At 35.9% G+C, this 141,830-nt stretch overlaps 13 protein-coding genes, 1 non-coding gene and 4 pseudogenes across 19 annotated transcripts; 11 read left to right on the top strand and 7 right to left on the bottom strand.

The window, feature by feature from the left end:
• Positions 1-8,695: 8,695 nt before the first annotated feature.
• On the top strand, positions 8,696-18,848 carry LOC132173633 (uncharacterized). 4 transcript variants are annotated; one of them, XM_059585179.2, is made up of 13 exons: positions 8,696-9,096; positions 11,650-11,749; positions 12,499-12,724; positions 12,821-13,628; positions 14,574-14,641; positions 14,730-14,797; positions 16,693-16,796; positions 17,295-17,367; positions 17,449-17,629; positions 17,768-17,860; positions 18,061-18,259; positions 18,354-18,443; positions 18,519-18,848. In XM_059585179.2, exons 3-10 carry the CDS (start codon positions 12,520-12,522, stop codon positions 17,851-17,853), a joined length of 1,593 nt encoding a protein of 530 aa, XP_059441162.2. In that variant the 5' UTR covers positions 8,696-9,096; positions 11,650-11,749; positions 12,499-12,519; the 3' UTR covers positions 17,854-17,860; positions 18,061-18,259; positions 18,354-18,443; positions 18,519-18,848. The 4 variants fall into 4 exon arrangements, with proteins under 4 accessions (XP_059441162.2, XP_059441159.2, XP_059441160.2 ...); XM_059585176.2 differs by having other exon boundaries at positions 17,768-18,259; XM_059585177.2 differs by having other exon boundaries at positions 11,645-11,749; positions 17,768-18,259.
• An 8,804-nt stretch (positions 18,849-27,652) lies between these two features.
• LOC132175905 (expansin-like B1) lies at positions 27,653-29,639 on the bottom strand. Its single transcript, XM_059587995.2, has 5 exons — positions 29,433-29,639; positions 29,220-29,326; positions 28,850-29,031; positions 28,282-28,414; positions 27,653-28,148 (listed from the first exon to the last, which is right to left on the bottom strand). The coding sequence occupies exons 1-5, from the start codon at positions 29,575-29,577 to the stop codon at positions 27,948-27,950; spliced, it is 768 nt and encodes a 255-aa protein (XP_059443978.1). The 5' UTR covers positions 29,578-29,639; the 3' UTR covers positions 27,653-27,947.
• Positions 29,640-38,018: 8,379 nt separating this feature from the next.
• Positions 38,019-41,482, top strand: LOC132175190 (Haloacid dehalogenase-like hydrolase (HAD) superfamily protein). The gene is made up of 5 exons (XM_059587056.2): positions 38,019-38,256; positions 40,172-40,286; positions 40,570-40,721; positions 40,794-41,055; positions 41,148-41,482. The coding sequence occupies exons 1-5, from the start codon at positions 38,054-38,056 to the stop codon at positions 41,313-41,315; spliced, it is 900 nt and encodes a 299-aa protein (XP_059443039.2). The 5' UTR covers positions 38,019-38,053; the 3' UTR covers positions 41,316-41,482.
• A 2,610-nt stretch (positions 41,483-44,092) lies between these two features.
• On the bottom strand, positions 44,093-57,740 carry LOC132174767 (phragmoplastin DRP1E-like). Its single transcript, XM_088514200.1, has 15 exons — positions 57,544-57,740; positions 57,241-57,304; positions 52,087-52,194; positions 50,516-50,616; positions 49,569-49,620; positions 49,394-49,455; positions 48,066-48,156; positions 47,868-47,932; positions 46,411-46,605; positions 46,177-46,296; positions 46,013-46,083; positions 45,617-45,842; positions 45,302-45,352; positions 44,831-45,199; positions 44,093-44,343 (listed from the first exon to the last, which is right to left on the bottom strand). Exons 1-15 carry the CDS (start codon positions 57,682-57,684, stop codon positions 44,215-44,217), a joined length of 1,845 nt encoding a protein of 614 aa, XP_088370326.1. The 5' UTR covers positions 57,685-57,740; the 3' UTR covers positions 44,093-44,214.
• A 3,786-nt stretch (positions 57,741-61,526) lies between these two features.
• LOC132175330 (phragmoplastin DRP1E) lies at positions 61,527-71,217 on the bottom strand. 2 transcript variants are annotated; one of them, XM_088514591.1, is made up of 16 exons: positions 71,209-71,217; positions 70,987-71,150; positions 70,712-70,775; positions 68,953-69,060; positions 68,001-68,102; positions 67,044-67,094; positions 66,869-66,930; positions 65,539-65,629; positions 65,340-65,404; positions 63,878-64,072; positions 63,644-63,763; positions 63,480-63,550; positions 63,085-63,310; positions 62,711-62,761; positions 62,254-62,622; positions 61,527-61,841 (listed from the first exon to the last, which is right to left on the bottom strand). In XM_088514591.1, exons 2-16 carry the CDS (start codon positions 71,125-71,127, stop codon positions 61,713-61,715), a joined length of 1,845 nt encoding a protein of 614 aa, XP_088370717.1. In that variant the 5' UTR covers positions 71,128-71,150; positions 71,209-71,217; the 3' UTR covers positions 61,527-61,712. The 2 variants fall into 2 exon arrangements, with proteins under 2 accessions (XP_088370717.1, XP_059443215.2); XM_059587232.2 differs by lacking the exon at positions 71,209-71,217 and having other exon boundaries at positions 70,987-71,152.
• Positions 71,218-74,806: 3,589 nt separating this feature from the next.
• On the top strand, positions 74,807-74,968 carry LOC132176742 (U1 spliceosomal RNA). The gene has a single exon (XR_009439597.2). It is a non-coding gene; the product is annotated as a U1 spliceosomal RNA (small nuclear RNA).
• Positions 74,969-75,312: 344 nt separating this feature from the next.
• On the bottom strand, positions 75,313-77,496 carry LOC132176731 (putative purine permease 11). Its single transcript, XM_088514237.1, has 2 exons — positions 77,454-77,496; positions 75,313-76,430 (listed from the first exon to the last, which is right to left on the bottom strand). Exons 1-2 carry the CDS (start codon positions 77,494-77,496, stop codon positions 75,313-75,315), a joined length of 1,161 nt encoding a protein of 386 aa, XP_088370363.1.
• Positions 77,497-79,444: 1,948 nt separating this feature from the next.
• On the top strand, positions 79,445-79,625 carry LOC132176747 (U2 spliceosomal RNA; annotated as a pseudogene).
• Positions 79,626-83,734: 4,109 nt separating this feature from the next.
• On the top strand, positions 83,735-83,889 carry LOC148586976 (U2 spliceosomal RNA; annotated as a pseudogene).
• A 53-nt stretch (positions 83,890-83,942) lies between these two features.
• On the bottom strand, positions 83,943-90,689 carry LOC132176730 (putative purine permease 11). The gene is made up of 3 exons (XM_088514239.1): positions 90,647-90,689; positions 89,543-89,852; positions 83,943-84,918 (listed from the first exon to the last, which is right to left on the bottom strand). Exons 1-3 carry the CDS (start codon positions 90,687-90,689, stop codon positions 84,126-84,128), a joined length of 1,146 nt encoding a protein of 381 aa, XP_088370365.1. The 3' UTR covers positions 83,943-84,125.
• Positions 90,690-91,688: 999 nt separating this feature from the next.
• LOC132176748 (U2 spliceosomal RNA) lies at positions 91,689-91,806 on the top strand (annotated as a pseudogene).
• Positions 91,807-91,845: 39 nt separating this feature from the next.
• LOC132176749 (U2 spliceosomal RNA) lies at positions 91,846-92,022 on the top strand (annotated as a pseudogene).
• A 1,082-nt stretch (positions 92,023-93,104) lies between these two features.
• On the bottom strand, positions 93,105-101,616 carry LOC132176111 (ras-related protein RABH1b). Its single transcript, XM_059588236.2, has 6 exons — positions 101,303-101,616; positions 99,784-99,854; positions 96,901-96,989; positions 96,422-96,533; positions 94,183-94,273; positions 93,105-93,546 (listed from the first exon to the last, which is right to left on the bottom strand). Exons 1-6 carry the CDS (start codon positions 101,417-101,419, stop codon positions 93,400-93,402), a joined length of 627 nt encoding a protein of 208 aa, XP_059444219.2. The 5' UTR covers positions 101,420-101,616; the 3' UTR covers positions 93,105-93,399.
• Positions 101,617-107,809: 6,193 nt separating this feature from the next.
• Positions 107,810-110,805, top strand: LOC148586975 (uncharacterized). Its single transcript, XM_088514432.1, has 2 exons — positions 107,810-107,884; positions 109,897-110,805. The coding sequence occupies exons 1-2, from the start codon at positions 107,810-107,812 to the stop codon at positions 110,803-110,805; spliced, it is 984 nt and encodes a 327-aa protein (XP_088370558.1).
• Positions 110,806-110,814: 9 nt separating this feature from the next.
• On the top strand, positions 110,815-111,550 carry LOC148586974 (uncharacterized). Its single transcript, XM_088514431.1, has 2 exons — positions 110,815-110,989; positions 111,057-111,550. The coding sequence occupies exons 1-2, from the start codon at positions 110,815-110,817 to the stop codon at positions 111,548-111,550; spliced, it is 669 nt and encodes a 222-aa protein (XP_088370557.1).
• Positions 111,551-112,300: 750 nt separating this feature from the next.
• LOC148586973 (uncharacterized) lies at positions 112,301-112,783 on the top strand. Its single transcript, XM_088514430.1, has one exon. The coding sequence runs from the start codon at positions 112,301-112,303 to the stop codon at positions 112,781-112,783; it is 483 nt and encodes a 160-aa protein (XP_088370556.1).
• Positions 112,784-120,853: 8,070 nt separating this feature from the next.
• LOC132176204 (Intron maturase, type II family protein) lies at positions 120,854-123,599 on the top strand. Its single transcript, XM_059588341.2, has one exon. It carries the CDS (start codon positions 121,061-121,063, stop codon positions 123,260-123,262), a length of 2,202 nt encoding a protein of 733 aa, XP_059444324.1. The 5' UTR covers positions 120,854-121,060; the 3' UTR covers positions 123,263-123,599.
• Positions 123,600-125,237: 1,638 nt separating this feature from the next.
• On the bottom strand, positions 125,238-128,490 carry LOC132176194 (uncharacterized). Of its 2 annotated transcripts, XM_059588331.2 has the most exons (8): positions 128,271-128,490; positions 127,994-128,140; positions 126,986-127,410; positions 126,606-126,872; positions 125,863-126,166; positions 125,645-125,772; positions 125,498-125,548; positions 125,238-125,337 (listed from the first exon to the last, which is right to left on the bottom strand). In XM_059588331.2, exons 1-7 carry the CDS (start codon positions 128,352-128,354, stop codon positions 125,536-125,538), a joined length of 1,368 nt encoding a protein of 455 aa, XP_059444314.2. In that variant the 5' UTR covers positions 128,355-128,490; the 3' UTR covers positions 125,238-125,337; positions 125,498-125,535. The 2 variants fall into 2 exon arrangements, with proteins under 2 accessions (XP_059444314.2, XP_088371030.1); XM_088514904.1 differs by lacking the exon at positions 128,271-128,490 and having other exon boundaries at positions 126,986-127,423; positions 127,994-128,098.
• Positions 128,491-141,830: the final 13,340 nt, after the last annotated feature.

The following is a 141,830-nucleotide window of genomic DNA, read 5'->3' as shown; positions in this document are numbered from 1 at the left end:
TTATTATTATTATTATTATTATTTAGTTTTTTTAAAAAATATACATTTAAAAAAAAAACTGAACTAAACTAAAAAAATTTATATAGAATGATTACATTATATGATATTTTCCCACCGAAAGAAACTTATAAAAGATAATTTAGCATAGCATAGTCAGAGTAATCACATTTTTTAATGAAACTCATTGATCATAAAACTAACTTAAGAGATTAATTAGTACATTAACTTTCCAAGTCTGGGCCGATATTGCATTTTGGACTGTTAAATCGGGGGAAATTTGTTGATACGACAAGATGTGGGAAAATAGGAAGGAAATTTTGAAGAATGCTGACATGTACATGTTTGATCACCATCACTCCCATATGTACAGCAGGGCACACGAGAACCCCTCGTTTCAGCTCTAACATCCCTTTCACAACCCAAATGTAGGCCCCCCAATCTCTGGCTCTTTCCCGCAATATATTAGTGTAATGAGCGTGCTCATGTCAAATACAATTTTGGGCCGGAAAGTTTTGAGGGTTTTATTATATAAAGGTAGGTGTGGGGCTTTTGGGTCATTAGACTTTTGTAAATTGTAATAGTAGTGTGATATGGGGAGGCAACCATGCTGTGACATTTAGATTTTGGTAAACTATAACTGTAAACACTTTTAACTTCTATAATTAGTAGCATCTCCAGCAGTGTAGTTAAAAGGGAGATATTAGTTATATTTAATTATTTTTGTCATTTTTTTCTCTAACAGAATAGCTTCATATTAGCTATTATATATTAACTGCTACCGCGAATAGCTTCATATTGCTATTCACTGTAGCACACTAAATTGTTGAATATAATATTATTTTCACATTATTTTATCTCTCTTCTCTCTCTCCCTCAACGTTTCTCTCTCTTCTCTCTTCTCTGTTCATGAATTTATGATACAAATTTAAGTCTTTTAAATCACTAAAAATTCTCAAAAAAAAAATTGAATAGCATGAATATAATTGACAAACTAAAAATAGAAAAATAAAAATAACACACAGGTATGCTGCGTGAATCAATTCTATTGCAATTTACAAGATAATGCAAAAGCGGTTATGGATCAAAAAAAAAAAGAACGAAAGATTAAAAAATAATATTTAATAAAATAAAAAATGAAATAAAGAATCTGTTGAAGTTTGTATTAAAAAATAAGTAGCTAAAATAGATAATTATGTTTTTTTGACTAAATAGAATACTTTTTACTGCTGGAGATGCTCTTAAATTAACAAAATTAAGATATGATGATGTGCATAGTTTGGAATCTTGGATCAATTTGCATAATTTGTTTAGAAAAAAAAAATGCAATATAAATTGATCCAAGATTCCAAATTACGCACATCATCATGACTTTCTATGACTTTCCGGTTGTGAGGAAGGGCGGGACCTACCGGAAAAGCTGCGGATCTTGCCCGCCTGCCACCAAATTTCCCTCTCCAAGGAGATGGGCCTACAAAAGAAGGATCCTTAGATTTGTTCAACAAAAACAGTAAACACTTTTAACTTTTATAATTTAGATTAACAAAATTAAGATATGATGATGTGCATAATTTGGAATCTTGGATCAATTTGCATAATGCAATTATTTGTTTAGAAAAAAAATAAAAAATAAAAAATAAAAAATTGACCAATTTGCATAATGCAAGAGCGTGGGAGGCACACCCTGTTCTCTCTCTCTGATCTCTCTCTTTTTTTGCAATTATGTGTAGATTTATTTAGGGAAAAATATAAAAAAATTCTCTAAACTACTAGCCGTTTTCGATTTAATTCGCTAATGTTTCAAAAGTGATAAAGTAACCTTCAAACTACCAAACTATTGCATTTTGGTCACTCCGTTAGTCAAAACCGTCTGTTTGGATGAAAATTCAAAACGACGTAGTTTTGTTGAGGGGACTACTTTATCACTTTCTGAACATTAAGGGGCTAAAATGAAAACGGCTTGTAGTTTGAGAGGCTTTTTTTATTTTTTTTCCCAAAATTTTTTTTTAATTTTTTTTTTTCATAAAAGGGCATTGTAGTAACTTACCCATAACAAAATGACGTCGTTTTGCAGTTTCCGTCCAAACTGACAGTTTTTGACTAATGGAGTGGCCAAAATATAATAGTTTAGTAGTTTGAGGGGCTACTTTATCACTTTTGGAATATTAGGGGACTAAATCGAAAATGCCTGATAATTTGGAGGGCTTTTTTATATTTTTTCCATTTATTTATTTTACTGTTATGGGTGAATATAGTTTGGTATGGGGGAAAGTTATTTATATTTCCAGCTTTATGGCTATTTTGTGGATATAGTTGTTTTTTTTTTAAAATTTATTTATAAACTTTATGTACGTTTTCTTTTTTTAAAATTCACTGTGACGATAAACAAAGCATATTATAAACTTTATATTCTCTGTTTTGAATTTGAAGCAAAACCACTGTCCCCACAAAGCGTGTGGAATTTTGGCGCTACAAATCCACGCGTTTTCTTTGCCCCAAACCACTATCCAACGGTGTCACCACATGCTTTTAAATATTTTCAGTAGAGCAAAGGAGAGACACGCCTTTGTCTTTGCAGTAGAGCAGAGCATTCCGGCTTGTTCTCCTTTTCTCTCTTCCTTCCGGTTTAAGTGTGGGAGAGACCCGTTCCCCTCTTTGCTTAGAAAAAGTAGAGCAGAGGAGAAATGGAGAATATGAATCTGGTGGTAGATTTGAGATATGTGGTTCCTCCACTCATCAATCTCGCCAAGCCTTTGGCTCCAGATCATCCTAACTTGAATAACGAGATACTTGTGATGATGGCATGTCTGGCTCTTGCCATTGCCACACTACTCTTCCTCTTCACCTCCGTCAAGCTCCCTCTTACTCTCACGGTGGAGCGACTTCGCTTGAGACCTGGAGATTTCTCCGCTCCCCTCACTCTTTCATTGCTAGCCTCCATCTTTCTCTCATCATCACTTTTCTGGGATGTTTTTCCCATGCTCGTAATCATATCTCCTTGGTATGAAATGCTGCTGGATCTGTTGAAGCGCTTTATCTTCTGGTTCGGTCAAACCCTCCGAGCCATTCCTGATCTTATCGTTATCTGCATCACCCAACGTCCTCATGCGGAACTTGAAGCAGCTCAAGTTTAAGGGAACAACGTATGACCACTTCTTTCTTTTATAGAGCTTCATCGGCGCAGTCTTATATCATATGCTACTATTGTATACTAAAATTGGATATATAGTGCAGCAACAAGAGAGTAGGATATATATATATATATATATATAGTAATAAATAGTATTATTATTATTATTATTGTTTCTTAATATGTAATGAAAGAGAAGGTTGTGTTACAATTATTGTATGTAATGGTTTTCATGTTATAGAAAATATTACTTATGATTGATATGCGAAGATATTAATTTTTAATGATTTTGGTCCCCGAATCATTTCAAAATTTGAACTCTCATTAGTTATCGAAACCACAATTCATCTCCCAGTAATCCGATTTATTCTAAGTGTTTTTTTTTTTTTTTTTTTTTTAAGCATTAAAAAAGGAAAAAAATTTGAGCCATGGGATAATTATGAATAAATTGATAATTAAGTTGCACATTTGAGCTAGTACTTCGGTCAAAGTCCTCAATATATTTTTTTCTTTTAAAAAAAAATGAAAATGAAAAATATTTAAAAAATATATATTTTTAAAAAAAGCCCAGCCCAAAACAGTGTCGTTTTGGGCATTAAAATTGTTTTTTTTTTTTTTGAAAAAAAAAAGGGAAAAATATTAAAAAAAAAAAAAAAAATTGGAGTGGCTGGAGCGACCCCATGGCCGGTCTAGGGGTGGTCGAACCACTCTCATGGCCAAGGGGTGGTCCGGCCACCCCAAAAGAAAAAAAAAAAAAAGAAAAAAAAAAAAGGTTTTGGGGGTGACCGAATCACCCCTAGGGCCTGGGGGTTTGAATTGAATTTTGTTTTGAATATGAATTTGTTTAGAGAATATGAATTGAATCTTGTTTTGTCCCTCCACTTGCCACACAAGCAGGTTTTTCACCCTCTCCAAGAAGGAACCAGAAGATAAAAAAGGAGATATAAAGAATAAGTGTAAATTTTAACTTTACTCTTTACTTCAATAGAGCAAAATCATTAAAGCTGAATTATGAAAAAGATGTGTGATTTTTAGCGTTACTCTTTCCTTATACATATAAGAGCAACATTTGTTGTAAGAAATCACACCCAAAAAAGCCCTGGAACTCGCTGATGGCCATTCATTTTTCTCTGAAAAAATCAACACCACATTCCAAGTAATCATAACAAATCCCTCTTAATTGAGGTATTGGGGCATTTTAAGACAAAGTTAACAATAAGAAGCAAATTGCTACATATACTTCATGCAAATAATAATATCTCTTGACAGCAAATATGTTCATATATATGATCGGAAGCTCTCCATATCGTCATCAAGATCTCCACTTTTGTCACATTTATCCACTCTAGGGACTTTGAATTTACCAGTAAGATGTTACCTCATCACTCGATTCGTGAAGGGAAGATTGGTATCTTGCATAAGAAGGCAAATATGTTGCTAGTTGTAAGAAGGCAACACTAGTTACGTTGAATTAAACCGAAGAAAAATGTTTGGTTTCTCTCATCTATTTCCGTATGAGAGATGCATAAATTTACTATTGAATTTATGAGACCTACACGTGAGTTTCACATATTCAATAATAAATTTAAAAAATAAAGATGAACAAGATATATGTAAGAGATCGAATAATACCAAACACATTTTTTAAACGGAATAAAAAGAATAGAGTTTTTTTAAAAAAATTATTTGATTGTACTTCTAATTTTTTGAAAAAAAAAAAAAATGCAAAAGGAAATAAATATGTAAACTTGACTTATGAAGGCCTCGGCAATCTACCTGACCGTTTTGACTCTAAGCATGTGGTGACATTTAAAGGCCTACACAAAAGCAAATATGCACCCCAATAAATAAAGAATTGTCTCTAAGCATGTGGTGACATTTAAAGGCCTACACAAAAGCAAATATGCACCCCAATAAATAAAGAATTGTCTTTTGCTCTGAAAATTATATATATATATATATATATGCACTGGATCTGTCTCTGGTATTTTCATTTCACGGGTCTAATTGAAATATAAAATTTATGAAGAAGAATTGAGCCTCATTTTAAATATATTACTACACTACGGACTTTACAAAATTGGACAATCAAGTTCTACTATTATATTTTGTACAGAGTAATATTATATTTTACAATTATTTTACTTCAATTGATACAATGTGTTTTAAATAATTTTTTTATATCAAATACTTAAAAAATATTACTCAAACATGTCACTTGAATCAATATAAAATTAGTATGAAGAGAAATCTTCTTTTATTTTATTTAATGCAGTAGTATAACTCTCTTGAACCATTAAAGAAAGGTCTCATGTGTTTGCAGTTTGCTATACAAAATCCGTACGACCCAAATTCCTAGATCAAGATTGTATACTTTTCCACATTAATGCCCTTCGGTTGTCAAGACATCTCTACATCTTCACGATGAGGAAGGGTGGGACCAAATCCTTTTTCCTATTTATTCCTAGCTCCTTATTCTCCTCCTAAAAATCCCCCTTTGTATTTAGCAAATATTTCTCTTCATCCGAGAGAAAATATTTCTCTATTCACTAGAAAAGTAAAGGCATAATTACCGAGCATTTCTCTTTCTTCTTTTTATTATTATTATTATTATTATTATTATTATTATTATTTAGTTTTTTTTTAAAAATATACATTTAAAAAAAAAAACTGAACTAAACTAAAAAAATTTATATAGAATGATTACATTATATGATATTTTCCCACCGAAAGAAACTTATAAAAGATAATTTAGCATAGCATAGTCAGAGTAATCACATTTTTTAATGAAACTTATTGATCATAAAACTAACTTAAGAGATTAATTAGTACATTAACTTTCCAAATCTGGGCCGACTAAGTTCCAATATTGCATTTTGGACCGTTAAATCGGGGGAAATTTGTTGTTACGGCAAGATGTGGAAAAGCTGCGGATATTGACCTGCCACTGCCAGCAAATTTCCCTCCCCAAGAAGATGGGGCCTACCATAGAACGATCTTTGGATTTTGGTAAACTATAACAGTAAACACTTTTAACTTTTATAATTTAGATTAAAAAAATTAAGATATGATGATGTGCATATATAATTTGGATCAATTTGCACAAATTTGCATCGCAAATCTACGAACAGATGCATATATATATTCTTTCATAATAAACGGATGACCAATTTGCATAATGCTAGAGCCTTGGAGGCACGCCCCCGCTCTCTCTCTCTCTTGCAATTTTGTGTAGATTTATTTATTTATTTTACTGTTATGGGTGAATAATGAATATAGTTTGGTATGGGGGAAAGTACGGTATTTATATTTCCAGCTTTTATGGGCTATCCCAACTCGCAAAGCCGCAAAGATTCTTTTTACTTTAAATTTATTATTTTCCCCTTACTCTTCGTTCATCATTGGCTAAGTCTGATAAAGTTATTTTTTTTTTTTTGTCTTTTTTCACATTTCTTTAGATTGCGAAGTCTTTTGAATTTGAAGCAAAACCACTATCCCCCACAAAGCGTGTGGAATTTTGCGCTAAAAATCCACGCGTTTTCGAGTCTTTGGGACCCCACCCAGTGCACCGACCCAACCGCGAAGCCACAATCCTCCACGAGTCCACATGCGTATAAACACAATACATGCCAACGTCGTCTTCCGGGAACACATACTTGTTCTCAGTAGATCGGCAGAGGAGAAATGGAGAATATGCATCTGGTGGTAGATTTTAGATACGTGGTTCCCCCACTCATCAATCTCGCCAAGCCTTGGGCTCCAGATCATCCTGACTTGAATAACCAACTCTTCGTGATGGCATGTCTGGCTCTTGCCATAATTGCCACATTAGTCTTCCTCTTCACCTCCGTCAAGCTCCCTCTTATTCTCACTGTGGAGCGACTTCGCTTGAGACCAGGAGATTTCTCCGCTCCCCTCACTCTTTCATTGCTAGCCTCCCTCTTTCTCTCATCATCACTTTTCTGGGATGTTTTTCCCATGCTCGTAATCATATCACCTTGGTATGAAATGCTGCTGGATCTGTTGAAGCGCTTTATCTTCTGGTTCGGTCAAACCCTCCGAGCCATTCCTGATCTTATCGTTATCTGCATCACCCAACGTCCTCATGCTGAACTTGAAGCAGCTCAAGTTTAAGGGAACAACGTATGACCACTTCTTTCTTTTATGGAGCTTCATCGGCGCAGTCTAATATCGTTATATGCTAATTCTCACTATTACATCTTCTAATTGTATATATGGCCATTGTATAAGTTTGTTTGAAATTGTGTGAATGAACTTAAAAAATGCTTTTAGTACTTAACAAAAATAGATCCGTTTAATAATACACTTAAAATGCACTTTTTCACTTTTTTGCTCTTAAAAAGAAAAGCTCAAAACTGGGCTTTAAGAAAAGCGTCAAAATGAGATTTTTTCTAAGGACTATTACATGCTTTTTTATTTTTATTTTTATTTTTTATTTTTTTATAAATAAAAACTCTATTTTCCAACACAATTTCATACAGTAAATAGTATTATTATTAGTATTTCTTAATATGTAATGGAAGAGAAGGATGTGTTACAATTATTGTATGTATGTAATGGTTTTCACGTTACAGAAAATTCTACTTATGATTGATATGCGAAGATATTAATTTTTAATGATTTTGGTCCCCGAATCATTCAAATTTTGAACTCTCATTAGTTATCGAAACCCCAATTCATCTCCCAGTAATCGGATTTATTCTAAGTTTTTTTTTTTTTTAAGCATTAAAAAAGGAAAAAAATTTGAGCCATGGGATAATTATGAATAAATTGATAATTAAGTTGCACATTTGAGCTCGTACTTCGGTCAAAGTCCTCAAAATAAGAAAGCAACAAAAATTTCCCGTTTGATTTCGAGACAGACCAAGAATCCTCCGAAACAAACAGGGCAGATTCGCTTGCAAATATAGGCAATTTTTGCTTGGACTTGTTGTCTTGAGCTGTTGCAACAACGTTGTGATACTAAAATTGATGTAGTCTAGAAGCCATGAATATTTTGGCTCAGATGTATCACACGTCAATTTGATGGGCCTGAGCTAATAGAGGAAAAAAAAAACTTAATGGGCCAGAGCTTCACTTTTCGGGGGACGAGTCAAGATGACCCGATTGGGCCCTTTCATCTAACTAAGACCATCTATGGCCTAATTACTAATCAATCTCTCATAAACTCAATTGGGCCCAAAGATTTTTAAAAACACAATTTTGTTCCAAAATTCTAGCTACATGGATCAAAACTTAAGAAACAGCTTTTTGTTTTTTTTTAAAAGGAAAAATATAAAATGGCCTAACTCAACTAAGTCATTTGTAATTTAATCTCTTAATGTTCAAAATGTAACAAAATAGCCTCAAACTACCAATTAATTATAATTTGGCCACTTCATTAGTTAGCACAGTCAAAATAGATGAAAAATTTAAAACGACATCGTTTTATTAAGTTTAAGTTATTAAAATAAAATTTTTGGAAAAAAAAAAATCTAATTAAAAACAAATCCAGCTAAACTTGCCGTTTTGCTTTCAAAAACACCCTTGCACGACAAACATATGAGACTTCCGTCAATGCTGTTTCTTGAGGAGAGATTCTAGTGTCTGCCAAATACTGAAAAAAAAAAAAAAAAAAAACATTTATTCTTGAAATCAATCTCTCTCTTCACCCAAATTCGTAACCGCCTCCCCCTCTGCTCATCTCAGTTTGCTCTCTTCATACAAAAATCTTTCACCTCCCCCTCTCTCTTTCTCCTCTTTTTTCTTCCCTCTCCTCTCACCGACGGCCGGAGACGGCGAAGGCCAAGCACTTCGTCTTCTTCGTTCCAGTTCGTCACTTCCAGCTCAAAACCTTCTCCTATCCGGCTCACAGCTCGTCAACGATTGTTTTAAAAATTAGGGGTTTTACGAAATAAGTTTCTTAGGGTTTATTTGTGAATCGCGGCCGTTCAGTCTCTCGATTCCAGGTATCTCTCTCCATCTCTTCTATCTCTCATCTCTCGCCCTCTCTCTGTATTTCTATCTCTCATCTCTCGGTTTGTTTTGGAAGAAGATAGGGTTTCATTTGATGTGTTTTGTGATTTGGTACTTATTTCTTTGTGGGTCTAAAATTGACATGTATTGTGATTTAGATTCGTTATTTCGGTCTCTGTTTCATATTGATTTCGGGTGATTGTGGTTGATGAAGCTTAAATCAATTTGGGTATTTGTTTCGGTGATTGAAGGGTTGATTAGGTGTTCTTGTTCAGTTGTAGTTGATTAATTGATTGCAAATCTTGGGGTTTGATTTTGGAGGTTTTGTGGTTGAATTGAAATGTTCTGGGCTGTCAAACCAATTGGGTTTCGAGAGGAGTTTTGAGTTGGTGATTTTTGGGGGATGGCCAAAAACCTCACATCTTCAGCCATAATGCTATGGGAGAGATTGGAGAGGATATTGCTATGGGAATAGAACTCTGAGTTCGTACACTCCAATCAAGAAGATAAATGGTTTCAGCATCTGATGGTACACTCCAATCAGTTGATCAAATACTTGCAAAAAAAAAAAAAAAGTAGATTAAAAAGATAAGTCAAATAAGAAGGATTAAAAGTCCAATTAGTTGATGAAAAATTAAAAGAAGTAGAAAAATGGTTTCAGCATCTGATGGAACATCTTAGAATAGGGGAACCTTTCTTTTTTCCATAAAGATTATAGATAGGTACTGTCCTAGTTTCTGAGTTTAGAAGCTGGATGTTTGTATTAGTTAGTCTCTGGTTGAGGAGTTTCTAGTTGGGTTTGTAAGGAGCCTGTTTGTAGGCTCCTTTGTTGTGTGTAAGCTGTTGTAGCTGGTTGTTTAGTTTGTTTCTAGTGTCGAATGAAATTTTACTTATTCATCCAAAAAAAAAAAAAAAAAAGGTACTGTCCTAGTGAAACCCACATTGTAACTTTAGAGAGTCAATTGTAACTTTTTTAAGTTTAGGGACACATTGTAACTAGTGAAACCCACACATAAAACATAAGAACATAATAAAATCCTAAAACGTTTATCTGATGGATAAAAACTACGTATATACCCTTGACTCTTAAAATTAAAGTAAAAGAAAATGGACTTTCATTACCTGCATCGAGGAAAGAGGGAGAGAGAGAGAGAGAGAGAGAGAGAGAGAGAAGCGATAGTAAGAAATTTGAAAAGAAATAACAAATACCTTGCTAGAGGGCCTGAGATTCAACCATAATGAACAAATCTTTCTCTGAACAGGGCAATGGGTCTGAGAACCAAGTCAAGCATTTCACAACTCTTAATTCTATGTTATTATGCTAAGGATGTTCCCAAGGTGAGAGTAATAGCGTCAGGACTAATTTGTAGTGTACAGTCAGCTGATTTATTATCCATGTCATCAGATACCTTAATCTAGCATATAGAGAGACAAAGCCTCCCCATCACACATATTTTCACCATATTGAGTAGATAATTTGTTCTCTGCTATAATGCAATTTATCTGTTAGCTGGTCTCACCCATTCCCCAAGCCTAATATAATCTTCTATAGCCTATTGATGCTTGTGTACCAACATGTTTTGCCAGCATTAATGTTAATTTATAAGTTAGTGGGAAGAAGAATCATGCACATTAAAAGCTTTCAATTTGTGCTCAGTTTTTGTTTATTATCCATGTCATCAATTTGTCCCCAATACCTTTATTCCCTTACATCTTCAACAGAGCAAAGAGCATGAGCAAATTATCCAATTATCCTTCACTAATGGCCAGCCAACTGTGATTTCTCAATGAGGCAGAGAATTTTTCCCTATAATACTCGGCCACCCCTAGGGCCATGGGGTGGCCCCAACTGGCCCTTGGGGGTGGCTCTCATGTCTTAGGTGGGGTGGTCGGCCACCCCATATATTTTTATTATTTTATTATATATATTTTTAGAAATTTAAATGATATTTTATTATTTTTTAATTAGTGAGACACATGGCAGCTTCTAGACCCTTAGATGAGCTTCAATGGCTAAGATTTAAAAAAAAAATTGATGAGCAATTTTCCAGCTATTGTTAGGATCCCGGTGCTTAATGCTTACATAAATTAATAAACACACATATATACATCTAATATCTTTACTTAAAGATATATAAAAAGTGGGAATGCAAGCAAACGGTGATTTTTCTTTTGCACTTTAAATTTATTATTTTACTATTATTTTACCCTTACTCTTTGTTCATCATGATTTAGTTAGATAAGGTTATTTTTGTCTTTTGACATTTCTTTAGATTGCGAAACTACTAATTTGCCCTTCATGAATCTAATGCATTTAAAAAGTTGTGTGGATATTTTTGTCTTTTATCTTAATCTTAAAGCTATAATAAAAGCACCGATTCCACAGGAACAGTAAAAATTTTGTTTGAGAGTAAAATGACTATTTTGACCTTCTTGAATAAAAAGAACTTGAAAAGTTGTTTGTACATTTTTGTCTTTTTAATGCAACTACTCCCACTTCCCCTCCTATTTCTTTGTTAATTTCTTCCTCTCTTTGTCTAGAACAGAGAGAAAGATCGAGAGAGACGAGCGGAGAGTGAGATGCTAAGATAGAGGGAGGCTGAGAAACAAACTAAAGATAGCTATTGCTGGATATTGCTTCCTCAGGTTAGTGATTGAGTATTGCTATTGCTGGGTTTTTTTTTTTGTGTGTGTGTGTGTGTGTGGGAAGTTGATTTAGTGGTAAAGTATTGACCTTTGGATGATTGGTTTCTTTGTATGATTTTTAACAAGTTTGGGTATGATTTTTCCTGGGTGAAATTTGATGGGTTTTCTTTAATTGTTTCTTCCTCTCTTTGTCCAGCACAGGTTAGTGATTGGGTATTGCTGAGTTTTTTTGTGGGAAATTGATTTAGGATCCTTTCTATGACTTTTATAGATAAATTTTCAATTTTTCCTGGGTGAAATTTGATGGGTTTTCTTTAATTGTTTCTTCCTCTCTTTGTCCAGCACAGGTTAGTGATTGGGTATTGCTGGGTTTTTTTTTTTTGTTTTTTGTGGGAAATTGATTTAGTGGTTATTTAACTTATTTTTGTCTTTCAAACCTTTTTTCTTCGTTCTTCTTTGACACAAAAGATGGCTTTTGACTGTTTTCTTCAAAATCGTCTGATTGAAATTGGATTCAACTTGATTTTGCTATTGCCTGGTTTGTGTTTGATTTTTTGCGCCTGTGGAAAATTCCAAAATATAGTTAAAATGCTGAAATAGGCAATTGTAGCCCATTAATAGAGTCTGCTTGGGTTTTGGCAGTAGTAGAGGAGCTAAAAACCCTTTTGATGTTGCTAGGAAACCTACTGGAGTAACTTTATATTTGGCATGAAATTAAGCTCTATAATAAGAATCTACTTTGATTTTAGGAATTTCATTGATATTGAGCAATGGCGGCGGTTTCAACTTCGGGACCCAAGTCCCTTAAAGAATATCTAAAAAGATACGTGAGCAATGGTGAAGAAGAGCAGAAAAAGAAGAAGAGGAAAAAGAAGGTTGAAAGTAAACCAGATGCGAGGGGCGTTTTAGTTGTGGATGAAGATCCAGTTTGGCAGAAACCAGTAAATCTTGCTGAGGAAAATGAAGATTCAGATGGTAAAAAGTCATCATGTTCTGTTTGTGTTATATGGTTTGCCATTCTGGGTTATGTGTGTTATTATGGTGATGATCATTTTCTAATGTTTTATGTAGATGAAGAGAAGCCACAAGTTGATGAGGACATTGAGGTTAAGCGGATGAGGAGGCTCGAACAACTGAGGGCCAGGCGTCCATATAATGCCATATCAGACGATGGAAGTGGTTGGGTTCCACTCTCTCCTAAACATGGGAAATCTAGTGACCCGTATTCTGATATGTCACCACCTCGTAAACAAAGGGTTCGGAACGACACACCTTCACCAGAACCTGAACTGAAGCCTTCAGATTCTGGCAGAGATAACACCGATTTGTCACCTGCACGGCAGTGGCGGAAACACCACCATACTCCATCACCTGAACGTGATACAAAGCGTGCATATTCCACTGACCTGAACTCTGATATGTCTCCACCTCGCAAACGGAGGGTTTGGAATGACACACCTTCATCAGAACATGGAGTGAGGCCTTTAGAATCTGACAAAGCAGATGCTGATTTGTCACCTCCACGGCAGCAGCAGAAGCGTCATCGTACACCATCACCATCACTTGACATTTCTCCTCCTCGACGGGGTCGTTGTGATTCTCCATATCAAGATGACTTCCGCGCTTCCCTGGGGTCAGACCTTTCACCTCCAAGGAAAAGCCGGAAGGATGTTGGGAGAAATGGGCCGCCTGATCTTTCCCCTCCACGTAGACATCGAATCGAAACCAATGCTTCAGGTGCATCTTTGCCGACAGACCTTTCTCCACCAAGGAAAAGCCGAAAGGAAGTTGCAGTGAAAGAGCAACAAAAAACAGGCCTGGTTTCTGGTCAAGACATCAGTGAAGAGATTGCTAGAACTAAGAAGAATGATTGGTTGAGGTATACAACTACTTTATGATGTTGAAATTTCACATTTCTTTTTAAATTCACTCTGATGATGTCACTTTCATGGTCAATGAATTATGCTTACCATCTTTATTGAGTCATTTTAAATATTTCATTTCAAATTTTTTTGTCTTATATGCACATTCAAAACCAATCCATCGTGAGCTTAGTTGCCATATATAACTTGTGTTTTGTATCATGCTGTTAGAACGTTTGGTTTCTCTTGTAGCTAGCAATGAGACTTTACATAAAGTCAACAAACTTCTGCTGACCTCTTGTTCCGATGGTGTACTCATCCAATGCTGCAGTAGAGTGATATTTAAGTTTTTCTTGATGAGCATTGTTGCATGCAACCTTTGGATAAGTTCCCATTTGCATGGGTAGCAACAGGGTCTGCGTTAATTGTGCCCAGGCTAGGAAGGTAGGCTATATGGAATCCTCCTTCAGGATTCATTGAGGCTACATATATGATCTTCTCTAACAGTCAGCATTTACAGTATTAAGCTTACAAACGCATGCATTGGTTACGTAGTTTCCATAATGGTCAAAATTGGCTTTGCCCTCTATAAGGGGAAGCTACAAATACTTGTCTGTGAGTGTATGTGCATTAGGCATTGGCATAAATGGTCATGATTTACAATCCTCACTATATATAAAGTCTATCTGGTCTGCTTGTATGTGATTAGAATTTTGTCTGAATTATGGTGTATGATTATTTTTCTTTCCTTTTAGTATGGGGCAAGGGAATAGAGTTATGGATTAATGTAGAATATTACTGTGGTCAGTGATCAGTTCTTTTATGTATTATTACTCTAATAAACACGGCCACAAATAGGAATATAGATTTGAGGTTTATATTATTATGCTCTTTTTTTTTTTTTTTTTTGGTTTAGTAAATGTAAGTTGTTTATTGTGTCTGATATTTGTTCCTCTGTGTAGGTTTAACAAGATGGATCCTTCTATAAGTGGTCGAGGGGCGGAACCTGTATATCGTGATAGGATAAAAGGTCAAGAAAAGTCTTTTTTGTTAATTTTTTAATGTTATGTCTAGCTTGGTGGTGCATGCAAGCTTTGTCTCACTCGTCAATGCTGCAGGAGAGCGTATATCGAAGGAAGAGTTCCTCAAATCAAGGCAGAAAGTAAAAGTAGAAGAGAAACCCAAGGTAATTTGGAATAGAACCTTGAATATGTCATGCTTGAGTTGTGATATAGTGAGTCATGTTTGACTAGTGAATTGTGTCATGATCCAGAATCCACAGAAATTATTCTTATCAATATAATTGACCATATTTTAATAATAACTATCATGCATGATTTTGTGATCTTTTTCCTTGTTCTTGATCTTGCTGGGTGTTTTTATCTTATATATTTCCTGTGTACTTGGGTTGCGCTTCTTGCAGCTTTTAATAAATTTGCTTTATTTACCAAAAGAAATTTTAGTAATAACTTTTGTTATAAAAATTACACATCCTAGTGGCTGAACCTTTAATATGGCAAATTGTATGTGTGTGTGTGTGTGTGTGTATTTTGTGGTAATCAAGAAATTTTGTGTCTTGAATGTGACACAGAGTTTCCCAGTTTTAGATTGCTTATATTAAAGCATTAACACAAAAGAGTAACAGCTTCAAATTATCAACCTTTAGATTTCCTTTTTAGCCATGTTTGTGGCCTTTTTGACATTTCTTCTTTCATGATGGGGGGGTGGTGAAGATTCTATTTCTATACATATAGGAAATTTAAGTATTGGGAGTTATTCACTTTAGACTGTTGCAAAAAAAATCTGCTTTTAAAAGGGAACACTTTACAAGGTTTTTTTTTTGTGTTCTTTTTCTCCTTCTAGATAGGCGTTTCTCCTGTATACTTCATGTGTACCTAGATTGTGCTTTGCGCTTTTAATAATATTTCAATTACTTATATATATATATAAAAATGAACACTTTCCAAGTGATCTATGTCTGAGCAACTTTATGGTGGTTCTCTTTTGAATATGTCAGGTGTCATAGTATATTGTATTATAAATTTAATGTTTATTCTTTAAATAGGACATTTTGAACTCATCCACAAAGTTGAATGGCATAGATATGACTTGGCAGAAAGTTTTCCTTCTATTTATTTTTATACATATGAATGGTAAAGAAGATGATGCTACAAACATGGAAAGTGGCCTGGAATAGTGTCCATGTCTCTAATTTTTCTGAGTTTTTGGAGTTATGTTCTTCTTTTTCTATAATTTAAGGGTTCTCTTGTATAATCCCTGTGTACTAGGGTTGCACCCCTCTATGATTTGAATGAATATACATTACTTATAAAAAAAAAAATTGTTTGTCATGAGTGGATGTCTGGACAACCATTTGGGAGCAATAATTGATGCTCCTAGTCTTTCTTCAGTTATGTGATGTCTATTTTAGCTTTGGCTGAATAAGCTTTTCATTTTATTCTAAAATTATGGATCTTTGATTTTGACTAATGATTAAATATCATGTTAAATTTTTACTTATCAAAAAAAAATATCATGTTAAATTTTTGTCAAGGATAGAAATGTTGCCAGTTGGGTTGTGAGGGATAAGGGCTAGTTGGGGTATGGGGCCTATGCCCCTGTGGATGTGTGTGAGCTGAGGATTAATTTTTTATTTTTTATTTTTTTCCAATTGTTTGTGAGGACTTAATTGTGGTGGGGAGAGAACCAGTCTTGTACCAACTGCAATGTGATGATGTTCATCAAAGCTATGAAAGTTCTCGTTTTCCTCATCTTTTTTCATATCTTGAGAGACTTTATTAGTGTTGCTATAGTTATTCTGTTAATTCTCAAAGAGACTTGGTGGTTATCAATACTACTCGGTGAAGAAATTCTAATCCAGTATGGGGGAATGAGAAATAAAGGCTTCTAGATATGTTAAGTGCATCTTGGTTGAGGACTTGGGGAATTAGTGAGCAAGTTTTAATTTCTCTTTCTGCTGTGTTGTAGCTTGAGTTTAAAGCTTCTTTCCTTGAAAAATAAACTTTTATCTGTTTCTTGTAGAAGGAGAGTTAATATTCATTTGCTGTGTGTTTTTATCAGGAGGTAAAGTTGGAATGGGGCAAGGGCTTGGCTCAAAAGCGGGAAGCTGAAGGTAGGCTGCAGGAGTTGGAACTTGAGAAGGACAAACCATTTGCACGAACCAGGTAAAACTAAAGATGTCAGATATCAAGGTGCCTTTTTCATTTAAACGTGTTCTGTGTTTTCAATGACATAAGTTGCTTTTTCCAGTATAGTCATAGTGACAAATTTTTTATATAGTATTTTTAGACATTTTATCATGCCACAAATATTTGGGCATATTTTTTACCATGTGTTTAGAAGATCTTATAGGTGGGGAAAAGCTGTTGTAATTGGTGTTTATGACAGTGTTAATGTAATCCAGCACAATAAGTGGGTGCAAATACAGGTTCTGGCCTGTTCTCCTCTGTGGTGCCCGACTAAATTTGGGGTCCTTTACTGATCATGGATTACTTATGGTGACAAAAAGATGATTTGATGAATAATATATTAGCTGTGCTTGACTGCATGTCTATACATCTTCTGTTCAATAAAGGCACTATCGTTACATTCATTTTCCTGTCTTCCTTTGTGTACACCTAGTTGCTATTTTAGGAATTAATCAATGCGTTCCTGGTCTGCAGAGATGATCCGGAACTCGACAACATGATGAAAGAGAGATTAAGATGGGGTGATCCCATGGCGCATTTGGTGAAGGTAAGTAATTGACTTGCTTATTTTTTGTTCTGAAATTAAAGTAGTTAATGCTGATTCAACATATCTCCTTGAGATTTGCAGAAAAAGCATCCTGAATTGAATCTCCCGAACCTAGGGGATAACGAGAAGATGAAAGAATCAGGGTTTATTATACCTCAGGACATTCCCAATCACAGCTGGTTAAAAAGAGGATTGGATGCTGCACCAAATCGATATGGTATACGACCAGGGAGACATTGGGATGGAGTTGACCGTAGTAATGGTCAGTTCACTTGTCAAATGTTTTATATATAATTTTCCGTTAAGCTATGGAAACTTACACCAAAGAAACAAAAAAGGATTTACAGAAGTATGTTTAGCATTTAGAATTGATTAATTGATTTTATTTTGCATCTTGTAGGATTTGAGAAGGGATTGTTTAAAAGGACGAATGAGAAACGAGCTACAGAAACGGAAGCATATCTTTGGTCTGTGTCCGATATGTGACTTGAAGGTAATAGTAGAATTCCCAGTTGCAGTGATGTGGTTCCATTCCAGGTAATTTTTGTTGCCTGAACTGTGGACTAGACCAGAATTTTGTCAAGCGAGTAGGTGTGAAGGATTTGAGTGCTGGACTATTCTTGTTGCGGAGTGTTTGAAAAAAGTAAATATAGATGATATGGCTTGACATTTGTCTACTTTTTCCCCGCTTAGGCTTTTCCTTCAATGGAATGTGACCATAATGATCTTTTAGAATGTCGCATGGCCAAATTGAAAGATGTGAACTTTTTCTGGACAATTGGTTGCTGATCAAAAGCTGATTTGAATGCCAGTCGGTTACTATTTGTATCTCTATTCTTCATGATTTGTATCAATACCGTGACTGAATGATGGGATTGGAAGTTGATAAAAGGTATATATTAAAAAAGGAAAAAATCTCCCTTTTATTCTACTTCAGAGGAAATCTGAAACAGGACTTTACATACTCATAACTTGATTGTTTCCAGCCAGGATGCTATATTGATTACTATGGATCCACAAAATCTTGAACTTTTCATTTGGCAAGCTGTCCAACGCAATTATAGCTTGGCGAGAAGGTTAGACAAATTTCCCTCAATTTTAATTGTGTTCAACCTCCTGCATGAAGCTTACAACGATGGTATTCTACGTAGGTGTGGATCCTTAAACCATGGCTGGATATATTCTTTGAGGTAGCACACGCGCCGATGTTGGCCAGATACGTTCACCAGTGGGATCGGATGACACTCTGTTACCCGCCCTCTGCCGCAACGTCTTAGATATTAAGCACCACGGTCTTGCTACTGTTCCGGGACTATGATGTAGTTGCCATAGGCTTTGGCCTCCATTCATACCAGATACTACCATGAATGACTAAAAGAAGTGAAGAAACTAGGGGATTAGCGATGCCGTGTATTTCAGCGTTATTAGCTTGCCCTGGCTGCTAGCATAATTGAAATTAATAACATAATTATTTTTTAGGAGAGAGTATTATGGGGGCCTTCAATCTTAACGGGGTTATCCATTTTCACCTACATAGATGAATTGTTTTAAACGGTATAAAAGATTCAGCAAGTTAAGGGTTCTTATATAAGTTATAACCAACTGAAAAATATGTTTTAAATGCGTTTTGTCCATGTATTAACTCACCGTTTAACATCAAATGTAAAAGTGAGTTAATACATTTGGCTCCACTAATTCAAACCAAGATAGAAGTGGTCATTCTGTATTGATCAGGGGAATCACATTCCGGCGTCTAACAATTGATTAGAGGCCATTGGTTCTTGCAGTTTCCATAGCATAAAAAAAAAGGGTACTTGCTGTGGAGAGGCTTGAAAGAGGAGAGAGACGGAAAAAAAAAAAAAAAAAAAGAGAAAAGAAAAGAAGGGGAAACTTTACTTTGGCCTCCTAAATTTTCATCTAATTTTACACATTCCCCTTGAACTTTCAAATCTCTCATTTTGAACCACTGAACTTTTAATTACTCTCAATTAGAATCTTTTCGTTAATTTTAGCGGTTAAAAATACAAAAAGAGATCAAAATGTCATTGATTTTTATTTTTTATTTTAAATAAAAAATCGTTTTGAAACTTAGAATTTTATACAAAAGTCAGGAGTATAAAGATCATGTAATGTTTAAAATCTGATGGAGGGTACACATTAAGAGTAATTTAAAGTTTAAGGGTCTAAAATAAGAGATTTGAAAGTTGAAGGGAAAAAAGTTGAAGGTCGAAAGTGTTCCTATCAACACTCAAGTGCTGTAGTGCCTGGTTAGTTTTCTCTCTAGTCAATCTTAGATGAGAAGGTATTGATTTTTCCAGGTTTGGCCTGTGAAAGAATATAATCTTTTTGGTGTTTTTGATTCCGAATGGCGGACGAACTAGCTACAATGTGGGAGAACCTGTCATTGACGGAGGATGAGGACGTGGAATTGTCTTTTCAGAAGGAGGAGCTAATCGAAGGGGAAACTTTTGGTCAAGCTTGTGTTTTGGCAAAGTTGGTGGCGGATCGGATGATTAGTCGAGAGACGATCCGAACATCTCTTATGCAATGGTGGAAACTTTCAGACAGTTTTACTTTCAAAGTCCTTGGGGAGAACTTGTTTCTGATCGAATTTAGTGACCCCAAGGATAAGGAAAGGGTGATGGAGGGGAGGCCGTGGGTCTTCGAAGGGAACCTTTTTCTCCTTGAGGATTTTGATGGAACCAAATCGCCATCACAATTCATTTTTGACAAGGCAGCGTTTTGGGTGCGGATGATCAATCTTCCATTAGCTTGTATGGGAAGGGAGATTGGTCGCAAAATCGGTGCCTCCATGGGAGTGGTTGAGGCGGTGGATACGGATGCCCGGGGTATGGGGTGGGGGGAATTCCTCCGAGTTAAAATCCTTATGGATCTAACAAAACCTCTTCAGCGTGGAAGGAAGATTAATATTGAAGGAAATGTGCATCTGATTAAATTTCAGTATGAACGTTTACCTAAATTTTGCTATCAGTGTGGGGCTATTTGTCATGGAAGATTGGGATGTCCTAGGAGAAGCAATCTCCGACAACAGGAGCCAAACCAATATGGGCCGTGGATGCGAGCACCTTCACCCACCAGGAGAACGGAGCGGAGTAACAGTCGCTTTCCGGCAAGAAAGGGACCAGCCCATTCCAATTATAACAAGGCGACGGAGGAGAAATTTCGTGAGGCAAATAGCTCTCATCAAACCGGCGGTAGGGGAGGTGTTGCCGGTGAATCTCCGGGAGAGGGGACGCAAAAAGCTCATTATGGTAACAGCAGCAATTCAGGCGAGAATCAAGGAGGGAATTGTGGAATTGATTATGAGAAGAATGGAGGTAATCAAGGAGATTCTGAATTTTCAAAAAAAGATATGGGAGCGCTTTTTTCAAATAAAGCTTTGGGAGGAAATTGTGGCAGATCAGGATCTTGGGAGGAGGTTACACGGATTTCCCATAAGGAAAGCAGGTGTGATGCAATAAATAAGGGCGAATCCACATTGCAGGGAGAAATAAGGGGAAAGGCTAATCACATTACTGAGCGACAGAAGGAGTCTTTAATAGACCAGGAGTTATTTTCAAAGAGCCCAACTGGATATATGGGCCCTTTTATCTCTGAAGTGGCAAGGTCCATCAAAGGGAACCAGCTGTTTTCCATGGAAAGCCCAGAAAAAATAAGCACGAAGAAGCGAGACCGTAGAGTTTTCGACAAACTGGTAGAAACCTATTCTGGACAGACAGAGGAGAAACGGAAAAAATGCAATTCAAAGGATGATTTAAATCTGGTGGAGTCTGAAACAATTGTTTGTAATGAAGGTTTGGCTATTTCAAAAGATGGTTCGGGGATGGCGGCGGCTGTTGAACAGCCCCGCCGACCGCAATGAGGATTCTAAGTTGGAACTGCCGAGGGCTTGGGAACCTTCGGACAGTTCGAGACCTATGCCTTTTGGTAAAGGAGAAGTGTCCCTTTTTGGTTTTCCTAATGGAAACCAAAGCACGGAAAGAAAAAATGGAGTTTGTTCGGTGTAAACTGGGTTTTAAAAATTTATTTGTTGTGGATTGTGTCGGAAAAAGTGGTGGCTTGGCCCTGTTATGGAGCGATGAGATTAAGGTTGAGATACAGAATTACAGTTGCCGACATATTAATGGTATAGTGACTGATCCAATTTCCAATGCACAATGGAAATTTACGGGATTCTACGGCCAACCGGATGCTACTAAACGAAGTGCGGCTTGGGATATATTACGTCATTTGGCAAGCCTCTCTCCGGACCCGTGGCTATGCCTGGGTGATTTCAACGAAGTGGTGTGCATGTCAGAAAAATGGGGCGGAGGGGTTAAGTCAAATACCCAATTACGTAGTTTCCAATCCGCATTGGAATTTTGCGAACTCACTGATTTGGGGTATAGGGGACCCAAATATACGTGGACCAATTGCCGAGAAGGGCATGAGTTTATTAAAGAAAGATTGGATAGAGGGCTAGCTAACTCGGGGTGGAGAGACTTTTTTCCAAATGCCGAAGTAATGGTTGAAACCATGACTAGCTCGGATCATGCAGCTTTGGTGTTACAGCTATTGGGGCAGCGTTTAAATCAATCGAAGGGGAGGTTTTTTCGTTTTGAAGCCTGCTGGATGTCTGACCCGGGGTATCAAGATGCTTTCCTTACAGCTTGGAAAAAACTTTCGGTAGTGGGTGACACTTGGACTCAGCTGGGGGAGAAGTTATCTAGCTGTAAAAATAACATTTCCAGATGGAGAAGGAGAGTGTCTGGCTTGGCACCAGCAGCTATCGAACGACTAAAACAGCAACTAAATGAAGCACAAGGCAGTGACCTTCCATGGGCTGTAGGGGAGCTTAAAACAATTCAGCAGGACCTTGAATCCTTATTGGATCAAGAGGATATGAAGTGGAAACAAAGGGCAAAGGCAGATTGGCTTATGAAAGGAGATCGCAACACAAAATTCTATCACGCATGTGCCAATCAACGTCGCAAAACAAATCTGATTTCCAAAATCAGAGATGAGTTGGGTGCCACGTGGGACTCTCCGGAGGATATTCAGGTAGCCTTTGTGAATTATTTTGCTAATCTATTTTCTGCTGGACATGTAGGAGATATTGGGGAGTGTATTCAGCCCATAAATCCAAAAGTTACTACGGAGATGAATGAAAATCTGTTGAAAGTTTTCACCAAAGAGGAGGTTGAGATGGCACTCAAACAAATGGCACCTTTAAAGGCCCCGGGCCCCGACGGCTTCACTGCTGGATTTTTTCAGGCCCATTGGGAGGTAATGGGTGAGGAGGTTTGTCGGGCTATTATTGATGTTCTTAACTCGGGAGTTATGCCATCTTGTTTGAATATGACAAATATAGCTCTTATCCCTAAGGTGAAACACCCATCAAGTGTTACAGAATTTAGACCTATTAGTTTGTGTAATGTTTTGTACAAACTAATTTCGAAGGTCTTAGCTAATAGATTGAAGTTGATTTTGCCTGATATTATATCACACACACAAAGTGCTTTCATCCCAGGGCGGCTAATTACTGATAATGTACTAGCTGCCTATGAAACCTTACATACTATGCATACTAGGTTGTCGGGAAAGAATGGTTTCATGGCGGTAAAATTGGATATGAGCAAGGCGTATGACCGGGTAGAGTGGTGCTTTTTGGAGGGTGTGATGAGACGGATGGGTTTTGCTTCTAAGTGGATTGATTTAATAATGATGTGTGTGACATCGGTTAAATATTCTGTTATGGTGAATGGGAAACCGTGTGGGAGTATAACCCCATCGAGGGGTTTGCGACAAGGGGATCCCATCTCCCCATATTTGTTTCTTATTTGTGCAGAGGCCCTGAGTGCTTTGGTGGTTCAAGCAAACATGGAGGGTGCTCTTTTGGGGGTTCCTACATCGAAGTTTGGGCCGCGAATTAGTCATCTCTTTTTTGCGGATGACAGTTTACTTTTTTGCAGGAGTTCTCTTACTCAATGGAATTACTTGACATCACTATTACGAAAGTATGAAGAAGCCTCGGGACAACGGCTGAATTGCAATAAAACGGCAATGTTTTTTAGCAAAAACACGCCATTGGCCACCCGTGAGGAGATTGTCGAGGCAGCAGGGATTCCAGTCACACAACGGTATGACACTTATTTGGGCCTACCGGCATTGGTGGGAAAATCCCGGATGGCGGCTTTCAAGAAACTCAAAGATAGGGTTTGGAAAAGGCTTCAGGATTGGAAAATCAAATTTCTGTCTCAAGCAGGGAAGGAGATTTTGCTTAAGGCAGTTATTCAAGCTATACCTACCTATAGTATGAATGTATTCCTCTTACCTAAATTGTTGTGTTCGGAGATGAATTCTTTGATGCAACAATTTTGGTGGGGGCACCAAGAAAAGTCAAGGATACATTGGATGAGTTGGAGCCGTTTGGGGTTATCAAAGAGTGATGGTGGAATGGGATATCGAGATCTCCAAAGTTTTAATAAAGCTTTGTTGGCGAAACAAGCATGGCGTCTTTGGAAACAGCCCAATAGTTTTACAGCCCGCATTATGGAAGCTAAATACTACAGGGGGCAGAATTTTCTTGAATCCTCACTTGGTAATCGTCCCTCCTTTGCGTGGCGGAGCATTCATAGTTCTCAAGCTTTACTAAAGGAGGGTTTGATTTGGCGAATAGGGAATGGGTCGACAGCTCGTATATGGAAAGATAGATGGGTTCCTCGGCCTTCCACATTCAAGATTCTTTCTCCGCCCTCTTTGTTGAATCCGGATGCCAAGGTTTGTGAAATTATTGATGGGGACTCACGTTGGGGGAAGACCCAGCTGCTGGAAAGTTTATTCTCAAAGGAGGAGGTGCAGCTGATTCTCTCCCTACCAATCAGCCATTCCAATAGGGAAGATGTGTGTATTTGGCGCGGCACTAAAAATGGCTTGTTTTCTGTCCGCTCTGCTTATTATATTCAGAGGGAACTGGAAACAAAGGGGATGGCTGGGAGTTCTTCCGCCAAGGGGCACAGCACAATCTGGAGAAATATATGGGGCTTGCAGGTTCCGAATGTCGAAAAGAATTTTTTGTGGAGGGCTTGCCATGAAATACTTCCCACAAAGAAAAATCTGCAACTAAGGAAGATCATTGATGACCCCCTATGCCCTATTTGTGGTTTAGAGGAGGAAACGGCTTTGCATATTTTGTGGGAATGCCCATCGGCGAGGGATGCATGGAGTGTGGGAAGCATCAAACTACAAAAGAGCTCATGCTCTGGAAAGAGTTTTTCTGAAATTATAGAAGAGGTCTTCAGGAAATGTAAGAAGGAGGAGACAATCCAATTTGCAGGCATAACCCGACGTTTGTGGCTCAGACGCAATGAGGTAGTCCATGGGGGGACATTTAGGCATCCTACTGCAGTGGTACAGAATGCTTTACTTGCTGCAGCAACTTACACTGATTTGCTGCAATCTAGTGCTATACACCGAAACAAGAGAAGGACAGAAGTTTGCAGGAAGTGGAGCGCTCCTATCCCAGGTTGGTTGAAGCTGAATTGGGATGCCTCTATCAAGAAGGACTCAGGCAGGGTGGGTTATGGTGCTGTTTTACGGGACGAGAAAGGCATGGTTGTTGCTGCACAGTGCAAAACATTCTTGGGCTGCTTTGATCCTACTTTGGCTGAAGCAGGGGCGGTTCTTATGGCGATTAATCTGTGCAAATCTCTGGGCTTTCAACGGATCCACTTTGAAGGTGATTCGAAGATTGTAGTTGATGGAATAAATGCTTCAGAGGAGGACTGGAGCCAAATAGGAATGTTACTGGAGGATATAAAGGTAGAGCTTAAAGCGATCCCCTATTGGCGGATGTCTTTTATTTGTCGAGAAGGAAATAAAGTGGCGCATACTCTATCGAAAATGGCTATAAAGAATAATGTAACTACCCAGTGGCTTTTTACTATTCCTGATTGTATCACTGATATCGTTAGGATGGAGTATTCCGCTCCACCCTTGTAAGCTTTATATGAATGAGAGAAGATTCCTATTTCAAAAAAAAAAAAAGAAAGTTGAAGGGAGTTTGTAAAATCAAGTGAAAATTCAGGAAGTCAAAGTGAAATTTTTTCAAAAAAAAAAATTCAGGTGGTGGGATGCATGAAGTAAATGGTTCATGAGAAAACAGCAGAAAAAGAGTCAATGCCAAATTTTGGAGTAAATGCTGACGCAAGGATAAACCTTCAACTAATGAATAAGAATTTATTTGGATTTGCGATTTCATATGACAAAATAGTAGAAAATATATATGCTGTTGAAGGGAAATGGGATGATTTAGAGTATGTGAGAAGGATGATGAAGGAAAAGGGGTTGCAGAAAGCATGCACCTGGGTCTAGCCTGGTTCACCTAGGAGAGTGTGAATCTGAATCTTTAGTTGGGAATGAATGGTTCAGTCCATCGGAGAAGCATGGTATACTCAATGCTGACTGAGATGGGTGCTCAGATGAAACTGTCTTGTAGAGATTCTAAGATGGTGTAGAAATTGGGAGCTCAATGAAGGTAAGACACATTAAGAGGAATGGATGGAGGTTAAGTATTCAATTGGACTGTTGGACATGCACTTATGGTATAGAACTGCTGGCGAGGGAACGGTTCAACACTTCAAAGAATGAAGACTGAAAGGAAGAGAGTATGCTTTGGCCGGTTTTCTTGTTCTCTCTTGTTTGGTGTTAGGTGTGCTTTTAATGCACAAGTACCACCATCTTGGAGGCAACCTCTCAAAATCTTCTCTCCACGGATTTCAAGCCATTTTGAAGTGATTCTTGCGGGTAATTTTCACAATTGATCTCTATGAGTTACTTTTGCATTACAAAGCAAAATCCATCGGCCCTTGCTTTTCTCTTGTATGACGAGTATCTGCATGCCAACTTTGAGCTAAAAGTCTAGAAGATTAGAAAAAATTAAGAGAGGGTCTCTAAAGCTTGAGCCATAGAGCGGCAGAGACTATATATGGTGTATTAAGACTCGAGTTGTGAATGTTCTCTCACAACCTTTTGTATTCCATTTTCTTCAAGGAATTTTTTTTTTTTTGATGATCTCTCCTGTGAACATGGGCATTTGTGTGTTGAACCACATAAATATTGTGTCCCCTTATGTGTATAATTGCTTCTTCTTTTTTCCCCTCTTCCCTACTTTGTTTGTCATCTTTTTCAAAGTTCCAAAAGTCATTAATTGTGGCTGGTCCTATGTGCTTGCATTACTTTTTAAGAAGATAAATATTATATACTACACCATCGTCCTACTGAGCTGATATGACAGTGTTTATCAATTATTAATTTTTTTTTTTATTAACCGGGACTAATCTAAGAGCTGAGATAAGTGTTGAATGGAGGTGTAGTCTATAAAATATACCATACTCTTTTAAGATTGGAGCTACTAGTAATCGCCTGACAATGTGTTAATCAGAGTTATGCGCAGCGGAGGTGGGTAAATGCATCCACTTTAATTGATAGACTAACCTAGGTGAAGAAAGTGACATGTTGATCTTTGTTTTGCTTTCCATTAGTGTTAATGAGTCTAGGTGACTTTTTTTAAGTACCATGATTAGGCAAACCATGACTGTTAATTAGAGGAGATAGTGAAAGCTCAACAGTTGGCTGTTAGAAACTAATGCAAGGAGCATTATGACTCTGAATTTTATTCAAGCTTACAACAATGTCTACAGACGTAATTTGTCCCTCCAACCATTCACTACGAGTGTACGCATGGCCAAATAAACATGTCACGGTCTTATTAAGATTAGGAACTTTACATATTGTTTGGAAACTACTGTGAATTTTTTTTTTTTTTAATGTTTAGTACTAGTTTACAAACTAATTACCAAATATGTTTTCTTGAAAGTAATCAACACGATTTTTCTTTTTTGTTTTGAAATGTGTTTTCAAAAATATTTTATATATATATAAAAAATAAAAAAAAGACTTTTAATATGGACTACTTCTAAAATTAACTTGTTTAGATAATAATTAATTTCATTTTCAAGTACAAAAAAAAAAATTGTTTTTGAACTGTCGTCAAATTTTCTGGTCCTGTTTGACGTTTGTTGATATTTTTCAAAATATATTTTTATTTTTTATTTGAAAAAAATATTTTAATATGATATAAAAGTATAAATAATTTTTTATGTGATGTTTTTGTCGTGGTAATTGCGCAGCAGCCAACCCTCAAAAGCCCAAGCATGTCCAAAAATGAAGAATAAAAAAAATACCTCCTGATTTTGATAAGTATAAATAAATAACAGAAAAGAAGGAACAACGACGGCTGTAATCCAATTGAAGGAGGTAAAGTCATGACCCGGACTTTTATTAGTCAACAATGTAATGATTACATTCAAGAATTCTTCTATTTCTCTCATAAAGAAAGCCTATCCCCACCCCCCATCTCCAAATAATAAAACAATAAATATATCGAATCAACTACATAGAGAATACAGTGGGAACTTATTTCAAAACTATATATAAAATAATATAACTACTATATATGACGTCAGATAAATTAATATTGTACGTAACAATATTAATTTATTTATTTAAGGTTGTCCGTCCTATATATTCACTTGTACTCCTGAGTCATATGTTTCTCCTGCTTTCCAGTCTCCGGGCACGTTGTTCGTAGGGACCACCCATGACTCATCATCCCCATCACTGAACAACATTCTTATAGACAAAGGCCCACTTGGGGGTGACGTAGTTGTCCACACTGCTCCATAGCTACGGTCCAATAGCTTGCACCCCAGATTCTGAGTCTGCACACATGTTAAAAGAGAATTTCATCAACCCTAATAATTTTAATGATTTTCTTTTTCTTTTATTTTTTGTTGCATACCTCTTTTCACCATTAAAATATTAATTAAATGATTATATCGGTTAAGGTTATACCTCACAGAGCTGCACAGCAGTGATATCTTTGTTGCCTTGCTGATACCAAATGACGAAAGCCAAATAGTTAGGGTAGTTGCTGTTCTCATCTATCTTGAATATTATGTTTTTGCTCGGGTAGCTGCATGAGACACTGTTTTTACAGAAATTCAGAGTTAGTCTACAAAATTAAATTATATATATATATATATATATATATATATATATATGCTTTAGGTATAGTCCATTATCAGAAGCCAAGTTAATTAAACAAAGTAAAACTTTCCTCGACCATGTTCAACAGTCATCATTGTTCAAGTAATTTAATAGTGAAACCACGTTTTTTAAGGGAGATATATTTTAAGGTTTAAGAAAGATGAGCATCTTTTTTACCCTTCCACTTTTGATAATTATACTCTTTCAGAGGTCCGTTTGGATTTGCAATTTAAAAATTTATAATTTAAAATGTAATCAATTAAACATTTGATGTACCCCATTATTTACAATTTAAAAACTCAAATTTTACCATATTTTAAAATAGTAATACATTTTTTATGATTTGGTTTAAAATCACAATACTGCATCTTACCGTCTGTACTCGATATCAACGACACCAAGATTTAGAAGAGAAGCAGCCGCGTCAGTAGTCTGCGCCATCCGACCAAAGGCTCGCTTGCTCAGAATGAAGTCGGTGCGATCACTTGAGCCTTGGTCGGTTATAACTACGTTTACTCCTTTATCTGAGCAGTAGGCTGCGTTGGTGCACCTCACCTGGTGAAGCCAAAAATATAGAAAATATTAGAGAAATAAAGGGAACCTTTGGAATAATTAAAAAAAGTGCACCTTTTTCCATGTGTATAAAAGCTAAAATAAAGTTGTGATATATTTTGTTAAAGTAAATTTATCCGCTTATACTTTTTGAGATAAATAATAATTTCACGTGTTTTTCTCAAACTCACCTGGTAGCAAGCACCACAGCCAACACCATTTCTGTAGAGGTCAGATGCAGCTGATACATCCCCACCATTAATCGTAGCTCCAAAGGAACCGAACCCACAAGCGCCAGCTGCAGTTCAATCAAGAGGATGAATAACAATATATATATTGCATGTTTTGTAAGTACAACAAAATATATCAAAATATTTTTCCTTTTGATTAAAATATTCTCTTACAATCTGTTCCTTTTTCGTCAGAATTTGGATAATATGCAGCCCGAGAATGAACGAAAGAGTCGCTACTTGTTTGAGCCTGTGCCAGAGTTTGCATGAGAAGCAAAGTGGCAAGAAGGGACAAAGGAGACCATAGAGAGGAAGCCATTGATGAGGGACAAGAAGAGGCAGCAAAAAGGAATGAGAGAGCAAGAAAGAAAGAAAGGAAGACAAAGGTGGTGGGTGCATGAAGTGAAAGAGGTTTGTAGTATTTATAATCAACAAAAAGTGAAAAAGTCCACCTCCTTCAGCTTGGTAAACCTTATCAACCTTGGCATTCAAAAGTGCTTTAATTTGGTGGGATTCTGTTATACGATTGTTTCCCAGCTACCCCTTTAGACTTGGTATCTCTTGTTTTAGATTAGTGTATAAAAAACTGCTTTCTGACCTTCCAAAACTTTATTTGCACTTTCCTTGCCCTTGTTGAAATTGTTTTGTTGAGTTTGCAAAGTCTTTTCTAAAAAATATATATTCAAGCGGGAAACATTTGACATAAGGGTCGGTGACAATTCGCTTCATATCAAGGCATAGTTACAAGGTTATATAGGTCGATCATAACTCACCATTTAATTAAACAAATCAGACGACCTATCAACCCTAAAGCAATAATTTCGTATTGGGCTTTTATCCGGTTTGTAGATTGTGTAAAAAATTGACAATTCGTATGTCACACGCGTGTACATTCATGGGTTTAAGTCATGTCAATTCTAATTCAACTCATTTAATCAAACGGTTCAGACCTTTTCATCTCAACTAATTTACGGTTCATCTTAAGAAATGTCAGCCCTAATTTTACCCAACCAATTAAATTCAGAGTTGTTAGCTAATGTTTCTATTAATTTTCTCTTTCTAGGCAGTGCTGCGATTATGACTTTTCTGTTCTTTTGGCTCTATAAATTCTTCAGTAGCTATCGTTGTGATCACATCAAAGTCAAGCACATTGAGGATAAGTATGTATGAGGTGGGAAATATTGGAATCTCTCTGAAAATTTTACCAACTTGTATAAGCTGATGCTAGTCATATCTCACCGTGACAGACGATTGACCCTGACTTGTGCAACAAGAAGTTAGAATATTGAGTATTTTGAATGAGAAAATACACAATGGTTTTTCTAGCTTGAGATGAAAGTAGGAGCTATAGGGAGAGTTAGGTGCTTTTGCACTAGATAACCCTTTAGGCATCTCTTGATGTTCCCACTGTTGCTAAAAGATCACATTTAAGGCCTTTTATCTGTGTGTGGAAAGTGCCAAGGAAACACCCATTAATTGAGCAAACTAATACTTTTTTTTTCCCTTTTAACCTAGAAAGTGATAAACAACTTAAAACTAGAGGCCATAAACAAGGATACGTAGGTAGGAGGTCACCTTTGAAGTGATTATCTTATATAAAAGTGAAATAGAGAGAGAGCCGAAAGAGAAAGAGACTGATAATTAAAATCTATAGAACTATATCTTGACTATATTAAAGTATTTATTACTGTTTTACAATGGTTTTTATTTGTAGAGAAGTTAACAAAGAAAACATAAACTAAATAAAAAAGAAAATATATAAAAGTAAAAGAGAAAAAGACTGATTTGGCTACATCTTGACTATTTATAGAGAAGTACTTAAAAGTGTGATAACCAAGAAAACTTAGACTAATTAAATAAGGAAGAGGAAAGACATATATATACAAGGAAATAGAATAAAACCAAATATAAAGAATATAAAATGCTGTAAAGGGCATGTCATAGATAATTGTAAGGTCAATTACGTACATATTATTGAACTAATTAATCTTTGAATGAAGTCTTCTTTAGGAACATTCGTCATTCTTCGACTTAATTTCCTTGCAGACACGAGCCCTAATTAAAGACTTATTTATATTTGACACGCTGAGGAAGTTTAGCTGAGCTGACTGGAATTTTGTTGACAGGCTCAATAGCACTGCCGGGATACACTGTATGCCGACATTGACTGCCATGGAGGAGGTCCATCGAACCATATCAGCCATGACCTGGAAACCATTATGGGGTTTAATTTGGACCCCACCATATTGTTTACAGCCTATTTCAATATTGAGAATAAAAATGGATTTTTTTAAGTTCCTTTCTGGGACATATATAATTGGTACATGTTTTTTAGTGTTCCAGGGGACCCCTTTGCTTTTTATGACAACTAAGACTTACACTATGTAGATATTCATGAAAGTCTGATGCAACCCATGTTTGAGATTCGATCTTAGTTAAGTTCTCTATCTATATATATCTTCATTTATCATCAAAAAATAAACTATACCTTAAATTAGAGATATCCAATGGCTTTTATCAACCTAACACTTGTGCTAATTGATGTGAGGATGTTTGGTCCAGGGGAGGAAGGGACCACGTACAAAGTTGATTGTTTGCAAAATGGGATGTTTCTTGAAGCAAGGTAAAGGTTGGCCAATATCACTATATGGCAATAGCATCAAGGCAGAGATATTTGTAGGTTTTAGACGGTGAGAATAGTGGGTGTTATCTCAAGATCAATTGAGTCATAGTCAAATCCAACCCCATCAAAACATCGATGAAACTCAAAACAATTAAGATTAATCAAGTTTATGTGAATGATTCTCCATTGCAGATAGTCAAACGACTCAAACTCAAGCTTTAGTGTGTGCCTATATGAAAATTTTCCCGAGATCACTGAACCATTGCCATCGGTGGTCTAGAACTACTTACAAAAATCAACTACTTCACCTCGTATCAGCTCATACAACTACCAACTACCATTTACATCAAACAATATTGTAACCAGGAGCTACAAACAAACTTTGAATCCCCCTCCGGCCTACAGCAAACAACAAACTACCAAAGCCTTTTTACAAACAGTACTACTGAAAACAGCTTTATTTCAGTCAAAATCACCACAATCTTTGCACGCAGATTTTCGTTTTCCCATATAGATGAAAATATGAGCTTCCTTGTAATATTTGCCAGTTAACCAAGATGAAACCATTTGCAATAGCCGCCTCGTATAGTTCTATCAGGTTTTTGTCTACATTAATACTTAAAAAATTATTTGACTTAGGTGAACATATAGGTGGCGTAAAAAAAAAAAAATACTACATGACATTGATCTAGGACAACATTTATCTGTATTTTCGATGAAAATGATAATAAGAAAAATATCAAAAATAATATTGGACTAGAGCCATTTGATCAAAATTTTGCCAATTCTCTGACAATAGAAGTACAAAAGGAAAGATCGATTGTCAATTATATTTGATTTTTTATTTTAGATTATGATTTTATTTTATTAGATTTTATTTGTAGAATATTTTATTTGATTAGGATTTTATTTCATTTCCTTCAATTCCTAGGATTAGATTTACTTAAATTATTTCATTTCTTTCTTAGGATTGTGTTTACCTTCTCTTAAAGGTGAAAACTCGGTTGTGGTTAGCGGTTATTAGTTATTGGTTAAAACCGTTAATCGCAACTGGGGTTAGTTTGCCAAAATATATAGGTGGTTACCAATTATGTAATAACCGCCGATTACCAATTGGTAACCGGTTATCCACACCCCTAACCGCGTCTTTAAAAGATTGGGTTTTTTGTGCCTATTTTGGGAGTTTGGCTTACTTTTTGAGCTTAATTTAGACCTTTTTTGGCACCTTTTTTTTTCGAAAAAAAAAAGGGTTTTTTTGGGCCCAATAAGCTGAGCTTTGTTGTAATTGTTCAAAAATATATATATATATACCCGATTAGTGGTTATAACCGCTTTAGGCATTTTCAAATTTGGTAAGAAGCGGTAGGCTGGTTTGTCAGTTACCAGTTGACGGTCGGTTATAACATGTAGACTTTACACCCTTACTTTTTCTACAAGTTTTTCTCTTATATAAATAAACTAGTTTGTAATGTAAAACACAGAGTCATTTAAATTATTATCAAGTCAGAGAATTTTCTCTCAAATACTCTACGGAGTTTATTTTTTTTTTAAGCTTGCGGGCTTGTTATCTTTTGATCAAATTGTAGTTACTTAGTTTTCCACTATGTCAGAGCTAGTATTTTTAAACGCACCTAAGCCAAATCCACTTAAAAAACTAGTTGTTTTTTTAACGAATTTTAATGAATCATGATTGCAAATGGCAATTTTTTTTTTTTTTTTTTTTAATGAGATTTTTATTCAACAAACAATTCCTTCTAGAGACTTTGGAGCAGCAAAAGAGCTTAACCATTTTGTTTATTAAAAAAAGCAGGAGGGGACAATCAAAACGATTACTTTATTTGAGCATGACCATGTAGTATGTGCCCGTTAAAAACTGAATAAGAAGAGCCTAAACAATAGGAATCGCATGCGCTTCCTCAAATCTAATTTAGCCATAGCCCGACTCAGCTCCAATAAGATATCAATGGAATCTAAGACGGCCAATACTAATTAGATTTAGGAAGTTTCATTGCTGGAGTTGTACCCTCACCCTAGTATTTGCCCAATCACATGAAAATTACCTTGTAGCCACTAAACAAGCACCATTGATGATAGCGAGCCGAACCACTTGACGCTACATAGCGTCAAAAAATCTATTATGATCTATTATAGTATAAGTAATGCAAGATATTATATTTTATCTTACAATTGTCCAACAACGTTAACGTGACACTCCAAATTAATTATTGGATTTTTTATTATTTAACATTGATTAATCAAATGGTTAGTTGAATGTGCGACGTCAACCTTATTGAATGAATGTTGTATCGGTCGGTATATAAATAGTTATGATTAACGGCTATATCAGCTGAAGTTAGTTTGAGAGCTGTATCAGTTAGTTACAAAGTTGGTTAATTAGTTGAGCAGGAGTTGGTTTTACATGTGTAATGTTAATAGGCTATTTCCTTCTTGTATAAAATATATTTTTCTGTATTTTACATCTTCTTCTTCCTCTGTTTTCGTCATATTGTGAATTCTGTTATGTTTGATAGAATAATAATAATATCTAGCATTTCTCTTAAAAGTATTTCCCCATTTACACATATCTACAACTATATATACTTCCTCATCTATACCCCAATTTCAGCACATTCCTACATTCTATACTATTTTTGTTAAATCTTCCTCTCCCCAAAATCCATTGCTTTTTTTCTTTCGAAAAAATCTTCGGAAACTGTTGCTCTGTTTTTGGCTGACTTCCGTACGTGCGTTCATCATGGTTGAAGTGAATTCTGGAAAATGCATGTGCGAAAGAAATCTTTTAAAATCAGGCCTGGGCTGCTGGGCATATAGGACAAAACATCTCTCTCTCTCTCTCTCTCCCTCCCTCTCTGACGCTCAATCACTCACACTCTGTGCCGTGTAGAATTACTATGTCCTTTGCCTCTTGCCTAACCATACAAGTTGTGCCATTTGCACCCTGGCCTCATCATTTCAATCTCTCTCTTTCTCTATTCTGTGCATCGGTGGAGGCACTAGGGAGTAGGGAGAGAGTGGTGTAGAGCCGTAGAGGGCAGAGAGGAAAAGAAAGAAAAAGAAAAATGACAAAAATAGAGATGTCTCATGAGTCATGTCTGTTCTTGGTAAGGTATTTTTGGTTGTCGCCGGTTTTTTTTTTAACCTATTATAAATTGAAAATAATAAATTTAATTATTTAATTTATATATATATATATATATATATTTAATTTTTTTTTTCTTTTTTCTTATGTGTCGGCCTAAACTATCTCTCAACAAGTGAAACACAACGCATAAAATATTTAACTCAAAATGCAAGGTAAGCTCTAAAGTCATGACTCATGTTTAAACTCAAAACGTTTACCCTCGTATCGCGTTAAATTATTAATTATCTTAAAAACAAAGCTTTTGAAATAATTGATAATATAATAAGATGGAGTAACAACTACAGAATTTTCAAGAAAATAATCTCTTTCTTTGCAACCAAAAACCCATAAATTACTGCATTTTTTTTTTTGGCCAGAAACAGATATTATCTGTTGGATAATAGTAGAACCACCATAATGTTGCACGCAGATTTTTTTATAGGGATGAGTTGCGGTTTAACATAGTATCAAAGTCAAAGGTTTTGAGTTTGAACCTCATCATATACAGTCATTCACTTCAATTTTAATTAAAATATTCCACGTGTTATGCATTATATATTAAAAAGAAGTTTTAAGCCCAAAAGTGAGAGGAGTATTAAGATTAAATAATATTATAATTTTCTTATAAACTTAAATTAAATTTTTAATAACAAATAAAACCATTTGCAATAGCCGCCTGGTGGCTGGTATAGTTGTATGAGTATTACTGTATTAGGTTATTTTTTTCTACATTAGCATTTGAAAAACTGCTTAAATGTTGTTGATGAAGCATGATTGCAATTTGCAAATGGCAAAGTTTATTTACATGTGTGCATCGTGGGTGAAGTGAATCCTGGAAATCTGGCTAAATGCATGCACGAAATCTTTGAAAATCAGGCTTGGGCTGTCACCCATTTGAACTGGGCCTTGGAAAAAACTTCCTTATGAGAGAGTTGGTAGCTACCCAAATGGTGGCCCTGAATTGGCTCAAAATGAATTACTTCTCCTTATAGTGTATTCCAAAATCTCATATCCTCCCTCCTCTATCTCACAATAATATTTGACCCTCCAAATAAAACTTCTTTACTCTGCCATTGCTTTTGTTGTTACGATAATTAGGGTCGACAATTTTTGACATGGCTCACGAATTCAATACGAAATTAAAAAGTTGGGGTTAAAAAGTGTGCCATATTTTAATTAAATAGATTGAGCTAAAGTTGATCTATATAGTCTTATATCTACACTTCAACAATACCCGAACCCGATACGTGACATAATGGCAGGAAATTTTTGATATTGTTGCAAATTTTTGCTGTAGATTTAAAATAGATGGAGACGATAATATTCAAAGATATTATCTTGTAAAATAGCCCGAAACCCTGAAAGACTGTTGTGTATGTCATAAATATTGTTTGGGTTGTAGAGGTTTCAAATTGTATCTTTGATATTCTAATGAGTGAGCATTTTGTCCAATTTGATTGTTATATCAATGAAAAAATATCGTTAAAAAAAAAAAAAAAAATGAAAGAAGTAGCCAACTTGTCTTTTAACTGATGATACGTGGTCCAATTTTTGTCATACAAATAATATAATCAAGGAAAGGAACAATAAACGTGTAAGAGAGGGAAGCCGCCAGGGGCCAGGTGCGTTGGTTGGTTGGCTCCCAAATTTCCAGGACATTTGAAAAAAGTGAAGCGAATATGCTTGAGAAATTTAAGAAACACCCAGGAAAGTGTTTTTCTTTTTCTTTTGTGAGCAACCCCTAGACTCTTGGTTATTTGTTAACAGCCTCTGCACTTTAAGTTTTTTTGCTTGCTGTTTCATTGACAAGACTCTAAGTTCTGTAAAATTGCCGATTGATCGGGGCAATTTTAGAAGAGGAAGAAGATTAGTCTGAGACTGTCGGCAAGATGAGAAAAAGAGGTAAGTAATGGTAGAAAATATATTTTTATCTCACAAATACTTTCCAATGTTGATATAACAATTTTAATTAATCTTTAAATTCATCTTTGTTAAAAAAATAAAACAAAATTTAAAAGCTAATTGAGACGGTCATATCATCGATATAATAAATTTGTAGGATACAAATGTAATTTCTATTATTACTCGTTTAATTTTCCTTGTATATTTTATGCACCAAAAAAAAAAAAAAAAAAAATCTAAACATCATTCTTCTTTTTTCCATTAGACTTTCTAAAAAATTAATCATTTGATTTGTAAGATTCATACTTTCATCATATAAATCATACAGATTTAATAGTTGATTTTTTTAAAAAAATAAAAAATAAATGAGAAAAAGACAAATAGCAGTTTTCTTTTGTACAAGTTAGTCACTTGCTTAATTATAAAACCAAAAAAAAAAACAGTTTTGATGAGGCTTTGTGGGGTTGTCCATGTGATGCACTCATGCACCACCATCAATTTTAATGGAAAATGCTAGGCTTATAAATACATTTTATAAAAAAAATATTTATAAATTGATGTGACACAATATGATTGAATTTCTTAAAATTTGAATTTATCTCATATCCAATCACATTGTGTCACATTATTTTGTAAAATGTGTTTGTAAGCCTAGCATTCTTCAATTTTAATATATTTCTTATGATGGGTATTTTCTAAGCTCATTTTTGTTGCTTTTGTGGGATGTCCATTTCATAGCTCTAACTACAGAAAAGATTACCATCACCCACCTCATCTCATATAAAATCATTTATTGTTTAGAATTAAGATAAAACACCAGAAAAAATTGTAAAAATGGATTTGATATAATATATTGAAATACTACCTCAATTTTTTTTTTCTGAGCAAATAAGGAAGGGCTCCCATATTACCCAAAAAAAAAAAAAAAAAAAAGGAGGAAGGGCTCCCAAATTTCCAGCAAATATCATTATCTTTTTTTTAAAACAATGCCGAAAATGCATGTATTTTCAGTAAGCATGACCGTTTCCAGTTTAAAATTGTGTAAAATTCATAACCTTAGGGGAGTCCAATAATAATGTTAAAAGTTATGAGGCAGGTTTTTCATATCAAAGAAAGAAGAAAAAAGGAATGAATACAGCTCGCATCTCATTCTGTGGTAGATTCCCTTCGCTTATTCCTCTTCATAATTCACTACATCCGCCACGATCTGCTCCCGAGTCCCAACTACCCATTTCTCGAAACAAGTATTGGCAAAGAAAATCCTTCGATAATTGCCTACCTCAAACCCAACAAGTAATGACGGCCTCAAGTGGTGAAAATTCTAAGGAGAGGTAAATTTTCTGTCTCTCTCATGTGATCGTTCTTGGAAGAATGGCCGCAGATTTGATCTGGGTTGATCTTAATTCTTCAACTTTTGTTGTGAAAATTTTGCTTGTACACAATGCCACTGATGGACAAGTTTTAGGAGTTTTTGTTTCCATGCAGTGTCAGTTTATATTCCATTCCATAAATTTGGTAGTTGTTACGGTTTTTGTTTTTCACTTACATATTTTGGGGTACTGTTATATCAGATGATTTTCCTTGTACCCATCATATGAAATTCTGGTTTCTTATATATTCTGGGTTATTGCACCAAAGTCAACCTGTTAGAGATTCTCATTAGTCTGGATGTCGTTCAATTCTGTACCATCAAAATCCAATATTTTGGATTGTTTTGAAAAGTGGGCCAGCTAAAAGGTTGTGTTTTTCAAAATCTGTATAATGGGAACTATTACTTGCACATTCTGTTCATACCATCTGCTTGAATTCTATTGATAAAGACATTTATTTCTTTCTTAATTGTGATAGTGTGATTCAGTCCTTCACTTGGTTCATGTTCACCAGTAATCAATTTTTATTTTATTTTATTTATTTTTATTTTTTACTTTTTTGTGAAATTTTACGTTTTGGATTGTTTTGAATTGTGGGCCAGCTAAAAGTTGTGCTTTTCAATTCTGTATTATGGGAACTATTACTTGCATATTCTGTTCATAGCATCTGCTTGAATTCTGTTGATAAATACATTTCTTTCTTTCTTTCTTAATTGCGATAGTGTAGTGTCCTTCACTTGGTTCATGTTCATCAATCATTAGTCTTTTCATGCTAGAGATCGAAATGGACTTGTCCCAGATTGGCGTCTCCTCTTAATTTTGGATTTTTTTAAATAGAGTTCCGATTCTTACCATCTCATTTCCTAGTTAATTTCTAACTGAGACTCCATGCTTCTCTATTTATTTATTTATTTATTTATTTTTTAATACTTTCTCTTCTGGTAATTAGGTTTATTTTCATTCAGATGGTTCTGTATTTTGTCTTCATCTTTGTTATCTTCTCTTATATTCCCATGTACTAGAGCTGTTTTCTCTGCCAGTGAATTTGCATATTCTCGCTCGACGTGGTTTGGTTGCATATCCGATGTTGCTTCTTTCTTCCTCCTGTGGCTATTCCAGATTATTTCCTCTGATGAGCAATTGGCACACTTTATGCTTAATACTAAATGGATGCTAAAGCATAGCGAGTTGAAATTTTTGCTTGTTTATCATTTGTAAAGTTTTCAACTTTATAGTTAGTAAGTACTCCATGGGAGAGACTTTACAAAATTCATGCTTCCTTTTGTAGACAATATCTGGTAAATATCAGTTAATCCCATTAACTTCATAGGAATTGCTGAATTCCATCTTTACCAAAATATCTGTGAAATAGGAACCATTGACTGATATAATGCTACAAGTCATTGCCATAGCTGTTGATAGATCATGTACACAAGAAAATTGTCAATTGTTAGTTGTTTCTGTATGTAATTTGTGGATATGTACTTTGTATACTTCATGGAACTGAAAGGATTCCATTTTAGTTTGAGTAGCATCTGAATTTCTTGTGTAACTTGTTCACTAAATGTTGTCATTTTATGGTTTTGAGCAAGTGTCCAACTTATGTGTTGGGATCTATATCAACCATTAGATGGAGAACCTTTACAGGTTTTTGTTATGGTGTTGACAATGTTATCATAAAATGTTGATTGGGAACCACTATCTAGTGGTTCCCTTTAAATACATACTGTAAGCTGCAGATGGTTACCGGATGATCTGACATCTTGATATGCTGTTTTTTATATATTTTCAAAAACTTTTAGCACCTTGTATTTTATTTTATTTTTATGTCATTTGGTTGTACTGTTGCCTTATTTTCTCCATTTTGTGGAACCAGCAAAAGTTCTCTCGCTGCACTTGCTCCTCTTCAAGCAGTACTATTTGATGTAGATGGAACTTTATGTGATTCAGATCCACTCCACTACTCTGCCTTCCGTGAAATGCTTCAAGAGGTAAAGTTTCTTTCACTAACTTGCCCTAAACAGTTATAAATTTTCTCAAAAAGATTGAGATCTCTGGTTCAAGTTTGTATTCTCTATGTCACTTTCTTTTTCACTCCAGAAATAAATTTTTATTTATCAAAAGAAGTTCATACTTTTGCATCCAAGGATATGACATTCACCATAACAAAATGCATACGTTATACGTGCATAGTTCTTGTTTAACCAAAGAAAGAGCTCATGATTCTGTATGAAGTACTTATGGAGGATTAACAGAAATTTTGGTAGTTTACAGATTGGATTTAATGGTGGGGTTCCAATTACTGAGGAATTCTACGCTGAGAATATTGCTGGCAAGCATAACGATGATGCTGCTGCGTTCCTCTTCCCTGATGATGTTCAACGGGGCTTAAAGTTCACGGATGAAAAGGAAGCCATGTTCCGAAGGTAAATATTACTTCTCTAATTGGAAACCCTTTCAAGCTCCAGTGATATAATTTCTTTGATGAAACAACACAGATTGGCCGCAGAACAATTGGAGCCTGTGAGTGGCATATACAAAGTGAAAAAATGGATTGAAGATCGCGGGTTGAAACGGGCTGCAGTGACGAATGCTCCGAGGCCAAATGCCGAACTCATGATCTCAAGACTCGGCCTGTCAGATTTCTTTGAAGCTGTTATTCTTGGAGACGAATGTAACCATGCCAAGCCACACCCAGAACCTTACTTGAAGGCCCTTGAAATACTCAATGTATCAAAGGATCACACTTTTGTATTTGAGGTCTACCTTCTTCTCAGGTCATGTTCTTTTCAGAAGTTTGTCTAGCTTGCACTCCCTGAAATTTGGTATTTGTTTTGTTTTTGCTTTGCTAGGACTCTGTTTCGGGGATTAAAGCTGGAGTGGCGGCCGGGATGCCAGTAGTTGGTATAACCACCAGGAATCCAGAACGCTCTCTGCTGGAAGCAAAGCCTGCCTTCCTTATAAAGGATTATGAAGATCCGAAATTGTGGGCAGCTTTAGAAGAGCTTGATAAGAAATGAGGTACTTCTACAGATGCAGCTTGAAACATTCATAGAAAATTCCTTGCTAAACTCAAAACTGTTACAAGAATTTTGTTGGAAGGGAGAGCCTTTTGGTCCAGCTGCTATTGATATATTATTATTTAAAATTTAGTCAATAATAAAATAAGAGTACATTTTGACCTTTATGTCTGTGGGGCACTCTTTTTGGAGATATAGTCATATAGTTATGTTTTGAGATACAGTGGTGTTTCCTCCGTATCGTTCTTAAAAAGAATGACAGCCGCCCACCCTATGAACGGAATGGGTTAGAACTAGAATGTGCATAAGAATTTTTTTTTTTTTAACTGATATTGTATATTCATCTCCAACCATTAAAATTTGTGGGCATAGTTATGTTTTGAGATACAGTGCGGTGTTTCCTCCATATTGTTCTTAAAAAGAATGATAGCCGCCCGCCCTATGAGAGGAATGGGTTAGAACTAGAATGCGCATAAGATTATTTATTTATTTATTTTAACTGATATTGTATATTCATCTCCAACAATTAAAATTTGTGGGCATGTTTGGTAAAATTTTTGAAAAGTGTTTTGGGTTTGTGTTTAGAAAAAGTGAGAATTGAGAAGTATATTGGTAGGAGTAGGAGCTATATTTAAAAAAATGTTGTTTGTGGGATATTAAATGAAAAAAAAAAAAAAAAAATCAAAAAAATCAAAAAGTTTGAGAAATGTTTTTAAAAAATTTGAAGAAACAATATAAAAAAAAAAAATAAAAAAAATAAAAAAAATAAAGGTAAAAAGTCATGGTTGTAGCTCCTGTCGAGAATAAAGGCATGGCCACCTTTGTTTGGAGACTTGGAGTGGTTGCATGACCACCCCACTCTTAGTGCCTCAAGTGCACAAGGTAAAAAAAACGTGCACAAGTTAATAAAATAAATATTTTAAGAAAAAAATGGGTCATTATTTGAAACAAAATATAAGCCTATGAAGGAATTAAATTTTTTTACTTAAATTCGAATAAAGTAAATACCAAAACATATTGAAGTGGATAACGTTTGAAAAACGTGGTAGGGTAGAATGAGACAGGGAAAGATTCACCTCATCTGGACCATGAGACTGAATCAATCTCATCTCTCGTAGACTTGTATAACTCAAGCCTCTTTGCACGTTGCTATCTCCTTTCCATCAGTGCTGGATTTTCATCCAACAGTTCTGAAAGTTGCTTGCCCTACAGAAGAAACTACCTTCTCTCAACATTCAGAAGGATGAATTGGAAATGGCTAAAATTCACATGTATACTGCTGTAAATTTGTTTGATAAAATAAGGAAATGCAACACTGGTTAACCAACAATGGAAGTCGAGCAGTTGTGTCAGATCCTTTGAAGGTACTTTCCAAATGAGCATTATATATCAAATTGTAACCGGGAACATCTAAATATGATTCCAGTGGGAGCAGGCCTAAGGATCCCGTTATCTATTAAATGCCTCACTATAAAGGGAAAAATGTTAAATTGGTCAATGTGGTTCATTATTGGAAATGACCCATTTTAAGAAAAAAAATGGGTCATTATTTGAAACAAAATATAAGCCTATGAAGCAATTAAATTTTTGTACTTAAATTCGAATAAAGTAAATACCAAAACATATTGAAGTGGATAACGTTTGAAAAACGTGGTAGGGTAGAATGAGACAGGGAAAGATTCACCTCATCTGGACCATGAGACTGAATCAATTTCATCTCTCGCAGACTTGTATAACTCAAGCCTCTTTGCACGTTGCTGTCTCCTTTCCATCAGTGCTGGATTTTCATCCAACAGTTCTGAAAGTTGCTTGCCCTACAGAAGAAACTACCTTCTCTCAACATTCAGAAGGATGAATTGGAAATGGCTAAAATTCACATGTATACTACTGTAAATTTGTTTGATAAAATAAGGAAATGCAACACTGGTTAACCAACAATGGAAGTCGAGCAGTTGTGTCAGATCCTTTGAAGGTACTTTCCGAATGAGCATTATATATCAAATTGTAACCGGGAACATCTAAATATGATTCCAGTGGGAGCAGGCCTAAGGATCCCGTTATCTATTAAATGCCTCACTATAAAGGGAAAAATGTTAAATTGGTCAATGTGGTTCATTATTGGAAATCACCCATTTTAAGAAAAAAATGGGTCATTATTTGAAACAAAATATAAGCCTATGAAGCAATTAAATTTTTTTACTTAAATTCGAATAAAGTAAATACCAAAACATATTGAAGTGGATAACGTTTGAAAAATGTGGTATGGTAGAATGAGACAGGGAGAGATTCACCTCATCTAGACCATGAGACTGAATCAATCTCATCTCTCGCAGACTTGTATAACTCAAGCCTCTTTGCACGTTGTTGTCTCCTTTCCATCAGTGTTGGATTTTCATCCAACAGTTCTGAAAGTTGCTTGCCCTACAGAAGAAACTACCTTCTCTCAACATTCAGAAGGATGAATTGGAAATGGCTAAAATTCACATGTATATTGCTGTAAATTTGTTTGATAAAATAAGGAAATGCAACACTGGTTAACCAGCAATGTAAGTCGAGCAGTTGTGTCAGATCCTTTGAAGGTACTTTCCGAATGAGCATTATATATCAAATTGTAACCGGGAACATCTAAATATGATTCCAGTGAGAGCAGGCCTAAGGATCCCGTTATCTATTAAATGCCTCACTATAAAGGGAAAAATGTTAAATTGGTCAATGTGGTTCATTATTGGAAATGACCCATTTTAAGAAAAAAATGGGTCATTATTTGAAACAAAATATAAGCCTATGAAGCAATTAAATTTTTTTACTTAAATTCGAATAAAGTAAATACCAAAACATATTGAAGTGGATAACGTTTGAAAAACGTGGTAGGGTAGAATGAGACAGGGAAAGATTCACCTCATCTAGACCATGAGACTGAATCAATCTCATCTCTCGCAGACTTGTATAACTCAAGCCTCTTTGCACGTTGCTGTCTCCTTTCCATCAGTGCTGGATTTTCATCCAACAGTTCTGAAAGTTGCTTGCCCTACAGAAGAAACTACCTTCTCTCAACATTCAGAAGGATGAATTGGAAATGGCTAAAATTCACATGTATACTGCTGTAAATTTGTTTGATAAAATAAGGAAATGCAACACTGCTTAACCAACAATGGAAGTCGAGCAGTTGTGTCAGATCCTTTGAAGGTACTTTCCAAATGAGCATTATATATCAAATTGTAACCGGGAACATCGAAATATGATTCCAGTGAGAGCAGGCCTAAGGATCCCGTTATCTATTAAATGCCTCATATAAAGGGAAAAATGTTAAATTGGTCAATGTGGTTCGGGGTTTTGGCTTACCCCAAGAAGTGTATAGTCACTTTTTAAACCCTAAAGAGTTATTTGTCAAAACTCCAAACTATAGGGACTATTTTAGCATTGTTCCCATTATAAACTCACAATATTCTGTCAGCAAAAGGGGTTGAAATTAAAGCCTAATTTGGGAAGAGAGAGAGGCAAATATCGCTCAATACCTCTTTTTTGCCCACTTGTATATACAAATGATCAAGTAAACACCGCTTGGCCTTCCTCACTTGACAATGAACCACTGCCTTTGGTATGGTATTCTTGAGTGTCTCTGATACCATTTTAACATAAGAAGAAACATTTGATCCTATCCTGTGGTAGTTCCCTTCTGTATATCGATCTGCAGAGGAGCCGGATGGATTTACTTCCATCTCCATTTTCAGAGGTAGTTTCCTGAAGAAATCCACAGTCAGGTATGAAGATTCCATTTCCACCATTCGCAAAGTTGTCTTCTTACTGTCTTCCCTGAATCTCTCCAATGCTTCAGTGGCAGCTGTTGCTATTTCAGCTTGAAGAGTTGGGAAGCGCCTCAACTCCTGTACCATTCCAAAAAAAAATTAAAAAAAAAAAAAAACTTGATTTTCCTGGCTGGTAAATTGTTGCTGCTATGGAAATAGTGAACTTTCTTAATTTTGAACCTGAGTCTCTCCAATTGACCTTCTAACAAGTTCCTTCAATATGAAGTGAACCTGCAATACCATATTTCCGGAAAAGAGAAACTAATTAGAGGTGCAATGCTTGTCAATTTATTAGAGTTTGAAAAGACATGGAAAAGCATATACATTGGTTCTAGAGATCTCAATGCACATCATCTTTATGACATCGTTGTATGACTCCCCCTATTAACCCCCGCCCCCCTTCTCCCAACACAAGAAAACAAAATCTTCATTCCAAGAGTCAGGCGGCCTCGGGCACAACCATTTAACCATGAGGACAAAAACAAAAGCACTTACAGCATCTACGGAAGCTTCCGCTGGGCCTCTGAAGTAATTAAGTGCACCCTCAATGAGGCGTCGATAAGCTTGCTCAGGTGCAATTAAATGAGGTTGGTACCCATCTGCTTCTGAAACAACTTTCCTTACATTTTGCAGTGAAAGATGACGGTCCAATGGAAGCTTCCTCAAAGCAGCAGGGAGCTGGTGGTCAAAAACTCCATAAATCCGATCACCACCAGGTCGCCTGAGATTTGGCAAAGGAATATAAATAGGAATAACAGGAATATAGGAATTACTTGCCAATAGAATCAAAATGAATCATCATATGCATCAGTGTTTGGCTCCCACGTAGCAGCTGAGATGAGATTTAAAGCAATGAAAGAAAGAAGAAACAAAGCACAATCAATACGTTACCCTCCATCTAAATGCTCCTTGAAAATTTGGTCAAATATATGGCACAACTCTAGGATAGTATATAACTGGGCCTGATATGCATCAGAAAAAAATTACAATAAATATCATCAGACAATTCATATGTCAACACTAAAATATAAATGACACGTTTATAAATTCCTCACCCCAGCATCAATAGGAACAGGCCTATCAAGATGGTCCAACTCTGCTTCAAGTTCATCAATGCTTCTATTAATCAATGATGCAATGCCTGGTATGCGAGCTTTAATTGCAGATTCTAAATGCTGAAATGATAACAATATCAAAATGTAACCAGCCATAGTTAATAGAGTTAGAAAAAATAAATGTAGAAAGCTAGTCATCACATTACAAATGAAGATAAGCAGGATAAACAAAACCTTTGAAAGAAGTTTTGCGAGATATTCAGAGCCCATTTTGCTGGTTAAGCGTCCATAATCAGGACTTGTGGCAAAAAACTCACGCTCCCGCTGCCGAGCAGCAATCATGTTGACATTTTTGTTTATATCAGCTTGTGAACGATTTACAGTTCCAACCCAAGGGTGTTGAAGCCGATAAGATCTTCCTTCAAGAACCTTTAAAATGACATGAAAGGAAACCATATTAAGAGGACCTAACCTTTCTGCAGCAGATAAGTGATGCATAAATTACAAAATGCAGAAAAATTAACAATTACCATAGCCAAAAAACAGATACGAGTGATGTATAAAAGTACAAGGAAAACAATCAATCGACATGCAATTTTCTAGTAATACACAAAAAAATAAAAAGATCCTTTGGACACTTGGGAATCCTGCCTTTCTTTTCTTTTTCAATGTACTATATGATTCCTAAAGAGTCGCCAGGTACATCCATAACTTAAGGGCGAAAAAAAATTACTCAAGATACAACTAGAAAAAATGACCACTTAGATAATCAACTCACTGGAAGATTCTGACAAAACAATACTACCTCTGTCCTAATATCAGTATTTTCATTTGAAATAGCACGATCATTGGCAAACAAGTAAACATATAGTGAACTTTATAAAATGTCCTTCATTTGATACAGGAGGTGGCACTACTTTCAACAAAAATCTTGTTTGCTTTTTAGAAGGAAAGTAGAGTTACTATAGGAAATTGAAGATGTAAGAACTTTCACTTTTAGAAAGTATACATGTTCTATAGGATATCTCAAAAGAAAGAATGACAGAGAGAATGCACTTATTTATGTAGCATCAGAAAGAATCATCTTTCTCATTTTAGTTTGAAGTTGAGTTTGTTCTTATTATCAAAATATCCTCAACAAAAAGAGGCAGGGTGATTTAAGGAATAACATCTTAATTATTCAAGCCAATGGTTTTCTAAAACGGCACCATTCATGAGCTGGTTTTTGCCTCTAAATGCTGTACAAAAAATCAGTGTAAACAATTTGTTTTCATGGGGTGCCCAAGTGCACTCAATATGATTTTACAAATTCAAATTTCCCGAGACTAATCTGTGCCTTTCTGTGTGCCTTTCTGTGGACACAAGCATTTTTTCATGAATATTGTTTGGTTAAAAGCTATAAGATATAAGGCAATCATGCCATATGTTTCCAATTCCCCATGACATAAACCACAAATTTTTCCAATTATCAGATAATTGCCTGATGTTTATTCTAAATCAACTATTCAAGATGGCTTTGTTGGGTTTTACATAATGGATACGAAGCACAGAATATCTTCAAAAATAAAATGAGAAACATACTTCAACAATGCCCCATCTTAGGTTAGATGGATTGAGAAGCATCGTTTGCTTCCAGCCAAACTTTTAAATTTCAGAGAGTTTAAAGCTGAATACATTAGAAGGATTCTTACATCCAAAGCATTTGTTCCTCTATCCATCAAATCAAGCTTTGTCAACACGCCAAATGTCCGTTCACCTAAAAAAGGAAAACGTAATCTCCATATTAAAGAAAAAGTATTAGAGAAAAACCACGAATGCATACCAAAGAAAAATACATTCATATATGGCTGTATTGAGAGATAACTAGAAACAATGTACAGAAAGTATACCTGATGGATCAACTTCCCTAGCAATCTTGATAGCATCAGATGTTGCTACATCTTGATTGGCCGGAGTTATGGCCAAAATGATGCAATTTGGCTGCAATCCAAGAACCATAAATTTTATAATAGCTTGCAGAGAACTTGAAGCAACAAAACTATCAAGAACTCCAACAAATTGCAGATATAACCAATGAATTTAAATGCATAAGCTTGAACCAAAACAAAACCAAGGCATGGAACATACATCTAAAACATTGAAATACAATTTTTTTTTTTAATACAGATAAGAGATCACGGCATACCAATCAGTAAAAAATCAGGAGAAGTGAAAGCAGCACATACAATCAAAACTCGGGAGACCATCTCCACAATAAATTAGACTTTACTTGATGGAAGCTTTTTGCAACATCCAAAATAAGTTGCAACTAGAGGGATTAATCAAATTTAAGAGACAGAAATCACTCATTACTATTAAAATATTAATTAAATAATTAATTTTACCATTTTCTATCAGCTTATATATTTGGATTGGCTAGTGATTTAACATGGTATCAGAGCAAAATTCTTAAGTTTGAACTTTGGCTCTATAGTTTGTCCTCTCATTTCAATAAAATATTCTCTCTTTTGTTTATTCACACGCGTGAAAGAGAGTGTTAAGAATATTAATTATACAATTAAATTTACTATTTCGTATCAACTTAAACTTTTAGGATAAATAGTAATAACAATTATTGAAAATACAAACCGCGAATATGAGAGAGAAAAGCAAAAAAAAAAAAAAAAAAAAACTCTTACCCATTCTAATTTTCCATGATAAGACTATAAGTTAACACTCCTCCATAAATCTCTAATAAATTAAACAGAGTTCTACAGTTCCTTGGATATAATCGTCTTCAAAGGCAACATAAGTAGTTATCAAGTTAGAACTCATCAAACAATAAATCAAGGAGAAGGTTAATTAACCAAAATAATACCAGCATGCGAATACGGAATACTCCTTAAAAAATGTCCTTCCCTCATGATAGCATTTTCCTTGGTTTCTTGCTCTATATCTCACCGTTGTGAGATTGCCGATTGTACAATCGAGACAAAAGAGTGAATATAGACTAAAAGAATAATCTACCAGAATTCCATAGTTACTAGAAATTAAAGAATAGTGCCACTGATTATATTCTTCTAACTTGATGCCTTCTATTTGAAAATGTATGTGCTAGAAATGCATAAAAATAATGAGTTATATATGATGTCATAAATAAGAAGGATGTAAACAAATCAGTCACAGTTACACAATGAAAAAAATAAAATAAAAGGTGGAAAAAGTACTTTCTTATTACCTTCTCTACATATGAACGAACCATGTTTTCAATGTCCTGAACAATACTTTCTGGCTGTCCCTCTGGCAATAACATACATCTCTAGCTCAGAAAATTAATAGATAAAAAATAGAACATACAACAAGGGTAAATTTCATTTAACGGTAGAGACAGGGGGACAGTTAAAGAAGTATACCTACAGCAACCTTTGTTAAACCGGGCAAATCTATCAATGTTAAGTTGACAACGGCCAAAAAATAAACAATAATTATCAGATAATGTAAAGGACTTCTGAACAATGATGATAATCCTTTATAAAGTCAAATAAAAGTTCAATCTGTATGCAACAAAAGAGCAACCAAGCAAAATTACCGAGTAAGAAAATCATTATTTTTTCTGATAGGTAAACAAACTCATACACCTAGAATAGGATTGAACACGTGCCCTCACTCTCCACTCATGGGGGAAGGAAGCTGGAGGGAGATGCATTTAGTTCAAGGTACATTGGAAAAACAGATATCACAACAAAAGCCTATGCAAAAATCAAACTAAAAATAGATATGTAATGCAATGCAATCAACAAGACAAGACTACTTGCAATGCACCAGCCACATATAAAGACTCTCATGCTGCTTGGTACACAGAAAGGACAGCAGCAGATAAACATATGACAAGAACAATTACAAATTACATGATTTGGAATATCTTTGGAAATCGAACAGAGGAAATATCGATTTATTATTTCGTCTCTCTCTCGCACATTCCAGGTCATGACTAATTTCTTACTTCAGTGAGGTTCTTCAAACCCTAGGCCCCCTTTAATGAGAGTTATTTTGGAACCCACCACATGCCAACTGGCGCAAAATGTCATTTCCATTATTGTTCCCTATAAATTAGATTTTGTAACCCAATAATGAATTTGATACACTTCAGAAAATCAAGATCACAATAATCAGCGGGCAACATAGCTGAGTCCTCATCACTGATCCATACTTCTCAAATATAACCAAAAAAATCAATAAATCATTAAAAATTTGAGTAAAATACAATCTCATATATAATGCAGCCAATAAAACCGCACATCAAAGAAACCAAGGGAACTATTATGCTTGACTCCTAACACCAAGTCTAGATTCCATTACCATTTGGGGAGTAGATACTGAGATGAATAGGAACAGGAGAAATCTGTTTCGACTTCCCAGTCAATCTATCAGTTTCATCCTGAATTTCCTTCCGAACCATAGCTGTGTAAGAAAAATAAGACAGTCAAACAACCTTGCAATTTCCATTTTCAAATCTGAAAAAGGAGAAGGAAATACAAAGTTTGCATTGCTGTAACAATTTTTTAGCATACATTTTCAAGCAAGGTTTGAGCAAGAGGCATCAAAAACAAGAGAGATTTTTATTATAGCTAGTACAATAAATGGTTAGACAGTGTCAAGTTACTGTGCTAACAAGCTAGGAAACATGGGCATAGATTCAAAACAACATGAATCTTATTAGCAAAATGAAAATATTGAGGATGTGGCAAGCCTTATGCAGGAAACAAATAAACATCCTTTGCAGCCAAGCATACACCTAGGACGAGTTTGATAATAGTGATACATATGCGAGCCACACAAGAGAAATGATTGAGCAAGTAAGTGAATATACAGAGAGGGTTGTTAATGCCAACAAGAATATATGCTTTCGAGCGAGTTAGGAGTGTTACTGACAGTAATTAAGAGTAGCCAATTGAAGAAATAAGAAAAAATTTAATCTTTAAGAACGCAACTCAAAAAATATGACTCCTTGACATCATATCTGTTGAAACTCCAAAAATCTCATGGTATTACAAATCAGTGATTGTGCTTTTAATCTAGAAAACTATGATATAGTGACTATTATTAAAAGGTAAAGCACTTTGTTTTCCGAGTTATTCCAAAAGCTTAAGCTGATAGAAAGAGACAAATTTAATCACTTAATCATTACTTTAACACCCTCCCTCACGTATAGGCTCAAACTCTATTTTAATAGGTGAGGCCCAACACGTGAAATATTTAATTTAAATAGGGGGTGAATTGACGGAGTCAAAATTCGATTCCAAGACCTTTAGCTCTAATACCATGTTAAAATAACTAGAGAATATAGGAATAGAATATAGAAATGAACTGAATACTATATTTTTGTATGTATTGAACTGTATACAAAGGGGCCTCTTTATAGCTGAATAAGGCCAGATAAAATAGGAAATACAATCAAGAGTTAATGAATGATATTACAGAATCAAATTAATATAAATATACAGGGAAATATATATCAATCAGCAAATACGGTGAATATCAGAATATATTCATATTATGAATATATTCTAACACTCATAATGAATTCTTAGTGATACAGATAGCAATAACAAAAGTAGTTGTACATATAAAACCTACTCGCACATTTCATCTTTAAGGTAAATCACAAACACTATAAAAAAATCGTGTTAGATTTCTAAATTACGAATGGGTAAAGGTCATTTTTCATGAAATAAGTAAACAAAGACACTCCAGAATTACCAGGAACAGGAAGATTACAAAGATGAGGACAAAACACATAAGCAAGAGAAAATCTTTTGATTTCTCCATCCAATAAGAACTTTATCATTCTAATCAAGTGCCCCAGCAGTTCCACCAAAAAACATTAAGTAGTGTAACCATATCTCATCATTTGCACAACAAATGACATACAGAAATCAGTAAATCTTTTCTTCGGCAAGTGAAGGAACTCAGCATAATCCTGCGGCCCCTGTTCTGTCTTCTGCAGCTGCAACACTAAAGGCCTCCTTGTCACGATCCCTGGAAAATGTAAGATATTAAATATCAAGAACCCTTCTTTACTAGACACAGAAAAGAAAAAAACAAAGTTAACATCATATTTTACAGTTTCCAAATTTGTGTTTCTTTTGCGGACAAAAATTGATTAATCAAAATATCTCTGTTTGATTGCTGAGAAATTGTAGGGGAAAATGATGTTGTAGAACCATTAAGGTTCAAGAAACACCCAACCTTTTTTTTATATAAGTTAAAAAAAAAAAAAAAAAAAAAAAAAAAAAAAAGTGTGCAACCCAAATACACAGAGTATATACAAAAAAAAAACACCTAATCAGAAAAAGTAGAAACACCAAAAAACTTCTAAAAAAATAAAATTTAAACTCTATTCAACCAAGCCTACTACCATAGTGATAATAACTTAATTTTACATATTTATATCATTATTAGGGAGCATTACCATACTTTGTGTTAATTCATGCATTTTATTTATATGATTTTGGAATAATGTTCAGTAATTGATTTTTGTGCTTAAAATGAGTTTTAATGCATGTATTTGTCTTTTCTAGGACTTTGGAATTAATTCTAGCAAGAAAAAGATGAAGAAAACCAAGTTTTATCAAAACTGCACAAGCAACCCATTCGAAGTAAAACTGTCATATCTTTTGATTCTACTATCAGATGAAATTATACTTAGTGGCATTGAAAAACTGATTTAAAATGCTACAATTTTTTATCACACAAATATTCCCAATTCCAATGTTCACTAAGTCAAAACAGATTTTCAACAAAAGCCTGAAAATTTGGTGCAGATCAAGCAAGATTCAAACAGAAAGTTTGCTTGAAGTTGGCTCAAGCGAGATTGCGACTAATTGGAGATATAAAGTTCACTCAACCTTCACTTGACATTCACTTGAGCAACCGTGTTTAATGGGGCAGTGCTGAAGCTCATGTTTGATTAGAACAAGGGTTTCCAAGCCTATTTAAGGACTTCATTACGCCAAATTTTCATATCTTAGCATCCCTAAAATAGTTTTTAAGTTTTCTTATTAGTTTTTTGAGTTTTTTTTGGTGTGATGGCTTGCTAGAAGTAGAAGTAGAAGCCTTGCCTTAGCAAGGGATGAAGTCCCGAAATTTTATTGGGGACAAAAATTTCCTCTAATCTGGGTTGGAGGAATTTCTTCCAACACAATTTCTAAAAGTGTCATGTGTCATTTAACATGTGAGAAATGTATTTTTTTTTAGAGAAATGCTATAGTGCAATAAAAATGCCATTTTTTTCCCATAAAAGTCCTAGGTGGTAAGAGGCCACATGCCCTATCCGTAATTGTTGTGGCCTCACCCACTGATGAGGCCCGTGGCCTCTTGCCACCTAGAACTTTTATGGGCCAAAAATAATCTTTTTATTGCACTATAGCATCTCTTTTTTTTTTTAATAGCAAAATCACATGCTTTACTCATATATTTTCTTTTATTGGTATGTTCTTAACAATCCTTTTGGTTTTTAATGTTTAAGTTTTTGGGAAAATATATGTTTGCCCCCGAATTATTACCTATTTTGTAATTATGTCTCCAAACTTTAAAAAGTGACATTGAGACTCCCCATACTACCATTGCTTGTCAAATTAGACATTTTTGCATTTTTTTTTCTCCAAAATACCCTTGAAGCTATTAATAAATAAAATTCAAAAAATAAAATAAAAATAACCATTTGAAAAAAAAAAAAAAAAAAAATTAAGGAGGCTACAACAAAAAAGGCCATCCCTTTTTGTTGTTTTTAGTTTTTATTTTTTATTTTTTTTCAAATTATTATTTTTTAATAATTTTAAGGGTACGGAGAAAAATGCAAAGTGTCTAATTTGACACATAATGTTAGTATGGGAAGCTCTGATGTCACTTTTAAAATTTGGAGGTGTAAGTCAAAAATGGTGATAATTTAAGGGACTAAAGTGTATTTTTCCTTAAGTTTTATATTTTTAATTACTTAAATCATTTGGAAAAGAGATTTATTTTGTATGATTATTTAATTTAGCATAGACTCGGGCATGTTAAAATTCCCTGTGAATTAATTCACTAGTTTTGTCATGCATAAAATCGATTAAATTCATATAAACATACTTTTGGAAAAATTATATTTTGTGTTTTATCGTTAAAGCATCCCACTAAGATCATCCTTTATATGACTTTTAGTTGAGTTATAAAATAAGAGCCTTTTTGTGTTTTAAAATATTGTACTTCTTTATCTAAATTGCTTTTCACCAACAAAAAAAAAAAATCAACCCTTGCAGTTTTCTCTTTAATAAATCAATTTTACTACTTTAGTTTAATTTTGTCCCTTTTTTTTTTTTTTTTTTTTTCAATTCAGTTTAATTTAATTTTGTCTTTTGAGCTGCTATCAACACCCTTCTCCGGAACCTCGGACCCCTCAGACTCATCGCTTGACTTAGTTGACTAGCATTTACTATTCTTTGAAAACAAACGGGAACATTAAACCTAACAATCAACGATTATCTTTTTTTTTTTTTTTTTTTTTTTTTGGGTAAAGTTCACATAGCCCCTCAAAGTACCACCCAATTGACAATGTCCTCCCTAAACTTTCAATTGTGATAATGTTCCCTCCAAATTACCACAATATTGTCAATGTCCCTCCCAAGACTAGCAATAAGACAAAAATACCCTTATAAATTTAAAAAAAGAAAGATTTTTTTAAAAAAGCGACAAATTTTAATTTAAAAACAATTTTTTAAAAAAAAAACAATTTTTTTTTGACAAAATTTTTTAATTTTTTTTAAAACGGAAATTTTTATGTAAAAAAAAAAAAAAAAACTATTTTTTTATTTAGTTTTTTTTTAAAAAAAAAAAAAATCATTTTATTAAACGAAAATTTTATTTTTTTAAACGTAAATTTTTATTTAAATAAAATTATAAAACAAAAATAAAAATAAAAAAACGAAAATTTTCAATTTTTATTAAAAAAAAAAATGGCCAATGTTTGGTTGTTTTTTTTTTTTTTTTGTTAGTTTTAGGGTTTTTCTAGAAGTTTTGTTTTTGTTTTTGTTTTTTTTTTTTAATTTTACTAAGGGTAATTTCGTCATTGAGGGAACATTGACAATTTTTAGTAGTTGGGGGGGGGGGAACATTGTCAATTGGGTGGTAGTTTTAGGAGGTTATGTTGACTTTTCCTCTTTTTTTTTACAAAAAAAAAAAAAATTCATTTAACCCCCTCAAACTACTACCCCAATCACAATCTATTCCTCAAACTATCAATTGTGACAATTTACCCCCAAATTACCAAAACAATGACTATGTACCCCCAATTTTTTTAAAAATAACAAAATTACCCTTACTAAAATAAAAATAAAAACACTAAATTTTAATTTTTTTTTTCAAAATTTTAAGGGTATTTTTGTCTTATTGAAAATTCTATAGGATAATTTCTTCATTTTGCTAGCATTGGGGTACATTGTCATTGTTTTAATAGTTTGGGAGGTAAATTGTCGTAATTGATAGTTTGAGAGTAGATTATTATTGGATGATAGTTTGAGGGATTAAAGTGGACTTTACTTTACTCTTTTTTTTTTTCCTCCAATTTCTCATCAACCAAACAGACTACAAATTCAAAATAAAAACAAGGGAAAAATATAAAAAAGCCCCCCAAACTACCAGCCGTTTTCGATTTAGCCCCCTAATGTTCCAAAAGTGATAAAGTAGCCCCCTAAACTACCAAACTATTGCATTTTGGCCACTCCATTAGTCAAAACCGTCAGTTTGGATGGAAATAGCAAAACGACGTCGTTTGTTACGAGTAAGTTACTACAATACCCTTTTGGGAAAAATATAAAAAAGCCCCCCAAACTACCAGCCGTTTTCATTTTAGCCCCCTAATATTCAGAAAGTGATAAAGTAGCCCCCAAACTACCAAACAATTGCAATTTGGTCCCTCCGTTATTCATTACCATCAAATATGATGAGAAATTTAAAACTACGTCGTTTTGGCAATGGTAAGTTACCAAAATGCCATTTTTGAAAAAAAAAAAAAAAAAAGCATATTAAAACAAGCAAGCAAAACGGCGCCGTTTTGCTTGAAATTAGGGTTTCCTTACACTTACCAAAATGACGCCACTTTGGCAAGTGTTAGGAATTTAAAGAAAAAACTCTAGACCCCACGCAGGTGACCCACGAAAAAACCACCAACCCTAGTTTATCTCTCTCCCCAAAACCGCCGGCCACCACGTCGTCTATCTCCGACAGCCTGTAAATCTTACCCATAACTCAATCTTTTTATTGTATTTCATGGTATAGCTGTCGGATCGGTGTTGTTTATCTACGAACGTGGTTTTTTTGTTTGATTTCTACAATGGGTAAGAATTTTTCGGTGGCGCTTCGTAGCTAGTGGATGGTGTGGCCGGTGGTGATGGATGGTGGTGGCAGGGGCAGTCGGTTTTGAGAGAAAGAGAGAGAGGGGTGTTGCGTTTTTTTCACTTGAGGGAGAAGGTTGCCGGAGATAGAATGACGTGGTGGCCAGCGGTTTGGGGGAGAGAGATAAACTGGGGTTGGGGGTTTTTTCTGCATGGGGTTTAAGGTTTTTTCTTTTATTCCTAACACTTATCAAAACGGCGCCGTTTTGGTAAGTGTAAGGAAACCCTAATTTCAAGAAAAACGGTGCCGTTTAGCGTGCTTGTTTTAATATGATTTTTTTTTCCTAAAAGGGCATTTTAGTAACTTACCCTTGTTAAAACGACGTAGTTTTGAATTTTCCATCATATTTGACAGTAATGACTAACGGAGTAGCCAAATTGCAACTGTTTGGTAGTTAGGGGGCTACTTTATCACTTTCTAAACATTAGGGGGCTAAAATGAAAACGGCTGGTAGTTTGGGAGGCTTTTTTATATTTTTCTCAAAAGGGCATTGTAGTAACTTACCCGTAACAAACGACGTCGTTTTGCAGTTTCCGTCCAAACTGACGGTTTTGACTAACAGAGTGGCCAAAATGCAATAATTTGGTAGTTTGGGGGGCTTTTTTATATTTTTCCCTAAAAACAAAAACATTTTAAAAAAAATCACGACCCTACCTGATCCCCTGGGAAGAAAATCACGCCCGACTATGCTCTCCAGCACCGAAGACTTTCCCGAACTCTACACTCCCATCCAAAACACACCACAAATCAACAAACCACACTACACATAGACGCATACATACGTACATACCCGCATAGAGAGGAGGAGAGAGAACAAGGCCAAAACCAGTACATTAACTTGAAAACACATGCACCAAGAATCAGACTTACCAAAGATATACATAAACAAATTCCTACACGCTGCACATACAGAGAAAAAGAATTTGTGTGTGTGTGTGTGTGAGTGAGAGAGAGGACCTGACCACCGACGACGACGACGGAAGGAAGGGCCTCCCATAGAGTAGGCAAAGCAGCCACACCACCACCGTAGTCGCCGAGGACCGTACACGCCCTCTGTATCCGATTCACGAGGCCTATCAAGCTCTCCATGGTCGCCATTCCGCAAAGCCTAGAAGAACCAGAAGAAGAAGAAGAAGAAATGGAGGAGCGAGTGAAAAAGACGAAGAGGGAGAGGCAGTAGAGAGATACAAGAAGAAGACAGAAATTTGCGTACAAATCAGTTCGTTGCAAATTTTTGTCCGTTGAAGAAGAAGAAGAAGGAGAATGATGGACAGAAATTTGCTAGAAATAAACCCATCTAATAGATGACACGTGTTACTTATAGTAAGTGAGAATCACATTATTTTAAGAGAGCACAACTTTTTAGCACAATTTTAACTCAACTTTTGTCTTGTTTTTTATTTTCTTTAAATAAAAAAAAATATTGAAGCAATCGTGGTCTTTTTTTATTTGATTTTTGTTTAAAAAAAAATGGTATTTTTTTCATAAAATTATATTTTTTTTTTAAAAAAGTGGTCATTATTATGAAGAAAAATACCATTTTTTTTATACTAAATAAAAAAAGGACCACATAGAATGTTATTGTTTTAATTTTTTTTTTTTTAAATGACCACATAAGTGAAAAGTTGGGCCAAAAAGTTGTACCTTTATCATTTCTCTTATTTTAATTACATGTACTTTTCACATGTTTTTTTAATGAAAAATATTAAGCATCAATAAGTTCCTCATATTTCGCATATATATCCTTACAATCAATCATTAGATTTGTGGAGTTCACCATTGACTTGTGTGGAATCTACATATGTTTATAAATTCAATGGTTAATTGTACATGAATATGGGCAAAATATGGAGAACTTACTAACTCCTAGCATTTCTCTTTTTTAATAATTATTAGACACATGTCACTTTATTCGATGAATTTATGTAAATTAACTACAAATTAATTGGTATGAAATTTTTTCTAACCAACTTTAATAACGGTCGACTGTCATCTTTTATATATATATTTTTTAATAATTATTTTTTATCATTCTACTAATTTAAGAACTCAATTATTAATTTTTGAAAAATCCGTTTATATTAAATGGCTTATTTGGGTAGATTGAAAAAAAAATTCTTCAGACCAGTTTTGCGTCCTTCAATGGTTCGGTTTGGAAAGAAAATGTTGGTCTGGGTATTTATATGATTGTGATGGGACACGTGAGCTCCGTTTTACATTCCGGTCTATTCTCGCTTGACTCGTTTTGAACTCAGTCCCATGCGTTTTAAATGCTCTACCTAACCAACTGAAAAAAGATAGGACTCCATATTATATGATTGTGATGGGACACGTGAGCTCCGTTTTATTATATTCCGGTCTATTCACGATTGACTCGTTTTGAACTCAGTTCATGCGTTTTAAATGCTCTTGCCACCAACTTTTTGCTTCAGCCTTTTCTAACTGAAAAAAAGATAGGGCTTCTCTCAAGTATTTGAAGATGGTTTTGGCGGAACTCATTTTTACACTTCATTGCCCAAAAGTGAGGAAAGGAAAATAAAAGCCCAAAAGATGGACAAATCAAGCAGATGATGATGTAAAAGTTGTATTAAACAGATTTGCAGTGGAACCCTAGCCCAAATCCACAGTGAGAGGTGACAATTTGGATTCATTAGTCGGGTTTATGTTGTGTCAATTCTGGATATACAAATATATATAAGTAAATACGAATACAATCAATTTAATTGATCGTGTCAAACCCCTCAGTCATGTCGACAGAATAGTAGTACTCGTTTTTGTTTCATCTTCTACTGGAAAATGCTATTTTAATGAAGATTTGTTGAAGGGAATGTGTTTTATGGATTACATGAAAGACGTTTTGAAATTGCAAATCCAGTAATAAAAACGCATTATATAAAATACTCAAACACTGAATTAGTTAAAATGAAAGTATTTTGTAGAATCATCAACAGAGAGGGTCTTTTTCCTGCAATGTATTCCTAGATTTTTACATGACCTTTTTGTTTTCTTTTTTGGAATATCCATGCCATCAGCAAATCTCTACAACAGACCTTGAAGCCTCATTAGCACTGGTCTTATTTACCTTGGATTTATAGTCATTGAGATAATGTTGATAGGTGTATGAAATAAAAGTACATTTTGACCTTTATGTTTGTGGGGGCACTTTTTGGATATATAGTTATGTTTTGAGATACAATGCGGTGTTTCGGCCATGTTGTTCTTAAAAAGAATGAGAAATTTTATTTTAGACTTTTGAATTATCACCCGCTTTGAGAAGACCTCCTAAAATTTTAAAAACTTTCAATTTAACCCTATGAACTTTCAATTTGATTCAATTGACCCCACTTCCATTAGATTTGGCCGTTAACCCCTAACGGAAATTACTAAAAAAACATTTTATAAAAAAAATTCATGGGTATAAAAGTCATTTTATCACTTTTAACATTTAAAATTTGACAAAGGGAGTATATTACATTAAATTGAGAGTTCAGGGAGTGAAATTGAAAGAAAATTTGAAAATTTGGAGGTATCCTCAAAATGCATGATAATTCAAGAGTCTTAAGTCAAGTTTTTCCTAAAAAGAATGACAACCGCCTGCCCTATGAAAGGAATGGGTTAGAACTAGAATGCGAAGAAGAATTTTTTTTTTCTTTTTTTTAATTTTATCACTGATATTGTATATTCATCTCCAACCATCAAAATTTTTGGGCATGTCTGGTAAAATGTTTGAGATGTGTTTAGAAAAAGTGAAAATTGAGAGGTATATTGGTAGGAGTAGGAGCTATATTTAAAAAATGTTGTTTGTGGGATCTTAAATGAAAAAACAAAAAACAAAAAAAAAACAAAACAAAACAAAACAAAAAGAAAAAAGAAACAAAAACAAAAAATGAATCGTTGGGTAAACTGAAAAAGTGTTTTGAAAAATAAAAGGTTTGAGAAATGTTTTTAAAAAATTAGAACAAACAAAATAAAAAGGTAAAGCGTCATGGTGGTAGCATTCATGTCAAGGATAACAGCACAGTCACCTCTTTCTTTTTGGAGCGGTTACATGACTACCCCACTCTTCCTTTGAGGGTGGTCGTGCGGTTCCCTCTCTTTTCTCTATTCAAGTGTGGGAAGTATCCTAATATTGTTGTGTTTTTTATTTTTTTGAAAAGTGTAAATTTTTTTTTTTTTTAAAAAAAAAAAATGCTAATGGAACATGGTAACTATTGTCTGCAAAGTGTTCTTCAGTGAGAACAGAATTTTGAGAAAGTTGCCGAAACACGCCCGCAGCTATTGTTGGTAGCACAATCCTTTTAGAATTTGATTTGTATTCATTTTCTTTAAGGAAAGACGAATGTAATACATAGAACTCATGTGCATTTGAAGTTTGAAGTAACCATAATGACTCATGAATATTTTTTACTTGACATAATAATCCCAACTAATCATTGAATTAGTCTTTGTTAAAAAGAAAATTTAAAAGTTAGTTGACACTGCCACGTCAACATTATATAATAAAAATGTGATACATAACATTACTTATTACTAATAAATTGGGCAAGTCCAGGTGGACAATAAACTCCGAATTCGGGTTTGGCTCTTTCAAGTGTCCAAACATTGTTTCACTGCTGATTTTCTTTTTTGCCACTACCCTTTACTTATCACCTAAAGTATTTATTTTAGCATAGGAAAATCCAGGACTTAAAAAAGAAATTATTAGTTTTTATACATGTAATACCCAAAGTCCTACCAGGTTTGACCACCTCTCACTCCCATCAATAGCAAAAATTATCCTAAGGTTTACCACTAGAAATGCCTGTTCTCCTTTACAGTAATGCTAAGGACATCACATCTTAACGATTTATTCCTTCAATTTTCCTACCATGAATGTCAACCAAAATCGAGTCACTAAATGCCAATGATGGTGCAGTATATAAGCAATCTACTAGAAACCTCCACAAATTAATGTAACAACACTTGAAGAATCAAGATGACACAATTTAGGAAAATCATAATCAACCTCTATAATTAAAATAGTGCCAGCAGTGAAAACTAACAGTCTGATATTTCTTACCATGTCCCTCGGTGCAATTCTAGCTTTTATACAAAAAAATTCCTAACACAAGCATTAAAGATTCACCTCATCTGGACCATGAGACTGAATCAATCTCATCCCTTGCAGACTTGTATAACTCAAGCCTCTTTGCACATTGCTGTCTCCTTTCCATCAATGCTGGATTTTCATCCAACAGTTCTGAAAGTTGCTTGCCCTACAGAATAAACAACAAAATGATTCGGTAAATACCTACTCTCATCATTCAGAAGGATGAATACTGGAAATGGCTAAAATTCACAAGTATACTGCTGTAAATTTGTTAGATAAAATAAGAAAATGCTACACTTGTTAACCAACAATGGATCAGGCCTAAGGATCCTGTTATCTATTAAATGCGTCATTATAAAGGGAAAAATGCTAAATTGGTCCATGTGGATCGAGGTTTTGGCTTACCCCAAGAAGTGTATAGTCACTTTTTAAACCCTAAAGAGTTATTTGTCAAAACTCCAAACTATAAGGACTATTTTAGCATTTTTTCCATTATAAACTCACAATATTCTGTCAGCAAAAGGGGTTGAAATTAAAACCTAATTTGGGAAGAGAGAGTGGCAAATATCGCTCAATACCTCTTTTTTGCCCACTTGTATATAAAAATGATCAAGTAAAGACCGCTTGGCCTCCCTCACTTGACAATGAACCACTGCCTTCGGTATGGTATTCTTGAGTGTCTCTGATACCATTTTAACATAAGAGGAAACATTTGATCCTATCCTGCGGAAGTTTCCTTCTGTATATCGATCTGCAGAGGAGGCAGCTGGATTTCCTCCCTTCTCCATTTCCATAGGAAGTTTCCTGAAGAAATCCACAGTCAGGTATGAAGATTCCATTTCCACCATTCGCAAAGTTGTCTTCTTACTGTCTTCCCTGAATCTCTCCAATGCTTCAGTGGCAGCTGTTGCTATTTCAGCTTGAAGAGTTGGAAAGCGCCTCAACTCCTGTACCATTCCAAAAAAATAAAACTTAGATTTCCTAGCTGGTAAATTGTTGCTGCAATGGAAATAGTGAACTTTCTTGATTTCGAACCTGAGTCTCTCCAATTGACCTTCTAACAAGTTCCTTCAATATGAAGTGAACCTGCAATACCATATTCCCAAAAAGAGAAACTAATTAGAGGTGCAACGCTTGTCAATTTATTAAAGTTTGAAAAAACATGGAAAAGCATTCAATTTTGTTTTTCATAGCAGTGCAAACAAAAATACAATTCATGCCATGTAAATATACATTGCTTCTAGAGATCTCAATGCACATCATCTTCATGACACCTTTGTATGACTCCCCCTATTAACCCCCCTTCTCCCAAGACAAGAAAACAAAATCTTCATTCCATGAGTCAGGTGGCCTCGGCACAACCCTTTAACCATGAGGACAAAAACAAAAACAATTGCAAAAGCACTTACAGCATCTACCGAAGCTTCCGCTGGGCCTCTGAAGTAATTAAGTGCACCCTCGATGAGGCGTCGATAAGCTTGCTCAGGTGCAATTAAATGAGGCTGGTACCCATCTGCTTCTGAAACCACTTTCCTTACATTTTGCAGTGAAAGATGACGGTCCAATGGAAGCTTCCTCAAAGCAGCAGGGAGCTGGTAGTCAAAAACTCCATAAATCCGATCACCACCAGGTCGCCTGAGATTTGGCAAAGGAATATAAATAGGAATAACAGGAATATAGGAATTACTTGCCAATAGAATCAAATGAATCATCATATGCATCATTGTTTGGCTCCCAACTAGCAGCTGAGATGAGATTTAAAGCAATGAAAGAAAGAAGAAACAAAGCACAATCAATACGTTACCCTCCATCTAAATGCTCCTTGAAAATTTGGTCAAATATACGGCACAACTCTAGGATAGCATATAACTGGGCCTGATAAACATTATAAAAAAAATTACAATAAATATCATCAGACAATTCATATTTCAACACTAAAAATAAATGAAACATTTATAAATTCCTCACCCCAGCATCAATAGCAACAGGCCTACCAAGATGGTCCAACTCTGCTTCAAGCTCATCAATGCTTCTATTAATCAATGATGCAATGCCTGGTATGCGAGCTTTAATTACAGATTCTAAATGCTGAAATGATAACAATATCAAAATGTAACCAGCCATAGTTTATAGAGTTAGAAAAAATAAATGTAGAAAGCTAGTCATCACATTGCAAATGAACATAAGCAGGATAAACAAAACCTTTGAAAGAAGTTTTGCGAGATATTCAGAGCCCATTTTGCTGGTTAAGTGTCCATAATCAGGACTTGTGGCAAAAAACTCACGCTCCCTCTGCCTAGCAGCAATCATGTCAACATTTTTGTTTATATCAGCTTGTGAACGGTTTACAATTCCAACCCAAGGGTGTTGAAGCCGATAAGATCTTCCTTCAAGAACCTTTAAAATAACATGAAAGGAAACCATATTAAGAGAACCTAACCTTTCTGCATCAACCTGTCTACGTGGCAGACAAGTGATGTATAAATTACGAAATGCAGAAAAATTAACAATTACCATAGCCAAAAAACAGATACGAGTGATGTATAAAAGTACATCAATTGACATGCAATTTTCTAGTAATACACAAAAAAATAAGAAAATCCTTTCGACCCTTGGGAATCCTGCCTTTCTTTTCTTTTTCAATGTACTATATGATTCCTAAAGAGTCACCAGGTACATCCATAACTTAAGGGGAAAAAAAATTACTCAACATACAACTAGAAAAAATGACCGCTTAGATAATCAACTCACTGGCAGATTCTGACAAAACAATACTACCTCTGTCCTAATATGAGCATTTGCATTTGAAATAGCACGATCATTGACAAACAAGTAAACATATAGTGAACTTCATAAAATGTCCATTTGATACAAGAGGTGACACAACTTCCAACAAAAATCTTGTTTGCTATTTAAAAGGAAAGTAGAGTTAATATAGGAAATTGAAGATGTAAGAACTGTCACTTTTAGAAAGTATACATGTATTTTAGGATATCTCAAAAGAAAAAATGGCGGAGAGAATGCACATATTTTATGTAGCATCTGAAAGAATCATCTTTCTTATTTTAGTTTATTAAGAGTTTGTTCTTATTATCAAAATATCCTTTACAAAAAGAGGGAGGGTGATTTAAGGAATAACATCTTAATTATTCACACCAATGGTTTTCTAAAACGGCACCATTCATGAGCTGGTTTTGCCTCTAAATGCTGTACAAAGAATCAGCGTAAACAATTTGTTTTCATGGGGTGCCCAAGTGCACTCAATATGATTTTACAAATTCAAATTGCCCGAGACTAATCTGTGCCTTCCTGTGGACACAAGCATTTTTTCATGAATATTGTTTGGTTGAAAGCTAGAAGGGATAAGGCAATCATGCCATATGTTTCCAATTCCCCATGACATAAATCACAGATTTTTTTTATAACATATTATCAGAGAATTGCCTGATGTTTATTCTAAATCAACTATTCAAGAGGGCATTGTTGGGTTTTACATAATGGATACTAAGCACAGAATATCTTCTAAAATAAAATGAGAAACATACTTCAACAATGCCCCATCTTGCATTTTATAAGCTAGATGGATTGAGAAGCATCGTTTGCTTCCAGTTAAACTTTTAAATTTCCAAGAATTTAAAGCTGAATACATTAGAAGGATTCTTACATCCAAAGCATTTGTTCCTCTATCCATCAAATCAATCTTTGTCAACACGCCAAATGTCCGTTCACCTAAAAAAGGAAAACGTAATCTCCATATTAAAGAAAAAGTATTAGAGAAAAACCACGAATGCATACCTAAGAAAATACATTCATATCTGGCTGTATTTTGAGAGATAATTAGAAACAATGTACATAAAGTATACCTGTTGGATCAACTTCCCTAGCAATCTTGATAGCATCAGATGTTGCTACATCTTGATTGGCCGGAGTTATGGCCAAAATGATGCAATTTGGCTGCAATCCAAGAACCATAAATTTTCTAATAACTTGCAGAGAACTTGAAGCAACAAAACTATCAAGAACTCCAACAAATTGCAGATATAACCAATGAATTTAAATGCATAAGCTTGTACCAAAACAAAACCAACGCATGGAACATACATCTAAAACAGTGAAATACAATTTTTAGTTCTAAAATACAGATAAGAGATCACGGCATACCAATAAGCAAAAAATTAGGGGAAGTGAAAGCAGCACATAAAATCAAAACTCAGGAGACCATCTCCATAATAAATTAGACTAAACTTGATGGAAGCTTTTTGCAACATCCAAAAGAAGTTGCAACTAGAGGGATTAATCAAATTTAGGAGAGAGAAAACACTCATTACTGTTAAAATATTAATTAAATAATTAAATTCATAATTTCCTATCAACATATATATTTGGGTTAACTAGTGATATCAGAGCAAAATTCTTAAGTTTGAACTCTAACTCTACAGTTTGTCCTCTCATTTCAATAAAATATTCTATGTTTTGCTTAGTCACAAGTGTGAAAGAGAGTGTTAAGAATATTAATTAAACAATTAAATTTACTATTTCTTATCAACTAAAACTTTTAGGATAAATGGTAATTTAGCAATTATTGAAAATATAAACCTCGAATATGAGAGAGAAAAGCAAAAAAAAAAAAAAACAAACTACTCTTAGCCATTCTAATTTTCCTTGATAAGACTATAAGTTAACACTTCTTCATAAATCTGTAGTAAATTACAAAGAGTTCTACAGTTCCTTGGATATAAACATCTTCAAAGGCAACATAAGTAGTTATCAAGTTAGAACTCGTCAAACAATAAATCAAGGAGCAGGTTAATTAACCAAAATAATACCAGCATGAGAATACTCCTTTATAAATGTCCTTCCCTCATGATAACTTTTTCCTTGGTTTCTTGCTCTCTATCTCACCATTGTGAGATTGCCAATTGTATAATCAAGACAAAAGAGTGAATATAGACTAAAAGAATAATCTACCAGAATTCCATAGTTACTAGAAATTAAAGAATAGTGCTTCTAGTGCCACTAATTATATTCTTCTAACTTGATGCCTTCTATTTGAAAATGTATTTGCTAAAAATGCATAAAAATAATGAGTTATGATGTCATAAATAAGAAGGATGAAAACAAATCAGCCACTTTTACACAAAATGAAAAAAAAAAAAAAAAAAAAAAGGGCTGGAAAAAGTACTTTCTTATTACCTTCTCTACATATGAACGAACCATGTTTTCAATGTCCTGAACAATACTTTCTGGCTGTCCCTCTGGCAATAACATACATCTCTAATTCAGAAAATTAATAGATAAAAAATAGAACTTACAACAAGGGTAAATTTCATTTAAGGGGAGACATAGGGGGGCAGTTAAAGAAGTATACCCACAGCAACCTTTGTCAAACCGGGCAAATCTATCAATGTTAAATTGACAACTGCCAAAAAATAAACAATAATTATCAGATAAAGTAAAGGACTTCTGAAAAATGATCATAATCCTTTATAAAGTAAAATTAAAAGTTCAAACTGTATGCAACAGAGCAACCAAGCAAAATTACCATGTAAGAAATCATTAATTTTTCTGATAGGTAAACAAACTCATACACATAGGATTGAACACGTGCCCTCACTCTCCACTCATGGGGGAAGGAAGCTGGAGGGAGATGCATTTAGTTCTAGGTACATTGGAAAAACAGATATCACAACAAAAGCCTATGAATAAATCAAACTAAAAATAGATATGTAATGCAATGCAATCAACAAGACAAGACTACTTGCAATGCACCAGCCACATACAAAGACTCTCATGCTGCTTGGTACACAGAAAGGACAGCAGCAGATAAAAAGATATGATAAGAACAATTACAAAATACATGATTCGGAATATCTTTGGAAATCAAACAGAGGAAATATCAATTTATTATTTCGTTTATCTCTCTCTATGTCTCTCTCTCACATTCCAGGTCATGACTAATTTCTCACTTCAGTGAGGTTTTTCAAAACCTAGGCCTTCTTTAACGAGAGTTATTTTGGGACCCACCACATGCAAACAAACGCAAAATGTCATTTCTATTACTGTTCCCTAGAAATTAGATTCTGTAACCCAGTAATGAATTTGATACACTTCAGAAAATCAGGATCACAATAATCACCGGGCAACATAGCTGAGTCCTCATCACTGATCCATACTTCTCAAATATAACCAAAAAAATTCAATAAATCATTAAAAAAAATCAGTAAAATACAATGTCATAAATAATGCAGCCAATAAATTCCGCACATCAAAAAAAACAAGGTAACTATTATGCTTGACACCTAACTCCAAGTTTAGATTCCATTACCATTTGGGGAGTAGATACTGAGATGAATAGGAACAGGAGAAATCTGTTTCGACTTCCCAGTCAATCTATCAGTTTCATCCTGAATTTCCTTCCGAACCATAGCTGTGTAAGAAACATAAGACAGTCAAACAACCTTGCAATTTACATTTTCAAATGTGAAAAAGGACAAGAAAATATAAAGTTTGCATTGCTGTAACAATTTTTTAGCATACATTTTCAAGCAAGGTTTGAGCATGAGGCATCAAAAGCAAGACAGCTAGTACAATAAATGGTCAGATAGTATCAAGTTATTGTGCTAACAAACTAGGAAACATGGGCATAGATTCAAAACAACATGAATCTTATTAGCAAAATGAAAATATTGAGGATGTGGCAAGCCTTATGCAGGAAACAAATAAACATCCTTCGCAGCCAAGCATACACCAAGGACGAGATTGATAATAGTGATACATATGAGAGCCACACAAGAAAAATGATCGAGCAAGTAAGTGAATATACAGAGAGTGTTGTTAATGCCAACAAGAATATGTGCTTGTTAAGTGTGTTACTGACAGAAATTAAGAGTAGCTTAAGACAAAATTTAGAAAACCATAGTGCTTGTAATGAGTTCGTAGTGATATAGATAGCAATAGCAAAAGTAGTTGTACATATAAAACCTACTCGCACATTTCATCTTTAAGGTCAATCACAAACACTATAAAAATCATGTTAGATTTCTAAATTACGAATGGGAAAAGGTCATTTTTCATGAAATAAGTAAACAAAGACAATCCAGAATTACCAGGAACAGCAAGATTACAAAGATGAGGACAAAACACATAAGCAAGAGAAAATCTTTTGATTTCTCCATTCAATAAGAACTTTATCATTCCAATCAAGTGCGCTAGCAATTCCACCTAAAAACATTAAATAGTGTAACTGTATCTCTTCATTTGCACAACAAATGACATACAGAAATCAGTAAATTTTTTCTTCGGCAAGTGAAGGAACTCAGCATACTCCTGTAGCCCCTGTTCTGTCTTCTGCAGCTGCAACACTAAAGGCCTCCTTGTCACAATCCCTGGAAAATGTAAGCTATTAAATATCAAGAAACCTTCTTTGCATAGAACAGAAGAAAATAAATGTAACATCATGTTTTACAGTGTTCATATTTATGTTTCTTTTGTGGACAAAAATTGATTAATCAAAATATCTCTGTTTGATTGCTGAGAAATTGTAGGGGAAAATGATGTTATAGAACCATTAAGGTTCAAGAAACACCCAACTTTTTTTTATATAATAGGAATTTTATAAAAAACAAGAGGGTGCAACCCATGTACACAGAGTATACAAGAAAAACACCTACTCAGAAAAGGTAGAAACACCAAAAAACTTTTTTAAAAATTAAATAAAATTTAAACTCTATTCAACCAAGCCTACTACCATAGTGATAATAACTTAATTTTACATATTTATATCATTATTAGGAAGCATTACCATACTTTGTGTTAATTCATGCATTTTTTAATATGATTTTGGGATAATGTTCAATAATTGATTTTGTGCTTAAAATGAGTTTTAATGAATGTATTTGTCTTTTCTAGGACATTGGTATGTTCTTAACAATCCTTATGGTTTTTAATGATTAAGTTTTGGGGAAAATATATTTTAGCCCCCCGAACTATCACATATTTTGCAATTATGCTTCCAAACTTTAAAAAGTGACATTGAGGCCCCCTCATACTACCATTGCGTGTCAAATTAGATATTTTTGCATTTTTCTCCCCAAAATACCCTTGAAGTTATTAATAAATAAAATATAAAAATAACCATTCGAAAAAAATAATAATAATAATTGAGGGAGCTACTATGAAATGGGCACCCGTTTTTGTTGTTTTTAGTTTTTAGTTTTTTATTTTTATTTTTTTCAAATGATTATTTTTTAATAATTTTAATTTTTAAGAGTATGGATAAAAATGCAAAGTGTCTAATTTGACACGCGGTGGTAGTATGGGAGGCCCTAATGTCACTTTTTAAAATTTGGAGGTGTAAGTGCAAAAAGGCTTATAGTTCAAGGGACTACAATGTATTTTCCCTTGAGTTTTATATTTTTAATTACTTAAATCATTTGGAAAAGTGATTTATTCTATATAATTCTTTGATTTAGCGGGCATGTTAAACACTTAGAATTGCCTGTGAATTAATTCACTAGTTTTGTCATGCATAAAATCGATTAAATTCATATAAACATACTTTTGGAAAAATTAGTTTTTGTGTTTTTATCGTAAAGCATCCCACTTATAAGATCATCTTTTGTATGAATTTTAGTTGAGTTATAAAATAAGATTGTTAAAACTACCAATGATTGTGTTTGTGTGAATCCTAAAGCCTTTAGTGTTTTAAAATATTGTAGTTCTTCTTAAGCCAAATTGCTTTTCACCAAAAAAACAAGCAATCCTTGCAGTTTTGTCTTTAAATCAATTTTACTATTTTAGTTTAATTTTGTCGTTTGAGTTGCTATCAACACCCTTCTCTGGATTCAACCTCGGACTCATCGCTTGACTTAGTTGACTAGCATTTAATCTTCTTTGAAAACAAACGGGAACATTAAACCTAAAAATCAACGATTATCCTTTTCTTTTCTTTTTTTTCTTTCTTTTTTTTTCATGAACCAAACAGACTACAAATTCAAAATCAAAACAAAAGCATTTTATAAAAATCACGAACCCTACCTGATCCCCTGGGAAGAAAATCACGCCCGACTATGCTCTCCAGCACCGAAGACTTTCCCGAACTCTACACTCCCATCCAAAACACACCACAAATCAGCAAATCACATTACACATAGACGCATACATACGTACGTACACGCATAGAGAGAGGGAGAGGAGAGAGAACTAGGCCAAAACCAGTACATTAACTTGAAAACACACCAAGTATCAGACTTACCAAAGACATACATAAACAAATTCGTACACATACAGAGAGAGAGAGAGAGAGAGAGGACCTGACCACCGACGACGACGACGGAAGGAAGAGCCTCCCATAGAGTAGGCAAAGCAGCCTCATCACCACCGTAGTCGCCAAGGACCGTACACGCCCTCTGTATCCGATTCACGAGGCCTATCAAGCTCTCCATGGTCGCCATTCCGCAAGCCCTAGAAGAACCAGGAGAAGAAATGGGGGAGCGAGTGAGAAAGACGGAGAGGGAGAGGCAGTAGAGAGATAGAAGAAGAAGGAGAAGGATAGCTATCTTCTCAAATTTGAATTGGTTCGGTTTGAAATGTGGAGCAACGGGAGTGGTGGTGACAGCAGAGAAAATGTTGGTCGGTGTATTTATATGATCGAGATGGGACACGTGAGCTCCGTTTTATATTCCGGTCTATTCTCGGTTGACTCGTTTGGAACTCAGTCCCATGCGTTTTAAATACTCTACCTACCTTAATTATTCACAACTTTTTGCTTCGGCCTTTTCCAACTGAAAAAAGGATAGGGCTTGTCAAGTAGTATTTGAATATGGTTTTGGCGGAACTCACTTTACACTCCACTGCTCAAAAGAGAGGAAAGGAAAATAAAAGCCCCAAAGATGAGCAAATCAAGCAGATGATGTAAATTTGTATTAAACATATTAGTAGTGAGGGGTGACGATTTGGATTTACGGGTCGGGTTTATTTTGTGTTGAAATATGAAGATAAAAATATATAAGTCGACATATTAATACTGAGAAATGTTTTTTGAATGAAGGTAATTTTAAAGTACTGTCAAAGGGAATATCATTTTTTTTATGAATTACATGAAGTATAGATTCATTCTTTAAGAATGAGGTTTTCTTTCCTCTTGTGCGGGCCTAAGGGGTTACTTTCCTTACTTGGTTTTTGGGAACTGAGCAGCCAAGGAAGTGGCTAACTGAGCAGCCAAGGGTTTAGGGTACTGTGGAACTGTTGGAATAGACTACTAAGGCTTTTTTTCCTTTCATATTTTAGCCCACAAACCGTAAGTCAAAGTGATTATTGCATTATGCCATTATGTATGTCTCTACTATTCATTAATTAACCACCCAATTATACTCCACTAATTAAAGGTTATTTTATTTTGTTCGGACGTGAACTTAGGTGAAAATATAGTTGCATTTGGTAATTATTTTAGTCCAAAAATTGGTAAGCTGCTACAATGCTTACTATTTTATTATTTTTTTTTTAAAAAAAAAACATAATGACTTTGAAACATATGCTTTAAAAAATAAAGAATAGTTGAATGAAATGATGAAAGTAGATAGTTAAAATAAAAATTATTTTCATATTTTGTCCTTCGGACATCGCTAAAACGCTGAACTAATACGTCCAAAATCCACAATCCACCCAAAATCTCATATGGACTGTGACTCCATGTGAGTTCTATATAAATATAAGTAAAATAACCAGCTTGCATACACCCACACCAAAGGACTTTTGAGTAAAACTTAATGTAATAGCAATTGAGACCAAACAGATATGCTAGACAAATTATTCAATGAGATGGATCAAGGAGTCCACTTCCTTAGCTGTATCCCTTCATATTGGCCTTTTCATCCTTCAAAGGGATTTTCAAGTTGTTATAGTGGCTCTGTAAATTCTAATGGTGAATTTCTTCTTTAATCTCAGATGCCATCGATTTTATCTCACCTTCTTCTGTTTTAGAAGCTCGAAAAGTCGACATAAATGCAAATTTATGTACTTATTATGCTGTAAAATGGGCTGCAATGAGAGTTAACTCCGGCAACACTCTCATATCTCCTTTTCCTTTTCTGTCTATTTAAATTGCAATTGAGAAAAACCTATCAAATTGAAATTGTTTTATCTCTTTTTCGGCTTTCATATGTACTTTAAAAAAAAAAAATAGGGTTAATAACTTTTTTGGCATATGAGTTTTAATGTTTTTTTTTTTTTTTTCTTAGGTTTTAAAACATGACAAATCTAATATTTCAGATTTTAAAAAAGACTGAATAACCACCTTCGTTAATTTTCGTCAATTCCCACTAATAGAAGTCCACGTCATTGTCATTTATATCGTGACATGTGTCATAAAAATTAAAAATAATAATAATAAAAAAAAAAACCTAAAAAAAAATTAAAAAAATTAAAAAGTCACTGAAAATTCATCAAGATCGTCTTTTGACTCTTCCTTCACGGATTCTCCTTCCACACTTCCTCATCCTCGCAACAACTCCGAAAATCTTCCTCATCTTCTTTCCTGAATATATTCAGGGGAGATATATCACCAACAACTGCCTGATCCTCCATTTCCAATTCCAGTTTCTCAAATAACCCACAATAGCTCTGCAACTCCAATACTCCTATATGTGATTAATATCAAAATCTAAGCATGACCCATATGGAAATCAGTGTTCCAGCAGCTTTATTTCCCAAAATCACAAAGAAAACTCCATGTCAAACAGTTATCTTTCAGCTCCTATTGCTAGACCGCAATACGAGGACAACCCACCCAAAACTGCACCAAAAATCACAGAGGAAGAATGATATCAAAACAGTGATCTCTCAGCGTCTTATAGAAATCAACATCTGAAGGAAAAAAAAAAAAAAAAAAAAAAAAAACCCACCAAGGGATCGTTCCGAAATTCCATATCTAAGCCTATTTACGCCGAAAATGTTAAAAATAAATAAATAAATAAAGTCTACATAATTCTTTTAAACTATTACTCTAATGACAATTTATTTCTTAAAGTATCAATTGTGACAATTTACTCCCAAATTACCAAAACAATGATAATGTATTTCTAATTTTAATAAAATGATGAAATTACTCTTACTAAAATAAAAATAAAAATACTAAAATTTAAGTTTTTTTTTTTCAAAATTTTATGGGTATTTTTGTCTTATTGAAAATTCTATATAAATAATTTCGTCATTTTTTTAGTATTGGGGGTACATTGTCATTGTTTTAATAATTTGGGGGGTAAATTGTCATAATTGATAGTTTTGAGGTAAATTGTCATTGGGATAATAGTTTGAAGGGGTTAAGTAAATTTTACCAAAAAAAAAAGGTCTAAAAGACTAAAACGACCTCTCGATCTACTTTCTCAGCAACGGGAGTGATATTCTCACTAGTAACTTTTTAATTTTTTTTAGGTTTAGTTTAGTTTTTTTTTTAAAAAAATTTTATGACACATGTCGCAATATAAATAACAATGACATGGACTTCCGTTAGTGGGGATTGACGAAAATTAACGGAAGTGGTGATTCGGTCTTTTTCCAAAATCTAAGGTATTAGATTTGTCATGTTTTATAACCTAGGGGAAAAAAATAAAAACATTAAAACATAAGTACCAAAAAGGTTATTAACCCAAAAGAAAAAAAAAAACAAAACAAAAACTTGTCTTATATTCATGTCTCCATACAATTTGAACTCAACATGTAACATTTATGGTTGTCAATTTTCAATACAACCCTTGAACCCGACATGGGTACCGTTGAGAAGCTTAACATGTTTAATTAAATAGGTTGAGTTAAATTTGACTTATATAATTTTATATCCATGTATTAACACGACTAGAATCCAACATATGAAAATGAATTGCCCTCTAATTATTTTATTAAACTACTAAAAATAAAAGGAGTTTTGTGATTGAAAACTAATTTAGGTTCTTGGTTAGTTAATGAATAGCAGAGATGTACATTGACCCTTTTAGGTACTGTCCGTCATCTGTGGACTAAAAATATGAAAGGGAAAAACCTCACTAGTCTATGCTATATCAGTCCCACATCGAAACTGGAAGAGTGAAGAGGTGGAGGTACGGTTGTATATATAAGAAGTGAGAGCAACATAGCAACATACTTACCTGGACGGGGTCAATGGTCGATCATGTAGGACTATGGCCTAGGCTAGTGACCTCCATTGCACTTGGGAGGGGTGCTCGCCTAAGGTCTCCCCAATGTGGGAGAGCCTACGTCATAATTTGTGCTAGAGGGGGCCTGCGTTCGCGCGGCCCCTGCCCAATTCTACTCTAAGTTCTTTTGCTTCGAAGTGTGTATTAGAGCATTATAAGTAGTTTTCTTTTGATTTTTTCAAAATTTATAAAATGAAACTATTTTTTTCTTCACTTATAAACTCTATAAAATTGCATTTTCAAATGGTATTGTTTTAAAATTATTATTTTTAAATAGGACGTTCCGAAATTGCATACCTGACAAAATAAAAACGCATTACATAAAATACTCAAAACACTGAAATAGTTAAAATGAAAGTGTTTTGTAGTATCATCAGCAGAGGTCTTTTTCCTGCAATGTAATCCTGGATTTTTACGACCTTTTTGATTTTGTTTTGAATATCCGTGCCATCAACAAATCTCTACAACGGACCTTGAAGCCTCATCAGCACTGGTTTTGTTTACCTTGGATTTAGAGTCATCGAGATAATGTTGATAGATGTATGAAAGAAAGCCCCACACAGCTAACAGCAGTGCCATCACCTTCGCCCCATCTAACTTGTCATGGAAAAATATCACAGCAAGAATGGGAACAACAGGCAAAGCCAATGTACTGATTAAATTGGAGAAGAGAGAAGACACCTCAAAAATCAACCCCAACATACCCACTGAAGAAATCTGCCAAATCACAGTTGTCCAAATCAAAGTCATCAAGTAGGATATCTTTCCTTTCTCATATTCCTTCATCTCTTTCCCCAAAAATTTCCATTCGCCGCTTGCAAAAAGTCCCACTACGCACGCAGATGTTGCAAACAATGATTGATATATCTGCATATCCAAGACAGCAGAGAAGGTCTCTGTTTTTATCACCTTCTGGAAAGACAGCTGCACTAGGGAGAGGGTCAATGAGTATGTTGCAGATGCACCGAGCGTGCAAAGAAATCCTATTACATACTTCCCTTTAGGGACTCCTGCTGTTTTGTTTTCAGAGTCAGCATTGACTGCAAGAAGGGCTGCCGACATGGTGACAAGGACTAGAGAGTTGAATATAAAGGGTGTGAACTTTTGGGAATTGAGGAAGAAGGAGAAGATGGCGTTGAAGGCCAATTGGGTTGCACATAGTAGAGAATAAGTAGAGACAGGGAGGTATAAGAGTCCGTATGAATACATAAGGTTGTCACCTGCCAAGAGTAGGCCTAAAAATAGGTAGAGAAAGGCAAGGGTGACGACAGATGGTGGTCTTGCAGAGGAAGCAATATTTTCGTTGGATCTTGTGGAGGGTGAGAAGAAAAAGAGAAGAGGGAGTAGAATTGGGAAGCCTGCTGATTGAACAAATGTTGCCATCCATTTGCTATGCCCACCTTTGTCATAGTATAATCTTCCCAAGAGAGTGGCTACAGATTGGCCGGCAAGGAGAAAGATTATGTAAGAAGTCACACGAAGCCACCACTTGTAATGTTTGAGTTTAGGAAGTTGCAGTAGGTTGGTAAGAGAGGTGCCTTTATGTGAGTTTTGCTCTGGCTCGTCACCTAATCAGACACACACATAGAAACTAAACATAAGTCTTCATGATTCACCAAGTGCAGAGAAAACAATTAAGAAAAGTTTCAACCATGTCAAGATTAGTGCCACTTTGGGAAAATGAGTTGTCCATGTAGATTGGGTAAATTATAAAGACGTTTATGAGTGCTAAGATTCGATTAGACTTTATAAATGATTTTAGAGAATTTAATAGCGCAAATAAGACTAATGCTTTCACGTTGTTTCAAGATGTGTCGCATGAGTTGACATATTTGCTACTTATAATCCTGGGATGCACTGGAAACAGATGGTTTTGGTTGCTGCCTAAAAGCCAGAGTTTATGGGATACACAAACTGCTTAACTATTTAATAGCCCACCAGTAACTGTGGGAGTTATGTTCTTCATGTTCATCTCATTTACTAACATCTATATGCATGCTTATTTACATATTATTTTGATTGATTGTTGTAATCTTATTTTTCTGAAGTTGTTGGGGGTAGAAAAAGTGGACAAAAAAACTAAAGAACTGAAATTGATATAGCTCTGGACTTACTGATTGCCAGAAACAAAGCTTTGTGTGTTTGGCAACCCCTTTTTTGTGTAACTTTTCTTGTTGACCTTTTGTTCACCCGTTTCTCAAAACTTCTACACAAAATGCAAGGTCGTAGGCATACAACTTTCTCGCACAAATTGATTAAAAGTTGCAACAAACAGGCTGGACATTGCTGACACTTATGATGACCAAATACCACTCTTTTTTACCCAAAAGGTGAAGGAGAAATTACCCGAAAATCGGGTTGCTAGAAGAAAGAAGAGTAATGCTACACATACCTTCACTATACTCTCATTTTGGTGGCTTTTAAAACTACTACTTGATTAAAATCCTATAAAGATTCACTTCAAATTCAAAGCCACTTAAGGGAGTGTGAAACTGAACGTGAGGAATGTAGCATTACTCAAGGAAGAAAGAACTAATAACAAATATTCATGTATTTCAACAGTGAATCAGCGAGATGGGTGAGTGACAAACCTCGGGTTTCTGTTTGTCGTTGCAGCTCCTGAGCAGCCTCCATGAGGATTCAAAGAATCAAACAGATATGCTCATCTTTCTTCTTGTGTTCATGTTATAGGTGGCTTAAGTTGGCCAACTTGCCAGGTGGCAGCCGGCAACCTCTTACTGTTAGTTGAGTGTTTCCTCTTTATGAAGGTTTGTGAGTCTGACGCCATCCTTGTTGCAGCATTCACAAAACCCGACATAATTAGTAATTTAGTGACCATTCTTAGGTTGGTAGCTTCATTTTTTTTTGCCAATCCAGCCAACTGTGTTGAACCAATTATTCAAGCAGTCTACTTGGAGGTCATAAATATTAAATAGCAGGTCTTGTGTCCTCTTTCAAGTGGGCGGTCCGTTATAAAAGACAGAAGGATCGGGATTAGCTACAATCTCTTATTTAAATTACAATTTGTTCGACTGCAATTGTATCGGAACAAATCTTGAGCCTTATTAAAAGCCTCTTTCAACTGGCTATCCGATTATATTACAATGAACTCGCAATTATAAGAAATCTCGATCCGTTATTTATAGTCCTGCTGAGAAATATGATGGAAAATAAGTTTTCTATATGACTCAGACTCTGAATGTACTGGAGATTTGGTGTGTGAGTGTTTTTCACAACATTTTATGCTTTATATTTATTAATGAATCTCTACTTGTATCAATATTTCAGGTGCTAGTCAGCAAAGTTTGGCTTCAGTAGGCTGATATCGACCTTTACTTATTTAAAAGTACTCTTCACTTCTACGCCTCTTTCATTATCATCAAATAGGTGGTATCGGGGCCGCAACTTTGTATTACGACAAGAGTCTTTAGGCATTCAACAACACAAATATTTTAAGGACAATTTTTCACACCTACCTATAAAAAATATTTTTAAAAAACATATGATTACTAATATAGGAATAAAGATTAATTTATTACTTTAAAAATAAGAAAATAAAGAGGTACAACACGACCAAGTCTATCTAAAGAAAGGTGTCCATCTAAAGAAAGGTGGTCGAGCATGTAATGACCTAGAGAAATTGTTCTCTTTGGCTACACTATCATTCTAAAATGACTAATTATATTGCAATTTAAACTACCTAGAATCATTTGTTAAGGAATTAATGTAAGACTTAACATCCATGAGCAACTTATTATCCGCCCACTTAACGCGAGACTAACTTTTGAGATGTCACAATCTCTACTCATGAACACTTTTATAATTTACATATCCAATGCAGGACTAACTTTTGCGGTGTTAAAATCTTACACACTCAAATCTCTAACATCTTCATGTTCATGTCATGAAGTGTTATCTCAGCACCATATAGTGTTACCATGTTGTTCTAATATCATTTGTAATAATTCATAAAAATCGTTAGTCACATTTGTAGTATCATTTCAAAAGAGCTAGTTAACTCGCAATTAAAACTCCTTAAAATCACTTTTAAGATTCAGTCTCATCTAATAAAAAACTAATGTAAAACTTATCACCCATAAGCACATTTATAATTAATATTACAGCTAAAAATGTGTGATTCAAAGCTTTTAACTAGGAGTAATGTAATGTACCATACCACTATTTTACCATGTTGTTGTGGCATTATCAATCTGCCCTCAATCAATAATTATTAAAAGAAACAGAATCTAATGGTAAATTCACAATGCTACATTATTATAATAAGATAGTGATACCATTACTCTTTATATATATATATATAACAATATTCACAATTCTATATTATATTTTTCTTGTAGAAAATGTCTGTAAGCCTATCTGGACGGTCAGAGATCCAAAAGGGATTTTTATTGTTGAGAAGATCAAGGGATGACAATTGACAAGGACAATAATATGTGCAGCTTTTGGAATAGAGCTAAGCAATGGGACACCGGTACACGGTACATTTGTCCCACATGGATTAAATTAGAGACAACAGAGCTAGAGCTTTGCTATGAAAGACTATCAAAAGAAATATAAAAGCATACCTTTCCCGGCCTTTTGGCTAAGATCAACTGATCAAGTGTAGTATCTGTTCTTCTCAGTTTAATATCTGATATTAAATTAATTTTTTTCAGTTGGATGGTCCACCGCAGTAGCTTGCTACAGGGGTCCTCAGACGTCGCCCTTGCGTTGCACTATAGCAAGGGCCAAGCGCTCCCCTCAGTAACTAATCAAATATTTCTTGCTGCAGATTTTCTGTGTCTGTCAGTTGTATTAATTGTGTTATAATGTATTTTCTACATTAAAATTATTTGGAAACCTATAGTTATACTGCAATTATATTTTTGTGGCTGTTATTCTGTATCTGTCAATTATATCATGTGCATTATAATATAGAAAATTATTCTCCATATAACGGTGGTTAAACTAATTACCATATTTATCTATCTAAATTTTAAATTTTCCTATAAATAGAAGTGTTTTACAGATATTAAAGTTTATTAGGGGGTTATAGGAGAATTTAGAGTAGTGAACAACATATAGGTGTCACCGAATTTAGTTCTTTTATCTCTTACTTCCAGTTCTATAATTCTCATAATTTACATTACCCACAATTTTTTACAATGTGCTAACATTACAAATGTTAATGGGTAAAATTTTTGGTTAGCTGGGGTGACTCAATTACTCGTTGTTATAGGATAGTTTATAGCAATTTGTTGTCTAGCCCGAGCATGTTGTTTGAAATTGGTTTTAAGAGAACAAATTGTTCGTAAACTCGCATCTGTTACTTGAATTGCAATTCGGGCAACAAAATTCACCTCTAATATAGCTAGACTAAACTTTATCTTGCCTTTATTTGGACATTGTTAATGCAAGAGGCAAAGATAATTAGGTCATCCCCAAAGAAAATTTCCTTTGGATTCTTCAATGAGAGATATTTCTTTGGTATTCCTTCTGGATCCTTCTCCGATAAAAAGTAGGGGTGTCAACCCGGTCCGGTTTCCCGGTTTTTGGCCAAAACCGGAACCGGAACCGGGGTACCCCGGTTCTCAATTTTGAGAAACAGGAACCGGAACTGGGACCCCGGTTAACCGGGGTCCCGGTTACCGGCCGGTTCCGGTATTACCCGGTCCGGTAACCGGTTTTTTTAAAAAATTGATTTTTGGGCTTATTTTAGGTATTGGGCCTAAAATAAGCCAATTTTTTTTTCATAAGTTGGCCCATTTTTTAAAAAATCTATTAGTTTCTTTATCTAAATTAAATGAGCTTTGTTGTAATTGTTCCAAATAATTAAAAAATAAACCTTAAAAAGTCCAAAAATCCTAAAAAATCATTGTTTTTGCCTATTTGGGCCTTAGAAATAAAAATTTAATTTTTTAAAATACCCTAAACCTAAACCTAAGTGTAAAAAATATTAATATATATAATATATATATTAATATATAAATATAATAATATATAAATATTATTAAATAAAATGGAAACCCGGTTCCGGTATTCCCGGTAAAAACCGGGTACCAAAAACCGGTACCGGAACCGGGGTACCCGGTTTTTAGATTTTTCAAACCGGAACCGGAACTAGGACCCCGGTTTTCCGGTTTCCCGGTTTTCCGGTTCCCCGGTAATTTTTGACACCCCTAATAAAAAGGGGAGAGATGATTTCTAACATTGGACCAAAAAAAAAAGGGACATAAAGGATTTTCTTGTCTTAAGCTCCTAGAAGAGGACAAAAAAAAAAAAAAAAACTCAAATTGATTAATATGGAGAAAGAGGAAATAAAATGCATTCTCTCGTCCATGAAATCAAAGAGTGGATTAATATAGATAATTATGCCGTGATTGGTTTATCATCGTTGGATTGATCTACCTGACGCAAAGCTTGATTCATTAGGGGCAACCCCTTTATGGAGAATAGCCTTAAATATGTTGACCAAAACTATGGCTATAATTTTTTAGACTATATTACTGTTAAAGTATATAAAAATATAAAGAGAAAAAGCAAGAAAGAAATATGCAGATTAAGGTGGTTCATCTTATAGCTTACGTCCGCACATTAAAGTTTTTTCTTGGCTACATATTTCCTTGATATATTTGATGATGTACAATACTCTATTTATAAAGAAAGAGTATGAGCGTTACAAACATTTCTACTTCTACATTAATATCAATAAACTTAATGTATCGTTTGTAACTCTTGTTACTTGAGTTTTTGTAACTTTTGACTCGAATATTCTTTGTCTTTTGAGTTATTATAGGCTGAAAATGCTGCACAGAGGGGGCCATCCTATCATGGTATTAGGGCTAAGAAGGTGTGATTCAGATTTTTAAGCAAGTGACCACTCTCAAAAAACTACAAACTATATATATATATATATATATATATATATATATTATTTCGAAGGTTTTTAAGGAGCAGAGAGTCTGACATTGGAAATAGAAAAAATAAAGTTGGCATTAATAACTCCCAATAAACTTTAAACCATTAAAAATACTTTGGTGTATATATATGTACTAGTTTATATGGTGCTGCTGGTTTGTGGGTTTTAGTTGCTTTGTTTTTTCCTTGTATTTTCATGTATGTTTTGTTGTCCTGGCCTTTGGGTTGAGGAATTGAATAATTTTTTGCCTTTCGGGTTTAAAAGAGAATAGTTTGGGTGTGGGTTTTTTGCTCATGCCTAGGAAATATGCTACCTTTGCCCCGGAAGGAGTCTACTAGAGTAGATATGTTCTATAAGCTAAAGATTGGGCAGGGTTTGCGGATGTTTGACGTCATAGATAGGATTTCAATTAAAGATATGTATGTTTTGACCTCTAGACGTGTAATATTTTAGCTTCAGCTATGATCTTTCAGAATTATTTTGTTCTGTGATTATAAAGAGCTCTTATGCTCTTGACTATTCTATCAATAAAATCAGAATGAATTTCCCTTAAAAAAAAAAAAGGGGGGAGAATATATGGGCACTAGTGGTGCTTTTGTTGCGCACTTGGCACTTCAATTTTTATATTCTCTATTTTCCTTATTCCTATTACATATATTGCTTCACAACGCTCTAATATTTCATTCAGAAAAGGGTCTTTTGTCGTGTCCAAGCTATTAAGGGCTTAAAATTTTTTTTCCAACTCAGATAGCACATAACGTTAAGTTGTCTTCTTCAAAAGTAATGGGATCCAATAGATTATAGAAATTGTTAGAAGAGTTGACCACTTGTTGAGGTAAGATTAGAAGTATTTGTAATGAGAGAAGAATTTAGGCCTAATTTGTTATGGCGTCAAATAATTTTTTGAAAAACGTTTTGTTTATTTTTGGGTGTTTTGCATGGTGTAAAGTATTAATCTAACTTGAAAAATGCTTTCTAAAGAAAATAATATCCACTAGACATAAAATTGATGTTCTCCCACACCTCTAGACATTCAATTGTAAGAAGGCTCCTTATGGGACCTAAATACTCGAGCAAATCTCAAGTTGCTCGAATATCTAACTGGACAGGTGGGCTTTCTCACACAATTACTTACTCAAATTACAAATAATACGAGCAAGCAATTGATGAATCGGGTATCGAATCCAAGTGCCCCATAGAAATCATTAGTGAGAATCGGCGAAGCATAAATATGTTTAAAATGATCAACAAAATAAGCCCCTATCATCGAACGCTTAGGATCCAAAAGCGTCTTTATTTTTTGAGAAGAACAATAGATGACGAGGACAATAATCTCTGGATATTGTTATTATGCGCATAGTAGAGTTAAGCAATGGGACACAACATATTTATCCCACATTGATTAAATGAGAGATGGCAAAACGAGAGCTTTGCCGTAATGTATAGTCTCACTGGTGGCCGTGGAGGTGGTCACGGCCACCCCTTAATTCTCAACAGAGATAGTACAACTACTTCCGAACAATTGCCTGGTGGTAGCTGCCACCCCCAACACCTACCGACATCCGACGGACTCATTTTTATTTTTATTTAAAAAAAAAAAAAAAAATTATTGTTATAGTTTGGACTAATTCATTTGAAATGAACTGTTTAGATAAAATGTATTGCACACTGCGAAATACCCAATTCAGATCTCGATCTATTTACAACTTCATTGCACGGTTGCACCAAATTTGGATTCTTGTAATTTGCTTACCGAATTGTAAGCAATTTAGGTAGCTTCACATAAAGGATGAGTGCAGGGCTATGTTCCGAATTGTTCGACTCTAAATCTTACAAGTGAACCTTGCATCTACCCTCTCTACAAGGCAGGTGAGCCCTATAGATGCTCCACTCTCTATGGAACTACTCGAAATGCTTGTTATTCGGGCGACGACTTGTTGGCGATCCATATTCATCTTTTTCAGCCAGCCTTGTGGCTAACATTAGGTGTAATATTTGATCTCATCAGTTTAACATCTAATACATGGTTCATTAACCCACATAATATTAAACCAAGTTTTCTAGAGGGACATCAAGTAATATTAACTTGCACTGTTATTGCAAACTCACCTAATCTCTCCTTTTGATCCTGTACATTGACGCCAACATTACCCATTTTCACCATTGCTCTAGTAAAATCTTCCTTAAATGATGTTCCTTACTAGCTATCTAATACATAAAATGATGTTCTGAATGGCTGTTAAAAGGATAAGTAAGGTGGCTTGCGTGCTTAAACATAATTGATGTAAGCATTAAATAAAATACAAAAAACACTGAAGTAATTAAAACAAAAAATATAGTGTCATCAACAAATCTCTACAACAGACCTTGAAGCCTCATCAGCATTGGTTTTGTTTACCTTGGATTTAGAGTCGTCGAGATAATGTTGATAGATGTATGAAAGAAAGCCCCACACAGCTAACAGCAGTGCCATCACCTTCGCCCCATCTAACTTGTCATGGAAAAATATCACAGCAAGAATGGGAACAACAGGCAAAGCCAATGTACCAATGACATTGGAGAAGAGAGAAGACACCTCAAAAACCAACCCCAACATACCCACAGAAGAAATCTGCCATGTCACAGCCGTCCAAATCAAAGTCATCAAGTAGGATATCTTTCCTTTCTCATATTCCTTCATCTCTTTCTCCAAAACTTTCCAGTCACCGCTTGCGAAAAGTCCTACCACGCACGCACATGTCGCAACAAATGATGGGTATATCTGCATATTCAAGACAGCAGAGAAGGTCTCTGTTTTTATCACCCTCTGAAAAGACAGCTGCACTAGGGAGAGGTATAATGAGTATGTTGCAGATGCACCGAGCGTGCAAAGAAATCCAATTACATACTTCCCTTTAGGGACTCCTGCTGTTGTGTTTTCAGAGTCAGCATCGACTGCAAGAAGGGCTGCCGACATGGTAACAAGGACTAGAGAGTTGAATATAAAGGGTGTGAACTTTTGGGAATTGAGGAAGAAGGAGAAGATCGCGTTGAAGGCCAATTGGGTTGCACATAGTAGAGAATAAGTAGAGACAGGGAGATATAAGAGTCCGTATGAATACATCAGATTGTCACCTGCCAAGAGTATGCCTAAAAATTGTTGGATTCTGAACGATCGTAGGATCTTGTATAATTAATCTCAGGAAGGATTTCTCCCGTTAGGGTGGAAATCCTGTGGAGATCAAGAGAACTTGAACACACATTTTGTACGTAACAAAACCAACGTATGTACGATTGAGATAGTGTTTGTGTTCTTATGGGACTCTATTTAAGAGTTCAAACTTAACTCTTGACCAAGAGTTATGTCTCTTGACCGGTTACCTCCACTGGAAGTTATATTACCTTCCTGTATATAGTATACAATCTGGTGTGGGTATAACCACACTTATAATAGTGTGATCATCTTATGCACCTTCATCTCCCACTTGATCATACTATTATGATCAGTAATAAAACCCTAGTTGTACATGTTTAACTTTGGTACTTTAAAACATGTCAACTCCTTATCTGCTAACGCTTGCAGACAATAATCAAATCATAACATCTTTGATGTGTACACACTTATGTTATTTCACTAATTGCACCTTTTTACCATATGTGTCTTACCGACGACATACTAGTGGTGACTTTACTTGCTATTTTATCTAAGCAAATAACATTAATTAACCATAGTTGGGAATACAGTCCACACCCAAACTATAATTAATGATTTTTACATAGTAACCATATGTAAACTTGTATTGAATTTTTTATTCAATTTCTTATCTCCAAGGTTATCCCTATTTGAGATTATATTGACACTTCTTTCCGATGACTATCGGTATACAGATATTATATCAAACTTAACATAATGCCTTTAAGTGGACTTTACACATTTATGTTTGTTTATGATGTCTGTTATTCACAAGTGTCATTCGCCCAAGAATGTTCATTACATTTAATGAAGCGAAAGAAACGCATACCATCATTCATTCAGGCGTTCCCTGAATCCTTCTGATTATATCATTTTTACCATTAGTTAAGCATGATTATCATGGTAGTAATAATTTTGCCCCATGCCAACTCTCATCTGTAAAACCTACAGATTAGTGTCAGATCATGACATGGCTATACGTGCGCACGTTTTCGTCATCTTATCTGACCGCATCCTTTACCATATACTTCCTTACCGATAGTATATTAGGGATGACTTCATTTCGCTATCTCTCAAACGAACGGCATCAATTCTCCATGGTTGGGAGTATAGTCCACACCCATTCCACACTTGACGACTTCAGCCGTACACAAAACCATGTGTCGACTTGCGCTAAATTTTTGATCAAGTACTTCCTTTAAAGCCATTATTCCTATGGTTTTCCTTGATACACCTTATTAGCGTCTTTTTGCACCTTCTGAGCATAGATACTACTCAATCTCAACATAATGCCTTTCAGTGGACTTTACACTTATGTGAGATGTAATATCCGTACCTCATTAGTATCATCTGCCCTTAACTGACCAATTATTTTTCCATTAGGCAGAAGTGCATAAAATCGTTCTTCCAGGCGTCCCCGAATCCTTCCGACTATGCGTCAACCCATGTAGCTCTCACCTAGGTGTATTTCAATCCCATTGTTGCTACATGCCCTCTGAATTTATCCAGAGGCAATCCCTTGGTCATAGGATCGGCTACCATCTCTATTGATGAAGTAAATTCAACCTTTATTTCACCTTTCTCCACTATATCTTGAATATAATGATAACTTCTATAAATGTGTTTGTCATTGGAGCTATGTGCTCCACTTTTTATTAAAGAGATAGCAGACTTATTATAGCAAAACACATTTATTGGTCTACTAGGTATACCTAAATTAAATTGTCGACAAAAAATTAAATCCAGCCCAAATTACTTACCTTTGTGCTGCATGCAATGTACTAAGCTCCATTGTGAACTCCACAACACAACCTTGTTTCTTTCTGAAACCAAGAAACAACCATTCCACCAAATAGAAATATGCATTCACTTGTAAATTTTTATCATCTAGATAACCTTGATGCCACGCAAATATCACCGTATTTGCTTCACTGCCTGACAATGTACTCTAATTGGATTGAATTTGAAACATACTTATCAATCCAGTTGCATGACAAATATCATGTATAATACTTGTCATAACATACATAAGGATGCCCATAGCCTGGGCATAGGGGATATTTCCATTTCTTTGTTATTATCTCCTCATTTCTCGAGCACATAGTCTCTTTGCCCTTTGTAGACAAGTTTGCTTAAAACTTTACAATTCTTCAAATTGTACATTTTGAACACTTTATCCAGATAATTTTCGATCCAAAAACAATAATCCTGAATTTCTCTATCCAGAAATTCTTATACCAAGAACATGAGTGTCACTACCCATGTCTTTTTATTTTAAATTTGGATCATGAGAATGCATTTTATTTCATTCACCATATCCAGACAATAACCAGCTAACAATATATCATTAACATATAATGGCTATATTGTTGACTTATCTTGACACCTCTATGTGTAAACACAGTGATTTAACGAACTCATCTCATATCCTATTTCCAGTATAACTTGGTGGAACTTCAAATACCACTGTGTCATTATCATTCAGAACATAATGATCTCTGAGTATACTTGACGGTTGCCTTTATCTTTTACTCCCACTGTTTCCATCACTTGCATCCACAAGTGATTGATCTTTAAACTTTATTTTACTCTCACTGTTTTGAACATATGTATCTTGTTCATCTTGTAATGGAGTATCTTATAGTTCTTGACATTGAGGATCTACATTTTCTGAAAAGTTAGATCATTTCCATAGGAGTAATTTTGTTGGCATTCTGAAGAAAGATAGCATCCCTATTTTCTATCAATCTTCTCTCAGAATAGTATATTTTGTACCCTCTATATAAACCAGTAGAGTGTAGCCCTTCAAATGAGCTTTCCAACCGTTTTTGAACGGATCAAATCGGAGTTAAAATGAGCCAGAACGAGCAAAATTACCAAAACCCTCTTGAATCGGCCGGTTCAGGTGAACCGGGCGATTTCCTGTGCTGGACCGGGTCTGGTGAATCCGGACCTCTTGAACCGCGGGTTGAATCCCGGACCGGTTATTGGGTATGGGCGGTTTGGCGGGTCAGGCAATTTAATTGCCGGTTGTTTTTCAACAAATCGGGCTTTTGCGGGTTGGGCTGCATTGATGGATCGTTATGGTGGGCGTGCTCTAGGAGGCTTGGATCGGGTCAACCAAGACCGAAACGGCATAAAGGTTAGAAATCAAAAGAGAAACCGCAGATGCCGTTGCTCGAACCAGTGCCTTCTTCCTCCTTAAGAGCCTTCGCAAAGCCTTGACCACTAGGCTAAGCGCATCTGATAATTGATTTTAACCAGATCAATTAGTAAACCATTTCCCAATCTGCGCTGTAAAAACTATGCTTCTTCCTCGCACTTCTCCTTCGGAGAACTGTATTCTGATCTGCTGGGCTGAATCCGTGTGATATCAATCCCATCCCCATAGAAGAAATGTATTCTGATCTTGACAGTTCTTCGTTCTCTGCGCTTGTGGATTTGGTCGATTGCGTGCTGCGAAACTTTTTTCGCACATCAAACTTGTTCCTCGTAGCGGACCATTTCGCGTCGGTCATGCATCCCGTTCTTCCCCTTGGCTTGTCGGCGTCGCTCTCGTCGGAGTCGCTATCGAAGAAGTCACTCTCGTCAGCGTCGGGGTTAGGATTCAGGCGCGGGGATCGCGGCAGAGGAGCAGAATTTGAGGCTTTGAGAGTGCGTTTTCGGAGTTTTCTCACCATCGACGATCATCCTCTCTTCTCCTTCTTCTTCCTCTCCACCACCTTACCCATCTCTCTCTCTCTCGGCAGAAACCCTAACCACCGCAGTCAAAGATTTCTATTTTCACCGTTGTCTTCTTCTTCCAGATTTCCTTTTTTTTTTTTTTTTTTTTTTTTTAATACCTCTGCGATTCTTCCTCTTCCCAAACCGATGCCATCTCCAGTTCTCCTTCACAGAAACTTAACCCCGCAGAATCTTAACCATTAGACCAGACGCATCTAATGTTTGAATTTTAACCAAATCAAATCTTAAACCGTGATTGAATCTGTTCGAATCTGTTTGCACAGATTACTTACGATGGCATCCATTGATTTTAACCAAATCAAATTATAAAACCATATTCAATTCTATTCAAATCTGTTTCTTATCACAGATTAGTTGCGTGTATATGCATCCGAACAGAGTATATATATACATATAATTGCAATTTGAAGATATAAACTTCAAATAACTCAATTCACGTTCATAAGAAGAACCAACGGATGAAGCAATTTCAAATTCTTGCATCAAATTCTTGATCTTCCACAACCTGGCTTTGATACCACTGTTGGATTCTGAACGATCGTAGGATCTTGTATAATTAATCTCAGGAAGGATTTCTCCCGTTAGGGTGGAAATCCTGTGGAGATCAAGAGAACTTGAACACACATTTTGTACGTAACAAAACCAACGTATGTACGATTGAGATAGTGTTTGTGTTCTTATGGGACTCTATTTAAGAGTTCAAACTTAACTCTTGACCAAGAGTTATGTCTCTTGACCGGTTACCTCCACTGGAAGTTATATTACCTTCCTGTATATAGTATACAATCTGGTGTGGGTATAACCACACTTATAATAGTGTGATCATCTTATGCACCTTCAAAAATAGGTAGAGAAAGGCAAGGGTGGAGAGAGGTGGTGGCCTTGCAGAGGAAGTATTTATGGAGGGTGACAAGAAAAAGAGAAGGGGGATTAGAATTGGGAAGCCTGCTGATTGAACAAATGTTGCCATCCATTTACTATTCCCACCTTTATCATAGTATAATCTTCCCAAGAGAGTGGCTGCAGATTGGCCGGCAAGGAGAAAGAAGATGTAAGAAATCACACGAAGCCACCACTTGTAATGTTTGAGTTTAGGAAGTTGCAGTAGGTTGGTAAGAGAGATGCCTTTATGTGAGTTTTTCTCTGGCTCTTCACCTAATCAGACACACACAGACAGAAACTAAACATAACTTAGCCCATATCCTCATAATTAAGAAAGGAGAAATTTTATACATACTCTCACTCCCACACTTCAAAGTGCACATTTCCTAGATGACAGTAAAAATCACTATTGGATCTAACATTCAATAGTGATCTATCTAAAATTCAATAATGATTTTTACTGCCACGTTAGTAAAATGAATTGTCCACGTAGAGTAAGGTAGATTATAAAGGAGCTCAGAGTGCTTTACTTGCAACTTAACCAACCCTTTTATAGTAATAGCCTTTCCTCAAGTAGTGACCACCTGAGGTGACATTTTTGCTATTTATAATCCTGGGATGCACTGGAAACAAATGGTTTTGGTTGCTGCTTAAAAGCTGAGTATATGGGATACACAAACTGTTTAACTATTTAATAACCTACGGGTATTTGTGGGAGTTATGTTCTTGAATCTTCATGTTTATCTCATTTACCAACATATATATGCATATTATTTTAATTTATTGGTTGTTGTAATAGTATTTTTCTGAAGTTGTTGGGGGTAGAAAAAGTGGACAGAAAGCCATTTGCGAATCTTGCCTTTCACATGTGACAATTTACAGTCTGGTTTAAAGAATTGAAATTGATATGGCTCTGGATTTACTGATTGCCAGAAACAAAGCTTTACTATTTCCTGCTTGAATGCATTCTATATTCAAATCAGACTATGAGGAAATAAAAAGAAGAAAGAAATAACAAATATTCATGTTTTTCAACAGTGAATCGGCGAGATGGGTGAGTGACTAACCTCGGGTTTCTGTTGCTCGTTGCAGCTCTTGAGCAGCCTCCATGAGGATTCAAAGAATCAAATAGATATGCTCATCTGTCTTCTACTGTTTATGTTATAGGCGGCTTAAGTAGTTAACTTGGTCAACTTGCCTGGTGGCAGCTAGCAAGCTCTTACCGTTTCCTCTTTATGAAGGTTTGTGCCGCCGTCATTCACAGAACCCGACATAATTAGGGACCATTTTTTGCCAATCAAGTCAACTGTGCTGAACCAATTATTCAAGCAGACTACTTGGACTTTATAAATAGTGGGTCTTGTGTCCTCTTTTAAGTGGGTAGCTAGAAAGGTGAGAGATGGATCGGGATTGGTTACAATCTCCTATTAACGTTGCAGATTGTTCGACTGCAATTGTAAGAGACTCCTAATAAGGTCTCGAGATCTGTTCGAGCACTTGGGCCCCATTAAGAGTCTCTTTCAATCGCGTATTCGATTGTATTAAAATGAGAACAGACAATTGTAAAAAAATCTTGATCCGTTATTGATAGTGCTAGTGAGAAATATGGTGTAATAGAAGTTTTCTTCATGATTAAGACTTTGAACGTATTGAGGATTTGGTTTGGACTTTGGAGTGTTCGCCACCACATTTTATGCTGTATATTTTATTAATGAATTTCATCACAGTCAATGGTGGTAGGCCATTGTGTTGAATCTCTTACTAATTGTTTCTCTACTTTAGCTGCTTCAATGTCATTGGCTGCACTAATCTAAAAACCCACGAGCTAGTCAGCAAAGTTTGGCTTCAGTAAGCTGACATCGGCCTTTACATATTTAAAACTCCTTCACATCTATGCCCCTTCCATTATCATCAAATCGGTGTCTCCAGACAAAAGAAATCATTAGTGAGAGATCCAAAAAGCCATCTTTATTTTTGAGAAGATCAACAAGGACAGCAATCCGTGGATACTGCACAATGGAACACGATAAACTTGTCCCACATGGATTAAATGAGATACAACAGAGCTAGAGCTTTGCTATAAAGGACTATCAGAAGAAATAAAGAAGCATACCTTTCTCGGCCTTTTGGCTAAGATCAAGTGTAGTATTTGTTCTTATTAGTTTAATATCTGATTTATGGTACACTGACATGCATGAATAGTTTATGCACACTAGTCAAAATTTTTTTTAAATAAATATTTAAAAAAAAATTTTGCCTGGCGTGCATAAACTGTTCATGCATATCAACGTGCTCTTTATCATTATTTTTGATATGTGGGTCATTGACCCAAATGGTATTAAATTAATTTTTTTCAGGGGAGGGTACACCGCAGTAGCTTGCTACTGGGGTCCTTAAGCGTCGCCCTTGCGTTGCACTATAGCAAGGGCCAGGCGCACCCCTCTAATTCTACACCAAATGTCTCATAAGGATGTTTTTCTCTGATGGGTTCTTGGGTCATCTACTTGATCTCTTATTATAGACCAAATGTTTCTTTAGGATTTAGGATGTTTTATTTGGAAGGTGATTCTTTCTAGAGAATGGAATCGAAGCAAGGATTAATGATCTTTTGACTTGCAAATCTATCATAAAATTTTTTTAAAAGAACTAGAAAATATTTTTATAAGAGAAGGTCCAAATGATTTTTGATTTTGAGCATTCCTTAATTAGCTGCCCCTGGGCATTGAGTCCCTGACCAACTCTCATAAGATGTGGCCGAAAGATGAGATGGCCGCCTCTCTAAGGCCAGCTGCCACCCATTTACCTTTTCTTTTTTTTTTTAATAAAAGGAAATTATTTGTTTATTATTTTGGCTAAATTGTCACGTGTTAAACGTATCATTAGTGCTAATGTGCTTAACTTCCGTTAAAATAACTTCTGTTAATAGATTCCAAAACATCGATTCTATTAAGATGCAAAAAGTAAGGAATAAATTTGCATTTTTCTCCTAGTCCAACCCAAAAAAGGAGTAATATGTCTTTACTAAAATATCTTAGGCGAAGGGTGTTAAAAAAACAAATCAGTATAACCCAGTACAACCCATAACCGGTTACTGGAAAACCGATTTTAAAACCGGTTGGAAAAAATCGTTTACCAAGCACCCTGGTCCAGTTACCGGTTTACAATCACAACAAAGTCTAGCTTATTGGGACAAAAATGGTTAAATTAAGCCCAAAATGCCAAAATTTAAAAAAACCGGTTACACGGTCCAGATAACCGGGGCTGGTTATTGCATAACCAAGTAACCGGGTACTCCAATTCCGATTGCCGGTTTTGGCCAATAACCAGGAACTGGAACCGGATTTTCACCTCTAAAACTGACCTTGTTCACCCATGGAAATGCATGAAAATGAAAATCTAATCGAATCAGCAGGTATTACTAACACATCTTGCAGTTAATAACATTTCAACCAAATCAAAATTTTGAATATATATATATATATATATATATATATATATATATATATAAGGCAAGAAGAGTTTAAGTCATGGCAAATAATCATCATAGAAATGTGTAAATACCAAAATCTATTCAAGTCAGTAAATTTTACTACACATCTCACAGGTTATGACAATCTAACCAAACGAACAAATTCCCAAGTCATAGTTCTACTCCTAGCTCTTCAGACCCATATGTTGCCTAAGAGAGTTCCCAAAGCAATGCCGTAAAGGATTATACCCGCAACAAGTACATAAAAAAGAAAGAAATCTAAATGAAACCTTTACATATCTGGGGTAAAGATGGTTGAAAAACCAAACACCAAGAAAAAGAGTATAATTCTCAACAATAGCATCCACCTGACTGGGGCTGGGACTGTGTTGCACCACCACCAGTAGACTTCAAGTTCACATCAACCATGTCTTCTTGCTTTGTCGAAGAGAGTGTTTCCATTCCTGGTAAAGCCGCGGCAATTTTCCGAAACAATGCCTGGCCAAAGACTCATCAGTCAACTGAATTACAAGAAAAAATAAAAAGCTTCGACAGCTAAAAGACACCACATTGATGAACTTATGAACTCTATACCTACTTTACTCTTCTGAGAGTCATCAAAACAGTAACGAGTAAAACATAAAAATGAAAGAGACTCCAAGATAGTGCAACAGGTAAATGACAAAGAAGATCAAACTCTACTTCTGTTTATCCCAAGTTAAACAATAAAGACAAAGGTTAACTTAGGGCCCTTATAAGCATACCAAACCTTTAAAACTAAAGAGATTTATCATGCTCATGAAGTAGATGATAACTGACCAAATATCAAAATGGTTAACTTAACCCTCTACACAACATATTTCTTGTCAGTAATGAACCAACTAGGATGGTCAAAAGCATCTGATCAGTGAGCCAGCTAATGGACTATTTGCAGCATCCCATTTGAAGATAATGCAGCAGACAAATGGCAAAGAATATTGGTTCTACCTATGCTTTACTCATGGTAAAGACAAAGCTTGATGTGAGAGTGTCATGAGCATACCATACTGATGTTTTGTTCAGTTTCAACTTGGATAGAAACTAAGCATTTATTGCAATGATGCATGGAAAGAGGATACCAAGCTGGAGGAATACCTTTATGTTAAAGCCAGCTTTAGCACTCGTTTCAATAAACATGACGTTGAGCTCACGAGATTTGGCTTCTCCTTCCTCTATGGAAACTTGCCTGTGGAATCATGTACAGGAGAATATTGTTAGTAAAACAGGTGATACAGATTGAACACTAACTTGACCAACTTCCAAAGGAAAGAAAGCATTTATTAACTGCTTCGGCCTACTCCTAAAACGGCCTACTCCTAAAACCACTAACCACACCAACCTAAGCGGTTAGCAGATTTTGTCAACTGCCCATCAAAGCGGTTAGTGGTTATTAGCAATTAATGGTTATTAGTGGTTAATAACCGCCCACTTGTACACCCGTTACAAACAAGTTAGTGTATGAGGAATCTTTAAAGGTAGCCAGTTTTCACTTGACTTGGCTGTAGCCTTACTTGGAATAAGCACCACCCCTTTCTTAGCTGCCCCGTCCCAACCAGAAATTTTTCAACAAGTCTATTAGAACTTGGAATATTTTTCCTAAAATTTTCTACTATGGAGAAGTGACCTAGATCACTTCAGCTGAATCTTTCTTTTATAGTGGATCACATTGCCTTTAAATGCAATAGTAAACAAAATGCATATCACTCTAAAAGCATGTTTGAGATTGCATTAGGAAATAGAGCTTTTAAATTTAAAAATAGTTTTTTAGAAAAAACTTCATTTTTAAGTTTTTCCTAAAAGTGAATTTTGGTCATTTCTAGAGTAAAAAAGTCAATGAAGTACTCTAGGAACTTTTTACCAAACAAACCAGCTTTTTGTGTAGCACAGCCTTTTAAGTATTAAAAGTACTTCTTAAGATCTCTAATGCAATTCCAAACAGTCTCTAAAGAATAAATGCTTTTAGCTTTGTTCTACTAGTCAGCTTCTAAATCAAAAGTCTTTAGTTTAAGAGTCCAGTCATAGTAGAAGCTGAAGTACTCAGCTGCTCAAAGAATCTCTTTACCTTTCAATTCAAAGCTAAGCCAATATGACGCAGCCATGAAAGATTGGTTGGTAGTTACTTTGCTACTTTGTAGGGAGTCTAGGGACCATGTGCGGTATTAAATTAGGTCAAGTCTTATATGGTTTTGAAGGTCAGGTTATTAGGACTCGAAGGTAAAAACAGTTTTTCATTTATGATTTCATAAAATACAGTTACTTTTGTAATGAGGGGCAGACTGTAATTTCTGCATCTCTTGCAAATTAAGGGCATTTTTGGTCACTGAATTGAGCCTAGAACTTTCCAGGAGTTTCTAAAGTCTTGGATTTATTTTCATTGGGTCGAAGTTAATATTTCATTGGGTTTTATTAGATATTTAATTTACAACTCAAATAAGGAGTCCTGGTGTTAGACAATAGAATTATGTATCGTGTTATCGAAGTCATGCTTGTCTAGAATGATTTCTCTGTATCTCTTCTCTCCATTCTTCCTCATTGCACGTTGTTGCCATCCATGCCACCGTTCACACAACTTCTGAATGGCAACAAAATTTCCTCTTTTCTTCTCTCCTTGCAAGTTGCAACCCCAAATCAAACTCTAATTCGATCTAAAACCCCTAGAGCTTTTTCCCCACCATGAGGAACCCCAAGGTCATAACTTTCCTTATCCTAAAGCCCACTACAAGCACACTTAGACAGATTACTTAATCTGCCCTGCCTCAAAATTTCGAACAGCTATGAAAGCTCAAGGAAACAACTTGAGGGAACAAATGATGCAACTATAACCCTTCTCTTCCCTTCTACAGGTATTACCTCCCTAGACCTTCATTCTACCAACCCAAATTTTAAAAGCAATGACTGTCCAGAAAATTTGTGCAAAAGAGTTCCAAACTTCCAGCAGCTTCTTTTGAAATTTAGAATCATTAAAATTACCCCAGCAGCTTCTTTCGAAATTTTGTATCATTAAAATATCCTAACTATCCTCTCCAACCTATTAAAGCCCTAAATCATGCAACACCCATAACCTGCATATATGAAAAATTGTATACAACATTATTCAACTTCTCAATGTTGTCCTGTGTCATTGAAGTCAACATAACAGGAGAAGAAATTTGTTAAACTACTAACCCATTAGCAAATTTGTAATGACAACATTGTTAGCCCTAAAAGAATCCACTAATTTGATTAATTAAGCTAGAGCTGTAACAAGTACAGTAAAATAGAACAGAAAGTTCACTATGAACCAAGCCAATCAAACATGTCCAATAAAATCATCTACCCATTGTCAAACTATTACCTCTTTTCCACAAGGTCAGTTTTGTTTCCAACAACGACAATGATGACATCACTGCCCCTCTCAGTGCGCACCTCTTCAATCCACTTTGAAGTGTTTAGGAAAGTTTGCCGGCCTAAATCATAGAAGAACCAGAATGTTCAGCAATATATCAAGCATTGTGGCAGCAGTCGTAGACAATTAAGTAAAAACATGATTCAAATAAACAGAGACTAAAAATGAAGCCTGGCTGCTGATGAATCTAAGATCACAAGAGCACATATTGTGCAAGTTTACAACTTCTTAAGGAGCTGACAAGCCAATAGACAATTAGCGAAAACAGCCGGGACTTGATTATTCGTGAAATGAAAAATACTAATAACCATAGCAATGATAAAATAATAATAATAATAACAACAACAACAATAAATACAAGCTGAAATAAATAATTCGGTGACACAAATAAATAACTTGCACACAAAGTTCAGGTTACATTAACATACTCGCAACATCATACACAATGACAGCAACAGATGAATCCCTAATGTAGCTTGGAATGAGACTTCTGAATCTTTCCTGGCCAGCAGTATCCCTGTTATCACAACATAATAAAGGATCAACCATAAAAGCCAACTAAGTGAAAACAAATAATGTACATGATAATGGTCATCAACGCTGAAGGAACTGAAACAGACAGGAATGGAGAAAAATATAAGTCCAAGCTTTCGGCATCATTGCTGGATAAGTAGGCCCTGCAAGGGCATTGGGTGTCTTATATAAACTTCAAGATGAGTAGCTATTATGTTTACGTTTAATACAGATCCCCTGCCACTGTATGGTGCTATGAGCATCTCTCAAATCTACATACAATCCCAGGAAGTTCCACATATGAAGAATTGGAAAATCACAGCAGGATACTTTTTACCCCTTTTTGTGCCAGTGAAATTATCTGATCATTAGGGCTGATGGTACACTGGCTGATGGTGGGAGCCCTAATGATCAGATAATTTCACTTCCACCAGTCTCCTCGCTGAAACTACTAATTGAAAGCTTAGACCTCAATGGAAGGTATAATTTTTATGAAAGAAGAATCAAAGGTTCAATTTTATTGAAATAGAAATAGAAGGTTCAAATTGATGAGAAATAAAAGGTCCAGTTTTTGTGAGAGAAAAACTAATCATGATGGGAGCTAGAAAGTATTTAATCAGGCATAAAATATTTGGAAATGTGGTATTTCATCTCTCTAGCAACACCAAAATGAAGAAAAAGAAAGATGCATTATAGTTGATGCTGGTGAAGAACATTGATTTTACAAGGAAAGCTAGCACAATTACAAAGTTTTTTCTGCTATTTCATTTACCAACATAAATTCAAGCATCAATCATAGAATAAAGGAATGCATGAAAATTAAAATATAGATAATAATCAAATAATTCAAAGTTCATAAAGATGAAGCTCAGATTATTCTGCATGCATCTGCTATTCATGGTATCTCTTAAATTAATATGTTAAAAGACAAGAAGCAACCTCCAAGCATTTAAAGAGAGATCTCTACTTAAATACTGTTCATGATGAAAGTGATGTTTAGCAATTAACATGATTTGTTTATTGTTAGAAGAATTAGGGTTTGAGTCATTAGGGTTTTGGGGGTATTTTAGTCTCTATGGTATTTCCCTAATCCTATATAATAGGATGCTTGTATTAGGTTAACATAAGTTGAATAATATAATAGCTTCCGCCTTTTGTGTCTAAACCGTACATACAAACTATAACATGGTATCAGAGTTTGTTTCGATTCTTGGGTAGTTAAGTTTTCTTCTTGGTGGCAGCACTGCCCGTGTGGGCTAACCCACACGGGCAGTACCTTCAAAGAGCTCCAAAGAGTTCCGTAGAGCTGTTTTGTTCTTGTTTTATGGTGACCGGAACTCCTTCCGGTGAGAAAAAAAAATATATATATATATATATATTTTGTTTGTTTTTGATGTTCTGTGATGCTGGCCGGATGGTTCTGCGGTGGTTATCTGTCTTGTCTGAAGTGGCCGGAGGGTTCTGTGGTGGCCGGAAAAGTTGCAGCGGCCATCGGGAAAAAAAAAATATTCCGACGATTTGATGCTTTTGGTGTTGAAACGTTACTGTGTGGCCCTCTATTGATTCTGTAGTTGCTGTTTTTGAAGTGGCCGGAGTGTTTTGTCTTCTCCGGCAAGTTCCGGCGAGCTCCGGCAATACTCCAGCAATGGTCTGGTGAGCCTCCAGTGACTGTTTCTGTTCTGTTTTTCAGTGTTTTTCTTCTGTTTTTAGGTATTGCCAGCCTGTTCTGTGTGTTTCCGGCCAGTTTTGAAGCCCCGACGAAGTTCCGGCGTATGTCCAGCGAAGCTCCGGCAAAGTTTTTTGTTTTTCCAATATCTGTTTTTCGGCGAATCTTGTTGGTTAATCATGTGAAAATTTGTTGTTTGTGATTGATGTATCCGACCGGCCTTGGATTCTCCGGCGAGAACCGATCAAGTGATCGATGCATCCGACCGGCCTTGGTGTTTTTCGGTGAGAACCAATCCCAAGATCGATGTATCCGACCAGCCTTGGATTCTCCGGCGAGAACCGATCAAGTGATCGTTGCATCCGACCGGCCTTGGTGTTTTTCGGCGATAACCGATCAAATGGTTGTTCAAGTTACCAACGAGTTTTCGACCGGCGTTGAAGTTTTATTTAATTAACTTGTGTGGTCCAAGCAGTTCCAGCTTGAGGGGGAGTGTTAGAATATGTTTTCTAGTTGTTTTTCGTTTGCTTGTATATTCCAAGCTGGATTCATATGATGTATATGCTCCAGCTTGAGGGGGAGTGTTAGAAGAATTAGGGTTTGAGTCATTAGGGTTTTTGGGGTATTTTAGTCTCTATGGTATTTCCCTAATCCTATATAATAGGATGCTTGTATTAGGTTAACATGAGTTGAATAATATAATAGCTTCCGCCTTTTGTGTCTAAACCGTACATACAAACTATAACATTTATCATCACATCCATCAAATGTAGTACAATCCCTTTAGCCTTCTGTTATTCAAAATGAAAGCACAAGATCAAGTTAACACCAATTGAAACAAACATCAAGTATGGAGTATAAAATGAATAACATTGAATGAAGCAATTCCCAATTTACTTTTCAAAGCTTCCAAATGGTATGTGGAAAACATATTTGATCTAAGTAACAATCCATCCATCAGCATAACTTTACTCAGTAAGCTCGGCAGTTAAATTCTTTTCCCCATTTTGGATAAAAGTTTGCTTACTCCATGACAAGTGCAAGATATTAAGTTCATGGAAAATAAGAAACAAGATAAATCTGTCACCAATGTACGAATAAGTGTAATATATAATGAGGTACCAAATCTTACCACAACTGCAGCCGAACAGTTCGATCTTCAAGATACATAGTCTTTGACAGAAAATCAATACCAATTGTAGCCTGATCATCAAAATAAAAAATAAGTTTGATTACACAAACAAAACATCTATGAGTAAGTTCAATAAAAACAATATTTTATACTAAAAAACGACCACGTCATTATATGAAAAAAATGAAAGAAAAAGAAAAGAAAAGAAAGAAGGAATAGCTATAACAAAAGACGGAACTTCTTCTTCAATCTATTGGAAGAACACAGCTTACAATGTGTACAAAATTCTATCATATACCAGTTAACATATTGAAAAGTTTGGCAATCAATCGTTATCATGCATACTTAACAACTTAAATGAAAACTAGAAAATTGGTGCAAAAACAAGGCTCATACAACAAGCGAGCGCAGAAGAATTTTAACATTCAGTGTCAATGAGCCAAAACCCCACTTTGTATCAAGAAGCATGAGCCATTATTTCCTGAGAATCAGACCATTTATCAAGAACTTAAAAGACTCAAAATAAGCATTTTTAATATTCCTAATCCTCTGTAATGCAGTAAGTACCTTGGAAATCGTGAACTTACCCTGATCAGCATATGATCGGAGAGTTACCTAAAAAGACCTTTCTTAACATGTTATGCTTCTGGCTATAAAAGCAGCTTTAGCACGTGTGGTACTCATTACTGCACTAAATCATGGTTGTAGAAGGTATGGGTACACCATACACTATAGATCTGACTATAAGCAAAACAAAATTATAAGGAGATCTATCAGAACATTACGTGTAACTTCTCATTCATCGAGTTTAAGTTGAAGCTACCTACAACTTATCAAGAATTCACTCATTTTCCATCCAGAATGTTCTTTCTGAAGACTTATCCATTCTAGCAATAGCACATAAGCTTCACAAGAAGATGGCAATCAACTTCCTGTTTTTCTCATGTTGATTGTGTTCGTAATTCTGATGAACGAGAGAGTAATGTAGGTTAACATTGACTATCCCATCCATTTAAATTAATAAACCATCGAAGATATTTGAATTAATCTCAAGTAGAGCCTCAAATGAAGACCCTATAATATACCCTTCAGTCATCATTGCTTGGCTAGAACCTATTATTGCACATCCATCTTCATGTTGTATGTATCAGTATCTACCCAAAGATCAGAATCACATCAAAACTTTTACCACTCCATTTGGATCGACATTTGCATCACAAAAATCAAATTAACGACCCTCCGACGCTAAGCTGATTTTTACAAATCGTTGGAAACAAACAAAAATTATATAACTTGTACGTACGTATGTATGGAAAAATCAATTATATAGCAAATTCAACTCAAAAACAAAGAAATAACAAGAAGGCAAAGCAGACCCAGGAACGAAAAATGCAAAAAGCTTCCAACAAATAGATCAATCAACGAAGAAAGCAAGTTCTGGGTATGATCAGAGGCAGAGACACCGTGATCCGATTAATTGCAAAGCGGGATCTGATGGGTTGTGGAGAATAACATCAACCTGATAGGTGTTGTCGAACTTGTCGTACATGAAGCGGGTGATGATGCTGGTCTTGCCCACAGACTGGTCCCCCAAGAACACCAGCTTGTACTTTGCCAGAGCTGACACTGGTGCCATTTTTCCTCTTTAGAGATCACAAAGAGAGAGAGATTGAAGAGTGAGTGAGCTGCAGAGAGAATTTGGTTTGATCTGAGAGAGAGAGAGAGAGGGAGAGATTTGGCAAATATGGAAAGAATTATGGCGGAGTTGTCACGGCATTGTGTTGGCTCAGGTCACATGCAGTCCATTTTCTTTTGCAAAATGTGAAAAACAATCGTTTGTGAGGGTTTCTTTCTCATCCATAATTAAATAATGTTGATTTTACCTATAAAAAAAAAAAATAATGTTGATTTTAGGGATATTGTTTTAAATTTAAATTTTTATATGGTATTTTAGTTCTAATATAATTAATTTTTTTTTTTAAGAATTATAAGAACATCGAGCATTTTATATTTATTTGATAAGTATAGTTCATAAGTTATGATTTATTAGACGTGATAATGAGATAAGAGTCTACATTATAATTCCTTGTGACAAAAAACGTTTGTTCATAATTTGTGATGAAAATGGACATTTCATTTAATAATCGGTAATGGAAATGGGCATTTCATCTTATAAGAATATAACATATTAATCATAATAATTTGTCTTGATCATGAAAATAAGAATTTATGATTGATATGTTGATGTGTCTTGAATGAAATGAGGAATAGATTTCTTTTGAGTAAAGATTAGACCTAGAACGGATATTATCCTTATTAGAGTTGATTATTGCTTTAGATGGCTAGATCTAATTGATCTCATTGTAAGGTGTAGCAGTGGGAGTAATGTTATAAGTCTCTCTTGTGTCCTTTTTGAATCCCTCAAAGATTAATGATATAGTTATTAAAAATTAAAATCACTATTAAACTTGTGATTGATCATTATTAAATTTTGATTAAATGGTATTTTTAATAGTCACATCATTCTTGGAGAGATTTAAAATGAACACAAGAGAAACTTCTAGAATTACTCGTAGTAGGAGTGGTATTATTCTATTTAAGAGAATAAATGATGAATAAAAACAGGGTTGAGAATTATTTCATATTTATAATTTATTGTATTTTGGAAGTCAAGACTCCCTTTAAGTTGCCATTAAAGATTATAACTCTCTCAAAGTTCAAAGTAGCTGATATATCATTTTCTTTGGTTTTGTTATTAATTAGTTCACAACAGTAAGATTATAATTAGTTTACAATAGTAAGAATCCCAATATTATGTTTTATTGGATTAGATTTCATGAGATGTTTAGCATGTTTGGAATTGTGTTTGAGAAATAGAACTTTTAACGTAAGATTATAATTTGTTGGGGATAAAATCTACTATGGGTCCCACTATCTATCAATCATCCTCCAAGGCCGAGACCCTTTGACGCTCTTGTTATTTTGCAAACAATCCATTGCCGGTCGAGCCGTACCAAAAGTTGCATCAACATAATTAATTATAATTTATTGGATATGCTAATCCAATAAAACATAATATAGCAAAAATAAATCAGTTCTAGCAATTCAACTAGAGATTTTCCCTCCTCCTTAAATCTATAAATTGGATTGGCAATAACAAAAAGACTTATCATGATGCCCATATTTTTATTTTATATTGGAAAATTTTATAATTAATTCCTAAATTTTCACAATATTTCAATTTAATCTCTTGATACTAATGATGACAATTAGCTTTTTCAAGTAGTTTTTGTGGTTATGTCATGTAAACAAAGTGACATAACTACTACTTCTCTTCTTCTTCTTCTTTTCTTTTTCTTTTTTTAATTTTAATTTTAATTTAATTTTTTTTTTTTAAGGAAATCTTTCATATTCATTCATTTACAAAAATCAAGAGCACAAGCCTTTACATTATAGAGCATAAAGCTCTGATAAATCATAGTTAAAGCTATAATGTTACAACGTCATAAAAATGAACATAAAAATCTTACAATCAAGTCTTATCTATGATTTCAACATCTGCTAACCCATGTCCAAACTTCAGTTATAGAACAGATCTACGCCAGACTCAATCTAATACATAAGTAGCCCATTTTCTCAACTTTTATTTTTCCGGTCATAAGGACAAAACTCTCCCACCGAAACTAATCATTCTCGACCCAAAGGACATGACAAAAACCTTTGTTGGGTCATGGATCAGCCCATTTAATATTCAATAACCTTTAGGCCCAGTTTGAGAAAGCCTAAGACTTGGACACGAGACTCATGAATCCGAGACCTACGTCCGAGGCCCAATAAGCTGAGTCTCTCGCATCCGAGGCTATTAACGCCGAGACTCCCAAAGCCGAGACCATGAAGTCCGAGATTAACTCAGGACATGTAAATCTCGGCTTAAGGGATAACTCAGGTGTCCTAGAACCTATTGCTGTTGGTAAATAAATAATCTTGTTGTTTACTAAGACACCAAACCAATCTACAATTCAAATCCTCTATATATCAATAAAGATAAGCCAGCAACCGAGTCCCACTCGGTCCCCTGATCTCGAGCCACTAAAATCACGGAATAATTAACAAACATTATCTATCATTCAAATGTTTGTTCAGCTAATATCAAGGGATAAGATTCCTGAATATGTGGGAAATCAAATTCTCTCCCTGCCTATAAATACAAGTCATATTATCGAAGCAAAGGTAATCACAACTCTCATTATCTAAACTTCGTAGTTGTTGACAATATCCTTTTTCTTTCTCATCCTGACTTAGGCATCGAAGTGTTCCTGCCGGCTCACCCCCGGTCACTTCAATCCTTCTTTCTTCTTTGTTGTGCAGTCAAATAGTTCATTCGTGTGTTGGTCAACTCAAGCTCGGCAAGCGTGCCACATCATCATTTGGAAAACTGTGCATCAATAGTTTGGCGCCGTCTGTGGGAACTTCGATTTTCATCAGTTCTCTACTAATCCAAAATGGTGACTACCCGTTCCACTGCTGCAGCCTCCAACGCACCACCACCATCCGATCTAGCCGAATTCATGAAGCAGATGTCCGAATCCATGAAGGCTCTGAAAAAGCAGAATGAAGACCTGGCTGTAAGGCTCACAGCCGCTGAGGGCCGTAATAGCCAGAGGGACCAAGAGCGAGCAAGAAGGCGTGAAGAACGGCGTAAGAGGGAAAGACGAAGGGAAATTCGCGATGGGAAGCGAACTACAGGTTCACATCGCGATGATGAAGCAAGTTCAGTCCAAGCCAGCCATCATACTACTGTCCAGAATGAGGAGCATCGTGAGCAGCAGAACCCAGAGAGGTCTCAGCATACTAGGCCTCGAAGGGAGCAATTTCAAGGGCGAAATGAGGCCCATATGAGTGCTGACATGGAAGACCTAAAAAAGAAGTACGAAGAGCTAACTCGCAAGTTGGCTGCAAAGGATGAAAAAACCCCTGCTGCGGGGTTTATGGATAACACCGACCTGCCTTTCACTGATCGAGTGTTAAGTTTTCCTTTGCCTGAAAACTTCAAGATGCCTCACGTCAAGGAGTTTAACGGTAGTGGCGACCCTTCTGAACATATGGAAAGCGTCCGTGTTCACTTTTTCCTTCATAGGTTTCCAGATGAAATAGCATGCAAAATCTTTCCTCTCACTTTGGAAGGCGTTGCTCAAGACTGGTTTGCCAGATTGCCTGCCAAGTCAATAGAAAGTTTCAAAGAACTTGGAAGTCTCTTTTTAAGCCAATTTCTGGCTACCAAAAAGAGGAGGAAGCACTCGGCTTGCTTACTGTCATTGCGTCAGGGGAAGGAAGAAAGTCTGAAAGATTTCATGCATAGGTTCAATAAAGAAAAATTGCCAGTGGATAACTCAGGGGATCAAACGGTATTATCCGCATTATGGCATGGAGTCAGGCCAAATGGGCCTCTAATGGCTGAAGTATCAAAGAGTTTGACAGAAATAACTCTTCCCGAGTTTATCGCCAAGACAGAGGAGTATATTAATCAGGAGGAAATGATTAAGGCTCTCATGAAAGGTCAGGAGGAAGAAGACCAGGAGACAATACAAAAAAATGGCATTTTCTGACGTGTGCTACAGTATAATTTTTTTGCCACGTTAGCAATTTCCTGACGTTTAAAATATAAAACGTTAGGGAAATTTTTTCTGACGGGTGAATAGTAACACGTCAGAATTTTTTGACGTGTTACGACACACACGTCAGAAAAATCTGACGTGTAAAATGCATGAACGTCGGGAAAATATTTCAGTTTTTTTAAAAATAAACATTGATATAATTGCTGACGTGGTGGGACTTACCACGTCAGACTTTTGCTAACGTGGCACATCCCCACGTCAGAATTTTACTGACGTGCCAGATCGCCACGTTAGAAAATTCTGACGTGGTAAATCGCCACGTCAGCATTTTCTGACGTTGGGCATCTCCACGTCAGACGTTTTCTGACGTTGGACATCGCCATGTCAGAGAACGTCTGACGTGGCGCAGAGCCACGTCAGAATATATATGTATAAATATATATATTTATATATAATTATATATAAAATTATAATTATAATTATATATAACATTAGAATTATCAGATATTTAAAATTATAATTAAATATAATTATAGGTATTTCTTTATATATATATATATATTATTCCTGACGGGCCATGTTTGGCACGTCAGGAAATGGTATCCGTGCAGTACTTCAATCCGCACGCGCGTCCCATCCACTCCACCCAGCGTGCCATGCCTCTTTATTAAGAGGCCTGGCGCGCGCGTTTTGAAATTTTTTTTTTTTTTTTTTTTCCCCCAGCTGGCCAGCTGGAGGCACTTCCACACACGATCGTGTCTCTCTGTTCTCCCAAGCATCATTTTTCCCTCTGTTTTTCTTTCTTTCTTCCGAGCGCCATTGCTGAACCTGAGGAATTTTTTTTCTCTTCTACCCAAAGTCTTTCTTTATTAAGCTGAGCATTTTTTTCTCTTCTCCACCGGGTACCGTATATATAGTACTCTCTCTCAAGGGATCAGTTTCTCTGTCACGATTGTACTGTTACTCCGCGCGCCCACAGCTAAACCCGCCACCCGTCGTCCTCTCTACCTCCATTTTTAACTCCTACAAGAGCTCCTCACAGGTATATATATATGTACATGCATCCTTGTACTTATTTATTTGTTTGGTTTGGATTTGGTGTTTGCATGCTAGGTTGGGTGATGTTTGTGCTAATTTCGTCTAATATTTTGAATTTGATTGTCTAATATTTTGAATTTGATATATATATTTACATGAGGAATATAATGCTAGCTTCACTCCATATATATGAATTTGGTTTTTGAATATATATAGCTTACTCTGTCGTTAATTAGTACTCCCTGCTATATATATATATGGCCGTATATATACTGCCCATATAACTGGCCAGTATATATATAATGATCATCATCTCAAAAGTTTGCAAGTTCCAAATATTGGATAAATCTGCTCACAGAAAGAAAAAATCAAGGACCCCAAGCAAATAAAAAACTGATAATAATTACTAAAGAACAAATTTCATTTTCATTGGGGGTTCCACTGCAGAATTCATACCTAACCTCTAATTGAGACCCGGGCTAGTATGACCACTTTGCACGAGGCATGCTTTCGTCAACTCGAGCACATGTTGCAGTCGAGGTCCTCATCTGATACGACTCGAGTTAAAGATGTAACAGAAAAAGAATCTCCAGTCCGTTTGGTGGTGAAATCGTTGGTGGGGAGTGAACCAGGTAATGCAATTTGTTTTTTTTGCTTTGGGTTTTATTGAGTATATATATGTATGTATGGATTTTATGACGTTGCAAAATGTTTTGTTCTTCATTGGTTTGGTGATACATTAGATTGGAATTAGTATTGTTTTTTATGTTATTAGTGTTGATAGCGACCTCGATAATGTTTGTTATTATTTCTACTACTAAACGTTAGCATTGTGTTTGTGTCTAATTTTATAAGGATCTTATTTTCCAGTCGGAAGATATATATATATATATATATAGATATTGCATTGATGATGATTTATAAGTGTAGTTAGTGCATTTTTTGTTCTATTATAATAATGTCATTTTGGTTAGCATATATGTTAAAGTTGTTATGGTCCTTTTTTTTGTGTTTTGCCTAGGATCCTGATAAGAAAGGCACTTATTGCTTCTTGATTGATTGTTTTATCATCTCCAGGTATTGCGGAGAAGTTGTCGAATGAGGAAGCTATCGACCTAGATTGAGCCTTGTATGTGAGTTCGTAGTTGGTAAACATATTATATATTTTGTTATTGTTTAGTTGTGTCAAACAAAACTATATTTCAAACAATAGTTATTGTTTGGTTGTATATGATTGACGTATTGACTGCATGTTTGTGATCCATATAATTATGTCTATATGATAAATATTAAGTTGCATTAAATGGATGTTTAGTCAATACTTCGTTTGAGGTTTAATATATAAGTTGGGTCTCTTGTAACTATGTAACTATATGAAGAGGACAAATAATGATATTTGGGTATCGGTTGAAAATATCAATTATCAATTTACTTCTATGCTCTTGAAGGTACTTTATGCTTCAATTTAGTTCATGGTAAACTGCTAGTTTTGGTTAGACTAAGGGTTTTTGGGTTTGTCAACCGCTTACGTATGTATTGCCTGTATTTTACGATTCTGATCGAACGTTATTGTTTACTTTAATGATTTGTATGTGTTGTCTGAATTATGAGTTCCTCACTGTTGTCAGACACAACGAACGAGGTAGAAACTCCCTGGAAGATGCACTTGTAGTTTGGTTTCTTTTATTTAAAGGTTGCTCTTGTTTGTTTTCTATGGTGACACATCATGTACACTTCCAGTTTTATTAGTTGGAAGTTATTTCATGCTAAAAATTTGTTATGTATAATGGATATTTCTACACAAAAGTCATATCTGTATCACATAAGAGTACTAGGTGAAAGTGTATTAATTGTATCTGATACTTGTCAAATATTGTTGGACATACATATGATGCGCCTTGGACAATAGGATATGACCCTTATTATTTGCACAATGGTTGATAGTTGTAGAAATTAAGAGAATTGTATAACATAGGAAGCGTATGTTTTACCAACAAGGATGTTTTACCAACATCCATGTCAGACACAACAAGGATGCTTGAACGATAAAAATTTCAAACAATTTTACCAACATTTTGACATTACGATATTTATTAAATACCTCTACCTTGCTTGTTCAATTCCTACTTTTTTGAAGAAGTTTTAGGTTGTGGTATTTGTACCCTTGCTTTATAAGTGGTCAAAAATTATATAGGTGGATTGGAATATAAGAAGAATATATATGGCTATTTAGCATGTCAAGTTTAAGAAGTTATACATTCTTGAATCTGATTTATTAAAAATATGTTTGGTAGGCCATGGAGGAAAGTTTATACTTTATTCAGTATTGTCTTCCACAGGATAGAGTAGAGTATTTCTTTCTCTTTGTAGAGTAACATCTTTCTTTGAATTTATTTCTTACCGCAGATTGTGAAGAAGCTTATGGATGTTATTGTTAGTATACATCAAGCTATCTGGGAAACCTTTGGAAATAGCGGTATGAGGAGCTCATGGATGTATTAGTTGGACAAAGGACGTATTAGTTTGATTTTGTTTTCGATTTTGGTTTGACATATATCATAATATAATTGTTGAATTAACTCAATGACCTACCAGTTATTCCATGCTTGTCTCTATTTATTTCTTTTGTTGAGAGATCTGAATGTCGAATTCTATTATATGTAACTGAATTTTTGGACATACATCCTTTCGTATTGTTAAACTTATGTTAGCATGGTTTTATCATGCCATTTGTTTTTGTCCCTAGTACATCCTTAGGAAAGATGACATGAAAAAAATGGTTTTTTTTTGTACAAATTAAATGGTGTACAAATTGTAAACCAAACATTGAATTGCCAATTCAATTCAGGAATAAATTGAATTGTATAAATTGTATATATTGAATTTCGAAATAAATTGTATAAATTGAATTCCGGAAACAATTCAGGAAAGAAATTGTTTCCTGTTGCGAATTCAATTCAGGAAATAGGAAAGAAACCAGGAAATAGGAAATTGGAAAAAAAAAAAAAGACCTAATTTCCTGACGTGTGGGAAATGCCACGTCAGAAAATTTCTGACGTGGCATTTCCCACACGTCAAGAGATTTTTGACGTGGCATTTCTGCCACGTCAGAAAACGTCTGGCGTGTCGGAAATGCCACGTCAGAAATTTTTTGATGTGTGCAAACTGCAACGTCATGAAATTTTTTGAAGTTGTGTGGAACTTCACCGTCAGAATTTTCTGACGTTGTATTTCTGCCACGTCAGAAAAAAATTTCTGACATGTGAGTGGATCAAACGTCAGAATTTTCTAACGTTTTACCCACTCACACGTCAGGAAATTTTTTTTCCTGACATCTATGTTTCTGACAATCGACACGCGTCAGAAACGACCTGTCAGAAAAATTTCCTGACGTGTCAGACACTACAAACCGTTAGAAATCTCCTGTCATAAAAAAATTGTTTTTTTTTGTAATGAGAAGGAGGACGCCAAAAAGGAGCCACTTATAGCATCTGCTCCAAAGGAGGAAAGGTTTCAGAAGAGAATAGTAAAGAAGGCTGTGCCATCAGTCCCAAAGACAGAACCCCGACGGCGTGAAGATCGAAGGTTCACACCTTTAAATGCCAGGGTCAACGAAGTGTTTATGGAGATCAGAAGAGACCCAGCTTTCAGGTGGCCGAGTAAGTTGCGGGGTGATCCGAGGAAACGAGATCGGACAAAGTTCTGCGAGTACCATAATGATCACGGGCATTTAACGGAAAACTTTATAACGTTGCGACAGGAAATCGAAACTTTCATTAGAAATGGAAGGCTGGTAAGATTCCTCGCAGGAGAAAGGAACCGAGAAGCAGTGCACCAGCAACCCCTCCTGTTGGATGCAAACCGAGCTGAAGGGGGACGAGAGCCGAGACGTGATCGGGATGATGGTCCTAGAGAAGATCCGAGACCCCCTTGGGATCAAGGAGTAGTAGGCGAGATCCACACCATCGCTGGAGGAATAGCTGGTGGAGGACAGTCTAATTCGGCCAAGAAAGCCCACGCTAGGAAGACACAGGCCGAGGAAGTCTTTACAGTACAGAGACCGTCCAAAGTCGCAAGAAATGATTCAATGACCCTTTCTTTCTCTGAAGAAGATGCCCAGGGGGTAATGCAGCCGCTTGATGATCCGATAGTCGTAACAGTGACAGTAGCCAACCATATGATCCACAGAATATTGGTGGACAATGGAAGGTCGGCCGATGTGCTGTACTGGCCAGTTTTTAAGCAAATGGGTAGTGATCGGGATAGGATCACACCATTTAGCTCTCCCCTGGTTGGATTTACAGGAGAGCAGGTCCAGCCAATTGGTCTTATTTCACTCCCTGTAACGGCAGGGACAGCACCTAAGTAGAAAACTGTGATGGTAGATTTCCTGGTTATTGACCGACTAGGTGCCTACAATGTCATTATCGGTAGACCTGCTTTGAATAAGTTGAAGGCTGTAACTTCAACATACCATTTGATGATGAAGTTCCCGACGAAAGAAGGAGTCGAAAAAGTGAAAGGGGATCAGACCAAAAGGGGATCAGACCCAGGCGAGAAGATGTTACAATACGTCTCTCAAGAGGGTCTCAAATTCGACTCCTATTGTAATTGGTACAGTAGGTGATAATAACAAGAAGGACCCAAAAGGAGAGCCAGCTAAACCTTTGGGGAATGAGGTAGTAAGTGAAGACAAGACTTTGAAGATTGGGACACAGCTCAGTCCCAGAATCCGAGACGACCTCATCATCTTCCTAAGAGAGAATTTAGAAGTTTTTGCATGGACTCATGAAGATATGCCAGGAATTGATCCTGAAGACATTCTCCACCAGCTAAATGTGGATCCAAGTGTGAAACCGGTAAAGCAAAAAAGAAGAAAATTCGCTCCTGAACGGAATGTGGCCATAGCAGAAGAAGTGGAGAAGCTTCTCAAGGCTCGTTTCATCGAAGAAGAATATTATCCCGATTGGTTGGCCAATGTAGTATTGGTCAAAAAGTCCAATGGGAAGTGGAGGATGTGCGTGGATTTCACTGACCTCAATAAAGCTTGCCCAAAAGACAGTTTTCCATTACCTCGCATTGATGGACTCAACAGCTGGATATGGCTTACTTAGCTTCATGGATGCCTTCTCTGGTTATAACCAGATATACATGCATCCAGAAGACCGTGAGAAAACCGCGTTCATAACGGACCGAGGCCTGTATGGTTATAAAGTCATGCCCTTTGGTTTGAAGAACGCGGGGCAACATACCAGAGGCTGATAAACAAAATGTTCCGAGACCAGATCGGACGCAATATGGAAGTATACGTTGATGACATGCTAGTCAAAAGTGTGCTGCCACAGAACCATGTACTTGACTTGCAAAAGATGTTCGGAACCTTGAAGAAGTACGGGATGAAGTTGAACCCCTCAAAGTGTGCATTCGGAGTTTCATCAGGAAAGTTCTTCGGTTACATGGTGTCCAGTCGAAGAATAAAAGCCAATCCTAAAAAGATACAAGCTATCTTGGATATGCAATCTCCGAGGAACTTGAAGCAGCTCCAGCAATTGATAGGAAGGGTAGCGGCACTAAATCGGTTCATTTCACGATCGACCGATAAGTGTCTTCCGTTTTTCAAAGTCTTGCGAAAGACCTTTGAATGGACAGACGAATGTGAAGAAGCCTTCGAACAGCTAAAAGAAGAATATCTGGTGAGCCCGCTTTTGCTGAGCCAAACAATACCTGGGAAGGTACTATATTTGTATTTAGCCGTGTCTCAAACGGCTGTCAGTGCTGCATTAATCCGATAAGAAGAAGGAATTCAAAAGCTTGTATACTTCATAAGTAGAGCTTTGAGAGGCGCTGAAGAAAGATACTCTCAGATGGAAAAATTGGCTTTCGCGTTGGTCATAGCATCCAGGAAGCTCCGACCTTACTTCCAAGCTCATACTATCAAGGTGTTGACTGAATACCCTTTGAAGAAATTACTAAGAAAGCTAGATATGTCGAGAAGATTAGCTAATTGGACTATTGAGCTGGGAGAATTCGATATTGAGTTTCTCCCTCGAAATTCTCTCAAGGGCCAGACACTGACTGATTTTTTGGCAGAATTCACTAATTTGCCAGACATCACCAGCTGGCCAAGTGATGAGACCTGGGTAATTTACGTAGATGGATCATCTACAAAGAAGCATGGTGGAGCTGGGATAGTACTGATTACTCCTGATGGGAAAGAATTATGTAGTTCATTGAAGTTGAAGTTCAAGACCACAAATAACGAGGCCGAGTACGAGGCAGTCTTGGCAGGACTCGGTTTAGCTCTTGAAATGGGAGCTAAATTTGTGGAAATACAGAGTGACTCCTAAGTCGTTGTAGGGCACATCCCAGGGAAATTTGATGCCAAAAGAGACAAGATGAAGTTATACTTATCTAAAGTGCAGGATTTGCAAGCTTTATTCAATAAGTTTAGCATTGTGAAAATTCTAAGGCCAGAAAATGAGAGAGCAGACCAGTTGGCCCGAATAGCCTCAACAGCCAGTAAAGAGATTGAAGTCGAGACTCTTATTCAAATTCTTCCACAGTCATCAGTTACCGAGACGGTGTCGGTCTCGACAGTCGAGACCATACCTAATTAGCAACTAGAAATCGTGAAATACCTGGAAAGAGGAGTACTTCCCTTAGATAAAAAACTTGCTACCTGGTTGAAGATAAGAGCAGAAAGGTTTACAATGGTAAATGGAATCCTTTACAAGAGGGGTTTCATGTTGCCACTCTTAAAGTGCGTTCCAAAAGAGGAAGGAGATTATATCCTTAAAGAAATCCATAAAGGGATTTGTGGAAGCCATTCTGGAGCCAGAATACTAGGAGTTGGGCCTCGGCGAATATAGTCAGGAATTGTGACAAGTGCCAGCAATTCGCTAATATCACTCATCAACCTCCTGAAGACCTGAGTGCAATATCTTCAACTTGGCCCTTCTCCCAATGGCGGGTAGATATAGTAGGACCATTGCCTCGGAGCAGGGGAGGTGTACGGTTCGCGGTTGTTGCTGTAGACTATTTCACCAAGTGGGCAGAGGTTGAAGCCTTAGTGAATATCACAGCCAAGGCAATAGAACGATTCTTATGGAAGAACATTATATGCCGGTATGGCATTCCCCATGCTTTTATCACAGAAAATGGCAAGCAGTTTGACTGCGACTCATTCCGAGCCTGGTGTGCCCAGCTGCGAATAAGAAACTATTACTCGTCTCCAGGGCACCCCCAGGCGAATGGGCAGGTAGAGGCCACCAACAAAACAATTTTCAAGATCTTGAAGAAGAAGCTGGATGATCAGAAAGGAAACTGGGCAGAAGACCTTCCAGAAGTATTATGGGCATACCGAACGACCAAAAGAATTCCAACCGAAGAGACACCATATGCTTTAGCATTCGGAACTGAGGCAGTTATCCCAGCTGAGGTAGGCTCAGGCAGCTATCGCTAGGGGTGAAATAGCGGTTGCGGTTAGCGGTTAGTGGCTAAAACCGCTAACCGCAACCGCCTAGGCGGTTAGTAAATTTTACTAACCGCCTCCGCTAACCGGGTAGCGGTTAACCGCCTAGGCGGTTAACCGCCCGGTTAGCGGTTAACCGCTTTGGAATAACCGCTTTTTTTCTAACTGCTTTTTTTGGGCTTTTTTCTTTGGACCGATTTTGGACCGGGTTTGGGCCGGTTTTGGGCTCACTTTAAACATTTTTTTTCTCATTTTAAACATTTTTTTTTCCCTTTCCATGGCCATTTTAGCATTAAAAATTGCTATACACCAAAATCTTGTTGGCCACCTTCTACAAATCTACACATCATATAATATACAAATAAAATTACAACAAAATCATCACTTCACTTGTAGTCTTATACATAAACTCACAACCAAGTTCATAAACTCACACATAGAAATAAAATAAAACACAAACAAATTCATAAACTCACAAGCAACCATAAAAACCAACATATATGGTTAAACTTGAAGCTTGAGGCTCATTTCAATCAACCAAAAAAAGTTCATAAACTCACAACTTATTGTTATTATATATATATAATATATAAATATATATTATATTTAAAAAAAAGCGGTTAGCGGGTAGCGGTTAGCGGATTTCCAAAACCTACTAACCGCTAACCGCTTTCAAAGCGGTTAGGCGGTTAGGCGGTTAGCGGTTAACGGTTATAACGGTTAGCGGTTAGCGGTTGCGGTTAGGCGGTTTTAAATTTCACCCCTAGCTATCGCGTAGAAACCTTCAAATCCGAGACTAATAACGAGGGGTTACAGCTGCACTTGGACCAGCTACAAGAGAAGCGGGATCAAGCCCAGGTGGCTATGGCAGCATATCAGGCAAGAGTGACTCGGTATTTCAACAGAAAGGTCAAGCCTCGGAGCTTCAAAGTTGGAGATATGGTTCTACGAAAAGCTACTTTGGCGACCAAGGACCCAGCTGAGGGAAAGTTGGCTCCTAATTGGGAAGGACCTTATTGGGTGATTGAGTGCAAAAGAGCAGTAGCATACCACTTGGAAGATTCCAATGGTAAGGCTCTTCCGAGGCCTTGGAATGCTGAGCACCTTAAAAAGTATTATGTCTAAATGCTGCAGTATGTAATTTGTTTGTCATTTCATTATTTCATTTCAATGAATAAAAGTATCTCGGAGTTATGCAACATAAAAGGTTCATATGTACAAATTAAATGATTTTATTAATCTCAGAGAAAATGGCTGAAAAGGCGCTTCCGAGCATGATGCAACCAAAAGGAGCATTCTCTTAACGTAACCCAGACTCAAGAACCTCAAGAAACTTTCCGAGACCTAACTCGGAGTAGCATAACTATGGGTAAGTCTGAAGATAGGTAAAAAAGTTAATTCAACTCTCCGAGATTTGACTCGGAGTAGGAATCAAGCTTTCCGAGACCCGACTCGGAGTAGGAATCAACTTTCCGAGACCTGACTCGAAGTAGGGATCTAACTCTCCGAGACTTGATTCGTGGGAGCAATTAAACTCCACGAGGCTTAACTCGTGGTAGCATAACTAAGGTTAAACCAAAGTCTCCAAGACATAACTCAGAGAAATATAGTTATAAGCTTCTTTTAACTACCTTAGGCAACAAACAAATTTCAGAAAGTTGTTACTTCAAGATTCATATAAACGCAAAAACTCATTTCATTAAGAAACTTGAGGTATATACAAAGAAGTGTCAAATGGTATTACATTATTTTGCCTTAGGGACAGAAGCAGGATTAACGTCGGGAGCCTCGGCAGAATCGGCCTCGGATCGGGTGTCATCGGGATCAGACTCGGCACCTTGGCGATGTTGATCTAAGAAGGGATCGAAGAAAAATTCTTTTATACCTGCTGCATCAGGCATTTGTTCTTGGCCTAGGTTTACCAGTTGAGCCATAGCTGCGTCCGAACAAGGGATATCCTTGATCTTCACCCTGTCGAGATCTATCTTCCGGGCTGAGTCTTTAGCCCATGTTCGAAAGGTTTCGAAACCAAGAATGAGCCCGTCAACCCAAGCAGAATTTCGAACCCATGAGGCAAAAGATAACTGACGCAAATAATTTGCAACACAGCTTTTAGCCTCCTTCAGCTGAGCCCTCACCTGAACATATTTGCCTTTGAAGAACTTTAGTTTCTCCTCGGCAATCACCTTGGCTTCGTTCTGCTTCACCACCAAGTTTTTCTGGTCCCGGATTTCAGCCTGAACCAATTCTAGCTGATCCGAGACCCCCGTGTGCGCTTCTCCCAACTGATTCAAGTCTTCTTTTATAATGAAATTGTCCTCCTGGAGTCGGTTTATTTCCGCTCGGAGACCCTCAATCTCAGAGGCCAACTCTGTGGCCTTGGATTCAGCCCTTGCGCGAGCCGCGGCCACCTCGAAAGTCTCGGCATCCATTATTGACTGTTGTTGACCCGAAAGCAACAGCTCCTCATCCTGTTTAGCTACTACTCTCTTAGCCTAGCATTCTCAGCTTCCAGATCAGTTACTAAATCTTTGAGGCTGTTAGTCTTAGTGGTCGAGTTCTCAGCTACCTTCCGGAAGTAGCAGTACAAAACCAGCGACCTCATGATACCCTACGACAAGGATTTTGTCAGTATATGTATGTAAAGAGAGAGAAGAAGAAAGGTAGTATACTTACAGTAAGTTGAAAGAAAATCATCTGCTCTGTCATGCCTTGAGTAGAGATATCACGTTCCATTATAAGGATCTCGTGGGGAATTAAATCCACCAATGCTAAGAAAGGATTACCCTTCAGGTCAGCACTAAAGTCTGCCAGACGTCCGCCGACAGTCCAATCCACTCCCTGAGGTCTTATTGGCGAGACGGAAGAGGATGAGGTCTCGGCAGTAAACTCCCTCTCTTTAGCCGAGGCCTTCTCAGCAACCTTCCCGACAGGTGTAGGAGTCGACGTCCGAGCCTTAGCAGATATAGGATCATGGGCTTCCAGTTCAGCCTCGTCAATAGGGGAAAGAGGTCGAGCTCCTTCGACAGTTGCAGTAAGCCCTTCGTTCCTCTCAGACACCATCTCTACGGAGCTATCTGAATGTTCCACCAACTCTATGTCATCCAAAATATGTTGGATATTGGAGCCCAGGGGTTGGAGCGATAGAGATTCGATGGGGATTGCAGTCTCGACCTCAACTCCATCCAAGGTCAAGGGGGTGGCATTTAATGGGCGTGTTGGGACAGGTTCATTTGCCAGAAAGGCCTCAACTTCTGCAACCGGTTTTACCACAGGCCCAGGAGCAGCCTTTCGCCTAGCAACAAGCAGGCTGGCAAACTGATCCTGCACCTTCACTTCTGCCGCTTTTACTAATTTCCTCTTCTAAGGTTGAGGAGCCTCAGATTTGTCAGATTCCACGGGCTCATCGACCAAGCGCAGAGCCCTAGCTGCCTGAGGAGGAGGGTTGAGTTTTTTGGCCCTCGTGTCCATTTTCAACGGCCTCGTGGTTCAGAATTGCGGAGCAGCAGGTGGGTCCACTCTCCTACTTATCCTCAGGGCTCCACCTGTTCGGAGTGGTAGATTCTTCTGTTTAGGTGACTCGATTAGTTTGCCTTTACCTTTATCGAGTCTGGTTTTCTTCGGCGTAGCACCCCAAGTATTAGCTGCCGGAGGGTCTGAGATAACAAGCTTTGGGTCTCGGATGACCACAGAAGCAAGTCTCTTTTTGTTTCCACGAGCACCTCATTCTACTGCGACGAGGCCTCTCCCCTCCGAGGCCGTACTCATCAGCAGCAAATAACTCAGTAGACTCTCATGTTTTTGAGTCCACCGTAAAACGTCGTTCACACGCTGTTGTTCCTTGTCGGTGAGGGTTGGCTCTTTAGAGGCGTTCCCAGCAGGAACACTGGTTTCCCGTGGCACTCTTGGACCTTGGGCAACTTCAGTAGGATGGAATTCCCATTGGCCCGTTGCAAAAAAGTATTTTCCCTTCCACGCATGGTTGCTGGAATACTTACCATCAACGTGGACAAATTTTCCCCGTCGTGACTGGAAATTGTATAATCCATCGCACTCCGGGTTCTTCTGGAGCCGATATACCCATAAAAATTCTTGGGCAGTAAGGTGGTGTCCCGGTCCAAGCGCGAAAGGCCACAGTAGCACGCAGGCATAGATAAGCCTCCAGGCGTTGGGCATAATCTGATGCGGGGCCAGATTCAAATAGCTCACCAGCTCTCGTATTATCGGTGGAAAAGGTAGTCGGAAACCGGCACGAAACATAGTCTCGTATAGACAAACTTCATCTGCGTCGGAACGCACTATAGCACCTACCCGTTCATCATCGAATCGCAACTTCACAGATTTGGGAATAAAACATTCCTCCCGGATTCTTGCTTCATCAGCCTTAGTTAATAACAGCCGCTAGCAGGCTAGATAGGTATTGCCTCCGAGACCGTCAGAGCCTAATCCCTCATCTCCAGACATGATATGAGAAAAAGAAGAAAGGAAGCTTTCAAGAAACAGAGAAAAACCGAAAAGTTAGGGCTCGACTAGAAAATAGAAAGAATGAAGAAGACCACCGCGTTTTAATAGCCTTGCCTCGGTAACCTGCACATTAAATGCGCTACAAAAAGCAGGCCTCAGCAAGTGACACGTAGACATACTTCATGACCAAGTTCAATGTACCGACAGAGTCTCGGAATACCAATCGACATCTACAGTTGACGAGTGACAGTGTCTAGGAATACCAACCGACGCCGCCTAAAAATTTGAAATTCTAATTTTCCCTCCGAAATTTGAAATTCAAACTTTCCAAAATTTGAAATTCAAAATTTCCGCCTTGGTTGTCCGAGACGAGGCTCGGAGGATTATTGGTCGTCTCGAAGTTCCTCCCAAAGAGCAGGTCTAGGGGGTAGACCCATTCCATCTAGACATGAAATTTCCATGGTTTTGTAAAACATCGAAATTGGGGGGTAACTGTTGGGTCATGGATCAGCCCATTTAATATTCAATAACCTTCAGGCCCAGTTTGAGAAAGCCCAAGACCTGGACACGAGACTCATGAATCCGAGACCTACGTCTGAGGCCCAGTAAGCTGAGTCTCTCGCATCCGAGGCTATTAACGCCGAGACCATGAAGTCCGAGATTAACTCAGGACATGTAAATCTCGGCTTAAGCGATAACTCAGGTGTCCTAAAAGCTATTGCTGTTGGTAAATAAATAATCTTGTTGTTTACTAAGGCACCAAACCAATCTACAATTCAAATCCTCTATATATCAATAAAGATACGCCAGCAACCAAGTCTCACTCGGTCCCCTGATCTCGAGCCACTAAAATCGCGGAATAACTAACAAACATTATCTGTCATTCAAATGTTTGTTCAGCTAATATCAAGGGATAAGATTCCTGAATATGTGGGAAATCAAATTCTCTTCCTGCCTATAAATACAAGTCATATTATTGAAGCAAAGGTAATCACAACTCTCATTATCTAAACTTCGTAGTTGTTGACAATATCCTTTTTCTTTCTCATCCTGACTTAGGCATCGGAGTGTTCCCGCCGGCTCACCCCCGGTCACTTCAATCCTTCTTTCTTCTTTGTTGTGCAGTCAAATAGTTCATTCGTGTGTTGGTCAACTCAAGCTCGGCAGGCGTGCCACGTCATCATTTGAAAAACTATGCATCAACAACCTTCATCCCAAAGATCGCTCATGAAAGTAGATCTAAGGAGAAGTCAAATACTTATTAAAAAAGCAACAAAAACACAATAAAAAAACCAATAAACAACTACAACAACCGAGGCGAGGGAGAGGAAAAGCCCAACCAATTTCAGGGAGGTGAAGAGCGGCGCAGCACGGTGGAAGGCGAACGGAGGCAGGGCAGTATAAGCAAATGGATGGCCGGAGAAACTTGACTGGTTGGAAAAACCAAAAAAATAAACTGAAAGAAGAAAGGAAAAAAAAAAAAAAACAAGAAGGGGAGGGGGGAGGAAAGAAGAGGAGAGTAGGGGGGAGGAGAAAGGAGGAGGGAGCTGTTTGGTTTTTTCTCTCTAGAGAGAAAACTTAGGGCCAACTAACAAATTGATTTAGTTGGGTTGAATATTATAAGTGACATAACTACTATTAATTTGAAAAATGCTAAGAACTACATTTTGATCTCACAAGTATTTCAACTTATTGATATGATAGTGTTTAGGGCTGTAATTGAGCCGAGTCGAGTCGAGCTTTAAGATTTTAAGACTAGCTCGTTTACGAAGATGCTTATTCAAGTTGAGCTCGAATTCGAGCCGAACTATGAAATGTGTGTTCAAGCTCGGCTCGTTTAAAATTCGGGTGAGCTCGAGCTTAAGCTCGAGTTCGTTAAGAATGCTATTCGAGCTGAGCCGGGCTCAACTCGAGCTCAAGCTAAGCTATTAAATTATTTAATGTATGATCCGAGCAAAGTTCAAGCCCAAACTTTACAACAACCTCTAGACATTTATCTATAGTATAAATATAAATATTAAGTAATTTATATTGCATATATTACTTAGTTACTAATATACATACTTAAATTTATATAACTAATTTTACTTAAAGCTTAAACCGGTCGAGCTTTAAACGAGCTGAGCTCGTAAGCCCTTATTGAGTTTTTTCGAGTGAGTCAGGTATGTATCATTTACTAATTGAGTTGGTTTCTACAGTAATGAGCGAGTTTATACAGTATCGAACTTGAACTCGAGTTGAGTTAAAACGAGCGGATTGTTGAATGGACTTGTTTATTTATAGCCCTAATAGTGTAAATCAATTTTTAGATTCGCTTGGATTAAAAAGAAAAGAAAAATCAAAAAACTTATTCGCAAAGTGAAATACTTGTGAAATAAAATCGTAGTTTTTAACGCCACTCTTATTATTATTATTTAAAAAAACACAAATTATATAAGGAGTTTATTATTTAAAATAGAAAAATCGCACAAAAGCACAGAAGCCAACTTACTTCAGGGTTTTAGCAGAAGGGGTTTGCCGAGCTCTTCCACTTCAAAGTCTCAAGCTCCTCCGGCGATTCTCAACCTCCTCAAGATTCAAGAAGACCACCAAGTAAGCTCTCAAACCCCTTTTACTCTCTCCACTGAATTTCCATTTTCACTCTTGAGAAAAAAAAATGACATAACCCCACCGAAGAAACCAACCCCAGATGCGTCGGACCATTTTTTCCATCTTCACTCACCGTATTCTCGCAAATTCCAACTCTACACGCACCACCTCCACCTTCCTTTACTCCAATCCCTTAAACCGTGAACCCAATGGAGGGTTCGCCTTCTTTCGCCAATTTTCGTTCACTCGGCGCCCACCCGAACCCGACCCCAACGACCCGTCCACCCTAATGAAGGAAGATGGCGTCTCGGTTTGTTGCCAAATGTGGTTAGAGAATTTCCGTGAACCCGATAGGACAGTGACCAATTTGAGCTCGTATTTACGCCGATTCGAGTTGTGGGTATTGGCGTACCAGAAGGTTTCCGCTGATGAGACCGGGGCGTATGTGCCCCGGAGCACGATTGAAAGGTCGGCCCTTGAGGACCTTTTGGCACTGCGAAATGCGGTGCTTGATAATAGGTTTAGGTGGGGGGCTCGGTTGGATTTCTTTTTAAAATCGCCCAAGGATAAGACCGATTATGGGTCGTTGTCGAAGAGGAAGATTAAGGCGATTTTGACGACCTCACAACCGGCTCCATTTCAGGACAAGATAGTTCAGGAGGTGTTGTTTATGATTTTGGAGCCGGTTTATGAGGCTAGGTTCTCGCAAAAGTCGTTTGCTTTTAGGCCAGGGAGGAATGCACATACCGTGTTGAGGGTGATCAGGAGCAGTTTCGCGGGATATTTGTGGTATATAAAGGGTGATTTGAGTACGATTTTGGATGGGATGAAGGTGGGTTTTGTGATAAATGCTTTGATGAGGGATGTGAGGGATAAGAAGGTGATTGATTTGGTGAAATCGGCGCTGGTTACGCCAGTGATCACTACCAAGGTTGGTGATGAAGGGGTGAAGAAGAAAAAGACGAAGAGGAAGTATCAGAAGAAGAGGGTGTTAGCGGAGGATGAGCCGAAGCCGGACCCATATTGGTTAGAGACGTTTTTTGGGTTTGCCCCTGAGGAGGGAGAGAAGACTCCTTCTTGGGGGCATTGTGGGATTCTAAGTCCTCTCTTGGCAAACATTTGTCTAGATGAATTAGACCGCTGGATGGAAGGGAAGAGTAAGGAGTTTTATCGTCCTTCAAAGAGTGATGTCATATGGAATAGCCCGGAGGGGGAAGCAGAACATGGGAACACGTCTTGGCCGGAATTTGTGCCAACAAGTGGGCCAGATAAGACACGGAAAATGGATTTTATCCGATATGGTGGCCACATTCTGATTGGTGTTCGGGGACCTAGAGCGGATGTAGCAACATTGAGAAAGCAGTTAATTGAGTTTGTTGATCAAAAGTATATGCTCAAGCTTGACAATGAGAGCCTTCCTATTGAACACATAACTAAGGGTATAATGTTTCTTGACCATGTCTTGTGTCGAAGAGTAGTGTACCCTACTCTACGTTACACTGCTACTGGTGGGAAGATCATTAGCGAGAAGGGTGTGGGAACCCTTTTGTCGGTCACAGCAAGCTTGAAACAATGCATTAAGCAGTTCAGGAAGTTGAACTTTCTGAAAGGGGATAGGGATCCAGACCCACAACCTTGTTTCAGAATGTTTCATGCCACTCAAGCTCACACAAATGCACAAATGAACAAGTTTTTGTCAACAATGGTTGAGTGGTATAGGTATGCCGACAACAGGAAGAAAATCGTGAACTTTTGCTCTTACATCATAAGAGGTTCCCTTGCAAAGCTATATGCTGCAAAGTACAAGCTCCGCTCACGAGCGAAGGTGTACAAGATTGGTGCTCGAAATCTGGGCCGTCCTTTGAAGGAGAAGAAAGGGCAGTCACCTGAGTATCATAATTTGCTGAGGATGGGTCTCGCTGAGTCAATTGATGGGCTTCAATATACCAGGATGTCTCTTGTACCTGAGACTGATTACACCCCTTTTCCAAGTAATTGGAAACCCAATCATGAGAAGGCGTTGCTTGAATATATAAGGCTTGAGGATCCAAAAACTTTGGAGGGGCAAAAGAGTTGCATTAGGGAGCAAGGTCTGGTTTCACCTCAGGATTACATTTCCATGCTTGTTTGGAACTATAAAAGGAATGCTATCATGATGGATCAGCTTTCCCTGCTAAAAAGTGCCAGTAGTAATGCAGGAAAAGACCAACAATTGCCGCTGGGTTCAAACCAGGAGGACCATGATCACTTAACCAAAGAAATGGAAGAAAACGATGAAGGGATTCATGCAGCACAAATGTAAGGTTTACGTCTTATACACTGTGCTTGGAAAGTGTACTTCATATAACAGTATACTGTGCTTTGTACTGGTTACGGAAAGCAAAGCAGTTGATTTCAAAAGCAAAAGAGAAAGAACACAAATGTGAATTTCATGTCACAGATATGTAAGTTATGTTTTTGCTTTGTGGTTGAAAAGTGAAATTTTCTGTGAAAATGTTTTGTACTGGTTAGAGGAAGCAAAAATATGCTTGCTACTGCAATTTTCAAGTGAACAACCTTAGCATTGAGGAATCAACAGAGAAGCTTGTATAACTTCAATTTTTTTATTAATTTACAAATCAGAAGATTTCATTACATCAGCTGCAACTTCTAGTTGTTTGACAAATTTGGTTCACATCTCTGCTTGGGTCTTTCAGTTTCGGTTAATGATTATTTTTCGTTTTACATTCCTATAGAAAATGAGGATCTTTGTGTAGATAAACTTTTGAGTATGAGAGATTAGTTTAGTCCTTCAAGTTTCTGCATCTTGTCTGCTCCTGATTTCTATAAATGGTTGCTTTATGTTGCTTAAAGCCCATCAGAAGTCTAGGCAACCAGCACTGGTGTCATGTTTATTGCCAGTTTCTTTTGTGGTCCTATCAGCATATGAGAGTTCTCAAAGGGTTATTAAAGCAGTAATGAGCGACCCTTATCTTGAGAAGTAACACTAGAAATGACATTTTTATCCCACAACGTTGACATGGCAGTCCAAACCAATCATTGAAGCAATCCTTGTTAAAAAAATAAATTCAAAGGTTGGTTGGTTGGTTGGTTTTGACTGTGAGATGGTAGAACCTACATACATGCTTTTATTTTTTTCCAGTTATTGTTGTTTTTAAGAAAATTATGTGCTGTACTCTTATTTTGCCGCAAAATTCTGGGAAGCCCCTAAAGAGTGGCTTAGATGGTAACGGGGTAGAGTGAGGTGGGGAGGGATAGATTTTAGGTTCAGAACTTAAAAATATTTAAAAATAAAAAAAGAAGACTGTTAACTTAAGGTATCATTCAACAGTGTTCATGTAGAACCTATGGTGATAATAAGTGCAGTATCTTTGATTCCTATTTGCTGCTGCTCCAATATAATTGCATGCAGTGCCTTGCCTATTTGTGTCTGCATAATGGATTAGTATGTCGGACTATTTAAGATTGAAAGTAGAGAGCATCTCTTCTTTGAATGCAGTTTTTGTTATTGTATCTGGAAGTTCTTTATGGATAGATGCAGTATGAATATTATTTCTGTGAAATGGGATGAGATTATTTAGGTGGGAATCAGTCTTTGGGGGAATAAAAATCTGAAAGGTCTTCTATGCCGATTGGTGTTAGAATCTGTTGTCTATCATCTTTGGCGCACTAGGAATGAAATTAAGCATTCTGGACATCCATTTACTGAAGATCAGCTGCTGAAGAGAATTCTTTGGGAAGTAAGAGCTAGGATAATTGGAAAGGGTAACTTTCCTAAGACTAGAGAGAATCTTCTCCTAGTGTCTTTATGGACTCTACCTGCAGATTTGTTGATATAAAATGTTTTCTGCAGGATGTGATTTTGTGGTGTTTTATTGTTTAGTTTTGTTTCTGTAAGGCCTACTCTGGTTTGGGAGTTGTGGCTAGTTGGTTTTTTTTGCAGGATTTGTCTTTGCTTAGTTTAGGTGGATAGGTCTCTGTGAGGCTTTGGTTTTGCTCTCGGCAGGGCTTGTAAATTGGTGCTACCTGGTGTTTTGGCTTTGAGCTTTAATGAAGTTTGCTTATTCATCAAAAAACAATAGCTAAAACGTTAGTCCCACATTGAAAAGATGCATGAATTATCTACATATTAAGTTGGTGGATTATAAAAGTGCTAATTAATGAGTGCAAAATCTCATATTGATTCTTTAATTGATTAGTCCTTTTTACAGGTGATAATACATATATATATATATATATATACAAAAGCCAGCAAAACGAACGTAAAAGCACATGAATACAGCTTCAAAAGTAGTTTCTGTACATATACATCCAGATCGAAGTAGTCACCTCTTCCATATATACCATATATAGCTAGAAAATCAACACATCGATCACCTGCAGATTTACTACTATCAGGATCACATGAGAAAGAACTAGTGGAAAAAAATACATTTTATTTCCCTAAAGTTTTACCAACTTTGTCACTTTTGCTTCCAATGTTTAAAAATTAGTAATGTGAAAGTAGTTGTACGTATATTAACATTCAACAACAAACCTGTCTCATATCCATTTGTGAGAAAATTCCCAATGGTTTCACTTGAGAACCCTGCAAAAGATCATGCATTAATGCAAGTTATCCACTTGATTAATTGGTTGACAAGCCAGAAGAAATAAATTGAGTTTGATAATTAATGTCACATACGCATCATGTACAACCATAAGATGGCCATGTTCAACAAGAACTTGATGTAAGATGGGCATGAAAGCAGGCCAGTATCCATTAAGCTCTTCCTCAACATCTTTGGCACTCAATTTCTGATCACTCCCCACCTATTTATATATATCACCAGAAAACAAAAAAATAAATAAATAAACAAAACCATAAAGCCAAAACATAAATCCTTTAATTAACGAACTTACATTTCGATTAAAATTGTCCTTAAGGTGAGCCACGACATTTCTGCCAAACCTCATAAAAGATATCGGAGACTGGTTATACTGAAAGTTTTTCCTTTGTTTTCTTGGCAAGCCCTTATACTTAAGTACCACACGAAATGTCCTAACCTTGTGCTTCCATTTATGTCCATGGAGCTCACTTTTATTCAATGCCAAGGCAAAGGACTTTTTGGCATTACCAAAATACAAGAACATATGAGCAGTCACCCTATAGCACAATCTTTGTAAAGGGGATAGAAAAATTGGGTGATTCTCGATATTCAGCAACCTGGACCAGGATTTTGAGAAGTTAATTAAAAACAAGCTATTTTGTAAGGCTATGGTTCGTGTCCTATGTATAAAAGATGAAAGCGGAAAGTGTCACATGTCTCCCATTATTGATGATGTGATACTCCTAGCTTGCGTTTTGTGTGTTAAGGACACAGGACACGAGACGTAGGCCTTATTCATTTTGCAATATACATGCATACATACATATAATTCACGTACAGGCTAGGTTTTGCTTTTGAAATATAAGTATCACATGAAAGGCTCTAGTTCGTGTCCTGTGTCTGTATATAAAGGATGCAAGCGAAAAGTGTCATGTGTCTCCAATTACTGATCATGTGATACTCCTAGCTTGCATTTTGTGTGATAAGGACACAGGACACGAGACGTAGGCCTTACTCATTTTGCAATATACATATACATACATATAATTCACGTACCGGCTAGGTTTTTCTTTTGAAATATACTTGAGAAACAACTGGAGCTCTGTTGGAATGGTTTGTTGTTTGGTTTCAAAGCAACGCTCAACAATTGAAGACAGGTCCGAATAATCCCGACAACCACCTAGATTTTTCTTTGGGACAGCATTTGCCATTCCTGTAATCTTGGCCCGACCATTCACAATCACAACATTTAACAGTACACTTAAATTGCCATGACATCTTTTTTTTACATGATGAAGATAATCAATGCCCCTCAAAACATCCCTATAACCACATATATAGTTTAAATTAGATGAAGAAGGTTAATTAAAAATCTAAAATTAATTAATCTGGTTTTGAAGAAGCTAGACAAAGAATTCAAATGTAGTTTAGTTTACCTAAGAATTTGAAGAAACTCTGGATTCAGATTTCTGCCTTGATGATCCAAGAGAGTATTCTCTTGCAACCACTGTTGTAAATTTTGATCGTAGTGCTCCATTACATAGCAAACATGGGTGCAGTTGGGATTGAAATGGTAAAGATTCTTCAATACAAACTCATTGGAGCATGCAATTGCCAAATTGTGTGATTCTCTACTCGCTGAATCATCCCGTGGAGCAACCTTATATATGATATTGCCTATGTTCTCTACATTTACTTGATAAACCCCATCATAGATTCGTTTCAGCACATCATGTTTCAGCTTTTGAACCATGAAACCAGAGGTTGCTTCATTTATGGTATGACAATGACAATGACAATGAGAATGAGAATGGCGTGGCCTAGGGCCCAAAATTTCCCTCATGCCAGAATTGATCTGAACCTGCGATTTTAGTCTTTGTAATATGCACATAAGATGGATTAATGAAGTGATTAATATTGTTAACTTGATATTAATGCCTTATATTAATTAAGTGTTTGTAGCTTCCGTTTAAACAAGATTGGCCAGAGTTTTGGAGTTACTGTGGTAGGAATCAAACAAGTCATTAATTTGTTGGGGGTACAAATCAGGTTTTTACAACAAAGATAATTTTGTAAGTATAAACTGATTGTAATTTAATCTTCTGTAGTAAAAAAAATTTCTAGGTTTGACTGTCTTGTACTTTTGAAGAGTTGTTCAAAAGATTTCTATTTCATCACCAAAATTCTTGTGTTTGTTTGATTTTATGCTTGGATTAATTTTGGTGATATTTTAAATTAATTGTTTTTTTTTTAATGCAAATTAATTGTGACAATTAAGGAAACACTTATTCACTCATTGAGACAATTAAGGAAATTGGTGTAATTACTTAAGGTCAATATTGGGAGAATTTCAAAGTTGGATTAATTACATACGATTAAATGATCGCCTAATCACATATTGAAAGTGAAATCTGATTGTATATATCAAATTGCTGAATAATTACCTGCACACTCGCAAATCCATGATATAATCGATGCCTCAAATGAAGAAAAGTATGCTTCTGTGAGTGGAGAACAAGAACCACCAAAAGCACAATTAAAATGGCAACCGCGCAAAAATCAAGTATCCCATGGAGAATCTCATCTAGAACCTGCATTTGATATCAACGCATAAATATTAATCATAATTAGTTCATTATTACAAAAACATGACCATAATTCATACACATTCATATATATATATATATATAGGGATCTGGATATATATAGACATGTACGTACATCACTATCAATGCAGACATAAATGAAAGCAAAGATCACTGTGAGAGCAACCAGAACATTTACTGCCTCCCCACTTCTTGGCATTTTCTCAACCTTTTTCAGGTTCGAGAAAATCCTCTCAGCTCCAAGAAAATTTCTGCAGTTAATTAAAACCCAAAAGCCAAATCCAGAAAAGAATTGCTTTCTCCCTGTTTATGAAAGCGATGCTTGACCTGCTAGAGCTGCTATTCTATACATTCAATGAAGTCAATTGGGCAGTCTCTCCTTTTAGCCGCCAACGGGGTCCACACTCACCCACTGCCATGAGAACATAGATGTACCTTAAAGGTAAAAAGAATGAAGGAAAAGCAAAACCAGATAACATTTAACTCTATCTCATGCATGTTAATCATTCTTATATTCCTGGTATGTTTTATCTCGTTGTTTTGTTATTTAAATTAGCCTTTATTAATTCAAGGATACCATATTGCTTGTATGTACTAATAATTAATAATAGGCAAGTATAATATTTACAACAACAACTCATATTGCTTGTATAGCTAGTAGGATTTTTGTAGTCTAGAGAATTATATTGTGTATGTTCTTCGGATTTTATTCTTAAGTAACTTATATTCTTATTCTTATTAAAAAAAGTATTATATTCTCAATAAGAATAAGAATAAGAATATTCTTCGGATCTTATCTTAACCACCAGCAAATTTATTTTACCCAACTTTAAGGCTTCGTTTTCGACATAAAATGGTTTCTAGAAAATGATTTCCGTATTTTACGGTATGTACTTCGACGTAAAATAGATGTCAACGAAAAATATTTTCCTTTTGACCAAAATTCTTCTTTAATTTTCAGAAAATGGAGTACGATTTTGAAAACCGAAAACCATTTTCCGACTGTGAGTATCTCATTCTTAAATCGATGGACCTTGTCAAGACCCGCCCAGAACCTCATCAGGACTTGACTGAGACTTGCCTAGGACCGCTCGGGACCGCACTAGGACTTGCCTGGAACCTGACCGGACTTGAATGGGACCCACCCGAACCAGCTCAAGACCCGCCTGAGACCCAATCGGGGCCTGCCTTGGACTTGACCAAGACCCTCCCAGGACCTACCTGGGACCCCGCCGAGACCAGCTCGGGACCCCGCCGGGACTTGACCGGGACCCCGCCAGGACTTGACCGAGACCCGTTCGGGACCTGATCGGCACTTACCTGGGACTTGACTGAGACCCTGCCAAGACTTGACCAGGACCTGCCCGGGATCCTCCCGGGACCTAACTAGGACTCTTTAAGGACCTAACCAGGACTTGACTGAGACCCCGCCTGGGACTTGACCGGACTGGGACCTGACTAGGACCCGCCTCAGACTTGACCAGGACTTGCCCGGGACCCACTCGAAACTTGACTGGGACTCCCCTGGGACCTGCCCGGGACCCACCTAGGACCTAACCGGGACCGGCCCAAAACTTAACCGGGACTTGTTCGGGACTTGACCGAGACCCACCAAGACTTTACCGGGACCTCATTGGGACCCGCTCGGGACTTGACCTGGACCTGTCCGAGACTTGACCAGACCTGCTTGGGACCTGTTCAAGACTTGACCAGACCTACCCGGGACTTGCCCGGTCGAGTCCCGGGTGGGTCCTGGTCAAGTCCTGTCGAGGTTTCTGGCGAGTTCCGGTCAAGTCTCAGGCAGGTCCTGAGCAAGTCCCGGGCGGGTCCAAGTCAAGTCTCAGCAGGGTCCCTCTCAAGTCCTGGTCAAGTCCCTGCAAGGCCCCGGGTAAGTCCCGGGGGGTCCCAATCAAGTCCCGGTCAGGTCCCTAACAAGTCCCAGGCGGATTCCAGTCAGGTCCTGGGCAAGTCCCGGGTGGGTCCCAAGCAAGTCCTGGGCAGGTCCTGGTCAAGTCTCAGCGGGGCCCAGTCAAGTCTCGGGCAGGTCCCAGTGGGGTCCCAGGCAAGTTCTGATCAGGTCTCAGTCAAGTTCTGATCAAGTCCTGGGCGGGTCCCGATGGGGTACCGGGCAAGTCCTAGGCAGGTCCCGGTCAAGTGCCAAGCAGGTCCTGACAAGTACCGATTAAGTCCCGGCGGGGTCCCGGGCAAGTCCAGGTTGGGTCCCGAACAAGTCCCGGACATGACCTGGTGGGGACCTTATTGGAAAAAAAATAAAAATAAAAAAATTATTTTCCGTGTGCGCAGTAAACGCCATAAAATATTTTTGACAAAAAACATTTCAGGAAAAATGGCTTCTGAGAATATCATCACTATATATATATATATAGTGCTGATATGGTAGGTGTGCAAATGGGGGTAGTTCGAAAGGTTTCTACTATTATATATAATATATGATGAATTGTGTGAAGACTCTATGCACTCAAACATTGCACACCTACCATATCTTTTAACCCAATAAATTCTTTCAAAATACTATTTAACTAGAGACTTTCATATATTATTTTCTTAATATTGGATGATACATCTTCTCTTTTTTATTATTATTTTTTAATTTTTTAATTTTTAATTTTTTATTTCTCTCTAGATGATGTTACCTCTTCACATGTTCTTTTATATATGTTTTCTAATATATCTGACTTTTTCCAAGAGTCACACACTAATTGTGTAAAAAACTCTTATGATCCTAACCAAAGACGTTACTTGAACCAAAAGTTATTTTACTAAAATAATTTCATATTTTCTAAAGCTACAATTCTTAAAAAAAATTTAAAAAAAATAAATAGATAAGAAGTTTATTGTTCAAGGGTTTCAAGCTATTTAATTGTTTATAACGGTTCAAGGATTTGTTCTCAATAAATAGCTTCAATATTACTGTCCAATTAAGAGAACTTTTAAAGTGAGAGAAATATGATGTCTATAAAAAAGTATGATAAAATTTATGTTGGTGGTGATGGAGTTGATTATCCTCATAACACTCAAAGTACATGCTAATGACAATACCCCTTTCTGTCTCACTCTCACTGAACTACCAACCAAACTTCATCTTTTCCAACTTGATATTCATGATATGAGTTATATCGATCGTTGCATTGAACATGTTAGAGAATATATTTCCTATATAAAAGGAAATATATCAAATTGATATTATATATTATTTATTGATTGTAATTAGGTTTGATGGTAATCAAATCAATCAGATTTGATTACCATACTTATCTATTTCAATTCTCCTATAAATAGAAGCATTTGTATTGTAATATCAATTATTCAATAAGAGCTTAATGTAGTCTTTTGGGCTTTATCTGTGGACGTAAGTCATAAATTGAACCACGTAAAATCTTTGTGTCTCTTTTATTATTCTGTAATTTATTTCATTATGAATTTCTTCATGGTATTAAAGCAAATGGCTAACGCCAATATTTGATCCTGACATCCTATGATTCCATTCCCTTCCTTCCGTAGTCTCACAAAAAAAAAAAAAAAAAATTGTTGTTGTTCCAATTCTTCTTAGGACAAATCTAGTTTTCCTTTTCTGTGCCTTTTCTTTGGTTTTCCAAACAATGGTGTGCGTGTTGGAGATCAAGTTTTCATCCAACCCACACCACACGATTTCAACCCACGTTGATAATTTGGGGAGAGCATGATGAGGATTCCCATTGCCATTGGAACTCTTCAATGTCAAGACACCCGACGATTTCTACAAGCACTTGACATCCATTTTGGTAGATTTGATGGCTGTAGCCACCTCCATTGACCCCACATGTGGCCAATGCGCTTCAATTTTTTTTTTTTTTTTATTGGTTGATGTAAAAAAAAAAATCAAAAGAGGCTTTGTTCTCTCAGAATGGCCCTCTCCGTGCGTGATCGTTGGTGGGCTCCACTATAGCACCTCCTCTCCTTTCATTCTGCAAGTTTCTTACCAGCCAAATCTCCACCGGCCCACTGCTAGCTAGCCTTGCACCGTGACGACCATGAGTCCACAACCTTTGCCAGCGCCAGCCCACCGCTTGAACGCACCAACCGTCGTCGAACCACCCCATATTGCTGGCGCCGCCACAGAAGTTGCCGAAGCCGTGATCCGTTTCATCTCACGCCAGATCGTGTTTTAGGAGGTTTGTTTTGTGAAGAAGAAGTGTGTTTGGTTACAGGTTTCGGTTTACCCTTATTTGAGTGTGCATATATTCATGTTCTAGGCTTAGGAATATGATATCCTGTTTTAGTTGTTATACCTGGTTTTGCTTGGTTATGGGATTAAGTAATCCTTATCCCAGTTTAATGTAATTTATAACAGGATTTTCATGAAAAAAGGAAAAGGAAAAGGAAAAAGAATCTCGGTAGAAGAAAAAAAAAAATAAAAAAATCAAAAGAGGCCAAGTTGCCCATCAAAAAAAAAAAAAAAAAAAATCAAAAAAAAAAAATCAAAAGAGGCCAAGTTGCCCATCTATTGGCCCATAGTTGGCCTATTTTTGCTCGGCTATGTGGTATTGTTTAAAACCCTGGCCACTTCAGCTTATAGTTGGCTCTCATTTCAGCTCAAAGTTGACACTTTCTTTTCTAAAAGAGGTCATAGTTACCCCTCTCATTTCTCTCTTGGCCCATAGTTGGCCCATTCTGGCCAAACGTTGCCGATGTTCAAGAGTCGCCGATGTTCTCAATTCTGGCGCCATCAATCACCTCCTTCAATGCTATGATCAAGAAGCAAACTCAAGATTTCATAAGTTACCACATTGAGTTTGAGGAGGAATGTTAGAGAATATATTTCCTACATAGAAGGAAATATATCAAATTGATATTATATATTATTTATTAATTGTAATCAGGTTTGATGGTAATCAAATCAATCAGATTTGATTACCATACTTATCTATTTCAATTCTCCTATAAATAGAAGTATTTGTATTGTAATATCAATTATTCAATAAGAGCTTAATATAGGCCTTTGGGCTTTATCTGTGGACGTAAGTCATAGACCGAACCACGTAAAATCTTTGTGTCTCTTTTATTATTCCGTAATTTTTTTCATTATGAATTTCTACATAACATACACTTATAAATAAAGAAATGTATTAGGCAACAAAATATCTTGTTAAATGCCTTTTTAATGGCCCAATGCATCCTAAAAATTATCCCATCAGCTTTGAGCGTGCTTGGATAGAGTGGTATCTTCATTGTTTTTTGACTAGGAAACTTAGTGGCATTGATCATGTATGCTGTATAGTAGACTGCTATAAAGAGAAAATGAAGAAGCATTAAATATCAATGGGCTCCAAATTTAGTAAGAGGTTCTCAACTACTTCTCCGGCTCTCTCTTCACAAATATAAATACACACTTATGAAGAAGATATATGTTCCACAATATATGTGAAAACATTTTCTCATATATTGTAGATAAATACTTTAACATTTTTATACATTTCTAGGATAGTAATAGGTGGTTCACTATAAGCTTTTTTTTTTTTTTTTTTTTCATAAAATTTTGTTTATTGGCAGAAAGATCAAATAATCATTTATGCTACTTAGCTCATTCAAACTATGTTTCATTAAAATTTACATACAGTTAAATTTTTTGATTAAAGTGTATGAAAAGTTGCACTTGTGATTCACACGGGAAATGTTTTTACATAAAAAGGCCAAAATTCAACCATTTTTATTGTACAATATCATTTATTGCATTAATACATCATTTAAACTCAAAATTAGATTAAACAATATTTCACATTAAAATATAAAATGCAAAAATTGGTATAAAAATAACGATAATACTTACCTTAATCAAAGAAAACGTGCATATTTAAGCTACTATCAAGTGTGACTTTTCCTTTTTTGATTTATGGGTTATTAACTTTTTTAGTACCTAGGTTTGCATTTTTTTTATTTTTTTTTTCTCCTAGGTTTTCAAAATAGTCAGAATTGGTACCTGACCAATGAGAAAAGACGAAATTGATACTTCTGTTAGTTTCTGTTACCCTCCGTCACACGTGTCACCATATAAAAATGCCATGTATACTAAAAATTTTAAAAAAATAATAATAATAACAATAATAAAACTAAACCTAAAATAAAATTAAAAATTAAAATTTTTTTTTTTAAAAAAAAATGAGGGGTGGCCGAACCACCCCCAAATTTTTCCTTTTTTTTTAAGTTTTTTTTTTAAATTTTTTTTAATTATTTTTATGATTTATTATGATTTATTATTATTATTATTATTATTATTATTTTGTTAAGGACACATGGCATATTTTGGGAGTGACCCGTGGCAGATCGTTAATTTTTTCTCACGAAATCTAATGGATGTATTAATTTTGTCTTTTCCCATAAGTCAGGTACCATTTCTAACTATTTTGGAAACCTAGGGAAAAAAAAATAAAAAACTGATAACACAGGTACTAAAAAAGTTATTAACCCTTTATTTATATTCTCTACCACATTACAAATTTTTGCCCATTTTCCTTGTCATCTAGCGTGTCTCACTTTTTGAATTTGTATTGGTGGTTTCAGGTTGTATAAGATGGCATTGTTGGTCGAAGAATGAAATCTTGAATAATTGGATTGCATGTATGCATAACAAGTACTTGAAAAATCTAGAGGCTGCTAGCTACTAGAAACCCAAAGACGATTTGGCAAAATCGACGCACTAGTTTGTACTAGCGACAAGCAATACGGAGCAGCGATGTTGTTTTCAATGACATTCGTTAAAATCGAAATACAATTTTGTATTAGTTATAGAAGCACTATACCATTTTAGCATACAGGATCCACCTATCACATAATCACAAGAAATTAATATATATATATATATATATATATATATATATATATATATATATATATATAGAGAGAGAGAGAGAGAGAGAGAGAGAGAGTTAGCATATGGAAGGAAACATTATGTTGTTAATCTTTTCTTTATAAAGATCATTAATTTTTTAAATATAACGAAGCAACCGTTGGTATGTGTAAAAGGAAAAACAGTTGAAAAAATGGTGCCGCTTTTATTTTATGAAAGATTATGAATTCTATAGTGTATGTGATCATTGATCAATGGGAATTTAAATGAATAGAGGTTATAAAGGTACTTTGAGTCACTTCAATTCGTAACATTCACCAGTTATAATCCTATTTACATAAATAAATAGCATGATGACTCTATGCACTCAAATATTGCATACTTACCACTTCTTTTAAACCCATAATTTCTTTCAAAATTGTATTTTATTGGAGGCTTTGATCTAATATGTCATGAATATTTGATGATACCTCATTCTTTTATTTTCTTATTTTTTTTATATTCTATGAGTATGATACCTCTTCACATATTCTTTTATGTAAGTTTCCTAATATAGTTATGTTCCAACCCAACCAAGAGCTATTTTATTATAATACATTCATATTTCAGGGTATAGTTCATAAAAAAATAAATAAATAAACTCTTTTTAAATAAGATGTTTGTGTTTTCAAGGTGTCAAGCTATTTAATTGCTCAAACATTTCAACTCAATAAATAGCTTGAGTAATGATGTCCAAATAAGAGAATTTCTAAAGTGAGAGAAATATGATGTCCATAAAAAGTATGATAAAATTTATGTTGGTGATTATGGGGTTGATTATCCTCATGATACTCGAAGTGCATGCTAATGACCTTACACCTCTCTCTCCCGCTCTTGCTGCACTACCAACCAGCCTTCAGTTCTTCCAACTTGATAATGAGGATACGAGTTATATAGATCGTTGCATTGAAAGCACACTTGAAAAGCATAAAGCACCGAATTTGATTGCTAAATATCTTCTTCAATGCCTTTTTGAGGATCCAATGCATCCTAAAGATTATCCCATCAGCCTTCTCAAAGCTCAGAGGGAGTGCTTTTATGAGTGTTGTTTGACATTCAAATATTTTAGCCGTTGTATAGCGACTTGCTATAAAGGAAAGACGGATCAAAATATCTATAACTAGAATTGATGAGCTCCACATTTGGTAAGAGGTTCTCAACTACTTCTCTAGCTCTCTCTTTTTCACAATATGAATACACACGTACGATGAAGATGCTCCATAATATATGCGAAACTGTTTTCTCATACATTGTAAATGAACACTTTATCATTTTTATACAGTTCTATAATAGCAATGGAAGGTTCATTATCAGTTTTCAAATTTTGACTTCAAATACAAAATTACTCTTCTATCACCTTTACTTTCTTTTCTTTTCTTTTCTTTTCTTTTTTTTTTTTGACAAAAGGAAAATTCGGGCATTTCATCTTTAAAAAATTGAATGTGCCCATCTTATGTAAACTTTTTGTCCATTCTAATGATTACAATTTAAAGGAGGGTGTAAATGAAAAAATAAAAAATAAAAAATTGTAGCTTTGAATGTGTCAAATGCCGAAAATTGAAGTTTGAAGGTGTCTTAATTTGTGAAAAAGATGTAAATTTAAGGGGGTCAAATGTAATTTTTTTTCTTTTTATTTTTATCTCCACCACATTACTTATCTATTCACCTTGCTATCTAATTTATATGCATCAAGCTTGTCTCGCTCACTTATTGAATTTTGTATTGTGGTTTTAGGGTGACTAATATGGCATCGTATATTGCTGAGGGAGATATTGAATACTTGAATTGTATGGATCGGATAACAACTCCTAATTTTCTTGCTCGTTTTTATGTATGACTATCTTGAGTTATAAAAATAAAGAAGTAGAAATACTTTTACTTGATTTTGTGTCTGAATTATGGTTATGGGAATTACTGACCCCAAGATTGTATTTTTTTTTTGAGTTGTTTAAGTTATTAGACAATATATGGGTAGATTAAGACTACATTAAGTTTTTTGTAATGCGTGTTTAGATCGTAGAGTTTCAATAATTTTGATATTGAGATCCATGTTTATCATTTTATAATATATATACCTCCACTATATATATAATAATATATATATGCGCACCGCAAATATCCACCAAAAAAAAAAAAAAATTTGGATTTGGAGAATAGCTTTTGAAAAAGTGAAAATTGAGAAGCGCATTAAATGAGAGCCAACAAAGTATTTTCTTTGGGGTTCATAAAAGTTTTTTTTTTTTGTTTTTTTGTTGGACAAATTGAACAGTACCATCAAAACATAAAAGAAAAAATGAAAAAATAAAAAAATAAAAAGTATTTGTTTGGAGCTTAAAGCTAAAAATATTAAAAAAAAAAAAAAAATTCAAAGTTTTTCAAAACATAAAAGAAACCAAACCACGAAGAAAATAAAATACAAGGATTTTTTTAAAGGCTGGCTTTCACCACCCTTTCACGGAAGGGAAGAGGTGGGTCTCCCCCTCTGCGAGGGGCATGTAGTGGGTGGGTTTCCACCCCGACCCTTTGCCTGGTCATGGTGGATCTCCACCCCGCGTCTCCATGAGAGGTATTGCTCTGTCATCTATAAGTCTAGCTCCTTGGTCTGCCCTCCATTACTCAAATGTCGGCTTTGTCATAATTAAGGGAAGCCTTAGGAATTAGTATCTTCTTCGTTTTATTTAAACATGAGAATATCTCGTTAGTTATATTTTAAGGGTATTTTTATTTCCTCAAAAAGTAAAATGATAAAAAAAAATACTCATCAAATATAACTAACTCAATACTCTCTAACTAGTTCATTTAAAATGGAGAGGATCCAGTTCCAAGCCTTAGACCCCTCGTCGACATACGTAGTTGTAAAGTCCCGATAATAATTAATTAATTGATAATTAACTCCTCAATGCACATTCCTGTCTAATTCTCCCAAATAATAAGATCAATGGAAATGTACTCCTCAAAAAGAGAATATATTAAGCCGTGGAAACATAATAATTTTCTTTTATTCTATCGAGATTAATCATTTCAACTAGCTAGATCATTTACTAAGAGTAATCACATCAACTATAATCACTCTAATATATATATATATATATATATATATATATATATATATATAAACTAAATTTTTAATACATACAAATGTCTCAAAGCTAAAATTACCATGAAAATGATTTGTACTCCTCATAAAATTTGGATGTTGCAACAACGTATTGTGGCCGATAAAACAAAAATCGCGACAACAAGCATATTGTCGAACACATTTTGTACAAAAAAAAAAAAAACCATTTGCCACTTTTATTTTATAAACGATTATGAATTCTAGTATGATTATTGGGATTTTCAATGAATAAAGGGTTATTCAGGTAATTTGAGAATTTATATAAAAATGATCATTTTTAGTTATTCTGCATATATAACTAACTTTTAACATCATTGAGGGGCTTGTAGTTGATAACCAACCTTGGAGCACCTCGTTCTAACTCAGCATTTTTCATAACATAAAAAGCAGCACAGGACCAAGGAGATTTACTCTTACGAATAATTCCCTTAGTAAGTAAATCAGCAATTTCTTTTTGGCAAAATTCTAAAGTGTCGGCATTCATTTGAATAGGCCTAGCTGTAGTTGGAATTTTGTTTTCAGGAAAATCTTCAACATAAGATAAAGAAACAATGTGCTTTTTCCTATGCCAAAACGCATTAGGAAGTTCAGAGCAAACAGGATCAATAATCAGAGTATTGAAAGCAGAAATCTTTGATTGCAAAAGCTTGTCAGAAAGCTGTTTAGCAATCTTAATTCTTGTTTAAGAAAATTGAGTTGTTTATGCTTGGCAGAAATCAAATTCAAGCAACTGTCATCAATATCAAATTTGGAAGCAAAATGAAATTTTACTTCAAATCCCATTTTAACAGTTGTAACACCAGTATCATCAACAGTCAAGGGATAGAGCATGGCAATAAATGGAAGACTAAGAATTACTTTATCAGTCATATTCTTGACAACAACAGCATGAATATGGAAGCAAACATTATTTTGGCAAACATGAACATTATTCAGCTCATACTTAATATGCAATTTGTCTCCACTGGCTGAATTCAACCGTTCTGTGGATTTTTCAAATATTTGCTGAGAATAAGTCCTTCTTGGATGCAATTCAAATCAGCACCAGAATCAATTAATGCAATAACATTAAGGGTAAAATCTGGGGAAACAATGATATGCACTTTAGAATACCATTTGGGAGGAATAACTTTGTTAATTAATTTGACAATATTAACATTATCAGAAATAGGTATGGGCTTATTCTTTTTTAGATCAACAATATCTTTCTTGGTGTTACTAATCTCATGTTGCAAATCTGAGATGGTAACTACTTTGGATTTTTGTTTTGAAACTCTTTCCAAAGTATTTTCAGGAAAGATTTCAGTATTATCTTGTCCTTCGAATTTAGTCAGAACAGAACAAGTACTGATATTTTGTAAATCAGGAGGATTAGGATAAAAATTCTTTGTAGGTTTGAAAGATCTGGATCCGTCAAAGATCCTTTGGAGTTTTGGCTCCAAATCAATCTGGCCGAAGTTTTCTTCAAGAATTTTAATATCAGAATCAGTAGAATCATGAGAAGTTTCAGAATCAGAATAGGAAGTTCTTTTTATGGCAAAATTCTATCCAGAAGTACTGGTACGAGAAGTTTTCAACTCAGTTAATTCATAAAGCAATTGATTAACTTTCTCAAGGTTCATTTGAGAAGTAGTTTTCAAACCAGAAGATTTATTTAAATCAGGAAGAGAAATCAAAGGTTTTTCAATTTTAGAAGAAATGGAAGAAATTTTCAAATCAAAACAGGGAGAGGAGATTTTCTCTTCAATTCGATATAATTGTTGATATCAAAACATTATCGACAGGGAAATGTTTTTGAAGATAATCAAAAAATAAAATATGTTTTTGGGACTTAATCATCATCTGGGCCCATTTGACCTTAATGAGATTTTGTTCCTTTTTCAGAATATTTGGCACGGTAAGCATGCCGTAAATCACGATTTTCAGAAGAATTAAAATCTTTATGCAAAGCTGGCTAATCAATGATATAAAAGAAATCTTTAATCGGAGCAGTAAGAACATTACACTGATGAGGAGGAGCAGTGGGAAGAGGAGGAGCAGTGGGAAGATGAGCATTAAAATCAGAAGCAGAAGGAGAAACAGATCCACCTTTGTCATCCGTTGGAGGATGATTTCTAGTAGAGTAAAAAGCAGAAAAAACTTGGGAATCGGTAGAAATTCCTTTGAGTTTCAAATCAGGGTTACACATATGCCCATGGTTGCTAATGCCTATCTCACTAATCACAATAAAAGCCAAGTTGATATTGTGGATTTACTTGCTACTGGTTTTTCTGGTACTCTTAGAAATTTGTGGGATAATTATCTCACTGACCTGAGAAGAAACCAGATCAGGAAAGCAATAAAGAGTGATGAAGAAAGCATACCAATTTTTAATGAACAAATTGGTATGGGTGAACCTGATGGTGTTAATACTTTGATTTATACAATTATTAAACATTTTGTTGGTATTCCTTCTAATGTTACTTCTCGTATTTCTGATTACTTGAATAATCTTCGATGCCCTACTATGTTTGACTATAGATGGTATCAAGATGTTTTTCTTTCCCGTGTTTTGGTTAGAACTGATAGCCAAAAATCTTATTAGAAAGAAAAGTTTATTGATGGATTACCTTCATTATTTGCTCACAAAGTTAAAGATGAATTGATTAATTCTGATACTGGTCTTATTGATTATGAGAACTTGACTTATGGAGATTTATTCTCTAATGTCAAGAAACTTGGTATTAAGATGTGTATTGATCAGAAAATGATCAGACAACAGCTTAAGAACGCCAAGAAAGCAAAGTATGAAATGGGAAATTTCTGTGAACAGTTCGGATTACCTCCTATTGCTCCCTCCCGAACGCATAGGAAGAAATCTGGCAAAGTTTTCATGAAATCACCCCCTCCATATTACAATAGTCATAAGGAAAGAAAATTTAATAAACCTAACTTTTCAAAAAATCCTAAAAAAGGTAAAGATTCTAAATTTGAAAAATATTTTTCAAAGAATAAATATTTCAATTGTGGAGAAACAGGACACTATGCTGATAAGTGCCTTAAACCTCCCAAAAAGATTAAAAAAGAGATTAATGCTTTAGATATCAATGACGATAATAAAGCAAAAATTTTTAGAATTTTTCAAAACAATGATTTTTCTGATTATTCTTCTGATAATTATTTTCTATCTTCCTCTGATTCTGATTATCACTCTGCTTCTGATATTTTTGGAAATTGTGTTAAATTTGGTTATGCTGATTCTTACTACAATCTAAAAACTTGTTCGGTTCTGACCAAATCAGAAGAACAAGAAGATTTATTTCTTACTTTGATTTCGAAAATTGAAGATCCTGATTTAAAAGAAGAGTATCTTAAAAGACTTAAGAAACTCATGACTAAAGACTTTGAAAAACCTGTTGGCACTAAAATCTCTCTTGAAGATACCTTGAAACGATTTTGAAAACAAAAATCCAAGGTAGTTACTATCTCAGATTTGTAGCATGAGATTGGTAACATAAAAAAAGATATTGCTGACTTGCAAAATGACTTGCATATTCTTAAAACTGAGAACAAAGATTTACAACAAAAGCTTTTGCTTTTAAATCTTGAACAATATTTTCCATAACATAACTCTGGTAATGAAGATGTTAACAAGCCTGAGCATGATGATGAAGCTGAATTCAGCTATAAGCCTC

The sequence above is a fragment of the Corylus avellana genome, chromosome 3 (genome assembly GCF_965113065.1).
Source record: "Corylus avellana chromosome 3, dhCorAvel1.hap1.2, whole genome shotgun sequence".
Classification (NCBI taxonomy): Eukaryota; Viridiplantae; Streptophyta; class Magnoliopsida; order Fagales; family Betulaceae; genus Corylus; species Corylus avellana.
This window is presented reverse-complemented; position numbering and strand designations above follow the sequence as displayed.

Bases quoted from the DNA above. Each gene is read 5' to 3' on its own strand.
- LOC132173633 (XM_059585178.2), top strand. From the start codon at position 12,520: ATGGCGGCGGTTTCAACTTCGGGACCCAAGTCCCTTAAAGAATATCTA. The intron at 12,725-12,820 runs GTAAAAAGTCAT...TGTTTTATGTAG, and splicing joins GGAAAATGAAGATTCAGATG to ATGAAGAGAAGCCACAAGTT. The intron at 14,642-14,729 runs GTCAAGAAAAGT...TCAATGCTGCAG, and splicing joins ATATCGTGATAGGATAAAAG to GAGAGCGTATATCGAAGGAA.
- LOC132174767 (XM_088514200.1), bottom strand. From the start codon at position 57,684: ATGGCGACCATGGAGAGCTTGATAGGCCTCGTGAATCGGATACAGAGG. The intron at 49,456-49,568 runs GTATACTTCTTT...TGTTATTGCCAG, and splicing joins TTTAACAAAGGTTGCTGTAG to AGGGACAGCCAGAAAGTATT. The intron at 45,353-45,616 runs GTAAGTGCTTTT...ATGGTATTGCAG, and splicing joins CGGAAGCTTCCGTAGATGCT to GTTCACTTCATATTGAAGGA.
- LOC132175905 (XM_059587995.2), bottom strand. From the start codon at position 29,577: ATGGCTTCCTCTCTATGGTCTCCTTTGTCCCTTCTTGCCACTTTGCTT. The intron at 29,032-29,219 runs GTGAGTTTGAGA...TGGCTTCACCAG, and splicing joins GCTGTGGTGCTTGCTACCAG to GTGAGGTGCACCAACGCAGC. The intron at 28,149-28,281 runs GTATAACCTTAA...ACATGTGTGCAG, and splicing joins CTGCTGTGCAGCTCTGTGAG to ACTCAGAATCTGGGGTGCAA.
- LOC132175330 (XM_088514591.1), bottom strand. From the start codon at position 71,127: ATGGCGACCATGGAGAGCTTGATAGGCCTCGTGAATCGGATACAGAGG. The intron at 69,061-70,711 runs GTAGGGTTCGTG...TACATTTTCCAG, and splicing joins TTTTCTTCCCAGGGGATCAG to GGATTGTGACAAGGAGGCCT. The intron at 65,630-66,868 runs GTAATAAGAAAG...CTTGGATTGCAG, and splicing joins TTCGTTCATATGTAGAGAAG to CCAAATTGCATCATTTTGGC.
- LOC132176731 (XM_088514237.1), bottom strand. From the start codon at position 77,496: ATGGAGGCTGCTCAGGAGCTGCAACGACAAACAGAAACCCGAG. The intron at 76,431-77,453 runs GTTTGTCACTCA...GTGTCTGATTAG, and splicing joins ACGACAAACAGAAACCCGAG to GTGACGAGCCAGAGCAAAAC.
- LOC148586974 (XM_088514431.1), top strand. From the start codon at position 110,815: ATGGTAGATTTCCTGGTTATTGACCGACTAGGTGCCTACAATGTCATT. The intron at 110,990-111,056 runs GCGAGAAGATGT...TAATTGGTACAG, and splicing joins CAAAAGGGGATCAGACCCAG to TAGGTGATAATAACAAGAAG.
- LOC148586975 (XM_088514432.1), top strand. From the start codon at position 107,810: ATGAAGAGGACAAATAATGATATTTGGGTATCGGTTGAAAATATCAAT. The intron at 107,885-109,896 runs GTACTTTATGCT...TGTAATGAGAAG, and splicing joins TTACTTCTATGCTCTTGAAG to GAGGACGCCAAAAAGGAGCC.
- LOC132175190 (XM_059587056.2), top strand. From the start codon at position 38,054: ATGAATACAGCTCGCATCTCATTCTGTGGTAGATTCCCTTCGCTTATT. The intron at 38,257-40,171 runs GTAAATTTTCTG...TTGTGGAACCAG, and splicing joins GGTGAAAATTCTAAGGAGAG to CAAAAGTTCTCTCGCTGCAC. The intron at 40,722-40,793 runs GTAAATATTACT...GAAACAACACAG, and splicing joins AAGGAAGCCATGTTCCGAAG to ATTGGCCGCAGAACAATTGG.
- LOC132176111 (XM_059588236.2), bottom strand. From the start codon at position 101,419: ATGGCACCAGTGTCAGCTCTGGCAAAGTACAAGCTGGTGTTCTTGGGG. The intron at 99,855-101,302 runs GTTGATGTTATT...TTTGATGATCAG, and splicing joins AGTTCGACAACACCTATCAG to GCTACAATTGGTATTGATTT. The intron at 94,274-96,421 runs GTAATAGTTTGA...ATGATTCCACAG, and splicing joins ACTGACCTTGTGGAAAAGAG to GCAAGTTTCCATAGAGGAAG.
- LOC148586973 (XM_088514430.1), top strand. From the start codon at position 112,301: ATGGAAAAATTGGCTTTCGCGTTGGTCATAGCATCCAGGAAGCTCCGA.
- LOC132176204 (XM_059588341.2), top strand. From the start codon at position 121,061: ATGCGTCGGACCATTTTTTCCATCTTCACTCACCGTATTCTCGCAAAT.
- LOC132176194 (XM_059588331.2), bottom strand. From the start codon at position 128,354: ATGCCAAGAAGTGGGGAGGCAGTAAATGTTCTGGTTGCTCTCACAGTG. The intron at 126,167-126,605 runs GTACGTGAATTA...ATCCTGGTCCAG, and splicing joins TCAAAAGAAAAACCTAGCCG to GTTGCTGAATATCGAGAATC. The intron at 125,773-125,862 runs GTAAGTTCGTTA...ATATATAAATAG, and splicing joins AGGACAATTTTAATCGAAAT to GTGGGGAGTGATCAGAAATT.
- LOC132176730 (XM_088514239.1), bottom strand. From the start codon at position 90,689: ATGGAGGCTGCTCAAGAGCTGCAACGAGCAACAGAAACCCGAG. The intron at 89,853-90,646 runs GTTAGTCACTCA...GTGTCTGATTAG, and splicing joins ACGAGCAACAGAAACCCGAG to GTGAAGAGCCAGAGAAAAAC. The intron at 84,919-89,542 runs ATTTTTGAAGGT...CAGAATCCAACA, and splicing joins ACCCTTGCCTTTCTCTACCT to ATTTTTAGGCATACTCTTGG.